Source organism: Pyrgilauda ruficollis, unplaced genomic scaffold (genome assembly GCF_017590135.1).
Source record: "Pyrgilauda ruficollis isolate IOZ18807 unplaced genomic scaffold, ASM1759013v1 scaffold92, whole genome shotgun sequence".
Lineage (NCBI taxonomy): Eukaryota > Metazoa > Chordata > Aves > Passeriformes > Passeridae > Pyrgilauda > Pyrgilauda ruficollis.
In genome coordinates this window covers 608,034-731,803 of record NW_024531266.1, presented here as the reverse complement: position 1 = coordinate 731,803, position 123,770 = coordinate 608,034, and the positions used below count along the sequence as shown (strand labels likewise).

The 123,770-nt window shown below is 37.3% G+C and overlaps 1 protein-coding gene across 1 annotated transcript; it reads left to right on the top strand.

Annotated features, from left to right (window-relative positions):
- The first annotated feature begins 6,834 nt into the window (after nucleotides 1-6,834).
- On the top strand, nucleotides 6,835-66,365 carry FGF10 (fibroblast growth factor 10). Its single transcript, XM_041489330.1, has 3 exons — nucleotides 6,835-7,417; nucleotides 59,422-59,525; nucleotides 63,241-66,365. Exons 1-3 carry the CDS (start codon nucleotides 7,081-7,083, stop codon nucleotides 63,436-63,438), a joined length of 639 nt encoding a protein of 212 aa, XP_041345264.1. The 5' UTR covers nucleotides 6,835-7,080; the 3' UTR covers nucleotides 63,439-66,365.
- The last annotated feature ends 57,405 nt before the right edge of the window (nucleotides 66,366-123,770 follow it).

Sequence of the window (123,770 nt, the reverse complement as noted above, 5' to 3'; positions counted from 1 at the left end):
AAAAAAAAAAAAAATAGAGGCTTCAGTGTCACCAACGAGGTGACACCTTGTTCCAGCTGAAGCTGGAACCATCTGTTTGGATCCTGGACTAGTGAAAAAATCTACAGCATAATTTGAGAAAAAATTGTATAAATAGATAAAACAGTAGTGGGGAAGAGGAGGAGGGGAATAATTACTGTTTGCCATTACACATTACATAGAATACTCACAGGTATATAGGTTCACAAGGAATGTATGTCAGAATGCACAAAATATTTCCTCAAAGCTTTAGTAGGATTCTCTATGGAAAATGTAAGCTTAGATGACACTGGGTGGGAGGAGAAAATAGTTTGCAAAGGCCTAATGGACATTTGCCCCTTCTTGGCTTTTTCTGGCTGGTTTGTTCTCAATTGCTCATATTTATAGGAGAATCTAAGTGGTCCTCATTCATGGTAGTATGAAAAAAGAAAAACAAATCCTCTAAGATTAAAGTATCTCCTTGAAAATTCTGTCTTTTTGATTATATTTGTGCCACAGAGTAAGCAAAACTGGCTGCCAGCAGACCATTACTAAACATGGTCATTGTCCAACCCACACACATAGCTACTTATGGCACTACAGCTCAGTGTCTGTGGGTCTGTAATTTCCTCTTGCTGACCTTCACAGGATGCATTTTTTACTTACTTCTTCGTCTTCTCTTAATAGCTGTATTTACCAAACAAAAGTCATACAGATATTTTCCAATGTCATACATCTCTTTGTAATTTTTTTTTGTCAGACACAATGTAACCATTAATGTATTTCAAGGGAACACATACAATTAGCATTTTAGAAAGAATAAACCACTTTCTTAATTGTTTGCTTGAAGTGCAGCAATCGGACAGTTTTGCCAATGCATCCATGACAGAGACACACATATTATTAATCTAAGTAATGCAGCAAAATCCTCCTGGTCCCACAGTTTATATGTCTATTCACAAGACGATGAACTGTGCAGTCCTAAGGGCTTTTAACTTTTCTTTGTGTTTCTCAAAAGAAAAACAAGAGACGGTATATTCCAATTAATCTTCACCTATCACCTGTGGTAGTGCTAGCCCAGCCAACACTTGGTTCTTCCACCAGATGTCAGAGAGTGAGTGCCATATCACTCATCCCTGGAGGACTCAGCCTGCCTCAGGGGCACTTGGCCATTCTCACCACTGACTCTAGGCTGGTGGAGCCAGCTCTGGCTGAACTTCATTTTCGTTGTCAGACACATTTTCCGTGTCTATTTATGTCTGACCTTTTACTTCAAAACGCAAGTAGTTTTGAAATAAAAATGAAATGGTAAAACATGCATTTGCTAAACTCAGCTTCAGTTCTTTGGCATTTTAGGATACTTGGTTGGAAAGGAGTGTACACAGAGGAGCAAGGAGTATGCTGTCACTACCAAATCCCACTACAGGCAGCTAAAATAGATTTCTGGTTTTATATGTCTTATGCCACCTACAAACATACTGATGAGTTACACCACCTGCAGGCTTGATCTTTGACAACTTCAGGGTTTATATACCTAATTCTATACATAATATTGAAATAATATTAGTACTCTGACATTTTTTCAATGTCACGGAGGTATAAGAAATGGTAACAAATAGAGATTAAATTGTGAATTTGCAGATTTTTCCAAAGGAAAAAAATCTGAAATATTTTTTTCTCCAGCTTTAAGACATATTTTATTAGATAAAATGCAATGGCCTTCAGTCCCTGTTGTTAGGGGGCATGAACTCCACAGTATAAATATTTCAGCCAGCAGCACTGTGTCTCAAATCAAGCAACCTGTCTCATTGATGGCTGCTGCTATGTGCCTCTGCCTTTTCTTTGTAATTCAGAGATTGAGTGCCACAGGCTGGGACAGAGTGGAAAGTGTCCCAGTAGGTGACAGGGGCTGAACATGAGCCAGGGTGTGCCCAGGTGGCCAAGAAGGCCAATGGCATCCTGGCCTGGATCAGCAATGGTGTGGCCAGCAGGGCCAGGGCAGGGATTGTCCCCTGTGCTGGGCACTGGTGAGGCCACAGCTCCAGTGCTGTGTCCAGGGCTGGGCCCTCACTGCAGGAAAGACACTGAGGAGCTGGAGAGAGTGCAGAGAAGGGCAGTGGGGCTGGGGCAGGGTCTGGAGCACAAGTCCTGTGAGGAGCAGCTGAGGGAGCTGGGGGTGCTTATCCTGGAGAAAAGGAGGCTCAGGGGTGACCTCATCATCCTCTACCACTGCCTGAAGGGCGATTGTGGCCAGGTGGGGTTGGGCTCTTCTCCCAGGAAACCAGTGACAGTAGGAGAATACATGGCCTCAAGCTGCACCAGGGGAGGTTTAGCTTGGTCTTTAGGAAGAATTTCTTCACAGAAAGGGTGATTAAACATTGGAATGGGCTGCCCAGGGATGTGGTGGAGTCACCAGGAGCTGTTTAAGGAAAGACTCGATGTCGCACTCAGTGCCGTGGTCTGGTTGACAAGGTGGCGTTCAGTCACAGGTTGGACTTGACGATCTCAGAGTTCTTTTCCAACTTAATTGAATCAGTGATTCCGTGATTCAGTGTTTTACAATAATACCAAGTTCTGCAGCTTAGAATTGACGTACGGAGGCATCTGAGCCGTTGATGGCATTTGGCATTCTACACCTTGTTTCTGGCAGAGCTGCCTCTCTGGCAGTGACAATCCTGGCTGAAATCCCTCTCAATGAAATCACTGGCAAATTTCCCAATACCTTGAATAAGAACAGAATTGGGTGCCATGACCAGAAGATGTGTGTGCATCTCTCATCATACTGTAAGCAGCAAATGTTCGTGATGGTAATCTAGCAATCTAAATTGAGGGGCTAGTGACATCTGGGAGTAACTTGATTGTATTAACATCCAAAGACATTAACAGAATTTATTTACATCACCAAAAAAGATAAGACCTTGACTAAGCAAAATCATGCAAGGCAAAATTTATTCCAATTACGTTAAAATAATCCTTGTCTGATCCAAGTCACCTACTTAGCTAGGGAAAAAAAAAAAAACAACAAACAAAACCCAACCCAAAACCTCCAAATATCTCTCCTTGCTTATCAAAAGACAAAGACATGGCATAAGCTATTGTTATAAGTATTTTTTTTAAAAATTAGTTTATTTTTCATTAAAATTCACCTGTACAACTCATTTCCCTAAATATTCTTTAGAGAGAAAACAGCTCAAAACGAAAATACTTAAAATATATTTTCTACTTTTTACAAATTTTTTTTGGAAAATGTTTTCTGTATTTCACTCTGGATGGATCAATGTAATTCATCATTTATAAAACTGAAGTTCAGGAGATATTTTGCAGAATTTTGCAATGGTAAAAGGCAAAACAGAATTACTGTTTTTGAGCAGCAGGTACCATTTCTAGTCTAGGACTTGTACTGAAGGTAGCTACTTTTCAAGCTTAGCAGTGGAACAATTAATAAAGAAACCCATTAAGGTCTGATTGTTGCTGCTAAAAAGGAAGGTTGAATTTCAGGCCTTTGAAGTAACTGAGAATGATTCAGGCCTCATTACAGAGATATAATCTACATTCATACATTTATGTTAGTGATTCAAATCTATTGGGACAGATTGAATTCCGTTAAATAGTGGATCTTTCCTGTGGAACTTTTCTCAGGCTTTCTCAATCTAACCTAAGAGGTGACCTGACAATACAAAGTAGTGGGGTATTTAGGGATTCAACTGTGCTATAAAAGAAAGGCTATACAGAAGGTAGAAAAAAGAATGAGATATAATCTAAAAAGCTATGTCAGCTTTTCATTTGGACTCTGTTTTGTAAATGCCCTCCTTGTCATCACACAGGATAGAAAAGGACTCTATGCATTGCAGTATTTTAAAGTACTACCCTGAATATTGCACCTGCCAGAAGCAGATCTTATGTGAAATTCTGCGCATGTTGAATTTTCTGTTCTTAAGCAAAAAATCTTACAACCAATATATAGATAGTCACAAGCTAGAAACTGGTTTAAACAGAACTCTTCTTGAGTAAATTCAAGACAGTGCCTATTTTTTCAGGGTTAATTATAGTTGTTTAATCCCCAAATTATTTCTAACTCCTGCCAGAGATCCTAAAATGCCAATTCACTTTGTTTTCCAATATTTGACAGCAAAAAGAGAAAAACAAAAAAGAAAGACATCCTCAAATCGAAAAGTTTAAGATATTATAGAAATTGTTTATAATTTAAGCTGTTGGAATCAAAATTTCTTCAAATTTAGAAAGAATGTCTTGTATCCTTCATGAGCCAGGCAGCACTCAAACATTGACATAAGCTTTGTAGACACACATGTAAGCTGTCAGGCATTCACAGAAAGGAGTGGTTTGCTTTACATTTTTTCTTGTTTCTCTACTTTTTTAAAATTAATTACCGAGAGGAAAAGCCTTTGGCAAAAGGAAAGCCTAAATCAGATTTGCAAAAAGAAAGATTTCTGAAATGCTTTGCACTCAGTGCAAATACATGCAGAATAAATAATCTGAAGTACCATAAACAACATCGTAAAACATATTGATTCTAACATTAAATGGTTTCATTTTTAAGGCTGTTTAAATGTCACCCCCAGCAGCTGAACACATAAATTTAGGAACCAACTCTCTCCAGAATAAACACCACAATTGGAGAAAATAATTTCTAATTTCTGTTGTGAAGTTAACAATATATTTAACATCCTAATCTAATGAATCTGTCTAATTTTAGAACTGTTTGTTCTTCCTGCATTTTCTGTTGTTTAAACTAAGATTTACTCCAAATGTCAAATGAAATCACATAGGAGGTTTTCCATTGCATTCTACTGATCTGCATTATTTAACTGCCTATATTTCAAAAAAGTTTTGAGTTTACTTATTGAGCTACTCACTGTGTTTGTGTACCTATTTCTCTGATAGTCCATTCTCTTAGCAAATGGTCCATCCACTCGTGTTCCAAAACAGGTATTTAACAACACTAAATACTGACTAAAATATAATATCTTGCATGCTGCCCATACCCTGTCAGTTTTCGATGCTTTATTCTGGTGTTAAAAGAAAGTACATCATATGGAAGATGCTTGTTGATTACTGGGAAAGCCAACAGTTCAGTGATGGGCTAGAAATATGAATCTGTCATAACATTCAGTATGTGAAATGATAAATCCACTAGAAGAGATGGAATCATAGGAAAAACCAACAACATATGCCCCTCCAGAAAAATAATAGCTTGAAAAATTGCTTAAAATAGCCTTGGAAATGGAAAAATTGTTTCTTTCTGTCAAGAAAAACTGCATTAGTTTAAAAAAATTAAAAAGACAGCAAAGTATTCAGACAGATTTTATGGGGAAACCTTTGCAATGCCAATAAAATCCCTTTTGCTTTGAAGTCAGACGCGTGATTCAGTAAACGACTCATGTTAGCAATTAGAAAATGGTCATTTAGGGCCCTGATTTCTTTTGAGACAAGGAGAGTGAGGGTGGGGAAAGAGACACAATAAATCTTGAGAGGCTTAAAAGGAAGAGCAAGCTAAAGTGTGAACTTTTTATTTCAGCAACGGAAGCGAGAAATCAGTGATTCATTGAAGGAGGGAGAAAGACCTCCATGCAAGCTGGCAGAGAAGAAGGGAAAGGAGCTAATTATGTCTCTTCCCTTTTTACTCTCTCTGACCAGCATATAATCTGCTTTTCCAGGGTCTGCCTGTAGTATATACTCCTTTCCAACCTCTCCACCCAACCCCTCCTCCAGCGGGGGGGAGGGGGAGATCTAGCAGGCAACAAGCTCCAGGTGGCTTTCTCAATCACTTCACTGCCAAAAAAAAAATAAAATAAAACCCTCCACTAGAAAACAAGTTGGGGTTTTGGGGGTTGGTTTTTGTTAGTTTGGGGAGGTTTTTTAGGGGACGAGGTTGGTTGGTTGAGATTTTTTTTTTTTGCTGGGTGGGGGGGAGAGAGAGAGCGGGGGAAGAGTGAAGGGGGAGGGAAGCCTCCCTGGAGGGGATTGGTTCAACTTGGAAGACAGGGAAATTAGTAAAGCATGAGTCTCTAAGCCATGCTGGTGGCCGGCGCTCCGAGGAGAAGGACGCTTTAGGAGCAATTAGCAGCGAGCCGAAGGCGGCGGCTGCCGCGGCTGCCGCAGCCCGGGAGGAAGCGAGGGCAGCTCCCGGGGCTGCCTCCGCAGCAGGCACTGCTCGCTCCAGCTGCAAAAAGGTTTCAGATGTCCCACCACTGCCTGACCCCCTGCAAATAAGGGCTGACCACCAGAGGCACATCCCACCTCTGACTTGTAATCGCTGACATTTAGGCTACAGCTTCCAACCTGTTTACAACCAAAGGGGGAGGGAAAGGAAAGGAAAGGAAGGGCGGGGGGACAAGTTGGGATTTCTCCTTCTCTCTTTCTCTCGGGTTTTTTTTTTTTTTTTTTTTAATACTGTTCTGGAGAATTCAAAGCAAAACAAAGAAACTTCCTCCTCTGGGGTTGTCAGTGAGAAAAGGACGAGTTGTGCAACTGGTTTGGGACTTGCAAAAAGGCAAGAGGGTGGGGATCAGAAGAAGGTGCAAAGCCACAAAGTGTGAGTGCTGGTGTGTGTAAAGGTGTATGTGTGAAAAATCCATTCCGGCACCCCTTTCCGCTGGTTATTATTTATCTTAGTCGTTGTTTTTGTTGTTGTCATTGACTTTGCTGTCATCTATTTTTCAGACCTTTCTGCATCTAAGATGGTGAAGAAAGGAGTGAGGAAGAGAACAAAATAACTACTGGAAAGTCTCAAACCAGGTTGGGGAGTGTGTGTGCATGTGGGGGGGTGGGGAAGGGAAAAAGAAAAGAGGAAAAAATAAAAAAAAACCCACCAAAAAACCAAACCAACAACCAACAGCTCTTTTTTCTGAGGGAGGACTCGAAGGATTAAAAGGCAGCAACTTCTGAGGCGATTTGTCCCCTGAGTTATGGATGTTGGTGCACTTACTTCAGGCCAGATCAGAGCTCAGAGGAATCTAACCAGAAGCAGCAACCACCGTCTCTCCACTTGCCTTTTACCAGGTTTTACCTTTCCAGTATGTTTCATTTGATAAGACATTTTCCAGCGCCCAGAGTTTCAGTACAATGTGCAAATGGATACTGACAAATGGTGCCTCAGCCTTTTCCCACCTGCCTTGTTGCTGCTTGCTGCTGCTCTTCTTGGTGTCTTCTGTGCCTGTCACCTGCCATGACCTCGGCCAGGACATGCTGTCCCCGGAGGCCACCAACTCCTCTTCTTCATCATCCTCCTCCTTCCCCTCGTCCTTCTCCTCTCCTTCCAGTGCGGGGAGACACGTGCGGAGCTACAACCACCTCCAAGGAGACGTGCGCAAGAGGAAGCTCTATTCTTTCAACAAGTACTTTCTCAAGATCGAGAAGAACGGCAAGGTCAGCGGCACCAAGAAGGAGAACTGCCCGTTCAGTAAGTACGGCTCTGCCGGGCAGGGGCCGCTGCGGCCCCGGGCCCGGGCTGGGGAGGGAAGGGAGAGGGGGCGCACGGCAGGGCCGGGTGGGCTCGGCTCGGCTCCTCAGGGACGCCGCTCCCGGCCAGCCCGTATCTGCGGATCGCTCCGGTTACATTTGTTTTGCAAATGGCCTCGCTGAGCACAGTTTGTTTCTTCGCCAGGCAGAAGAGCAAATTAGAAAGATTTGCAAGGAAGTGGCGGGGAGTGTGTGGGGGACATTGTCTCCTGAATCTGAAAACCATTATCCCCTGTCATTAGAGTGCCTTGACGAGAGCGCTGCATTGGAACAATTAATCGATTGCCCGCACGCTCCTCTCCCCGAGCCGCCCGCTCTCCGCGCTCCCTGCTCCCCGCTGCCGGAGCCGGGGTGTTTATTCCTGCGGGCCGAGCTCTTGCCTGGGTGCGCTCTGCGCAGCGGGGGCGCCCGGCGGCGCTGGGAGCCGGTGCGCGGCCGCGCTGCCGCCCGCGGTGCGCGGAGGCGGTGCCGCGCTGCGCCCCGCCGGTCCCGGGCTGCAGCGCCGCTATACCGCTACTCGCTCCATTGTAAACATCTGGGGCTGCCTTCCCACAGACCTCACACGCGTTTCATTGTCCTTTTCTTTCTTTCTTTTTTTTTAAATAAATTATTTCAGAACAGAAGTCATATGGCAGTCTCCATAGCTGAAGTTTCGAGCTTTTCTCTAGAACTAATTAGATGCTTAGTAATAGCATGCTTCTGGTAATGTATTTTTTGGCTGTTTGCTGCTAGAAATGTACCCTTTGCTTGGTTTTCCTGCCTGTGCAGTCTCAAATTGAACTGTACTAGATCACAATATATTGCTTTCTCTTACAAATCTTAATTGACTATGTCCCACTATAGGAACATGCTGAGAAAGTAAGCTCAGTTATGCAACTCGAGGAAACTCTAAGGTTTCTTCACTGGTGAAAAACCACATTTTGGTTCTTGTGTTTTTTTTACGTAAATCCAGATAAACCCAGGAATAAATCTGCTGTTAAATTAAAACAACTGAAAGTGAGTTAAGTAGATCCCTTGTTAGCTAATGTGTAAAATATGGAGTTCTTCAGCAGGTTGCCGTGCTATATGATAGACACTGCTGTTAATTCAGTTGTACTTCTAGTAACTACCCATAATATAACCTTAGAAGCAGTGAGAAAAGGGCTGGAGTATCATGTGTCGCTGCTTCACTTGCTCCACCTTGCAACTTCATGCTTTATCACACACTCTAATGTTTGTCATTTAGCTGCTTTGGATGTCAAAGCAGCTGAAGCTTACCACCTCCCTTTATTACACAGAAAGGCAAATTCTTAAAAAACAGAGCTGTGAGGGAGGCTTAACTTTGATGAATTTGTGTGGAATGAGGTCCTAGAACAGCGTTTCTTAGATTACCTTTGGATTTGGAGGAGAACAGCAGCCCTAAAATGGGATTTTGAAAGCTTTGCATGCATCTCTGAGAACATCAAACTGTTCTGTGTAGCACACTGCTGCCAAAAAGGGCTGTAAGGTGCCCACTCTGACAGCAGTTTACTCTAGGAAGTAGCTACACATCTGAGCAGTCCCACTTAGCCAGCAGAATTGCTCAGTGGGTAAACTTATCCACATGCTTGAATTTTTGCAAAATCCTGCCAAGAAGAGGTAGAATACACTGAAACACACAAATACATCTTCTACCTTTTCAGGCTACATGCAAGAACAACTCCCCCACAACTGTGGGAGGGAATGTGCATGGTGTGTCCTGGTTTTTCAGTCAGTGCATCAGAAAGAGAATTGCCTTCTCAGTGATGTCATGGTTACTGTCACATCTGTAGAGTGTCTGCTGAAAGAGAGGAGAATGTCACTTTTTTCATATAAAAGCAAAAGAATGCCTTTATTATACATAGCTGCATCCTATCACTGAAGATTACATGCAGTGAAGAAAGGACTGCCGTCATCTTAAAACTTGTAGCTTCCCTACTGTACTTACATCACAATAGCAGACCTAGTGCACATCCTTCAGCTCAAAACTATTACCGTCCTGTTGACAGAAGTTAGAGTTCTGGGTTGCTGATTAATAGTCATTATAATATGCAGTGTGATATTGTCTTTTCTGTAAAAACATAGTCTGAGACCATTTAAAAATATATTTATTGTGCCTTTATTCAAGGCTGTTTGTGTAGCAAAATGCTGCAAGTGGATTCACTAAATCTGTTTTTCACAGCATCATGTGTAGCAGTGCTATCATAATACTGCTATAATCCCCAGCTGGACTGATTCCATGCAAAGATATGGTATCTCTCACATGGTCTGAAATAAGTAATTACATGTGAATAGATTTCTGCCGTGCATAGAGTTAGCCAGAGAGGCCACTAAATTGTAGCCTGTTTAGCATTATAGGCTATTTAATCTCTAAAATTAGTTTCTCCCTCTGAAACCATGTTTTTCTAAATAAGAGTGACTATTGACACACAAGACTGAAATATTGTAATTTGGAGGCTAATTTTCTCATATGCTAGTGTTTAAAATCCGTTTATGCTGCAGTAAAGCCTTATCAGTAGGTCTGTAAGATCGTGATATGTTATGCAATTAGACAACAGCTTTCATGGCTCTCTGCCAATTAAGCACTGTCAAGTAAGAAGAACAGTTGGAGAAATTCAGGATAAACATTCAGAAAAGAGAATTTAGTCTCCAGCCTTTAAATGGCTCAAGCAGCGCTCATGAATTTGCTCTATAAATATTGTGTAGAGTGCACTAAATTAAAGTTTACTCTGGCAGCTGTATTGCGACTTGATTGCTTGGAACTATTCCATCATCCTTTCTCTACCTGTGGAGTACCATGTGGCTCCTGACTGTTCTGTCAGAAGACTGGCAGAACTTGCAGCACTTGGCATGGCTGGAGGTGTCTGTCACTAGGTAGATGTAGGACACTTTCTTTTATTTTTCCTTACGTCTGGAAGTTGGTTCTCAAAATACAACTACTACCTTGTCCTGCAGCACCAGAGCTGTGAAGTCCCTTGCCCCTGTTCTTGACAGAGCCCTTCACAAGCACAAATAAAGAGAGCTGTAGTGTTTTCTGGGGGTTTACACACTAGATGAGGAACAAACAAATCCAAAAATCCTCCAAAGAGCAATTACAGAAGCTTTCACTATAGCTTCAGCTCTGGGATCACCAAGAGAATCTTAAGACATATATTAAAATTGAGAGGGAGCTGCATGTGGTAGATTCTAACTTTACTCCCACACTGACCGTTCTCTTGATTAAGATAGAGAAACTCTCTGGGGTTAATGGTTGGCATGCATTAAAGCCACAGGATATATGATAACCAGATTCAAGAAAACTTGAATGTATGTCTCAGTGCTACACAATTTTCAATTGTCTTCTAAGGCAACCGTTCACAGTACTATAAGGCACACAAACTTCAAATTTGGGGGACAGACCTTATTAGTTGAAGAACAATAACAAAATACACATTACTTCATTAGCAGCAGCTGACCTGCAGTCTGTGGAGGGCGTTCTGCATGAGCGAAGATTGCAGGATCGGGCTCTTACTTAGGTACACGTTCAGGGAGTGCAGTCTGCGTCACTGAGCCTGGAGATGAGGGGGAAGGATTGCTGGAGGGATTCCTGCGGGCTTTGGACCAAGCAGTGCTATGCAAAACCTACAGTAGATGGCGGCACAGCCACTGCCTGGTGTCACCTCTGCTCAAAGGTGGACGAGAAGGGTCTGCATCCTCAACTGTGTAAGCTGATTTAGTTCAAACAAAGCCTTTCCAAGCAAAGATATTCTATAAATTTGTCTTCTGACCAACCCAAGTGGACTATTTCAAGAAAAAGGCACTGTGTTGCAGAATGAAAGTGTATGTCAGGGGAGCTAGCAAGAAATAATTAGCTACTTCCCACAAGCTAACCTATTCTGGGCTTTTCTTCTGAGCATTCAATTATCTTTTATGCTAAGCTTTAGGAACTCTTGAAGTCCCTGATAGTCTTTGATTTTGCTTTGGCTAGCGTGGGATAAGCTTAACAACATAGTGAGTGAAAGCAAGAAAGTTTTGACCCTCATTCTTTAGCCCAAAAGATTGTAAACAACCACTCAACTACTAGAAGTGCTGAACATTACTAATGAGGATTTTAAGTGTGTGCATATGTACATGACATATAAATAGGTATTTGTATTATAGGTTGAGTTATACGCAGAAAAATAGCATTAAATGTGTTTTGATTAGGTATACTTCATTTGATACTCACTTTTTTCACTATACCTCTGGTGCAGAAAAATAATAAAGTGCCATAGGTACCATAACATCAGTTATGAAGCTCCAAGCAGATTAGAATAATTGATAAAATAGACTCTTTTGCTACTGAACATTTTGAAAAGTAGCTGTTTGGGATTATTGAATCCTTATTACATGTGTTTGTAAATTAATGTGAGAACTTTTCACTGTTTTTCTAAAGACTGACTAGTGTTTTGCTCGTTTGCTGTCCAAAGAGTTCTGTTTTATGGCTTAACCAATCAAAATACTTAAAATAGGAAATAATAATAAGTGAAGTAATTTGAAAAGATGGTTCCTTACTGTGGAATGTATATGTTCTTAAGGGCATGATTTCTCACTTTCAGGTAGTTTTTTTGTTTTGGTTTTGGTTTTTGGGGTTTTTTTTGTTTGGTTGGTTGGTTGTTTTGTTTGTTTTTTTTGTTTTGCTTTGTTTAGTTTTGTTTTTTTTATTGTTTGGTTTTTGTTTTTTGTCTGTAGAACTCAGTTATACAATTTATAACCAGCAGTATAAAACCGTAGGCACTTAGGATTTATGAATGTGGAAAGAATTGTACTATTTAATGTCTACATGACACTCTCCTGTTACCCTTACTGCATTCCTGCCTTGTGGACCCTCCATGCTGATACTGTAGCCCTGTCATAAATCTTTTTCAAAATACACAGTTGTAAGTAGTCTTTTTGTCTTCATAAATCTAACTTATAGCCACTTGGGAAAAAAAAATCCCAAGAGTTAGGAGCAAAGGGAAGTTTTTTCCTAAAACCCCAGAAGAAAGAAAACAAGGGCGATACAGGTTTATAGATGCCATGTTTCTGTTTTAATGAGAGGTTCACAGGTAGTGGCTCAGTCAAAACTTCCCTTGAAGATGGCATTAGCTGAGTGAGCAGTATAGAATGTGCTTACACTTCTGAAACATCTTGGATGCATTCACTCATAGGATAAGATCCTCTGTTTTGAAATAAGGCATTTTAAGATGACTTTCAGATGTCTTTGAACTGTGTGTGTGAATAGGGGCCTTTTCACTTCAAATGAGACTCAGATCAGATCCTGCAATAGGGGAGTTTTCATTTATTGCAGAGCCTTTCATGTAGAAAAAAAAGAAAAACCTTTCTTTGTGTAAACCTTGTTATACTGTGTCATAAGTTAAAAATTGCAGGTACCTGTATGAACACAGAGTAACAACTCATGTGATGTGGATTGCTGATTTTTCCTATGAGAAAGTAAAGTAATTGCACAAGAAATATTCTAAACAGGGAAAAATTGTAAATAATGTTGTATTTCTATTTCTAGGCTTAGTATTGGGGCTGATAGTGTCAACAAAGCAGAGAAATTACTTGGTTGGTTTGGGATTTCTTATATACTCCCTTCTTGACATTGATATGCCATGACAAAACACTGTTTTCTATTCAGTGGAGAGCTTTTTGAATCAATCTCTTACAGTCTCTTTCTCCTCCAAGTAGCACCAGGTTGAAATTTCAGTTTGCTCATTTAAACACTTGCTACTACTGCTTGCAGTTGTATACATCACTGAACTACTTTATCCTCATATTCTGGGGTATATAACTTAATGACCTCTTTGTCACTTGGAACATCACAAATATTTTGTTTATCAGCATTGCCAACCAGTGTCAGCTTGATGAGGCTGCATGAAAAAGTAACCCTTGATCGCTTTGGGTTGTGTATACCAAACTACCAGATAAGAAATGGTTTAGTTAATCTTAGCACATGTTTGTTTCTCAGATGGCATGTGTATTAGTGCCACTAGTCTAACTGTTTATACCTGTCAAACAAGTTTTTTTTCTTTGACAATTTATTTTTATGTGATATTTTGCTATCTTGCATGCTTTCATTGCTCAGATGCTTTAACAGGGAAAAGTAGTTAATGGTGCTTCCAACATTAGTTCTGCTAACCAGAGGGATCCTTCCCCAGCTTCCCTAATTGCTCCTGGTTCTTGTGCCAATTTGTTGTAAAACATCTCTGTTGGTTACAACACAGTAAAAAGGAGACAGGAAACAGTGTTTCATGAAGTTTTGAAAGTCAGCCTGGGAAAACTCTCTGTGTTTATGAAGAGATTTAAAATCTTCAAGGGTAGGAGTCAGGAGGAAGTGGCTAAATCTTTAATCACTGAATGGATATTAAAACTGAATTCATTAATTGGGCAGATTATTAAAATTGATTTTGGGGCTTCATGAGTACAGTGCAACAAATAGAAGTCGCAGGGGAAAGAAATGGTTACAAGTAAGCCAAGTCTCGTACTAAATAGTGGCTTTAAAGGCACTGTTTTTAAATTAGGTCACTTGTGTTCTTTCTTTGAACATTCAGTTCTAATTGCAACAGTAAATCAAAGAATATGCTCAAAGTAGATTCCCATGTAAGGTGGACAACTGGACAGTGCCTTTTTACTGCTACTAACACGTGCATCCAATTACTGGGTTGATATACTCACAATGTCAGCTGTAAAGCATTCCCCTATTTTATAGTTAGCCTAAAGAATTATTAGCCTGTCCCCTTTCACATTTACCTCTAAATAATCTGTCAGAGTGTATATCTTCTACAGTTAAAGAGGAATTTTCACACACATTGAAGCTGACTTTCAAGAAAAAAGGAAATGTTGAAACTACACCAAAAAGTTTTATTCCTTTTCTTTTCCCCCTCTTCCATAATTTTTGGTGTTGTCAAGGAGAGGAAAAGGTTGTGGATAGTAGGAATATGAATGATTGTGAATGTTATATAAAAATAAAGAAGAATATCAGATCTTTCATAAACCTTGATTTAGGAAAGCAATATGATGTCTTCTCCTTTCATGGTGGAAACCATATGTGAAGGACATAGTTGTTTTTTGCCGTTCCTGACTCCTATCTCGTCTTCCTATGTGGAGAGCAGAAGTGAAAATGAGGGGGTTGTGGGGGGTGGGGGAATTGTGATGAGTCTCTTTGCTCTTCTTTCTTTGGCCACTGATATTAGAGTTTCAAACATTGCATAGAAATAAATGAAATGTAAGTTTTCTTTTAGGTTCCTGACACACAGCTGTGCAGCTGTAGTCAGCATGTGTGGGAGTTGGGGAGGGAATGCTGAAGCATTTTGGAATCGTTCAGGATGTTATTTAATTGGAATTAAGGCACAGTGCTAAGTGGAGACTGGGTATAAATCAATGATATTGTGCCCGCATTAGAGGAAGTGGGTGGGATGTGTGACAAGTACCAGATCAGTACTAGAAAGGATGACAAGAAAGAAATAGGGGCAGCATGTGTCATGAGTGGGAGAGAAGTGGGGAGAGGGGGAGCATGGCTTACCCCTTTTGGCAGCTGTGAACTGCCAGTGATGTTGAGTTGTCCTGTCTGATCTCACTGTAACATCTGTTTGTCACAGACTGAAACTATGAAGACATTAAGGTGCCTTTTGAATTTCTATAAAAGTGTGTGCTTGGTGTTAGGATATGAACATTCCACTCCCAATTTCATTGTGTCTTCTCTGACCCTATTCTGTAGATATTAGATACTATTTGGTAGCTGCTCTAGAGTTTTGTTCTTAATTTTGTCCTCTTCAAGAGGATTAATAACCTGCTTTATTCTTAATATCAAATTCCGTATTAACTGCTTGCAAGCAGAAGGGTAGATGAATTGACCCTTGAAAGTAATAAACCATTTGAAAGAGCTACAAGCTCTTCATTAAAGAAAAAAAAAAAAAAAAAAGGGGGTTTTATTTGGTTGGTTTTTCTTAATTTTTTTTCAGTATGCTAATACTACAAAGTGTATTTGTTAAGAGAAACATATACCTGAAGGATATTAAGGTACTCTAGAATTCCAGGGGATTTTTGGGGCAAGGAATAGGGTGGAATAGAGCATTTTGGTTGCTGGTATGTTATCAGATATGTCAGATTTTGCAAGCTTATTATTAAGATTGAAAGCAGATACATAGTTACAAGTTTGTTGCTGCAGTGAGCAATGGAAAATGTGTGCTCTAGAATGGAATAGGAGATTACTGCATTTAACACAATTAATATTTTATAAGACTGCTGTTTAGTGTCTTCTTTTCACAATTTTATTATGACATTTTAGGAGATGCTAAAGCTTCCAATGTTCTCTGAAGCGGTCTTTTAACTTCAAGAGAACAAATTTTGTTCTCATCTATTTCCCAGATACTTATTTTTTCTCTGTTTTTTTTCCTGAATGTAAACACCAAAAGTATTACCATGTCATAAAGCTGTAGAACTGTATAATATCCCAAGTCAGAAGGGTCTCACAACAACTGTTGTGTCCAACTTCTGATCCTCCACAGGGCAATCTGGAAGTTGATCTGGAAGTACCTCTCTTATCCTCATGAATTATCTCAGTACCTGTGGCACATTTCCCTTGGAGACAAGCTAATGAAAACCTTCCCCTGAACTGTAACCTGGGCTCATGACTCTGCCCGTCTGCCCTGTCTCAGAGGAAGCAGAGTGGTGCATGTGGTTTGCATTCTGATGACAGGACACCTTTCCCTTGTCAAAACACTAGTGCTAATAACTGCAACACAGAAATTCTGTGCTCACTGAGGATCTGTAACTGCAAAACTAATGGTAACATGAAAAGATACAGAAAAGACTAGAGCTACCCTCATCACCCAAGGTGAGGTTGCTTTCTGTTAGTCTGCTTCTGTGTCTAGGCTGGTTACTCTGTTCTTCAGATGCTGAAAATATAACCTCCCATACAAGGTACATGTGTAGTTTTGGTGCTACTGTTTTAGTAGCGGGGTCAACAGTTCATACTTTGGCTGAAGAGCTGAGTTAAGGCACCACCATATGTAAACTGGAATAGAAAATTATTACAAACCTAGTTTCATTGGGCATTCTGACCTACAAACCATTGCAAGCTCTTTAAATTTTTACTTCATGTGGTTCTGATAGAAATAGCTTAGAAAGTGAGTAGAATGTAAGAAATGGGAGGAAATTATGATTGTTTCAGCTTCCTAGAAGTGAGGATGCTGATGAAAGCACATATGCAAGTCCAGTTCTTATGAACAGAGACATTTAAAGTCATGTATGATGGCTTTTATTCATAAAGCAGCATGACCTCTGCTTCTAAACAGCCATGAGCACACATAAGCAATGGCTCACTTCTTAGTCCAACGAGTTGTTTATACTATTTAAGCAGCTAATAGAAAATTCAGTAAGTCAATTACAAGTTATGTCCTTTCTGAGGCTTAAAGGTAGATTCAATATAAGAAGTTTTGCTGTTTTTCTTGATTTTGCTTTGTCTGCAACCGTGCTCCTGAGCAAAGAATGATGGAGGGAGATGCTGAGATAATGCAGACTGGTGATTCCATCCACCCTGGAGTAATGATGTTTCCAGTTGATGACATAGTGTGGGAACTACTGCTGGACAGGGAAAGGGGGACAAGGCTAAAAAGAAAATAGTGCTCCAGGTGCTATGAACAGACCATTTAATTCACAGCTTTCTGTGTCTGAATAACCTGTGGAGTGGCAACTGTAACCCAGCCTGTACCTGCCATGGCATTTAAACTATGTAGCAACTCTATATTTGATTTTCCTTGGTACTTCCTTTTCTAATATGACATAAACCAGTCAAGAACAGCAACTGCTGATTGCTTAAAAGCTGGTGATTATTGTATATTAAGAAACTATAAGACTGAATGCACTGACATACTAAAAACATTTTAAGAACACTCTATGGACAGAAAGATTACTATCAGTAAATGCAGGGTATAAAATTCCTGAGAAAATGTGAGAAAATACTTTTCATCTGGATGAAATACCTCACAAAGCAGCTATGCAGTTCAGTTTGTCTAGGAAAGAAAAGGTCCAATACCAGCTTTCTTTATGGAAGTGTATTTGAACTTTAGAAAGATTCTTAATGACTACCGTGGATTCTTGTCTCAAAACAAGACTGAAGCAGATGCGGACTGGAGTAATGATGTGGGATTGCAGGAATGATTGTCCTTCACCATGTGCGGAGAAAATACTGAGGGGATAAGGGAAGATGAGGGAATCCTAATGGTCCTCATGGTGATTGTCAAGTAGCATGGAGTAGGAATCTGCTTAAAGAGAGAGGGTAGAAGACTGAAAAATTTGGCATAAGGATAGTCTGCAGGAATTAAAATTTGAGTATAAGGAATTCCATTAAGTATTGGGAAATATTAGGTCTTATATGTTGGTTATCCTTTGCACCTCAAAATTTCTGAGAATATTTGAGTCTAATTTCTCCTTGACTCTTTGCTGCTTATAAAATGAAGTTAGCAATAGTTCCTACACAAGCAAGAGTGTTATGAAAGGCAATTATTTCTGAAATACACCAGTAACACCAGGACGAGTGCCAGGAAAAAAAATAAAAGCACCCAGAGAGTAATCATCCTCTTCACTGAAAGGTTCGGATATAAGGAATAGTAAGGGCAGTTTTGTCTTCCAGTAGAGCAGGGAAGAACAGGCTGCTTCTTAATTCTGTCAGACTAAGGTATTTTTGTCTTTCAACAGAAAAAAACTCTGAAGTATAAAAAAAAATTACAATACTACCCCTCTTGCAAGCATTATGTCAAGATTACCCACAGATTTCTTGCACAGCATAAACCAGAAATTAATGTCAAAAATATCCCCTAACCAAATAGCATGAGTAGAGGCACATATTGGATCTGTCCTGTAAAACTGGATCTGGTTCTGCTGTATGAACATTATAATCAAAAGCAATGTTAAAATTTCTTTTGCTTTGAAGGTATGAACCTTAGGGTGTTTCAGCTCAAGGATCTGTATAATTTCCATGTTAAAATATAATTGTTATTTCATGTCTTTACTGTCAGGCCTATCAGTAAATAAAATTTCAGCATAACATCCTGCTATTATTTATTGTATTAATGTATTATGTACTTTTGGAAGTGCCTTATTTTCCCTGAAATGCTGTCAATCTATTGGAGTTAGCCTACTGGAATTATTTGTTTGGGTTGTATTTATTTTATACCATTTTTTAAATTATTGATACTTCCCTGCTAATGTCACAGACATTATTCTTTCAGTTTAATTTATTACAATTACATCTACATGTCACAACTTTGCTTTGAAATGACAGCCATCCAAGTTAAAGTCTTTTCAACTTTAGTGAAAACACTTATAATGAGGCTGACACTTGGCTCATGTGGAATTAATCTGGTCTCTTGGTCATTTCTTCAGTTTCTCCTGCTGCAGTCAGCTCTCAAAAAGACATATCTGCAGCTGGGGAGTACATAAGATTAACTTCCGCCTCTCTGTGGCTTCTTGCCTCAGACCACACACCAAATAATTCCTCAAAGCATTATCCAGATTTGCTCAAAATTCACCATGCTTTCTTTATTCCTTTAGTTCTGCCACACATGCATTTGTGGACTCTGCTTACAGCTGATTCTCCTTATGAAACAGGAATCATTTTGCAAAGATGAGTATTTAGAGACAAACATTATTTTAAAATATCTATATTAATTTTTCTGTAGAACTCATCCTTTTTCTGGTTTTGTACATGTACACAGTAGACCATAAAGGTCAGCAAGACAAACTTTTTGTTTCCAACTATACTAAGGACGTAATAAAGACTGATACAGCTTTTCAATACCAACTGAATTACAGTAACTCTTTCACCCAAAATGTTTTTTTTTTTAAAAAAAAAGAACACAATGCTTATACTCATGAAGAACTTGAGTGCTGTCTGAACTATTAAGTTCAATAATGTTATAAAAAAAATTGCCACTGGGGGAAGTGGGGGGAAGGTCTCTTATCCAGGGACCTCAAACCTTAATCACAGTTCAAAATTTTTTAAACAGGAGTCACAGATGTGATGTATACATACATGTGCTCACACAGCAATGCAGATTCAAAAAGTATCTAATGATAAGACAGAAACATCAGTAGAGAAAAACATTAATTCTTTCTATTACCTTGTACTTTATACTAGAAGTTACAGATGAGATTTCATTAAACACAAAATGGGGAAGGGAATATAATTTTGGTATTTGAGTCAACTGCAGTCTGGCATTTTCTAGTACTCTTAATGTTGGGTTTTCAACAAAATATTTTTTCGTGAAGGTTTCAGAATGTTTCCACTTTCCAAAGAGCCAGTATGTACATATAAACTCTTCATTTATAGATGTGTAAACTACAGAAGTTCTAGGAGCAAAATTCCTTTTTCAGATATACTGATAATGCAAGGGTACATTGCAGGACAGTGCAGCTAATGTAGCACATAAGATGAAGCTTCCAAGGAATCTGTAGAAGCCTAACTGAAGAGCACACTTATATTTTGCCCCAGCTCGAGAAAGATATTTAGCTCTTGGAATGAGTCCAGAGGAGAACCTCTAAGCTGATCCCAGGCCCAAAACACCTCTTGAGAATAAGTAGAAATATGTGCCATTATTGCAATATTTGAACACATGAATACCTTCAGAAGGATTGTAACATATTTTTTACCTAGAAAAAGTTGACAAGTGTTAGAGATTTCTAGACATCCAAAAGCAATTTCAGAATTCAGTCAGTTAAAGAACTTATCTCTCTTTTTCCACTGGTAATGAGTCCTAGTCAGCATGACCTTGTAGCAGAGTTTGTTGCTGTTGCTTTTTCTTTCTTTCTTTCTTTCTTTTTTTTTTTTTTTTTTGCACTCCTTATCCAAATGGTAGATTTGTTTTCTGATTCTGAAGGAGAGCTAATACTCACAAGTCATTTGTCACAAGCCACTAAAAGTGTCAAAGTCTTACAGCAGGTCCTTGGTGGCTTGTTAATCTCTCCTTTTTTACCCCCCTCCTTTTTTTAAAGGAAACAGACTAATTCACTTAAGCATAATGAGAGCCATGCTTGCTATAGCCGACTATGTCCTACCAGCACAAGTAAAATCTGTCTTGTTTCTTCACCTCCTTTTCTTGGCTCCAACAATTAAACACAAAGCTGAAAAGCACAGGCTTTTATGGCAGAGCTATTTCATATGTCAAATGAAAAATGGAAGCTGCCGTTTTCATAACAGAAAAATATACAAATGTGCTTTTCCTTTGTGCCCCCCTCCCTTCTAAATTATCATCAGCAACATGCAAAAGATAAACCTCTATGTTAAATAGGGAGACCAGATGTATGTTTAACCTCTCACCCCCATTTTTCTAACTGGCTTCCATTAGGAACAAAAAGTTAATATATTCTAAACAAAAATAACTGATATGGTAAGGTGAACTTTTCAACTGGGTAAGAGTTCTTTAGAAAGAGACAGTATTACAGAGTCCTGTGTTGGGCTAACAGACTGTTTTACTGTAGTGGTATTCAGAACAATAACTCCATGCTTACTTTTGGTAAGTAGTAGCCAAAAGTTTGTTGAGTTGCAGCAAAACCAATTGTAACAAGTACTTAAATTCTCATGTGTTATAGAAAATCTAGTAATATGTTCTAGATCCATTATCCAATGTTAGAATTTTTCATCCCTAATCCAAACTTGAAATATGCCTGTGATATTTTCCTCTTCTTTGGAGACAAGAACTGAGGCAGAGTTTAAATATTAGGATTTTCACTCTTTTATCTTTACTCAAGCTTATTCTGCTGTAAAGCCATAGACTGATGATTCTGCTCTGTTCATTACTTTGTGTTCACAATACAAGGATGATGTTCTCATTCTTAATAGATAGGGGAATAGGAGGATAAAGGGTAATACCATTCAATTTCTATAGCAGAAAATTTCTCCAACATAGAAGTACATGTATGACAGACTAGATGACAAATTTAATGATAATGTATCTGATTAAAGAGATAGAAAACAGAGGAAAAGTCTACAAAAGTGATTAACTAGAGACAATATACAATTCTGTTGAAATACAGTGGTTTTAGAAAGTGTTGTCTCTTGGTAAAAGTGCCCATCAGACAGTGGAGTAAAAAAAGTTGACAGTGTTTGATAATGAGGTGTTCTTAATGAGCAAAGTCAGGAGCTGCCTGTAACCCATAAGGTGTCCCTTGGAAGAGTTTGGGAGCTGAGTTTGTTTTATCAGGAAAGATAAATGTTTAAAGTGCTTTTAATGTATTCACTACAGATACCATCTGTAGAGAGTCTGTCTTTTTGAAATTACACAGTCTGAAAACCAGAAGATTTTGCATACGGAGTCTAAATTCATAGTTTTAATTGCCTCCTTTTCATACTGTTAAACTTGTATGGATAAGTTAATGTTTATGAGAGATTTCATAGAAGAAAATATATTCACCCAGGAATCAAGGACAATTGCTTACAGAAAGACAGGAGAAACAAGTCTGAAAAGAAACTATTGCAACCAGGGAATCATTACCAGAATCATTACTGAGTAGAGGAGAAGCCCTCTAGCAACTTGTTCTACTCCTCAGCTGGATGTTACTAAATCTCACCAACTCATGTTAGCATTTCAAATCTTCCCACAAGGAAAATCACACATCTTAGCTTTACTGGCAAAAATACAAGATTTCAGCCATTCTGAATTATGTTACCTAAAGCAAAAATACATTGGAGTGTTTGGAAAACAGCTAAGCTCCATCTGAGGAAATAGCATAAAAGAGTGGCTGGTATAGATTTTTTTTTTCCTTTATGTATGATTCAAAAGGGGATGTGAGATGTTTTAAAAGGGAAAAAAAAGTAAAGGTAGTATTAAAAATTGAGTGACATTTGAAATAAAATTACCAAAATCATTTACTCTCTGAAGAGGGGATGGTGTTTTGACCCAGTCCAGAATCTCAGAATTTCAGTTATGTATTTCTAGTATATCTCTGAAATTGGCAATGTAAAGTAGTCAATTTATTCCTACTGTGATTTCAATTTCTATCAAGAGTATCCTTTCAACACCTTAGAACCTAGTCCAGGAGTAAACTAGTTGATTTCATGAACTGTGCCAGTCCTGGAAGAAGTTGCAGATGTCAGCTTTGCAGAAGGCTGAAATAGCCAAAGGAAAAGGTCAGCTGTGGGATAAAAAGGAAAAGGAAATTAAAAAATAATTTATTGTGCTGCAAGATGCAATGAGGAGGCAGGAGCACTCAATTCCTACAATAAACTCCTCATTTTTTTGTTCCTTCCAACTACTGTAGAAACTCTGTCTTCTCATTATCTCCATAAATTTCAAAGGCAAAACCATATTGGAACCATTCTTACTGGATAGTTCCAACAGGCAGTTTCTGTGGAACAGCAGCCTCTGCCTGGCAGCAACGATATCTTTACCATATTTCCAGAACGTGTCATCCACAAAATGGGCACTCCCAGATGGCCTCTCCCACTGACAAACATGTGCCTGTGGCAGTTTGGGAGCTGTGAGTAGGTGGGAAGTGGTTTGTGGCTCTTGGTCTGGAATAGGGAAGTCCTGTAAAGCCATGTAATAGGCAGCCAGTGAACTTACCGTATGAAAACCAGTGTTTGCTTACCTTTCCCTCACTTCTTGTAACATCAGCCTTTGGTGGATCACTCCAAAGTAGCCAGGCTGGCCCTGTGTCCCAGGATCAGGAAGGAAGAGCATTGCTCTGTGATTTACGATGACTGGGGAGTTCTGTTGCAGGAACAGCCTTGGCACAGGCATTTGTTATACTTAATAAGTGTGTGTCTGTTAATTAAAAGTGTCAAATTACAGAAAAGAGGACCAAAGAAAACCTCCTGGAAATCTCAACAACAGCTCCTGTTATCACTGGTGTTCATTATATAATGAACTTCATTCAGAAGTTTAACAAATTCAGTCAACTCCAGATAGGTTTGCTCACCATACTCTTTGGCTGTAGGCTGTTCCACAGTAGAAGGGCTACAAAGAGTTCTAACATTCAACTAAAATACTGTCCAAGGACAAGAGGAAATGGCCTCAAGCCACACTGGGTGGGGGCAGGGGGAGATGTTCAGGTAGGACATCAGGAAGAATTTATTATCTGAAAAGCTGATTAAACATTGGAATCGGCTGCCCAAGGAGCTGGTGGATTCACCATTCCTGGAAGTGTTCAAGACAGGACTGGACAGTTTAGTTGACCAGGTGTTCAGTCAAATGGTGGACTCAGTGACCTTGGAGATCTTTCCCAATCTTAATGTCATAATATTCTATGATATTATCATAATCAGAGCTGCTCTTTAAGTTATTTCAGCCAGGTAGTATGCTTAACTGACCAAAAAATTTTATTTTGTACTGATTACTACTCAATGTACATGTTGTATTGTCTCCTTTTTGTTTTCTTCTGCTAAATTTGATGTGCTAATATCATTGCTAAACAGAGAACAGTGTGCTAAGACACAGCCCACTATCTTGCCCCTGAGATTAACTCAGTGGATCAGAGCATGGTGCTAATAACACTAGGTTATGTCTTCAATCCCTGTATGGGTCATTCACTTAACACTGCGACTTGATGATCCCTGTGGGTCCCTTCCAACTCAGAATATTCTTTTATGCTGTGATCTTCCATTAGTTCTGAATGCAAAGCCAGGTAGCTACATTCACATAGGTTAATGAGCTATGTGTCTTGTTGGAGATTTTAATTACTATGTCACACCCTAAAAACATAGATTTCTTGTTTTACAGTCACAGGTTTAATACCTTTTCTGGGGCAGTTTAATTTGAAGTATTTCTTGGTGATCCTCTGCTTGGACCTGTTTGGACATGTTCTTTTCTTGTGAGGTAATGCTTTCATTTCCTGTCTAGCAAGAACTGCTTCTAGGTGCCTTAAACTAGAACTGTGCACTATGTCCAAGACCTAAAAGAAGAATATCAAGATTACCAAAAGTAGTAAGCCTTGAAACAGACCTCATTTCTGCCACTTGGCAATGGCTGCTTCCTCCCCCATTAGTAAACAAAGTGCGGCCTAGGCCTGGTTCACAGTGAATTTGACAGTGCAAAGTGTTGAAAAGGTTGAAGCACCCTGTCAAGAGTGATGGTTGGAATGCAGTGATGCAGACAAATGAGTGAAGTTGACAAAAGTGAATTTAAGATATTGATTGTGTAATGTCAAAAATGTAAATCTCATTGATTTACATGTAAGGCCACATGAAATTTGAATTTTGAAATTTGTTAGTTAATGGGTGTTTTGGGGGAAAAAAAACCCCTTATTTTCCCTACTTTCTTAAATATGTTGAAATGCCAAAGCTTTTTCTAAATAGGGTGAATAGGAAATATTGAGAAAGATTTTCTTACAAAATCAAAGTACAAATTAATGTCAGTTTAGATGAAGCATGACATTTTCTGGGAATTAGTTAGAAATATATCATGAAAACTGTCCAATTTAATTTTCTTTTTCACTGTCATAAGTTTGAAAAGATGTTTCTCTGTTTCGTTTAGAAGTATGAGAAACTGATTTTATCATAATATTTAGAAAGCTGAACTGCAAATTTGTTTGAAGCCCATTACTTCTATGGGGAAATGAAATTAATTTAGTAATATTTTCAAATGAAATAATGTTTGGTTATAAAAATTCTATGTACAACCTACTAATTCAAAAAAGGAAAAGAATTGAAGGGAAAAAAAATGCTCAGAAGACAGTTGTAGCATTCTTTGCCAAAATAATCAAGCTCTTTGCTGACATGATGCTAAAGGCAGAGAATGACTATGTGTTGTGTTTTGCACATGCCTGTGTCCAAGTTCTTGGTCCAGGCAAGAAGTTTCATGGTTTATAAAATGTCTAAGTCAGTACTTGAGGTTCAAGGCACTGATGCCTGTGTGGCTGAAGTAGGAGGCATTTCCAGCCAGTGCTTAGGGAGCTTCTGTCGCTGGGGCCTGTTGAATTAGAAATGCTAGAGATTTGCAGCACATACCCATTATGGCTTAACACTGCACACAGAACTGTTGATTTTCTTGCAGAAACCTCCCTATGGGTCATTCTGTCTCTGTCCCACATGTAGAAGGAAACAGGTAGCGTTCCACATTTATTTCATTCCTCCTGCTAAGTGAATGGATTTCATATAAACATTAGGAAATATACTCGTTTTCTCCTCCCCAAGCAAAGCATTGCTTTCCCTGACATTTTTTCAGGAGAAGCAAGACAAATACCTTTTGTTCTGGATATAGTGCAAGCTGAGCAACCAGGATAATTTTTCATGAATTTGTATCTTTTTTATGGTAAAAACACATTTGTATCTATGAAAGCACTTTAGGAAACAGTGTACTTTGTGGGGTTGTGTGTTTGTATCTGACATAATACAGGTCTCTTTCTTGTGCGTTGATGAGGGGACAGAAGAAAACATTGAGAATTGTGATTTTTTTCCATATTGTGGCAAAAAGTTGTATTTCCTGAAGCCTTTAGGTATAATTTCACCTGTTCCTGTCATTCTAAGGTGGATATATCAGCCAAAGCTATTCTTAGTCCTCCCCTGATGTGTCAGGATGTCACAGAAGTGTGGACTGTTGCAGCTGATATATGGAGATAATGGGCACCACATGACTTCTTTTTTTTTTTTTTTTTTTTTTCCTTTTTTTTTTTTTTTTTTTTTTTTTTTTTTTTTTTTTTTTTTTGGGTATTAGGGGGCCCACCTGGGTTTTTTTTTTTTTTTTTTTTTTTTTACCTTTTTTTTTTTCTGTTTTCCTTTTCTTTCGTTGTCTGTATGTCTGGCTTTAATCAGTCACTTCTCTGTGAAATGTTTCAATTGGGCCTGAACAAACTCTTTGCTCTTCTCTGATATGGACCTGTGGATTATAGGTGAAACTACATTAAGAGGCTGTGGAGGTTAATTACGCCTGAAAGTTTCCAGTACTCTCCACATCAGTTGACACTCTCAGCACACTACATAAACAATCTGGGAGAAGCTATCATTAGCAAAGCATGAGTGCTGCACTTGCCCAGCCCCTGCACTTGCATTTCAAAGCTTTCATACATGCTTGTGCATCTTGCATGACCCATTTATGCATAGAAATAAATTTGTAAGTCAGCTGCATAGCCTCCGTGTGATATTTCCTTCATATATATAAGCAAAAAGATTCCTACCTGTCCTACAAACATTTAACAGCCAAACAGTCCTTTTTAAATTCTTCATTTTTATTTCAAAGTACTAATCTTTCTCTTTTTTCAATAAAATCTTGTAGTAAATTTGGTAGATCACCTTCATATAGTGTACTTATCAAGAACTTTTGAGGTGCGGTAGGCATATTTTTCAAATTTGAGAATTTTTTTCTCTGTTGAGCTGAATGCCAAGTTTTTGGGGAAAATATTAAAACTGTTTAAACAGAAGTGTTATCAAGAGTGCGATGCAAACATCCTGATAATTATTTCCTTTCTTTTTAATGGAATCCATGTAGGTGTTAGGTTAAGAATCAGAAAGCATAAGGTTTTCAAACAAATGCAGTCCTCAGAACAATCATGTCTCATTTAAGATTATTTCAGACGAAACTCCAGTTAAATCAGTTATCTCCTATGCAAAACAAAGAAATGAAAGGGCAAGTAGCTGCTTCCCTTTATCTCTTGTTATAATGTTTTCTTACATTCCAACACCATTTTCTTTACTGTTTTTGAAGAGAGAGGAGGCAGTTTTATGCTTTGGAGTGTGCAGGAACAAGTTGAGGAAGGGTTGGAAGGTCAGCCAGTGAGCTCAAAGTGTGGCAATTCACTTCTGTCTCACCTCATTCCTGCTTCTTCAGAGCAGCAGCACAATAATCTTTTAAATCTGTTTGATATGGCTCGTATGCTTGAAGCAACTTGGACTCTGCTTACATAGGAGCTGTCTTGAATTTGCCTATATGAGATCACAGAAAACAAAAAAATCCTAAGACACTCAAGGAATTCTCCAGGTTGCTAGATTTAATTACCAGAATTTCTAAGGAATTCTTTTGTACCAAAAATAATTGGATCATCATTTTTCTAAGTGGATTAGATACATAAATATAATGTAAAACAGCCATTATGGTGAGGTATGATGTGGGACATTTTTAGCTGTCAAAATGTGCTTAGAAATGTATAACAAATGCCAACATGATACTGTGAATTTTGAAAAGAAAAAGACGTGAGTTCTGCTGTTTGCTGTTGCCAGTAAATGTCTACTTTTGTTTGGACACTATTACTACAAAAGCCAAGATAAGATTGTGATTTGCCAATTGTTGCATTGTGCTGTCCAACTCTGGTTTTGAATTAAAATAAGCGTATGCCAAAAATTATGTTTATGTAATTTAGTATGTTGTGTAATGAAAGAGTGTTAGGTAGTCCAGTTAATGAAATTATTAAATTTTGGCAGTGTTGTTAAATTAAGTTTATATTTAATTTTTTTGGGGCATTGGGTGGAAGGAAAGGTGAATTCTATTTCTTATTAATTGAAGCCAACTAAGCATATAATAATGCCTCTAAATAGCAATTAACTGCATTGTGACAGTAGTTTTTTTCTAAGAGGACAACTCAGAAAGTGCTTGCTTTGAAATAAAACAGTCTAAAGTGGAGTTTTTATTCCCCACAAGAGCATGTGTAGATAACATCCCTTTTGGACATGTTAGATGTTGCTGGTCCCACAACCATATACTGGAGGAAACATAACTCATAATGCAAGCCAAAAAAGGAGAATTAAATATTCAGTTCTAGAAGATCGCCTATGGGATATTGCACGCCTTATTGTCTTATGTCTGATGAGGTCTTGATTCTCCAAGTGAGTACAGCTTTTTCCATTTTTTTGAGTATATGTACAATTTTAAGTATCTTGTTCTTTATCTCAAAACCCTGTTGCAGTCACTTGGATAATTTTCTTGAATTTGAATATCATGTGAATGAGGGAGTTTGCAGGATCAGCTTTGGTTTCTTTGTGAGTTGCCCAAGCATTTTCAGTTGAACAAAATCTGCACACCCCAACTTTTATGAGTTGTTTGTTGTTTATTTTTCCATTATCAAGATGACCAGTTATATGTTTCATAAGTAGGTTTAAGAGTGTGGCAAACAGGCTCCGGTCGTCCCTTGTTTGGTTTGACACACTTCATGGACACTAACACTTAATTAGTCATTGTCTCATCCAAAGAATTTGAGTAGCTTGTTGGTTTTGTTTGTTTATTCCATCCCATCAGCAAGTAGAGAAGTGTAAAACATATTTGGAAACAGAAAATTATGTGAAACGTTCATGTTGAAAAATTTCTCATCATAGGTAACAGAAGTTTGACCATTGCACCATTCTTAAATTCATGTTCATTGTGCAGTGAGAGACGACACTCTTGTAAAATACATATCAGAAAAAGCCAGGAAAAGATTGAAATTGTCATTAGGGATATAACAAAAAAACTGAAAGTGAATTTAGACACTTTCTGAGGCAAAAAGAAAGTCAGTCAAAATTTGAAAATGTAATCTACTTAAGCTAGATTGAAATAAAGTTGTCTGGAAATCAACATTAGCACTTTCAAAGGATTTGTGCTGTCAGTCAAGACATATACTATTCTTTCTTCTGGGCATTTGTTTTCTAGTTTGGGTTTTACTGAAAAAAAAATGTTAAAAATATTTTCATGCAGACAAAAATTCCAGCCCTATTCCTTTTTGAGTGACTTATATAAACACTTGCAACAACTCAGTCCCAGGATATTCATTAAAGTCAACGTCTGCTAAGCCTCAAAATTTCTGGCTTTACTGTGAATATTTCCAATTGTTGCAAACTAGGTAATTAAAGTTTCCCCCTATTTTGCTACAGCAATAAGCAGAGGCTGGTAAAGAAGTTTTAAAATATCATTTTTTTGGTCAATCCAAACCAAACCTTGACAGCTTATATTTGTAAGAAACATTTTCCTTCATATTTATTTTAAATTGAATGAAATTTAAAATCTTTGATGCTAGAAACTAACCCTTTGGGTATCTACTGGTAATGGCATGTCGAACTGACATGACATTATCAGTGTCAGTGTCAATAATCAGTGACATTGTCATTATCAGTGTTAATGTGCATACCTTAATACCTTAAACAAAAATATCATCACTGCCATATAGATCATGAACATTTGCTTAGCAGAATTATTCATATAGAGGACCAGGTCTTAGTGCCCAGGTGTAGGAGGGCATTAAGTGCCTTGTAGTGTTACCAGTATACAGAAACTAAGAGAATTGAAAAGGGTAGAGGTGGATGTAAGATACTTTACACAAGGTGGTTTATTGCAAAATAAAGTGAGGTTTTTTTTATTTTTCTGGGTTGAGTGAGGGTTTTTTTTGATTGGTTTGATTTTCATTTCAGTTTGGTTTTGTTTTGATTTGGTTTTCTTTTTTATGTAAGTCGTTTATGTTATCTAGCTGCCTGGTTTTGTTCTCCTGGCTGCAGTTGTTTTGCCCAGATACACATATGCATAAACATACATTGCAGGGAATTTGGAGGAAGGATTTACAGTAATTCACAGAAGTTAGCCACATGAAATAAAAGCAGGGGCATTTCTATTAGAAACCTGGCTTCAGCTAGTGTCTGCCTAACCACTCTTGAGTCTAATGAATGGCAATGGAGCCTGGTATTATGAAGTGCAGGGAATCATCAAAGGTAATAAAAATGAGATCAGACCAAAGCAGCATCTGGGAGTGAAGTTTTAAGTAGCAGACAGGAATGTGTACTAATTATTGCATTGTTAATATGTTGCATGTGTTTGTTGAATAGAGATGGTGTGAGTAAGGGCAGTCAGTAGCACAGCCAGTAGCCCTGGATTTTATCCATCACAGATTCTGTATTAAATCTCCAGCTGCTTTATAACTTTCCTAATGCGACATATTCCCATGCAAAACCTGTCTGTCCAACTGAGCACACCACTTCTTTCAGATGGCACCAAATTTATGTAGCAGCCTAGGACCACTTGGCTTCCTGCTAGACCAGATTGAAAGCTTAGAAGAGACAGCTGGACAATGTTTCACTGCTACTAAAATATTTGCATTGTATGCAACAGACACTCAAGTTCATCAAAGTGCTTTGATAGCTCTTTTCCTGTATATTTAGGAGGAATATTTTGCTGAGATGATACTGCAGCACTGGATTCAAATACAGCTTTCCAAAATGTCTTTTATCATTAGAGAAGACTGTTCTTTCTCTATATAAATCATGAGGCTTTGGGAAAAGTATTGCTTTTCTCCTGGTATAAGGTGTACCAAAAAAGTACAAAACAGGCACACTACACCAGTTGAAAAACCCTCTTTATCCTGAATTGTATATGTCTATTACTTGAAATAGAAAAACTGTGAAACTAAATTTAATATTCATCAACCTGTTGAAGAGAGTAATACATAGCAATTGTACTTCAGATTTTCAAAGCCAGAGCAGCACAAGGTAATTAATGTTCTGGAAGAATAGGAAGCAATAAAAATCCTGTAGTGCTTTGAATATGATGCAGCAGGATAACATAATCAGTTTTCTCATGTCTGCATGAGAAATAGTCTTGAATACTAGCTGAAGTAATAGTGGTAAGTGTGGTCATCATTTACCACCATTTAACCTTCCAAATTTCAGACTTTTACTATCTTTACTGTTTAAAATGCAGAAAATTCACCTGTTTGTAGGTAATATGAAATGGAGTTTGTTTATCATTTGTAAAATGAGGTATTTAATACTCCACTGGCAGTCTACTGATGTAGTTGGTAATCTATGATGAAAACTTTTCATTAGTGAAAAGTAGAGAGACACTGGAGGAGCTGACATCACCATCACCGTTCATTTGACCTGGGAATGGAATTTCTTCTGTGATTTGATCAAGAGCATACATCAGAACAGTTAGTTTTTCCTGTGGCTCTAGTCACAGAGTCATCAGGAAAGCAGGCATAGGCCACCAGCTTAATTATGGTGGTCTGGATTTGTTCAGTGGTGTTCAGTCCCAAACAATCCAATGACCAGATCCTAAAAACCATAAAGAACTTGTATTTGAAAAGAGAAAGGGGAAGTGTGTTGTAGTTCTTCTGGACTTTGTTCATCCTCCTGTATGCTATTTTTGCCAGTCAGTCAGGACTGCAATAAGGTGTTCCCTATTCAAGTTTTGCTCCCTGACTCTAGGGATCAGAAATTCTGATATTTAATTAATTTCTTCCCATCTCGCTAGATTTTGAAGCCTATCTTTTTACTATGTATTATTTTGCTCTGTAATGTATTTTACTTTGGATGCAAATGCCCACCTATCTAATTTCAGTGCTAGCAGTAGCTTGGTGAGCCTCCATAGTGCAGAATGGGAACATTTTTGAAATCTGGAAATGTTTCCTGGGATAGAGAGATGGTTTCCCACCCAGCTCTAACTAGCAGTCACATATTTAGCCATGGAATCCCCATATGGCTTTGTGGGTGGTAATGTGTAGAGGGCAGATTTCCCACCACAGCAGTTTCCCTCAATACAGATTTATTTCTTTTTAGCTCTGCAGAGTCTTCAGTCTTAATCACTGCTAAACTTAGGCCTGGTGTTTGTATTAACTGTATGATGAAATAGCCTATATTGAACCTTACATCTCTTTGGATACCCATTTGTTACTTTTGTCTTTAAAATTGGATAATTATTTTGAAAGTTTCCTCATCCTGACTAGAGGCAGAATAGAATGTACAAAATCCTGGCACCAAGACTTTAATTACAAGCTCCAGCCTGGAGGCAAATTGGTGACTCTGAGGGTTGAAAACGTCAGCCATGCAGAAAGCAAGGAACCAACAAAAACAGAGTCCTCTGGCTGACTCCTGCAGATGAGAGCTCTGCGCTGCTCTGTGTACATAGTGGGGGGCAGAGAGCAGTCAGATTTTGGCATCTTTGTCAGCTCTAAAGTCAGCACTCCTCAGAAATTCATGGCACGGAAATAGTAGAGCAAAGGGGTCATCCTGAAATTGATAAATACCAGTTTGAAAATGTCTCACATTGTATAACGATTGGCCAGAGCCAGCCTGAGTGGGACATATTGTGCGGTGTTAACTTGTGAGCTGAATCCAGGAATTTTAGATGTGTACCTGACTTTTGCTTTTAATATGTTGCAAGGGGCTGAGAAGTTTTTTGGCTCCAGTCCAGTACAAACAGATCTTAGCTCAGTTAGATGATAACTTTCTGGCAAATGTTTCTCATTTGCTTATTTTGAGGAAATACTGTTTTTAAATCATGGTGGAAAAGCAAAAGAATAAGGAAGGCATGGTTCAGCTGAGACCTGGGATGCAAGAAGCCTTTTAATACACACTGTGATTTTCGATTGTGTTTTGGTCCAAAAGCAGATGCCCTTGCTAGAGATATCAGGTGACCACCTCCTCTTGCCTTGCAGGGTGCATGGACTACTATTATTCCACTCCTACCGCACTCATGGTGGCCAGCTATAAGTGTTGCTTTGCTAAGAGTTTTTCTTCATTTCATGGAGGTCATTGGAGGTTTCATACCCACAGGCCAAAATGTTTCTTAAACCAGTAGCTTTTAAATATATTGTATGATAATTTGATATAAAAATACCTGTTGGAGGTATTGGTGTCCATGCAGAAACCTCATGTGGTACACCTATGTTGATCATCTGGCTCAAGTCTGAGTTTTTGCTTTTAAGACTGCTTTCAAATAATTCTTCTCCTCTAAAAGCTTAAAATTGCATGAACATCATCATCATCATCTCACTGTGTTTAATTACTTCACAAGTGCTACTGCAAAGCAAACATCTTGTTGAGTATCTCATCCATTCTTACCACTTTCCAACACTGTTCACCAGAGGGGGTTACACCTTCTTTCACCTCCCTTTTGTGAGTCACATGCCTGTAGAAGTATGTACCTGTTATTCCTTGCATCTTTTGCTGTGTTCAGTTCCAGCTTGTCCTTGGCTCTCCTCACCCCATCCCTATGTAATCAATCTTTGTGTCCATTTTCTCCCTGCATCATCTCCCTGCTTCACCTGTCTATGCATTTGCTTCTATCTCTACTCTGGCCACCAGTTCCCTACTCAGCCATTTCAATCTCCTGCCTTCCTTGCCTGATTCCTTGTTCCTGGGTCTGTTAATTCTTGTGCTCTGTAGAAGGTTCTTTCACTTGAGACATGGCAGAAGACACCAACCCTCCTCTGGCCACAGCCACTTTTCAGGCAGTTGTAGAGTGAGATGAGGTCCCCTCAGAGTCTCCTCTTCTCCAGACTAAACGGCCTCAATTCCATCAGCTGCTCCTCATAGGACATGTTTTCTAAACTCTTCACCAAGTCTATTGCCCTCTTTGAACGTTCTGCAGCACTTGAGTGCCCTTCACTCTAATGAAGACCCCAAAACTGGACCCAGGATTCGAGGTGTGGCCTCACCAGTGCCCAGCACAGGGGACAATCCCTGCCCTGGCCCTGCTGGCCACACCATTGCTGATCCAGGCCAGGATGCCATTGGCCTTCTTGGCCACCTGGGTTCACCCCAAGTCCCTTTCTGCTGTGTAAATGGACTGAGCCACTCTTTCCCAAGCCTGTGGCACTGCCCAGGGCTGTTGTGACAAAAGTACAGGACTCAGCACCTCACCTTGTTGAACCTCCCCCCCACTGGGAGGAGGTTTGTCCATCAATGCAGCCTGTCCAGATCTCTCTGCAGAGCCTTCCTGCCCTCCTACCTAATATGTAATTAAGCAGCTAGGCGTGCAACTTATTCTTCCTATGAAAAATAACTTACAAAATAATCTGATTTTCTGCTTCTGCAATTAACTGAATTTTGTATGGTTTTTAATTCAAAGACATGAAGTATGTTCTACTTTATAGTAGCATTACCCTGATTCAATCTTCTCATTAAAATAAATACTAAATATTTTTGAAAGCATACTTAAAAGAGGTCAGGCTGCTTTTTCATGGTTTTTAGTTGTTTAATGATTTGAGGCAATTTTCTTTGTGTGAAGAACCTGGATTCTGGGACCACAAGGGCTGGTTTTTGTGGTGTTGTACCAGCACTAATAAAGCAAATTTTCAGTACAAGTGAAGTCTTTCACCCGTGTCTTTAGAAACAGCAATAAGAAAAGCTGGAAGAGGACTTGTCATGAACTCTTATCAGACTGGGGATTTCAGAATTTCTTGTCATAATTGTAGGACCTTAATCTTACAAAATGAAGCCTTTGCTTCTGCTTTAGGAATAAAAGATTTCTTTCACTAGTTGTAAGTTTAGTGTAAGAGAAGATTGAGTAGAACAACTGCAACCTGCTCTTGAGTAAGCTGAGCTCCAAACACATTTACCAAATTTGTTGAAAGGTGAACCAGAGGAAGCTGGTTCTTGATGGATACTCAGAGAATTAGATTGAATGAAAGGAGCTGAGCACTGAAAAGCCATAAAAAGGGCCCTTGACCCTCTGCTTGCTTGAGTAACTTCGTGGCAGTATATTAAATATTGCAACTGACTGCAAGGGAAGCAGAAAGTTCAGCAGTTCATTCATTTTAATGCTCTTTATTTAGAAAAAAGTGTTCAGAATAAACCTTAAAAGAGAAAGCAATACACGTAATTTTGAGTGTTTCTTTGGTGGAAAGCACTAGAGAACTCTTTCTTAAACCAAAGACAAATGTTTTCTTTGTAATGTAAATCAAAGGTCTTTCCCTGACACATTGATGCAATGTCTTATCTTTGATAGAGTAACAAAATATTCGCTTTTCATTTTCTTTCCTAAATTGGCAGAAGTTAGTTTTTTTGACAGAGATAAAGTCAATATCATGTCCTCAGCAAATTTTATGCATCTGTTTGCTGTATTACACCACAGTAAGAAAGTAGCAGCTGGAATTGCAGGACGTGATAGCATTCTCCTTCAAATATGCTGTAGCTTTGCCATTGGCTTCATTGGGATCGAGGCCAGTTTACATTTCACTAGTGTAAACCACTGATTTCTGAAGAAGAATGATGCTTCTAAAGCAACACTTGAACTACCTTTCACAACCTTCAAGTCTTAAGAATGTCATGCAGATTTTATCTCATACAAACTAATCAGTTGAGAAGGTAGCACTCTTAGTAGTCACTGACAGAGGCATTCCAAGGGTGGTCTTTGTGCATAGAAGGTCCCAGTGGAGATTACTTCATCAGCAACAAGGAAAACCTTCACTTTTTTGTCTTACAGTGACATTTTATTTTAAGCAGCTGCTGCAATAATGTAGCAATGTGCAGATTGACAAATCTGAGACTGCTTTGTGTATGCATTGGCTTCAGGCTTATTTATCTCTGTTGAAATTGCTGAGGCTATTTGGGTGTGTGTGTTTTTAAGTAGCCTCTAAATATGATCATGTCAGAGAAATAAAAAAGAAAAACATTTTCTGGATATTAGTTCTTCGTGGATGACTAACATTATTCAAAAAGTGACAGAAGCTCTGAACGTCCCCATTTGAAAGTCACTAAATCACTGAAATTCTAGAAATCAAATACTTCATTAGGCTGTTACATACCATCAATGCGTTTACACATCATCACAGTCCCAAACAACTTCATATTCAAAAAACTTTTTACACTACCCGTAGAACATTAATAAATGGTGAAGTACCTCATAATGATATAAAAGAGGATGTCCACTGATTCCAAGGGAGCAGCTTTAATATCAAGTAGATGAGGGTTTGGTGCCTTTATTTTACTGAGTTACTTCAGTTTTTGCTTGTCTTTGTGAGTGGGAAGTATTTTGCTGTTTTGTTTTTGGTATTCAAATATTTTCCTTTTAGAGGTCAAATAGGAAATGTCCCCTCATATATGTTTGCTAAGAGCAGTTGATAGAGTGATATAATTTTTTCCTTTGAAGAAAAATATGTCCTTCACTGTAGATTGATTAAAAACAACTGTTGGTTGTATTTGGCAGAGACGTAGTTGATCATCAATGTACATTAATACATAATTTTCCTATGTTTTGTCTTACAGACATTTTCTGTCTTTTGTGTGTGTTTTCAGATTGTGATAAAGTAATATATATCTAATAGAGAGTTGAGTTTGACTTGCAAGGAAATGGACTTCACTGAGATATGTGCCACTAAAGGATCCAGACTGAAGTTCATGGAAACTTTTCCACTGGCTCCCATGAAGTTTAAATCTGATTCCTAATGAATTTCTAATTAAAGTTGTCTTATTTTCTTAGATTACTCAGAAATACTGCCCTGTAGTTTTGGTTCACAATTGGACAATAACAACATTTAGCTTAAACACTTGAGTTCCAATTCTCCTGTGTAAAACAATATTTTACATGAGAGAAGTTTGTTCCTACATTGATAATGTGATATTAAAAAGCAGGTACTTCTTTGTGAGGTGAAGAGATGGAAAAATATTTCATACAGCTGATTTTTATTTTGTTTGATATTAGAGCCTTTTGTCTGCAAGAGCAACTCTTTACCTTAACTTTTAAATGGGATCTTTAAAATTCTGTTTAGGTGGAACTCCAGAAAAATCAACTTCTAGCATGGTTGTCTTGGCAGAATACCTGTTTTAGGTACAGTTTTTTAGAGTACCCCAGATGTGTAAATGTGTATCCTCTTTAAATAATCAAATTACATCCCACCTCTCCAATCACCAGTCTCATAAAATGCTTGTTATATACTACAACTGTCTCACGACCAATTTAATTGGCATTGTTGTTCAAGTTACTAGTGAAAACACAGAAAATGTATCAACTTTCCTGAAGTCCGGCCAGATAGATCGCATCCCATTTATCTTCCTTCTCCCAAAAAACCAACCAGTCATCAAAGAAAGTTATCAGATTACCTTGACATTAAAGTCTTTGGAAAAAACATGTTAAATTTTTATGCTATTTTCCATTTATTTCCATGCATTTTAAGTAAATGCAGAAGAAGGGAAAAATTTTATACTATGATTTTGATATAATTTCAGAAATACTAAGAGTAGTCTTCTTTCTCCTGAATCAGAAGTAAAACCTAACATTGCTGGGGTGTTTTTGTTTTTTTTTCTTGGTAATATCCAGTGGTAAAGCATTCAATTTATTTTTTTATTCCACTCTGTAAAGAATGTGTAATGGACAGATGTGGCCAGCTACCACAGGACAGAAGTCTCAGGATGCCACTTTTTTGTCAAAATCTGCCTCTAAGTCCCTGTGTCCTTGGAGCACCTCACCAAGTGATGCTTTTCTGAAAAAAAAATGCTCAATTTCATCTTGGGGGGGTGGGGGGTGGGGGGGGAACAATATGTCCCACACAAGCACATGGGCACTGTAAAGGGTCACAGTCTGTCCATGTCTATCAGTAGATGGAAGTCAAATTACAGCCTTGCTGTCTTCATGCAATCCAAAGGGTGAATGTAAATGCATGAGTAGGAGATGAATATATAAACAGAAAAAAAAGAGACAAAATTATTCCCTTTATCTTGTAATTATGCGTCATCTGAACTTAATATACACAAGGATTTCTGCAATTCCTCCAGATGTCAGAGACTAAAATCTTTGAGGACAGCCATTTGTCCAGCAGGACCCTTTGAGATAAAACTGTGTTCAGATTAAGATGCTGGCAAGGAAGAGTTCAAAGTCATGTCGAAATTGCTATCTAAGATCATTTTTCAGGAGGATCCATGCTTGTCTCCAAGGCAAAGCAAGAAATTTAATGCTTTGTCATCTATCCCAAGCATACAGTAATTTTTATGGTTCATTATAACTTGGAAGCATAGAATGGCTTACACAAGTAACTTAACTCAGCTTTACTGCCATTAGTTCTTTATACTAATATGATTTAAAGCATCCAACATGAATGTGTAATTTAAAAATAATAATTTTGCTTTTGTTGGTTTTAGTAATTTTGTTGTTCTCAGTGTTTGGTACTGTTTAACACTCTTTTTATGAACCACAAAGTATCTGCAGATTTTTATATGCATAGTTATATGACTTCAATAACAGCTACTCAGATTCGTAATTTTTCATTTTTGGTTTTGCTGAAAAATGGTGGATGATAAGTTAGTTATTTGCAAGATAATGATTTACATATGGCTTTTGTCAAGTCACATTTGGAAAGAAATCAACATGTAGCTAAAAAATTCAAACCCAACAATTTAACATTGTTTTTTTAGTTAAATTACATTAAATGACATTATGTTGGAGGCACAAGAAGTACATTCTGTTGGAAGCGTAAAAATTTGTCAAAATTGCTTTTCATTTGACTGATTTATTAAGCAAAAGAGAAGTAAGCCGTTAGTTGCTAAACTAGTTGATTCTGGTTACTGTTCCTATTTTTTTTTTTCCTTAAGTAGCAGAACTCATCTTCTGACACCTTTTTTCTTATTGTTAGTCATTGATTTCTTTCCTGTAACAAATTCCAATATTTTTTAAAATCTAAATCACTTCTTAATTTTGAATGGATGACTTGGTGACACAAATAAATTGAGTAAATCATAATGAAGTTATTTTCTCTATAAAACTCTGACACAAGATTTCATGCACATCCTTTGCTATTTAAGTATTTGACACCTAACTTTATTAGCAAATGCACTACTCCTTTTAATATCATAATTTTAGTTTCAGTCTTAATATGTTGTCATACAACTAAACTTGTTAAGTAATAGAATCATAGGACCACTTGAGCAACTTCCGAGAATTACTTCGTAGAATTACTTAAGCAACTTTGGTGATTCAAAAGCTCCACACAGCTGGTCAATCACTCCCTCCTCCAGTGAGACTGGGGAGAAAATCAGAAGGGTAAAACCAAGCAGCTTATGCCCAGCCAGTCCCTGAGCAATGGCAGCCCTGGCCAAACACCCTCCCCAGCACAGTTTTATTGTTGTGCATGACACTGTATGGGCTGGAATATCCCTGTCATCAGTGCTGCCCCAGCGTCACCTCCAAGTTTCCTGTGCTCCCCTGTTTCCTCACTGGCAGGGCAGAGTGAGGGCCAGAAAAGGCCTTGGCTTTGTAAGCCCTGGTCAGCAGTAGCTAAAACATCTCCGTGTTGTCAGCACTGTTTTCACTGCTTACCCAAAACACAGCACCATTTGAGCTACTATGAAGAAATGTAACTCTACGTCAGCCAAAAAAAAGTACAAAAAAGGCCAGTGTTGCATTTAGACTTGCACACCCTACTGCAATCATAGTATCTCTTGATGGACCTATGAGCCAAATGCTCGATCACTAGACACTCAGGAGGCAAAATATTCTAAAGAGATAGAGGGATGCAGGGCTGAAATGAATACCACTGTGATTTTAGTGGAGCAGACTTACTATTAATGTTTTTAGATTTAGGCCAGTCTTGAAATTCATTCTGCCTTTATCTTATATGCCCACCCTAGTGGCACAAATAAAATATTCCTGCAATAACCAAGGCAAAATAACGTTGCCTTGGAAATTGTACGATGAACTGTGTTTTTGTGTACTATGTTAGGTAATAATTCTGCAATATTCACTAAAATTTTAATTATTCATGATGATTTCAGTGGCCTCAGGCTTTTTTCAAGTGTTTTTCCAGGGTTAACAAGACTTCCAGGCAAGTGACAATATCTTATGTGGAGAAGTCAGAGAACAGAGATTTGACTATAGCTGACACATCTCTACTAAAACTTCTGTCACCACTGTATTTGCCAGCTGTGCTGACGGCTCACAGGAAGAAAATCAATAAATCCAGTCATTTTGTGCACATATTGTCAGATACTGTACTTCATAATTGCATGTAACAATTCCCTTATAGCAAAGCCAAAGGTTTTTTGTCACCTCTTTATTAACTAAGAGTCCCTTGTCCAGACATATTTTTTGATGGCGCTTTGCTGATGTAATTGCAGTCAGTCTGTGAGCATCCTGTGTGACTACACTTCGGCCCTGTGCTGTGGTGCACACTGGAATACAGTCCATCACTTTCAGTTTTCATCATCTATTTGCTTTGATGTCACTTAATGATGTTCCTGCTTATTTATAATATACAAAAAAATCATACATTGGGACATCTGGCAGGCAATTTCTGGGGTATGGAAAAAGATGCAAGCACCTACATTAATGACCTTAATATTCATAAACATTATCAGTAATGGATATTATTATCTTAGGGATATGTCTGTGTAATCACATGTATTATCTGATGTTACAAAAACAAAGCCATGGTCTTCATGGATGCTTGGTAAAAGTTAGCTAAACACAACTAAGCTGAAAATATGCTCATAATTAGTGAAAAGCTTGGAATACTTTCTGAAATATATCATTCTCTCATTCTAGCTGTTATTACTTTTGTTTGGCCTGCTTCCAGATGGGAAATAACTTAGACAAGATCTATCCATTAGACAACATTGACATCTGTCTTGTGGGTAGAAATATGAGAAGGGAAGATAAATGATGTCTCATGCCTGTGCTGAAATATATCAAATTTTAAGGGAAACAAATTCACCCTGTGCCCTAGGATTACATGTAATATTTGCAGTTTGTCACTATCATTTTGCCTGCATGTAGAATCCCTTAACTGTTCATTTTCTACACCATTTTCTGTATCAAAAATATTAATATCACTGGCTAGTTCATTTTATACAGGTTCAATCCAATTTGAGAGTATGAACAATTTGACAGCTATGTAGCAGTTTGGCCTCTAGTGGGAAATATACCAGGGATTTTGTATCCAGGTAAAAGTAAACTTCAGAGCGAAGGAGTATATTTAAATTAAATGTGAAACGCTCAATATGTGTGTGTAAATATATAAGTCATGAAGACATATGTATATATATGTCTTCATAAACAGTACATCAGTAGCTAGCATTCATATTGTTGATCTATATTTTAACATCAGCAACGTAATGAAGTACTTCTATGTACAATGTTTAGTATGTTTAGTACATGTGCAAAAATACATATATGAAAAGAATTCCTTTTCCTGCATGCAGTTTAATGCTGTGACAAGTGAATTTAGACACTTGCTGGTGCGTAGCTGAAGATATCACATCTGTCAGTTCAGTTTTATTGCTGAGCTTAATTTTTTTTTTTCTGGTGTCTTTTAAGTAAAGAGTAATGTAAAACTTTTTGTGGCAACTTAGCCTTTGCAGCCGGATACCAGTCTAAAATGCTGCCATTTAAGACAAATAAGGTAGGAACAGAAGTAGAAGCATCATTGCTCAACTGGACCAATGGTCCAGAAGCACAGAGAATCAGAATTACTGAGACAGAAAGGGTGAGCCTTGGTCTAGAGAAGAGACAATTTGTTCACTACAATATTACAAAGCTTTTAAAATTATTTTGAAATAAGCTAGCCTAAGAATTAACAGCAATCAAGCCACTGGGCTGAATCCCTCTGCAGAGCTGACGCAGTGGCATGGTGAGCACTTGGAAATAATTGAATGGTCAGGGTTGGAAGGGTTTAAAGATCATCTAGTTCCAATGCCCCATGGTGCTAATCCCGCCATGCTAAACAGTACCAGTACGAGATAGGAAACTGTTGCTCTGATAAAAATGTGCTGCATATATACAAAATATATATAAAGTTATATAATAAATACATTTAACATAGTTAAAAAAGCATGGACATATTTATAAAAAATGTAAAATTAAACACATTATTTGTTTCACTGGGGGAAGGGGTATTTATCAGGTACAGTGTTACATTCAAGTTGAACTATTTAAATTAAGTAGTGCAAGCTCCTAGCCTGCATGGAAGTTTGTCACACAAGTAGGTTTGCTCTCTCAGATACTGAGATGTCTTAAAAAGCAGAAAAAGTATCTTTTCTTTTAAAATATTCTTCTCTTTAATGCCTCAACTGTTGCAAAATCTTTGTAGTTCTAATTGTTCTGGTAAGTGATGTTACCCAAGTTTCTCTAGTCACAACCACTGTTGAATTCCAAGGGTTTCAGAAGATCTGCATTCAGTTTACACTGTGGTATTTTAAATTCTCTCTTAGGCAAACTCCTGTCTCAGATTTTTGTATATATTTCTACCCTTTCTAGAGTGCTATATATTTAGTAGTTCCCTCATGTTTGTGCCTTGTGCACCACTTTCATGAGAAGCAATGATGTGGTTACAGATAAAATAGATATTTTTATGTTGAAATAAATTTTGCATACTTAGGATTTTCTGCTTTCTTCTGCCTGAAGTTTTTATTACATTTGCTTTCTAGATCTGGATTTTTCACAATTAATCCCATGGCCAGTGTACAGCCTGTATATTTCTGGTGTCCCCAAGCATCTATATTTTCTTTCTACCACAGTGTGGAAAATAAATTAACACCAATTAATAAAACAACTGTTTAATCAACTTATATATTATGGCATTTCTTATATTGTTAAACTGTATGTGGCAGTTCAAAGCTGCTAGAAAGCTTTTGTTACAATTCAGCTTTTTTATAATATGTTTTCTTTGAACTTACACTGCAATGGGGAAGCTGAGGAAAAGACTCTACTGATATTTGAAACACATCAAAGGCTCAAGAAACTAAACATGCAAGACAGATGCTTTTGTTAATGTCTGCTGTATCTCATTTTACAATCTTCAGCAGCACATACAGTTTCATGATCACTGTTTTCCTGCTTATTAATGTGAAAATTTGATAAAAGTAAAAACCTCTTGTTTCACTATAAAATTCTGATTTTTTACAAGAATTATAGTTTTAACATGCAAAGTTAGAAAAAAATTTAAAAATCAATAAGTAGGTAAAAAAATATTAGTATAATCCAAATCTTAGGGTTCTTTATTGTATGGAAAGATAAATAGCATCTAGTCTGACAGTTCATGTATTGCAACCCATTGCATTTAACACTAAAAAGACAATAGTAAGTTCCACATTTAGCATCTGTGCATATGATTATGATTATAATCATATAACCAGACAAGCATTAATCTTGGATTAGACATCAATTTTTAGAAAAAACTAAATTTTTTGTTTGCTAGGTGGTACCAAATCCCAATCCAAATTTTTCACTTAACTGGTTTCTTTCTTAATGAGTTACCTTGACTTCAGCTTCTACAATTTGATCTCTGCTGAGCCTCTAAATATTTTACATTAGGCAGTAACTTTTTTTTTTTTTTTTTTTAATTAGCAGAAACCTCAGCACAGAAATAATCCTAGAAGTAAGCAGAATTAACCACTATGATTGTTAGAACAAATCCTGCCTAACACAGACCCAACTCTAGATTCCAGTTCTGTAGTTTGAATTGGAAGCTGTAGAGGAAAGGGAGTTTGAGACTCCCCATTCCTGCATGTGGAAGGATGCCCCAGGTATGCTTCCCCTGGTGCTCCTATATTGTTATTTTCTGATTGCTGATATCTTTTCTTGAAATATAGTGATAGTTATGGTCAGCATATTCTAATAAATCGACTAATTAATACAAAACAAATTGGGTAATGAATGTTGCCCTCTACTGCAATAATTCTAAGGATGTGCATAGGTCCTGTTTACAATTATAAGTTCAAGTGGTAGAGAGGCCTCTTGCAGCAGAAAGAACTGGGTACTAGCCTCACTTCTGCTTAGTAACCACAAATTTGTTACAGTACTTCACACATACTTCTTTCCATTTGTAGACCTCATTGAAAATACTCATCTGTAAATATTCCCAGCTTTCCTCCTCGCTCAGAATATGATATACCACTGGGATTTCCTTATCTTGTTTAAATTGAAAATGGGCATTGACTAAGAATGTCAGTTTTGGTTTATTCCATTATAGTTAAAGTAGCAGCCTTTAATCATTACCAGCAATATTAGTGGCACAACAGTGTTTACATCTCAAATATGCTTCTAATTTTCCCAGTCAAAGGCAAATTGTTGGTGATATCTTAATGTTTTTTTAGGTAGCTAATGCCAAAATGCAAGGTTATGATCTTGATCTGAATATTTCCCAGATGTGTGGTAAGGTGAAAGGTGGAGCAGCTAACAGAACTTGACTTCCTATCTGTGTTAGTCTAAGTTAAGTGAATTCTAAGTCAGGCATAATTAGAGAATGAGACCCCTAGAAACCTTCACCTTCACAACTGCTTGAGATGAAAGCTTAGCGCTTGGGTGAGTGTAACATAATCCACATGTTGGAAGAGAAATCAGAATCAGCTGTCACTATCTTCTGCATATGTTTTACAGTGCCCCATTAGCCACCTTCTTGTCAAAAGTCAGTGATCTTCTCTGAGCTTAATGTTTCTAATTCATTTACAGTGGAATCAGGACCAGATTCTAAATCTGATGCCAGTTTCAACACAGTGCCATCCACTGAGGTTTCAGTTTGCATGTGACAGATCCAGTTTGGAAAGGTGTAGTTGGTAGAGATGGATTCCAGTGACCCTCAGTTACAGGAGTCACTTAACTCTTTTTCAAGACAGCCACATCAGATATAACATAGATAATAAAAAACAAGAAATAGAACAACATATGAAAATTTTGGATTTGGCCCCTGAGGTTTTGACCAGCAGACCTTCAAAGGCTTTTTCAACCTGTAGCATTGTCTGAATTGAAAAGGGATCTAGAAACCTCTGCTGTGTCCAAGAACACTGAAATTGTTATGCTGGGACTCAGACACTGATATTCAAATCATTTGCAATAATTAGGAAAATTCTGTTTTTTAATTATTGTAGTGTCACCAGATAAAACACTGACATAGATCTCAGATAGCAGAGTCCTCTTTCAAGTTTTGCTATTATTCTGCAAGGTCACTGCAGCAAATCAATCAACCCTCTGAATCAACTGTTTGCTGGCTTCCCAAACTGATCCTACTGGCTGATTGCTAATGATCCTGCAATGAGGGTCACACGCTTTCCAGGTGTGGTAATATGTATGCTAATATGTAAAAAATAAATGGAATGGCATTCAGGGGCATGTCTGTTAACACTTACAGAGGTAATGGCCTGTTTTTAATGTACATGATAAAAATCTTTTTATGAGTGTAGAGTGGGAAGACATTTTAGAGTGGTCCCATAACAAATCCATCAGTGATTTGCCTTAGCCCCTTGTTACTGAGACATAAGCCAGGTTTCTTGAAGAAGTGAAGTTTAAGTATTAGCTTCTCCTAATAACTTTCACTTATGTTGGAAATTTTTATTCACTTTTGTTAATGAATAACTCAGAGTTTTCATGTAAATGAGGATGTAGCTCCAATGAGAAACTAGGCAAGAAATGTGAGAAGTTACAAATTTTTAGTTCTGCACTAAGAAAAATGGTAGATTTTAATCCACCACAGGCTACAGATTTGCAAGAACGTGTTTTGTATAGTTTTTCAAGCTATGTATGGTTCGTTAGAAGTAGCACAGAAATCATAGGAAGTAGCACAGGAACTGCTGAAGTGTCAACTGCAAATTATATTGCTGTATAATTTGTGATAGTACTGATTGCTGGTTATATGTGTTACACCTTTAAGAAGAGAGAAGGCTTGTCTGAAGTTTCTCTAAAACATAACGTACTTCTCATTAAAATCTTAATCTTTCCATTTCTGAGCCTTAGACTTAAAATGTTTTCGAGCAAACAGTGGTGAAATAGCTGAGGATAGTGCCTGCCTCTCTCTCTGACATGCCATAGAATTTGAGGAGAAGGGTATATCTGGCATAAACTTACCCCACCCTTTGGAAATTCACCATCTTCTTGATTGGGTGTACTTGCCTTTCTTTCTGAATGTGGCCACACTTCTCCCTTTTATGTGCCCCATTAGCACTGGAATGCTTGCTTTTGACATCAGAGATTGATATATAAAGTCATCAGATCAATTAGAAGGGATTTCTGAGGTCAGTAGGCACTGGATCTTGTCAGCTGATATTTTAGCAATGGCACTGGAAGCTTTGAGATGCCTAAGGCAACATGCTAGATCCCTTTGCACCAGAACTATTCCATTTTGACACCAGAGAGCTGGGAAGGTGGTTTGCCAACACGGATTTCATCATCTCTGTCCTGTTAAAGATTTTACAGAGCCTTTGCTGTTGCTCACTATGTAAGTGAAATATATGAGACCTGGAAATTAAAAATCACCACAAATAGTTTCAAATTATGTTACACTATTGTTATAAGAAAATCTTTGGAAAATAATTCTTTTACCCTGATACAAAAATTTCTTCTATCTTTCCCTCCAGATTTTTATTTTCTGCTCTCTCTGAAGGCTTTTGTGTTTTTCATAGGCAGCTGAGAATGTAACTGGTGGGACTGAATGGGGTCAGGCTGTTCAACTGCTCTGTAGTTGCATGGAAGTGAATTATGATTTAGCAGATGCATGACAATAGATTCAGCAGTATTGTATTTGTTGTTTATTGTGCTAGTTTAAAACCAGCAAGGAGCTCCCAAGCATGATCTTGGCACAAAATTTTTAAAACAGCAAAATATGTAAAGTAAATAAATAGACTGAGAGATTAAAGGAAGCCACTGTGATCCTTAGTGGCACAACTTACTCTTTTTCTATCAAGTTCTTTTGTTAGTGTCTACGAGGGAAGGGGAGGAGATTATAGTGTGGGCTTGAGGATAAAAAGAGGCACTGGAAAGTGAAGAATAGAAAACAAGAAGTAATTCTATAGAGGTGGGCAGAAAAAAAATGGCCATTAAGAATCAAATTTTCATAGGTGGTATCTTCATGCTTTGCCTTGTAGGATACTTGCTGTCTGTGAGCCTGATTTGTGAAAGGGGACCCACAAATTAGTAATTCTTGTGGGAACTGCTGTTGGAAGTCCAGTTTTCATGTACTGAATCACAGGTTCTCTAGGATTTACCAGTATTCAAAGACATTTTTTATTTTGTTTTTAAGTAGAATTCCCTTCACATTTCAGTCTAACAGGACTAGTACAGTTGTCAATTTTTGCTTATTTACAAAAATCAATGCCTCTTGTGTAAACAGCACTGTATAGACTCAGTGTTTGAGTCTATAGTTTGCTTTATTTGTCTAATAAAGCAAAAAAGTAAATATGGTTAATATTGGATTTGATCAGATCATAAGCACAAAATAAGCAAATGAAGAACATGGGGTTGAGGGACATGAATCTCACAATTTAGAGGCAAGTATCCAAAGTATATATAATCTGTAAAGACAATGTAATGTGAAAAAATTATGGTCTTGAATTTTTTGTGAGCATGTGAATGATCACACTTCTGCTATTGCCCAGGACTACCACTATATCTGAACCACCTTCTGCTGCTGCCTAGGTCTTTTAGAGTTTCTTTACACTTCTGGAATTCCAGTGAACTAACCAGAAATATCATACAGTAGTTATGACTGGTTTCTTTGTAGCAAAAAATCAGCAGCACACCATGCACACATTGAAGTGCAAATACCATAAAAAATACTGCTCTTTAGTGTAGTAAGTCCAGCATATTCAGAAATAATTGATTGGCTTCCTGTGTGTGAAAACAGGGTTTTATGGGCTTGGAAGCATTCTCAAGAGATCATGTGGTACATCCCCTTGTCCCACAACCTATCTATCATTAACTCAGCTGGACACTTTTATCACCTGCTCTTAAAGTCTGCACACACTCCAAAGTATCTGTAATGAATAAAGAGAGTTTTATCACCCTTATTAAAATCTTACTATTCTTAACATCCTCTCTTACTCTTCTGTGTAGTTGAGCCCATTATTTCTTTTGTCTCTTTCATGGAATATTCCTCTTCTTCCCAGAAATTTTGAAGTACTTGAAAGTTAATGCTACACTTTTTCCTCCCAACTCTCCTCTTCCTAAGAAAAACTTTATTTAACTTTCAATTAATTACAAATCTTGTTTTTCTATGCCTATCACTATGCTGGTTGCTCTCCGTAGGCTACCTTGAAATGAGCAAAGAACTCAGATGAATCCTTCCAAATGCTGGATTATATGGAAAGATTTTCTTTTGCATTTTCAACACGTTTAGTTGTGTCAGGAAGCTATTCACTTTTCATGTTCTTCCCTCAAGGCCACACTGTTCACCAGTAGCCACTCAGAAACTTTTCTGCAAAATAGTTATCTTCTTCTTCTTCCTGCATTTGTGTTTCCTCAACACTCCATTCCATTTTTGCAGTGAATCATTGGCAACAATTGCCTAAATACAGTTTTCTAGCCTATTTTTCATCCTACTTAAAATAAATTTACATTAAACTAGGGTATTTATGATAATGTAATATGGTTGTGTCAAAAGGGTAACAACCTTGTAACAGGTCATGACGTGACCTGTTACGCTGTAATAAAATCAGATTAGATTTAATGGAATTTGCTCTTGACTGGTCTTTGCTGGCTGCTTCTCTGGTTTTTTTCATTTCTCTATATGGGGGAACGTATATGTAAGAATTAAAGGGTGACTCCACTGCTCCAGACTAAAGGTCAGTCTGGTTTCCTGTCTCTGCTGGTAGCAGTAGGAGAAGCCCCAAGAGGAGAAGAGCAAGCAGACAGTGCTAACTGCCTGCTATGCTTCCCTAGTGTGCACCGATATGCAGTTCAGAGACTAATGATGGTATTGATTTACTTGTCTTAGGAACATATTTTTGGAGATAGTTGCTCTGATTGATTCTCAGTTCAGTAAACGGACATCCTAACAATGACTGCTGTAATCTGACAAGTGTGAAAAAATCACTTCGTTTTAAACATTAAAGTGTTGTTTTCTGGCCAGTAATTTCATTTAATATTCAGTGCATAATACATACTCCTTCTTCATTTTCTCAAAGTTGCATACAGTTTTATAGATTTTTGCTATTGAAGCTATTTCTGTTCCACCCTGCAAAGCCAGTGGTCTAGGTATTCCTCAAATATTAGTTAACCATTATTTCTGATCATGGACGTTGCTCTTTCCTGTAGCCTTTCCACTTCTGTTCTTTTATGAAACAAGAGACAATGGTAGCATTTGCATTTAAATTCAGTCAGGGCTGGATTTAAACTTTGTGGCTGTATTTTTCATTTCCTAAACATTCCTTACTCTTCTCCAGTAAATTCCAAATTTTTTTAGTACCTAGTATAAGACCAAGAGCTAGCAGCTGGGCCATAAGCCATTCTGTAACACATCCCATGTTTATAAACCTAAAGTTATTTTTCCTGTGTGCATCACTTTTTACAACATTCACCTACACTGATTTTTTTCTGGAATTTTATTGCCTTATCAGCTTGGGTTCTGAGAGTCTTTTGCAATTATTCCAATTCCTTCAGATTTAGTACTCTGAATAATTTCATATGATCAGCAGGGTTTTTCATGGCATTACTGTAAATCATTAATGAATACACTGAGGACAGAAAATACCAGAACTTTGTTGATTACTTTCCCAAGAAAAAATACTTTTTCCCCTATTTTTAACCCATAACTTGTTTATTTATTGTCTTCTATACACCAGCTACACAAAATGTAGAAAAATAGAAAAATGGATTAAACCTGGAGTAAAATTATTGAGTTGGTCATGCACAAGCAGTTGTAGATAATTTTACGTTTAATTTCTGTTCAAGGCTGTACAAGGAGCATGCTCACCATTGATCTGACATTCTCAGGTGTTTCTGCATTCACATGCAAAATCCCATTATATGGCTGCTCTGTTCTTCAGCTGCTCATCTCCAAAGCTGTCTGCAGGTCTACACTGTCAAATAACTTATTTCCCAAGGAGTGCTGTTGGATGCAGCACTCCTGTTTTACACTGCATGTGTTAGCTCACACCTAGCTTTATTTGGCATGAACTGTTTTCTACTGAGATCAACTTCCATAAAATTTTCAATATAATTCACTGCAGGGACCATTTAAGCAAGACCAAGACAGTCTTAGTTCCTTTGGTTTTTAACAGTTTGATGCCAGACCTTGCAAAGCAGTGCCTACATGACCTTGCCATCAGACTACACAAAGACCAAAGTGGTGGGCTGCCACACAGTCTTCACAACATGTCAGACACTCAGAACAGAAAATCCACAGGTGTGTCTGACAGGTAAAGTCTCCAGAGGTAATATTCTGAGGAATATTGAACCAAGCCCTCTCAGGGACACACCAGACCAACCCCATAAGGTGTGAATATGATTGCTGGACAGTTTTGTTCAAATGGCCTAGGGGCAGGTTCTCTTTGCAGTGTTAGGCAGTGGTGTAAGCAAAAGTATCTCTGAACCTGACACAGAGATATGCAGAGAGGATGGGACATTCTTTGGCTGCTCTCTACACATTTCCGGGCACAGTTTCTGCTGGTATGACAGCACAAATCACACTCACTGTCAGCTGAGTGGTTGGTTTGGGTTGGTTGGCTGAGTGTGCTTTGTGCCGCTAAATTACAGAATGTTGAGCAGAAAAACTGGAAATAATGTATCAAACCTTGTGGATTGTCTTTTAAGCATCCTAAACATAGTTTAGTGAGCATTTGTGCACACACTTACACAGTCCGAGGAGAAGGAACCCAAAAAAAATTCAGAAATCCAGGCTAGGGAACCTTAGTTTTTATAAAAGGACAAGATGTGAGTTGCAAGCATGTGCAATTAGATCGCGTAATCCTGTGTGCAAAGCATGCTTGTTAGCTGTTATCTGAAGATGTCAGCAGGGAAGATGGAAACAATATAGAAGAAGACTAGAAGATAATAAAAGCAGAACGGTGTGAAGTGATTGTGCTCTTCAGATCAGCCTTTTAAGTTTCTGTGCAAGATTGACGATTTTGTAATCCTGCTTTTTTATGAGGTGTTGAATGAATGCTTAAGAAGACAGCACTTATCAGTGCTCATCAAAGTTTAAAAAGAACTGTTTGTGCTAGCAGTCTGAAGATACCAGGTCTAACCAGGTTAGAGACAGTCAAGTATTAAAGATGAAAACACTGTGAAAGACATATATCAGGTTGCAGTGTAGCAGGCCATAGTTTACATATGTGTGCTAGAATGCAGACTTTGTTGCGTGCTTTTACTGCATACCTTTGATGAAGAAGGAAATATAATAGGTAAGACAAAGAAAAAATCTAACATTAAATATTGAGAAGTGGGTCACATAGCATTGTAACAAGAATAATACATTTATTGAATGGTGTCTTTTGAGTGGTTGTCATTAGGATGCATTATGTACACAGAATTATTTATGTCAGAGAAAAAAAGCAATTAATGGATAAAACAGTAAACTGGTGATCAGAGGTCAAAATGGTTTTTTTCAGCTGCTAAACTGCGGGCCTTAATATCTTATCATATAGTAACAACATGCAATAAATTTCTCTTTCTTTACTCCACGACTGTTGAACAACAAGTTTTATAACAATTGCTTCTTTCAATAAATACTTTGTCTGAAAAAGTTTAGACAGTACCTTGTTTGCAAAGTACCAACCAGGTTATGAGTTACTCAAAATCACCCATCAAATCATATACAATATTGTCCCAAACTATATAAGTATTAAGGTCAGAGGCCTGACTTTTATTTGATCATATCCAGACTAGCTAAGAAAAAAAATTCTGGAGAAAAAAAAAAAAAAGCCAGGAGGGACAAAAAACAGATGTGAATTTTAAGGAATTTTTAGATACAGTGAAATACTGTTTGCATTGATTTTCTAAATACTGATTACCCAAGCCATACGACTGCCCTAGTCTACACTTGTCAGATATTCATTCTGTTCCCATAGTCCTTATAAAGTTTTGTTTCAAAAGTGATTGTTATGATCAAGTAACATTAGGAATATTTGTGGCATTGCAGAAGAAAACTGCTGAAAGTGTTGATGAGTAACTACCACCAAATATAATTATGTGAAAAATAATGATCATTATAGCTGTCCAGGGGTAATCTTTCATTACGAACATGTGGATCCCATATTTTAAAATACCATGGATTCCTTTTTCCCGTGTGAGGCAAAGACAGACAAAAACCATTAGAACCAACAACTAATTGATGTTGTGGATTAGTGTGTTTGGCAACTTTCTGATTTGCAGGGAAAACACTAAAACATCGGGTTTTTCCCAGAGAAACATAGCACTAGCAGAATACTGGTAGAAATTTTTCTTAGTCATGGTATTTTAAAGAGGAGCCTGTAGAATTTTGTGATTTTTTTTCTATTTTCCCCCATTACTAAGTTATTATGCCCATAGAGATTCTGGAGAAGATCCTACCTGCCACAGACAGTGCAGTGCACACTGCCAAGCTTTGTGATACCTGTGCAGGTAGTTATACTTCTGTCTCCTATCTTCCACAGTAAGATAAGTGTTTGAGATGTGGAAATAACAGACCTTATTTTCCAGTCCTGTTTTCTTGCTGTCAAGGGGAGTCAAGATCCACCATAAGGACAAATGAGGTCCAAAATGAAACAAAACTGATGAAAGAGAACTATTATCCATTTAGCTGTTGTTCTAGCAGCCTTAGCTAGAGCAACAGCCACGGTATGTATCAGTCTTAACAGCAGACAACAAACTTGTCATTTGGATAAGGATCATTGGTAGACAAATTGCAGAGGACATCCTCACCACACTGGGTTTCCTGTCCCACAACGCCTATACAATGCCTCATGAGAGTTTTTTCATCTGTTTGTATATACTCTGACTGCTTTAGCACCCTGGCTCACTTCCATCTGCTCGTATTTGTCAGTGTTTGGCTCCATTTAATCGTCATTTGCACCCCATTTGTAAATATAGGTATTGTATCTGATAGCAGATTTCCACCCATTAGTTCTCTTGCCAATACATTCCACCCAGCTGGAAGATCCTCCCTTCCCCAGGAGGAAAAGGACAGGTTGCAGGTGATGTACAGATGCTTCTGCCAGTCACTATGCATTTGGGCTGCTTCTTCTCCAGTGCAGCTGTCTGTTATCCCTCACTAGTCTGTTGGGCTGGACATTAAATGGAATAGACTTACCTCTATCTAGTTAAATTAATTAATTCTTCAAGTTAAAGTTATTCAATGTGAATCTTATATAAGTGATAAAATGCAGGAGGTGAATGAAGTAAACATGAATGTCAAAGATAACCTGGGATTTCACCCAGGTTGAAATAGGCAGATCCATACAGCCCTCAGAAAATGTACTGATCTGTACTACTCACTTGCAAGCTTTCCATTCTCCTGCATGTTTCTGTGGAGACATGGAAATTTAAGATTTGGCAGAAATCCTGAGTGCCTGGTCCTGTCTACAAAATGGAAACATACATGGACTGCCAAGTTTCGATTAGGATTTGGATTAGGATCCAAGTTTCCTTATAAACACACGAAGTAGTCATTCTGCTCAAGTCAGTACCCATCAGGCCTTAGTTAGAACATTGGTCCAGTCTTGGGCACCTCAGTTCAAAAAAATTAGTCATCTGGAAAGGGACCAAAAAGAGAGCACTAGAAGGTCCAGAAAATATATACTACTAAAACTGACTGCAAAAACTTGGATTGTTTAGTCCTTAGGGTTTAAAGCTGATTTGTTTTCTATTGAGAGTTTTTTTCCAAGCCAGATCATTCCAATGATTTTGTTTATAGTGCTGCTCCACAAACAGTTACATTTGAAGGGTTGGTGAACTTCAGCACAGAGGCAGAAAAAGAAGCCAGGGAGGGCTGAAACTCCTTAAGGCATCTTTGTCGAGAGATCTAATCAGATAACTGCAACCCTGCATCTAATCATATGTACTATACTGTTGTGGTGTTTTGTTTTCCATTTTTTCTCTTGGCATGTGAATCAGTGCTCTTCCTTGGTTAGTATGAGTTGTCACTTATATCTCCTCTGTCCCAAAACCAGATCAGATAATGTATTCCTACACTGTCTGTGTCTAATCTAAAAGTTACCAAATCTTGCAGTGTTGGAGTCAAGCAGGCTGAGATGCTCAGACATCAACATTTTCTGTCAACATTCATGCAGCTGTTTATATGTCTTCCCATCTCAGCTCAAAAAAACACAGAGCTCAACAAATCTGAGTTCTGATTAACAGAATCAGGTACTGTTGGCTCTATGTGTAGCCATTCCATCTGAACAGTGTGAATTAAATCCGTCTGAAGGAAGCAAACATGTTTATATTTCCTAGCACTTCAGCTAAATCTGATTACATGCTTGTGTGTTAGTGACGAAAGTGACAGACATGGTGTCCTTGAGGGGACATCTGAACTCATCATAACTGGCAAGATAGATGTGCCCTCAAAGTCGCTTTCAGCATTTCCTTTGCTTCCTTTAACCCATCTAGCTTTGGAAACTTAATAGAGGGAGTAGTGGTGTTTAGAACTGTCCTTTGAAGTTGCCTGTCTTCACTGACCAGAGGGAAAAATGTAGGCTAACTGGGATCCTGAATTAATTGTTTCTATTACACATCAGGATGTATACTAGCTAAATTGATTCCTGCCAGTTTTGTAGTTAAATCTAAACTCTTTCTGTGCTAACCAACAGCTCTCATTATTTATCACTAAGAGATTCTCTTATCCCAGGTGCCACCCTTCTATTTGCTTGGTCTACAGAGAACCATTGATTGAGTCATCTGTGCTTTGCTCTGAAATTAAAGCCATAAAAGCAGGAAAAAATGAAAAAGAAATTGGTACAGACTGTCTGGATCTGAATACAGGCTCTAATAATTTGCCTTTAATGTGATTTTTATGCACTGTGCAGATGTCATGCCTTATGCTGATACTATGGTGATATAGGAAGGCTCAGAGGTTTGGTTACCATAATCTTCCATAAGTTTAGATACATATCTCAGGCTTATCCAAACATATTAGATGTGGGCATTGGAAAGAAAAGTTAATGTACCATTAATATTTTGGCTGTGGTTGATCTAAATATGACACATTAGCAGATTGCTTTGTGGTCTTTCAGTACATTAACTTCTGATTTAGACTGAGATGGCAGTCTCAAAAAAAATCAAATGTTAATAAAATCCAGAATCAAGTGTTAATAAAAAAAGAACTGGTTCAACTTCAAATAAACTTTAATTTTTAAGTCAAAGCTTAGGTTATCATTCAGGTTGGTTATTATTTGAAGTTTCTGCCCATAACTGTGGCACTGTGGGTTGTGTGATTTGTATCTTAAGCTACCTTTCAAAGTCAAGCACAAAGTCTGTAATATTGCCTTTCAGTGGAACTACTTTAGTTAATTGAAAAAGCTTTCAAAGGCAAGATGTGCTTGCCATCTTCAGTTTTCTATGTTTTTTTTTTATCTATTAATCCATCATATTCTTTTTTCTGTTATCACAAAATACAGGTAAATATAGGAACATCAGTATAATTTGTCATTTGGGGATATTTTCAACTTGCTTTGCACAGATATAGTCGGTGAAACAGAGTGGAAACAGAGGCAGTGGCCTAATATACCTTAGCACTTCACTCTGCCATGACTACATCCAACAAATCTGTTTGCTTCAAACCACTTTTTTTCAGGCCATCTACTAAGAACAGCTTTTTGAACTACCACATCTTCAACATTATGCCTGAACACCAACTTGTTTTGACTTAAACCAGTGGGAGACAAAGTTTCTTCAGAGAAACTCCCTGTTGGGCACAAAAGCCAAAGTCCTGAAAAGTCAGTTTAGTCTCACCTGCAGTCACACCAAGCCCTGTCTTCTCCAGCTACCTACCAAGAGCTGCAGCCTCCTTCATGGGCCCAACAGCTTTCCCAAATGGGAAATCAAAAGGTTTCACAAGCTCTCAGTCATCATCACATTCTGTCCAGCTGAACTCACTCTTCACCTACAATATTTTTGCAGACAGAAGAAAACTCAAAGCGGGGAGGGATTGGTGGTGGCTTGCTGCCTATGCGGGGTAATTTCTGAAAGGTGTAGGAAGATGCATGGTGGTTCCGTTCTTCTGTATGAATAGGACTGCAACTAGTGTTGGAGATGTGCTAAAAGTGTTCATAAGAACTCCTTACACAAATGATACAACTACAGGAAAATTACCACTGTCTCACACTGCAAAGAAGTTGAATTTGGTCCCAGAATCAAGTGTTTCTTGGGGCAGACCACGTCTACATTCACTGCGCTTCTGCCTTGACAACAGATCTGATATTCTGTCAAACTGCCTTTCCTAAGAATTGCTTGACTTAATTTCATTCAGTTTCTAGGATATTTTGTAGGTTTTTTGCTTCATATTATCAGCATTTTTATAAAACATAGGACATTTTTAATTAACATATAACCAAGGAAGTGCAATTTTCACTTGTAGTTTTTACAGAAACAAAGCAAGAGGACAAACAGGTTTCTGTTGCCTTGTAATATGTATAATGATCACTTTTATAAACTATAAAAAGTTTATTTAAGGTAAATACATTTGGGTTCTATTGGGAATATGTTTAAAACCCTTGGGACCTGTAAAGAGAACACATGCATAGCTACAGGGCACATCTCATGTTGATATTTGAAATCTTTCTAATTATAATGAATTGGAAATGGTTTGCATATTGAAAGCTATGCTTTTACACTGGATGTGGTCAATGGGGATTAGTTGTAATTGTTGGGTTTTACAGAATTATTGCTGTAAAATAATGGTGTGCTATCTGGTTTAAAGCAATAATAGAGGCTAGAGCATTTTGATTTTTTTTTTTAATTAATTCATTTTCATTTCCAAGTTCCTAAGAATCATTAAACCAGATTAAATAACTCCTAAGACTTTTACCCCAACATTAATTTTTTTGTACTGCATATTATCAGAATAACTACAAGTCACATTATATAATGGAAATTATTTACCTTAGAGATCTTCTTGACCTAAGTCTTAAGGCTTGGAAATACCTAAACCCAAGTAATGGTATAAATTCAAATACAAGAAACCTGCAAGGAAGCATATTGAAATATCTTTTTTGTTTCAGTCTTAGAGAAGAGAAAAAAGAGTTCTAATGAAAAGTTAATATTGTTGGGAATAGAACAACAAATAAAAAAAATAAAGGGATGGGGAAAGCGGAAAACATTGTAGTTTTAAGCTTCATATTCTATATCTCAATTTCCTTTTTTAATATATCCTTCTAAATTTAATAACACTTTAAGAATAATCAAATGCATATTTTCACACTTACATCAAATGCATTTTACTTATTTTTATTCAAATTAAATTATTTCAAAGTTCTCGAAAGTTCTTAGACTTTCTTGCAGATTCATGTCAGATGAGTAGGTGATTGCTGATCTTGGAAATTTGTCTACATCACTGAAACCAATATAAGATTCCTATTGCCTTCAAAAGAGTTCTGTCTAATTAGAGATTCTTCTCTTGGGACCATCTGTAAATACAGTGAATAATTTGCAATCTGGACAAAATCTAGATTGTAACTGTGCTTGTAACTAGCAGGGGGACTACAGAGTAGCAAAGTATCAAAGTATTTATTATAAATTAAGTTGCTATTGCCCAAGGGTTAACAGATCAAGATTAAATTGATCTGAAAGAAAAACATCCATTAAAATATCTTCTTCTCCCAAATGAAATACTGTAGAGGATAGAATATGCAAAATTGTCAACAAAAATTATACCTTTTTCAACTTTCAAGTACACAGAACACACACAGTGAGAATAAATAGAGGATGACTAGTGATGATATTATCAAACTGACAACAATTTGGAACAATTCTTCTATATTTGGCTGCAACTAAATAGCTTAACTAGCTAAAAGCAAGCTAGTTGTTGTGGATATAATAAATGTTGTAACATTTCTCCTCATGACGTCCTTACAGTTGCTCCACCAGGAATATAATGAGGTATGAAATTGCAAACAAATTTACCAGAAAAACCAGACTATATTTTCATTAATTATACCTGTGTTGTTTTAATTTAAGCATTTTACTGAAAAGCAGTGATGTCCATCATTCAAGTGCAAGACACTTAAAATGAGTTAATTCTGTACAAGTTTCTTATTTAGGCACTGCTCTCCTTCAGCTGTTAGTGAAATAGTTAATTGAAAATTCCTGATATGATGTTATTGTTACAATGATAGTATGGCAAAATCTAAATCTGTTTCATTCCTTTAAACATAAAAATTTGTAATGGCACGTTATGCCAGTATTTTTCTTGCACGTTTGTGTTTTGGTTTGGTTTGGTTATTTGTCTTGTTACTGGTGTTAGAAATGGACCCAGTCACAGTTCAGAACACAATTCTGTAGAAAGAATTAACTGAATTCTTCTCATTACTTTTTGGCGTGAAAAATACAAAAAAAAAAAAAAAAAAAAAAAAAAAAAAAAAAAAAAGTGCATCAGTCATGGTGTTGCAGTAATGTTTGCATCACATTCTTGCCCTCTATTAGTTTGCTATCCACAAGTTAGTCCACTTTACTCCGATTTTTAGCACAATTACTTTAGCAGATGTCCTGCGGGAGAGCAGCTTAGTCCTCTATAACAATGCTCTTTCAGAAGATCAAGAAAGCAACTTTGGCTTTTCTTTGCTGTGAAAATGAGCAACATTTTAAGAATAATACAGATTAGAACCCTGCAAATACGGGCTCACTGACCTGCCTCTATCCACAGCATGGCCCTGATCACACAACCTGATCAAGGAGGACAGTTTTGCCCCTCCTGTCATTTCTCTATTGGTACATCCTCAGTGTACCACACTGAGTTAGCCAGGGTATTGATCTAACTCTTGCTACATAAATGTCAGGAGAACAGGAGAAATGTTGGAGCCAAGCATGCAGTCTCCTACTCCCAAATCAGTATGTTCCTGGGCAGAAAACAGAGATGAAAATGTGTATCTCCCACTACAGATCCCTTGAACTATCCAGTGACCCAGAAAGAGACTGTTTTAAAGCAGGGGAGGATAATATTTATTACAAACAGACCAAATGTTTCTGATATCTGGAAGACAAAGACAGTGTGGCCATTAGTGCTGGTCTTACTATTTCCCATATTGTCAACACACTTGCCAAAAGTGAATTTGTCAGCTCAGTGCAACCAAGAGATTTAGTTTATCTAAATGAATAAATTGTTTACCAAGGGTTTTAAAGATTGGGGAAAATCTATATTCTATTGACATATGCTATATATTTAATTTGATGCTGTGGTTTCAATGTCTCTTCTGATAAACTGCAGTAAAATCTATGCTAGGAAGAATAAAGTTGTTTCGGTATCTCTGGGGTGTAAAATGCAGGGTTAGGAAACATGCTAATAGAAAAAGTGTTTGTGTATATTCTTGCAGTGGTTCAAAGAATACTTCTGCTGAATTTTTTGGTCAGTTGGTCCTAAATATTACAAGTTTTGTATTTTTCAGGTTTATTGTCCTTTCTATAGTGAGAAAATCCTGTAACAAAGTGATTAAATAGCTCAATTTATATTTTTTAGGCATATTGGAGATAACATCTGTAGAAATTGGAGTTGTGGCGGTTAAGTCTATTAAGAGCAACTACTATTTAGCCATGAACAAAAAAGGAAAAGTCTACGGCTCTGTAAGTACCTTTTCACATTCCAAATGGATTTCAGGAGTCAGCACAGTTCCCTGTCTTGCCTATTGAAACACTGCTTGTCTGTGTATTGTTACTAATTAGAGCTGAAATGAGCTGTTCATCAAAATTTCATCCTCTGATAAACCAGACTCACCCCTCTCCACAAGCTTCCTGCTGTTTGCTAAGCTCATGTCATACCAACATAGCTGCTGGGATTTATCATGCTTACTGCCTCAGTCACACTGCTTATTAAGGAGTGTTCAGTAGTAAGGGTCTCACAAAATGTAATATTTAAGGCTTTTTTTCCCTGTTTTTTCCTACAGTGCAATCAGACTTATCAGAAATTTGAGGGTGGGGGAGGAAGGAATAAAGGTTCCTGAAATCATGGAAACTTGAGCTGATGGATGATGACCAAATCATTAAATTAAAACTTTGAAGAAGATTCCTAGAGTAGCTTTAAATTGACTATACTGACTAATGATTAAGATTATGGACACTACAGAGAGACATGAACTGAAATATCAGCAGCTAAGATTTATCTGAGCAGAATTCAGGTTAACACTTGAAAGTTGTCCATATATACTTAATTTGTATTAGTGTAAGTTTGGGGTTACCAATACTTGCAGGGGAAAAAAAATCCAAACACCAAAACCCAAAAGTAATCAACCAAACAAAAACAAACCAACACAAGGAAACTCAGAAACTATCCAAATATTTTTTAATAGAAAGCAATACGATCTATAAATCTAACAACTAAACTCAAATATATCCTCACACATCCCCATGATTACACAAACACCAGATTGTTCTGGTGTTACATCTGGTTTGGCTTGAAGTTTTGCAATGTTGTTCCAGTTCCTGGAAAGGTTATGAGCCATTCTGCAGGTTGCTTAATGTTCAGATCATCCATATGCTTTACAGAAAGGATGTCACATATAGGGACTGAGTTTATGGTTGAGCAATGTAGCTAGTCCTCCTATTTCTGCTGAAAGCAATGAAGTAATGGTAATCTTAAGTGAGACTCGAGGGGCCTCTAGTCATTGGACCTTCTTTCTTAAGGAAACATTTCTACAGTGTGTTTGGTTCATACAAACTATATAAACTGTCCTCCCCCACCTGCACTGTGGCTAGTCACTGGTTCAACAACATACTTCTGGTTCTCTAAACTCTGTGACAGTGTCAAAGGAGAGACAAGAACAAAGACATTTTTCTTATGTTCCTGTAAATGTAGATTTAATTTCTAGATTTATAATGGTCAGAAATACAGGATGATCAGTGCTTATTGAGAGAGAAAACTGTGTACTGAGTTACTCAGTACAGTCATGGATCATGGGTATCCTTCTATATGTAGGTGAAGGCTTTAGCATAAATCACCACCTTCAGTTCACACATCTCAGTTGTGCACTTCAGTCATTTGTGATGGTCCATCCCAAAGCCCAAGAGAGACTCTCTTACCCCAGTTGTCAGCCTTGCCTGGTGTGGTGAGAGTCTCTTTAGAGTCTATCCCAACACTGTATATTTACAAAAGACACTGAAGCAGCTTTCATGTACCATAGATGGAAATTGCTGCCATCAGATTCGGTAATTCATAGTGTATTAGAAGTAGTGTTGACAGGAAGATACGAATGTGGGAAGCCTTTTTTTTTAATTCCAGCTGAGATAATGTTTCAATATTCACATCATAAAATCACAACATAGTGATTTATCAGAAGCTATTCCATAATACTTTAGCAATTTCAAGAATGCTTCTGTTACTATTTTTCCCGTAATCCCAGAACTTGCAGTTAGCCTCATATTACTATAGTGTGGCAGCTTGCAGATGGATACGAATACCAAAAACAGAACCAATAAAAATTGTAAAAACACCCTTGAGCACATGCACAATAGACATTGGTGCAGACTTATGCTGAAATTTGTTTGAAATGAGCAAAGCAGTCCTGCGTAGCACTCAGACCCCTGCCAGTAAGACTTCTTAAGCACATCAAAAAATCATCTGTTCTGTTATCTAAGAATAGAAGCACAAGTTGGATTTGAGTACAATTCTGCATCTAGGAAAACAAGCAAAGCTCTTTCTACATTAATCAAATACTTTTCCATTTGACCAATTTTGGTTAAAATGAGGGGGAAAAGACTCACTCTTAGGTTTCTTTAGCAAAACTAGCTTCTTTAAGACAGGAGAATTAACTGTGGTTTAGAACTGTGATTGATGAGCACCTCCCTTTTTAATACCTTGATGCCAGAGGTGACATATTACAGAAAATAACTGGTAAATTATCTGTATGGTGACTTTGTGGTGAAGGCAGTGCCAATAGTGGTCTTGTAAAGAGTCTTGCCTTGGTAGTGTCTTCCCCACTGATCATTGTTCAAATAACTACTAATCCTGAAATTAAGGAGCACTTTGGGAGTCAAATTTAATTTGACTGCATACAATTCCATCAAGCAGGTCTTCAATGGTTCTTGAAGCAACTAAGGGAAACATAAACTGTTCACATAAGATTCTCACTGAATCAAAATCCTTAACATTAACTAGTTTAAAAATTCTAATTTAAATTAATAGATATGGAAAATATATTTAACTTGATTTCATTAACATGAAACTTGCTTTATTATTCAAGAAAGACTTATTTCTTGTCTTGTTCACAGTCACATTAAAAATAGTGCATGCAGTTAATATGTCATACTCTGAGATTCCAACCTGCTTCTTCCTGCGCTGTGCAACAGCATCTTATTTTCTGAAATGCAGGAACAACAAAATTCTGATTTTTCATTTTAATCTAATTATGTTTCAAATACCCCACTTTAAGAAGTCTTCTAAATGCAATATAAGCAGTTTGTGAAAATTGGATGCCTTAATGTATACAAATTATTTGTTCATGAAAAGAACTATTCTTGGCTGCTATATAGAAAAGTTCATCTACATAAAATTACATTTAATAGTATAAAAAACAAGTAGGCTCCCCTACATGATTCCACAGGCTTGTATTTTTGACTCATTCTAACAGCCTGACAACTGATTCTCCATTAAAAATAGAAAATCTTAATCCCTGGTCCCATACATAAAATTACTTCCAACCTTGTTTAGTCAATAAGATATGGGATCATACATTATTCCTTTTTAGGCTAAGCATCTTTTCAGGTCAGCCAAGTGAACAGGCCTCACATCAATTGTGATAGCAGCATAACAATTATTTGCACCTATTCATAAAAACCCCTTTTTCTTTACCAGTGTGGTCTAAAGATTCTTACTTTAAATAAAAAATAGTCCTATTCCATCAATATTTGTTTAATGTATGGTATCAATAATCTCATTCAAGATATTTAAGTTATATTTGTTAGAAATGAAATGTGATTTATGATTCCAAGTTTGCTTCCTTATGCTTTTGAGTTTATGACTGAGAACTTGATTTCATATTCTTGCCATATTCCAACACAGAGAAGCTGATGTTCAGTTCTTAATGAATTATATAATTTAACTGCTATATCTACGCATTAATTTATTAATTATATCTTTTTTTAATTTCACTTTTTCCAGTCTAACCTATGATGCTTTATATGCTGTGAACACAGTGAAACTTTTATTTAAGCACACTGGAATCCTAAAAGAGTGTCACATATGAAAGACTACAATTTTTTGAAACATTTTTTAAAAGTATTTGACTTCAGTATGCTGAAATATTGTGTTTGTTCTGAATCTGTGGGTTTTTTCTTCTTTTAACAGAAGGAGTTTAATAGCGATTGCAAATTGAAGGAAAGAATAGAAGAAAATGGATATAACACATACGCGTCCTTAAATTGGAAGCACAATGGAAGGCAAATGTTTGTGGCCCTGAATGGGAGGGGAACCACAAAGAGAGGACAGAAAACAAGAAGGAAAAACACTTCAGCTCACTTTCTTCCTATGGTAGTCATGTCGTAGATGAACAAACTTTTTTTGATGCAGTTGAACCAAAGGCTGTTATGTCAAGAATATACTCTTAAAAGGTAGATGCGGAGAAGTAGCACAGACATCTGCATGTTTGACATGAGAGCAGGGGAAGCCTTTGAAAGTTTTGTACTTATTGCTGGCACATGAAATACCTTTATTTAGTTTGTTGTAATATCTTATAATCAAAATGAAGCTGGATCAAAGGGGATGGAATTTATTGCCAGTGTGAACTTTTTTTTTTTAATCACTGCAACAGACCTTGATGGACATAAGACAATCTGTTGCGTGATCTTCATGGGGAATGCTATTTATGGAATACTAACTCTTATCAAAGTCCTTAATTGCTCATTCAAGCCTAATGATTCAATGAAAAGTTAGACACACAAGCATTTACTGGAAGCACTTGGGTCATATGCACAAATAATGACATTTCTGGAGAAGCCTTGTGGACAAATGGATAGGATAAGCAAAGTAGTGTATAACTGTTCTAACAAAATGAATAGTATGGTTTGCTTTTATGTCCTAAATTCATTTCTCTTTATTTCTCTCTAAGTTATTTATTTAATAGGATGTTAAATATCTTTTTTATTTTAAATGTTTCCTCATTTGCTTCTTTCTTATTTTCCCTATTTCTTAGTACTTCACAGAGAGGTTGATAGATTAAAATGTCAGAACCTCAGAAGTACTCAGAGAATTAGACAAGGCTTTAAAGGCAGAATTTAGAGTGTATACTCCATTTTTTCCTAAACTGTCTTGCACTTAAGCATAAGACCAAACAAGCAGTGCTTGGATTTATGGTATTGAGTGTCTTTGTATTGGAGAAATTTTTGTACTTATCAGCACTCAAGAAAAACCTTCAAGAAATACTTTGTTCAAAGGGTCTTTCTGCTATTTTGAAATTGAGAGAAGGAGCCACATCTGTACTTGGGTGTCAATGCATCTGTGTGTATGTTCACCTGACTTTGATTTCAGCTTGGAGCTAGGATCTAACACACTGCTATCAGTGTGATACTCTGCAGCACACATTGGGCTGGAGCCCTGATGTGGTCAGCCCTGTTAAAATCACTGAGACTGCAAGCGTTAAAATAAAACAGTAGTGTTTAATTCCTAAGTGTAACATTTGGCTGCTGAAAGGTAAGCAAGAAGGCAACACGGTCCTGCACACCTTATTCAGTTGATGCTCTTATTCAACCTATTTGCCTTTGGTAACAACTTGAAGAACCACAGGCGTAGAGTGGGAGTGGTATGTAGCTAAGGGCAAGACCAAAATCATCCTCATGTGATCCAAAATCCTGCTCATGCGTTTTTCAGAGATTATTACTCACGTGTATACTATATACGAGAGCAAACTGAAAAGCTGTGCTGGTTTCCAGCTTTGGCATGCCTTTCATAACTATCACAGTAAATGAAGGCTCAAAATACATAATATCCAGCACATTTTTATGAAGTGTTACTCGTCCCGTGGCTTAACTTGAGCAACTGCAGTATAACAAAGTTGAGCATAATATGAAGTCTGTTCAATTAAAGGTACATAAGGTTTGTTTTATATTTTGCTTTACTCAGTAATTTTAGAGAGCTCTGGATAGCTCACCAGTGTAACCATATTGAGATTCATTTTGTTAGAGCAGAGAAATAGAAAACAGTGCATCAAACAATTTGTACCACTGTCTTCACATTGTATTCCACTAAATAAATAAATAAGCCTTTGCAGTGTCTTTAGTAAGAAACAAAAGTAGTATAATATTATTTTGTTTTAAATACTTTAACTGATAACTATAAGATTATATTGATGCTGCAGTTTATCTTCAATATTTCTCGTTGTGAAAAAGTTGGTTTTATTTTTATTGTTTGGAGACTGTATTTTGGTACAAAGGAGAGCCTTGCTTAATGTGTCTTTTTGAGAATGTTTAACCTCTATAAAGGCTGGTGTTGTTGGAATCTTCTATAACTTATTTAAGTCAATGTTTAACCAGCACTTCAATCTTAATCTGTTATTTAAGTATTAGCTCTTTAAAAAAAAAAAAAAAAAAAACAAAAAAAAAAAAAAAAAAAGCTTTCCCATAAAATACAAAATGGTCAGATTATATTTCCTGTCCTTAAATAAAGTCAGCTGTTTCAAAACTAGGAATTCATTGAGAGACAACATATTTTTAGTTGATAGCTGATGTTGTATTTCATGGTACTTTATCTCCAGTTGTCTTCTTCACAAATGACATTTTTCTAGAAAGAGAAATAAGAATTTCAGATTTTAAATGTAATTGCAGCTCACAGCAAAATTTAACTACCATGATAAAAGCGAGTCTCTATTGTTTAAATTTGTGATCACTAATTAAAACTGACAAGACATAATGGACCACCCATACTGAACCTTCAGTATGAGTTGGATGAATGCAGTATTGAATGACGACTTAAGGAACATTTAGGGTACAAATGAAATTCTCTTCTTACAGACTTACCTAGATGACTTGGTCAGGGGAGGATTATGCATAAATATTATCATAGTACTCAAAACACCATGCTGCTCAAATGACAAGATCAGGAAATATCACTTTTCCAAAGTGAGCCAGGAGCCATTTGTGACATGAAGAGTGGTTTCTGAAAGTTAACCAAAATAAAAACCCTTGAAGGAATCAATGATTCCTGTGTGTTTGGTATACTGTAACACCCACTATAGTGGGAGCAAACTGCAGATATTAGAGTATCCCAGGTCCTCAACCATAAGCTCTGTTTTCTGTCACCCTGAGCATAACAGTCTCCTGAGTAAAAGGAAAACAGGGGGAGGGGTTTAGAAAATAAAAGGGATACCAAAATCACTGAGCAACAATGTATAGTATGTTATATTTAAATAAAAATAATAAAAAGTGGGGATTAGAGAATAAAAGTATTGTCTTTGTTTGTTTTATTAACCTAAAATTGTACTGCACAATAAAAATAAAAAAGAAAAGATCTGTTGTATTGCGGGCTGTGATTTTGTGGTGCATATTCCCCAAACAAAAATAATTTTAACATTTCTCAGTATTTTTAATATTTTGTATGTGTGAGACCATTATTTCCACACTAATAACAACCAAATGCTCCAGATTTTTCCTGTACTTGAATCCACCTAGTCCTATACAGTGGAAAAAAGCAATGGATTTAGAGGAAGTATGATTGATGAATGATAGAGGAGGTTTAGGAAAAAGAGCATATACTAATAATTTTGGAAAAACAGTGACATTTTTTATAAGACTTTATTCAAGACATTTCAGTTTATGAAGCTCACCAAAGGTTGGCAAGCTTTAGAAGTCGGAGCACAACTTTGTAGTTCATGCCCCTCCTGTAACTGGCTGTCTCTATTCAGACAAACAATAACTGTTTCAAGGAGTGATCTTGAAACTAATGTATGAAAACAACCCTTCTTTTGAAGTATCAAGTATTAAGTTAGACTGTGGGTCCAAATTCATCTTCCTAATTTCCTAATAAATTGGAGAAAGAAAAGTGTAACATGCAACAAACACTTTCTGCTCCAGCTAGTCAATGTCTGGATACTGATGGTATTTTTCAGAAAAAGATCCTTGACTGAAACAATTCCAATGCAACTTCAAGTAACAGAAGCAAAGTTGTTTCCCATGGCATTGTTAGCAAAAAATACAATATGAAAAATTAATTGGCTTTCAACCTATAAATTATGATTCATATTTACCCTTACCTCCCAAACTTTTTGAATCCCACGTTTAACCATATGGAAGATTTCTTGGAATAAGTTTAGGATTTTTTTAGATGAAGCATAGTGCATGTCATACCTAATTTATGTATTTTCACTTCTTAATCCCAGAAAACAAAAGTTTTGTGTCCTTTGTGTACTGCAACAGTTTATAAAAACATGCTCCTGTGAAAGGCAAAATAAACAAACCATGACTAAACCTCAAGTAATTGATAAGGGAGTAGTGATTTCTGAGTTACTGCAGTACAAATGAAAATAATTTCCACTCCTGAAATTCCTCACCAGGACCTTTAGTCATGTCACTGTATGCTATTTCATTAATGCAGAATAGAATCATAGAATGTTAAGGATTGGAATGGACTGTAAAGATCATCTAGTCCCAAGCACCTCTGCCATGGGCAGGGACACATCCCACTAGACCAAGCTGCTCAAGGCTTTACCCAGTCTGGCTTTGAACTCTTCCACTATTGGGGCAGTCCACAGCCTCCCTGGGCAACTTGTTCCACCACACTCATGGTAAAGAATTTCTTCCATACACCTAACCTAAATTTACCATCTTTCAGTTTGTACCCATTGTTCCTTGACCTATCACTGTAGCTCATGTCAAAGAGTCCCGCTCCAGCTTCCCTGTATTTCCCCTTCAGATGTTGGCAGGTTGCCATGAGGTCTCCACACAACCTTCTCTTCTCCAAGCTGAACAGCCCCAACTCTCTCAGCCTGTGTTTGTAGGGGAGGTGGTCCAGTCCTCTTATCAGCTTTGTGGCTGCCTCTGGACTTGCCCCAACAATTCCATGTCCTTCTTATGTTGGGATCCCTACAGCTGGACACAGTGCTCCAGGTGAGGTTTCAACCTCAGAGCACCTCAGGAGCAGAGCAGAGGGGCAGAATCCATTCCCTCAACCTGCTGGCCACACTGCCCTGGCTACAGCCCAGTTCTGTTGGTTTTGTGGGCTCTGAGTGCATATTGCTGGGTGATTCAGTGAGTGTAATGAAAAATTGATATATTTTTCCCACTGCTTACATGATGCCCAGATAATTTTTATATTTTCCTGCATTAGAAATACTCTTGAAGTTTCTCATGTTCACATGTTTTCAAAAATGTGCATCACTCTTGTACTGCTATGTGCAGTATATTTCTTGTCCAGTTGTGGAAATTTCCTATGTTTTTTGCTTCTTTTACATGTAACAGCAAGATTCCTAAATAGTTCACTGAGGGAAATTACAGTACTGACATCTGCAGCATGTTGTCATCAAAATCACAAACAGACCACTCTAATTTCTGGTTCCATGTAGGACATGACACAGAGAGCCTGTGATCCTGTAGTGTTATGATAACCCTTGTCTCCCCTGAAACTGCACAAACACTTACCAGTAAATGTACTAATTAGGCACAAAAGATAAGTATATGTTGAGGATAACTTGGTAACTTTAACAACAACTATGCACAAGATATGTTGCAAATGAAAACATATTTGCCACTTTCCTTCCTTTTCCATGGTGCACTCGAGGAAAGGATATTATGCCATTAGTACTACTATTGCTGCTGTTGTTATTTTTATTACTACTATTACTACTATTACTACTACTACTACTACAATCTTCATTGCTCCTATTAATTAGTAGCCAATACATGACCTCTCCTGGTCTGACTGAATCTTGCTTCAGTGATGAAATAGGATAGAGATATCAGCAATCTTGTCAAAAAAAAAGATCAGTCTCTTTCTCTTCCTTATGGTCAGGCAATTCAACTTACTGAGTGCTACTGATTTAGCATGCAGTTTGTGCTCACTTAAATATAACTCAAGCTATAAGATTCCAGCTTTGGAAGAAGAGATATGGCTCTGTTTATCATGTTAAATGAGTACTGTATCCTTTGCCTGACAGAGACAGATAAGATTTAATCCATTTATTTATTTAACTGATTGCTTCTTAAATGTTATTAAGTGAACGATATAGTGAGAGAGAAAAGTCTTGCTGATAGCCATAATTATTACATTTCTATGGTAATTCGGAGATGCAGTAGGAAGGTACAGTGTCAGAACTGTTAAAGCTCTTTAATACAAAATCCTGCAGCAAGGTTCAGCATATGTATATGTTCACACTGAAAGCCACTACTGAGTTGAAGATGAATGCCTGGCCCTCAAGATTGAGGAAGTCATTTATACAGAAGCTCTGGATGGCCCTTTGCTCCCCTTACTGGTGTAGTGTCTCAACCATTCTTCACATCAAAGTCATAACAAACTTGAATCTGATTACATGTACAGGTGTAGAATGTGAAGCCAATTCCACTGACAGTCAGAAAGTGACAGCGATTGAGTTTAAGTCACTGCAGCAATCTTTTGTTTCTTCCTCTCCACTCTGTAACATTTAACATTTTCCTTGGAGTTTTGTCAGAGGCCTGACACAGTTTTTCCTCATTGCAGATAAAATGCAATACAGCCTGAGGTTTCTAGCAGCACATCCTACCTATACCAACTAAAAATGAAAATTCATTTGTGAAGAAAATCCAATTAAAACCCTCAGGTAGAACCTTGCAAACACAGCCACTGCTGAAAACCAGCCTGTGACATGCACAACTGGATATAACCGCAGACTAGTCCTCAGCACTAATGTGACAGGCATTATGCTTAGTTTTAAAACTTACTTGTATTAGATTTTCTTCAAACTTGTCATCTATTTTGTTATAAAGAATGTCAGTAACATTCAGACAGTTAAACGAGATTGTCCACTGATGGTGTTTAATACTAGACACACAGTTTTGACCCAAGAAGCACTTGATCTTCTTAGTGCTGGACTTTGGAAGAGTACTTTAAGGAAATACTACAAAATTTCTCAATTTTTCTGCTAATTCCTCTGGCCATAATTCTGTGTTCACTGTTGGAGACAAAACATTTTAGAAGAAAATTTTTTGTCTGTAAACTGATGAGACATGGATTTGAGAGATGGCCTCCTCAGCATAAAAAAAAATAAGAAATTGTGGCATGGCTGCACTAATAGTGTTGTGGAGAGTAGTTGTCCGTATCAGGACCACCACATTTTAACACCTTTGTCAGTGACGTGGACAGTGGGACCGAGGGCAGTCTCAGCACTTTGCTGATGACACTGAGCTGGGTGGGGCAGTGGGCACAGGGGAGGGAAGGGATGGCATCCGCAGGGACCTGGACAGGCTCAAGAGGTGGGAGCAAGCAAAGCTCAGGGAGTTCAGCAGGGCCAAGTGCAAGGTCCTTCACATGGGCCAGGGCAATTCCAAGCACAAGTACAGACAGGGCAGAGGATGTATCAAGACTTGTCCAGGAGAAAAATACTTGGGCATGTTTGTGGTCAAAAAGCTTAACATGACAGGACACCTGCTTGCAACCCAGAAAGCCAGCCACATCTTGGGTTTCATAAAGCCTAACCAGCAGTTCAAGGGCAGTGATTCTCCCCATTTACATTAATCTCATGGGACCCCACCTGGAGTACTCTGTCCAGATCTGGAGTATACAGCACAAGAAATATGTGGTTGTGTCGGAACAAATCCAGAGGATAGCCACGAAACTGACCACAAAGATGAAATTCATCTTCTGTGGTGACAGGATGAGAGAGCTGGTGTTGTTCAGCCTGGAGAAAAGGAAGCTCCAGGGAGACCTCATTGCTGCCTTCCAGTCCCTGAAAGGGGCTTGCAAAAAGGCTGGAGAGAAATTTTTCACAACGGGGAATTGTGAAAAGTTGAATTAAGTTGAAGGAGGATAAGTTTAGATAAGATATTAGAAAGAAATGTATAATCCTAAAGAATAAGGTCATCTCAAAAATCACAAATCTTATGATCATCATACAATAGCATTTCCATATCACTGTGCACATAGAGCATCTTCTGATTTTGAAGTAGAACCTCAAAACTACTGAAGAAACAACATTAGATTAAATTACTTCTCCAAATATGAAGTCAGTCATAGCTGGTTGCATTCATTTTTGATACAAGTTGAGCTGGTAGTTTTGGTAGGTTGATAAGTAAAATATCTCTATTTTAACCACAGGTAATTTAAGAATAAAATTATGAAACTGAATTAAGGGAAATTCAAGTTAAGTTATTTGGAAAAACCTCCTTAATACTAAGAGCTCTGAAGTAAGCTGATTTGGATAACTGTACAACTCACTGAGTTTTAGGCATGTAAGAGCTATCAGGAATGGTTTACATTGCTGATTCTGCCATAGACACAAGCATGAAGCAGACCTCTTCCAAAGTAATTTATAGCAATATTTTGTATGATCCAATTAAACATCTACTGAATCTATATAAAACACAAGAAAATTAGCTGCAGGCATAACTTTCAGTTGCTACCAACAAGTTCAAACTCAAGCCAGTAACATGTAGAGGTCCTCTTAAAATTATCCAGAGCCATACAGTTACCCAATTACTTCATGCAAGTGTGTTGCAACAGGAGAGAATCATCAGTATTTAAAATCTTTCTAAGAAGAAATCAGAGTGACTAAAAGCAGCCAAAGAACAAGTTTTTTTCGACAGAGCATACACTTACGGGAAACGTCGGCAAGATTTTTGGTCCCATCTTACTTTGTAGAGAGATGCAATCTGGGTCTGACTCAAGCTTCCATTGATTGCAGGGGGAAATATTGACACAAGCAGCTACAAAATTAAAAGGTCAGTACCCACCTCCTTCCAGCACTCTGTGACTTGCATGAAAAGCAAAAGATGATTTTCGTAGATAATTACTATATTTTTCAGTGGTTCTTGCGAGAATGGTATCACAATTAATAAAATCATTCATTAACACACTCCTCAAAATGCATGTCCTCCTAGTCTGAATTGACTTATGGATAGTATTCAAGAAAATTGACTTATTTCAGCTTTAACTAACACCACTATAAATTAACCTGTAAATAGAATCACAGAATCATAAAATGGTTTGAGTTGGAAGGGATCTTAAAGATCAGCTAGTTCCCATCCTCCCTGTAATGAGAAATGAAAGTGAATACCTCCCACTAAACCAGATTGCTCAATGCCCTGTTCAGCTTGGCCTCATCACTTCCAGAAATGGGTCATCCACAACTTCTCTAGGTAAACTGTTTGTGCCTCACCACACTCACAATGAGGAATTTCTTCCAAAAATTTTTCATATTTAATGTAATTTTTGATCTGATTGCAACTTAATAATTTGTAGTGTTTATTTCATGTTTTTCTCCTTCTGTTAATTTTAAACAAAGTGTGGTAATTGATCAAATAGCAGACTGACCCTTCATACATAGAGCCCTCTATTAATACTGGGGATAGCTCAGCCACTTATAATTTCTTCTTTTGGCAGTCTGTATCACAATTTTAATATACACAGTGAAAAAGGGAAAATACACAATGTTCATGACTATTTTGTTACTACTTGGACTCTGCAAGCATGGCAAAGATTCACCATAATTAAAATACAGGAAGAAGAGCAAAAAATTATTCTTCCAGTTAATTGTAACACTAACAGATATGGATATATCATGAAATATATAGTATGCTGCACTTTCTAAATGTCATATTCTTAAATTAGTTCTATGTTTATGTATATAACATGTAATAGTATTTACACCCAACAGCTATAAATAACACACACAAGCACAGAGGCTTGCACCATTGGCAGTTTCCTGCTAATCTCATTCTATTGTTTTCCTTTCTTTAGCTCTGGAGAAGCAACCATGTTATTCCCTGCTATTGCTTCTACAACTCAGGTAGGAAGTTTGCTTAATCAGCAACCTTCAAAGATAATCTCCAGCTCTAAACTCCATAAGTCTTACAATTCCATCCGACAAAGTCTCGGACCTCAAAACCATTAAAGCACATCTTATAATTTCTCTGTATATTTGACATCTAGCAGTTTGCTGTTCATAGTGAAAGTACAGATGTTAGCTACAGCTACTCCTGTTTTCAAAACTCCATTGTTTTCGATGCCAAAACCCAAAAGTTAATACACAATAATGATCCATCTCTGTTTTGATATGGTGGAATACGACAGTGAACAATAAATAAATGAGTGTCATCATTGAAGTATTATTATGCATACTTCTAAGATGCATCTTAAGGATTTTAGGGTTTTTTTTACTGAAGAGATAGAATTCAAGGAGTGATTTACTAAAAAAACAAAGATTATACAGGTTTCCATTCAGAGGATTGGATTTTATTTTCTTCAGTCCAAAGGAAGGAACATGAACAAAACTCCTGCAAACATACTGAGGCAGAAGCAACAATCACAGCTAATATCTCAAAACCTGTAAGTCTTGGTGGAATCTTCTTCTTTATGGGTGGGCGAAGATAGAAAGACAAATATTGAGTGCCAAGCCCTGTGAAGAAGAAAGATTTGAGCAGCTGTGTTCTTAATACTCATAATAAAGGGACTCAGTGCAGCTGGCATCTGAGCCAAATAACAATAGGCCATAATCCTTGAAGTATGTCAACATGATGGTATTTCAGAACACTGCACTTTTTACTCAAAAGGTTAAGGAAAGAATTAGAAGTAAATTGATATTTACCCATTTGGAATACAGTATCCAAACAAGACTTCATTGTTTTCATTTAGTAAACAAATTTAGTGAGAAAAACATAATAATTGTCTATTGTGCTTTGGAAGGAAATACTACATGTATTCCAGAGAAGCATAACATGAACGTTGGCAATGCACTATAATGACCAACATAAATGCTCAGTGTTGTTGAGAAGTGGCAAGACCACCTATGTCAACAAAGAGTTGCAGAAAGGGGGGAGTGGATGCATCTAGAGACACACAAAACTTTGGTTGAAAATATTTTACCTCAAGTTACTTCTTATTGAAGCAAATTTTTACCCAGAACTATAATATATGAGAATAAAAGGGATTGTAACAACATTGTAGAGTAGTGTTTCTTAACTTAGAAGGTATGCCCTGAGTGCAGCAAGATGATATATAGAGTTTGATGAATAGAAGATCACTGCAAAAAAACAGCTAGGCCAGGACATGCATCATATCAGGAAAGCAACATAAAAATTTAAATCTGACTAGATGAGGAACACAACAGGAAGGGAGGAGTATTGGGAAGAATGAGTTAAATTAACATGCAGAATCTCACAGCAGAGTTTCAATTTAAGTTTTGAGTAATGTCTGAGCCTTAGGGAGAAGTTGAAATTTTCTTCAAAATCAATCCTAGAAGTAAGCTGCTATTGGCATCTAAATATTACATCAAATGTGATTTTGTTTGTTTCAAGCCCTCACAGATTGTCCACATTGTAAACATTTTCCTGGTAACATTATTGTGTTTTATGTAAATAAGGAGAATTTTCTTAACTTGAGCCAGATTACATTTTAAACAAGCACCATGTAACAAGGATGGCCCTAATTAAACAGAGAACTGCTGGGAGTACTATTGCAATACATAGAAATCTTGTGCCATTTCCTGTCTTTTTTTTATTGAGCATGAAATCCACAACAGATTTCCTGCCACCTAGGTAGAACTGAACAAGACACACTCTCACTCTTACTCTGCCCTGCAAATGCACAAGCCAGTACTGTGCAAAGTCACAGCACTGGGTCTCTGCAGCAATCTGAGCTTACCTGGGCACGTGGCAGAACCTATCACCACAACCCGGGAGCTCCTACAGGGAGCAATCAGACAGTTTAGCATGCAACTTGAACAAGAGCTCTGCCACTGAACGTGGTTAGAAAATCCACGTTCAGACTTTCTGAGGGAAGGGGTACTTCACTTTGGCAGCTGTTGCCGCGCAACATCAGACTTCAGTTTTTGGAAGAACAGCAGCTTTAACCAATAGTGGAAGTAATTAATGAGGTTAATTAATTTGCAAATGCAAATTAATGAGACCAAATAGATCTGATGTAGTCAGTGTTTTGTATGACGTGTTCAGGTAAGGCCCTCGATCTGCTCTAAATATTGCTTCCTAGAAAGACCAATAGCAGCAAAAGAAGCATAAAAATCAGAAACAAGGAGTGAAGTCAAGACAAAAGAGAAGAGTTGAAGCAGAAAATACAAGAAGCTGGCTGCACAGTGGGCTGGCAGACCTGGTCTTGTGCAATCATCTGTATTTTAACTTACTCTCTGCAGCGATCATCACTCCCTTGGACACACTTCATGCTCCTTCCATTGCTTGAATGAGCCACTGCTTCCACACTACTACAAGTGTCATGCCTTTGATCATGAGAATTTGAACAATAGTTTTTTATACATATTCAGGTATAGAACTTTTCAGTAATTACACTTGCAAACAAGATCTTCTTATCTTTCTTCACACATCCATAAAACATGAAACTAGAATGGAATATTGCTTTGTCTTTACAAATTTCTCTATCATGGCTGTATTTTCTCAACTAGATTGTAAGAGACTATGGCCTAATTTGTGCTTGACTGAAGTATATCCACTTGAAAATGATCTTATCTTGACAAGAGTATTTAAAGAGAGACAAAGTCCAGTTTTGTCCCAGTCACATGCTTTGTTGAAATTGTGTTTTTCTGGTTTATTGCAAATCTTGGCTTCAGCTTTTTTTTTTTCGCTGTAGCTAAAAGGCAGAGATAGCTAGTGTTTTACTCTGTGAAGGACCAAAATCAAGTCACTTCTTATGTTTCTAAAGAGTAAAAATTCTTTCAGCTCCTAAGGCATGTGATTCCTCTTCTGATAAAGTTTAATTCTCTTAATTCTCACTTTCGTTCTTATTTTTTTTCTTCTGACAGCATCTCTAGCGTCTACAGTATCCTACCAGAAAGACAAAAATAAAAAATGTCTGTTTTTTTACCCCTACTTATAATCAGAGCATGACATTAATTCAGCTTTTTCCACAGAATGTTTTTCATGAAGTCAGTTTGTAAAGATAAGTAAGAAACTGATATTTGGGTCCAGGGCAGTGATTAAAACCCTAAATAACATCAGGCCTAATATGGAACTCCTGTATGTTCAGTTGTTTTTTTTGTTTTTTTTTTTCTGAATACTACTTTTTGCCAATGTGTTTTACTGCTGTTTCATAATTTGGATTTTTTTTTTAACTGAAATAAGATACAATGACTAATGGAAAGTTTATTAAATGTAGTATATCTACACATTACTTTTATCTGTCAAACTTGTTATCTTATTAAAGAAAATCTAATTTACTTCATAAGGTCTAAATTTCCTTTGAGGTCTATTAGCTATTACAATAATTTCATTCTCTGGTTCACAAATCTTGTTGCAGAAATTGTATAATACTGGCTGGTTTATATACCACGGAGTTGTCCCACATGTCTTTCAGATGATAATTGCAATTGTGTATGCTTTTTTTAGGGATAATATTTAAATCAATAATTTTGAATATACTCTCTGTAGATAGTTCCCAAAGAGTCCAAAGGAATAAGAAAAAAAAAAACCTAGCATCAATATGCCTAATTTATTAAATATTAGTTCACATCCTCCTTTCTATTTAATCTATTTTATTTCTATTTAATTTAATTTAAACAAATGAATTTAAAATTATTCATCTAACCATTAAGACAATTGTTTGCTGCAGAAACATAGCAAACAAGAAAATTTATGCTAGTTTTGTTTCTTATGAATCCCTTACTAATGAGTCACACATGAAATTAGGCAATATCCAGTAAAACAAACAAACAATTAATTACTGAATCTCTTTGGAAATTTACAGTTAATCTTCTATTTGCCTAGTACTTATTACTACCACTGTTATTTTATCAGCAAGCTGAAGATATAAACCTGATAATTTTCTATTCCAGAAATTTTGTCCAAGGTATAATCTATACCTAATGTCTGACAGAAGTTCATCCAACAGTTTAACATATCTACTTATGGAAATTCTGCTGCTTTTTCAAGTAGCTTGCTTGTGTGTTGAACTGGCCTTTTGATGTGAAAGTTTTTCTTAAAATCCAATATAGATGGTCCTTTCTACCAATTAATCTAACTAGTTCACATTCTGTCTATTACAGAGATGAAAACACTTGATCACCATCCTCTTTGCAATAACCTTTTATGCATTTGAAGCTTGTTATCATAGCCCGTCTTCATTTTTCTCTTTGCCAGACTAAACAAATGAAATTCTTTCATACCTGCTTTGGAAGTCATGTTTTCTAAACTGCTTATCATCTGTATTACTTATGACAAGTTATCTCCAATTTCTGTGTCTTTCAGCAAAAGTGTCCCCTCCCCTAAAAGTGCTCACGGTATAAGGTAGCACAAAATAAACACATCTTAACTGTAATGAGAGACATGCTTTTAATAACTTTCTGAAATGGCATTTGCCTCTTTTGTAAGTGACATTCAGTTGCATATGTGTCCCCCGCTTCTTTTTCACATTTTGCAAGCCAGTCCTTGCACATTTCCTATTCATGTAGTCAGTGAACAATAGGTCAGAGAATTTTCAACCATCAGTGACCTTACTCATTTTCACTGACAGCCGTAAGTCCTTAACTTGCTTGACCATGGATCAGAGGACTTCATGGAAAGCATATAACCAGAGCAGATAAATATTAAACCAGAGGCAGTGCCAAAATTTGTATGAACTAAGAATTTCCTCTCTCTGCCCTCCAACATTACTCACTACAGCCTTGTAGCTATGCCCTATCCTTTTCCTGCTCTAACAATTTAGTTAATACATTTGTTTCTTGAGAGCCAGAAAGTAAGTCAAGCTAAATTGGCTCACTTTTCATATAAACCTCATATAGACAACTGTTTAATTTAGTTAGTTTACTCTAACATGTAACACATGTAACATGTTTATGTTACTCTAACACTTGCCAAGCCTCAGTGTCTAACAGACAGCTAACTGCATCTATAATAATCTAGAGCTATCTTAAAAATCCCAGATATTGTTTTCAATATCTCAATAAGCAGTTAGTCTGTCTGCTGTAACAGGCTGTTTTCTGAACATTACTTCTAATGCTATATAATAAAAACACCCAGGAATATTGTTTATCATTATGAGCAGATAGTTAATTGCATTCAGCTTTACAGAGACTTTAAGATTTTTGTTTCTCTGCCTTATGATAGGAGTGATGGAGTACATCTCTGAAATGCTCCCTTATCCAATTGGATAATAGGGACAAATTCTTCACTGAAAGGGTTTTCAAAATTCGACCAGGATGTGCAGGGAACTGGCTGAGTCCCCACCTTGCACAAGGGACATGGTTTAGTGATAGACATGGCAGTGTTTGGCTTATGGTTGGACTACATGACCTAAAAGGTACTTTCTAAGCTAAACGATTATACAAGTCTGGAATAATTTAAGGAAAATCAGTGTCACATTTTAGTATACTTATCTTGAACTAAACAAAGGAGAAACATTGAAAGAATTTTTCATAATTGTATGCCACCCAGAAGTTTTCTGCTAATTATTTTTCAAATTGCAGATTAACTTTTACTGGACTTAGTAAACAAAAGAGCCAAATTTCAGAAGTGAAAATAATATTGTTCAAACAATAGCCATCATTAAAAACACGCTATTGTTGAATTATATTATAGCGGCTTACTCTGAACAACACTAGAATCAATATGCTTTGAAAAAGGGATATGAAGGTTGACAAGAAGTTTGAATTTCATTATTTTATTCTTGTTGTGATGATACGTTCAACTTGAGACATATAATGTGAATCTAATGGTTACATCAAGCTGCTTTTTAATGTAGAGAATGCCTGAATCCAATGCACAGAGCCTAGAACTCTGTCCCTGACTACAACCCCATCACACTGATGTGCAGACCATCAAGAATATCAGCACGCTTCAATTCTTCCCACTAATTTTGAGGGAAGTCATATTCTTTAATCAGGTTTTTAACTGTACTTGCAAGACTAAGTACCAAGAAATTGCTTTAATTACCTGTCACTTACTTAACTGTCACTATGCATTTAGTGGGTAGGTTTTATAAATAATGTTTTATTTGGCTTTCTTTTCTTTAAGATCACATACCATGCACTTCTACACCTACACCCTGCAGTGTTAATTTGCTTCTTCACTTGCTCTGTTTAGTGATAGACTATTGTTTTTTACTCTAAAAAATACTCAGGAGATTCCATTAACCTATTGGAAAAAAAAGCAGCAAGTCTTCAGCTGCAAGGTCTGCAAAATTCAATTTTGCGACACATGTTTCAGAAAACATTGTAAATACACTTGCCAACACTTCTGCTATGTGCAGTCAGGGATGTTCTCTATGCCACTGGTCCAGTGAAACAAAAGGTAAAAATATTCTTTATACAGGTCAGAAGGGAATGGAAGTGAGAAAGATCTATAAAACACATTGGGTTGTGTTTAGGTGATAAATGAGCAGTATGAAGGTTAGTTTATCTTTAGACCAAAAATGTGCAGAGGTACTGATGTTAAGGTACGTGCTGAGAGTAAGCTGCTGAATATAAACAGTGTCTTACTGAAACCTGCTTGATGCTGAAACTAAGAGGTCAAGACTGGCGCCCTGATGCGATTTAAATCTATGCCTTTAATTACAAAATTACCTGTTCTGAACTTAGAGCCTCAAAAAAGATTGCTTTTATAAACTGCATTTCAGCATTGTCTTTGAGTGACATGAGCACTGAAATATTGAGGAACCTCAAATGACAAAAGCAGGTCAAAAATATAGAAGTGCTATTTTATTTGGCTTTTACAGCATATAACTCCGTAGCTGAAGCTAGGTAAAAGGGGGAAAGCCCATGTTAAATGCATTATTGCAGCCTTACACTCCACTTCTGAAGGGCAACTGTTGAGTGCTAGATACTCTGTCACCTCAAACCAAAAGCCATCCCTCTTTAAAATGTTTACTGTAAAAGACAGCAAATCTGTTTGCAATCTTAAACACAGACCAAACGTTTTAAAGGATGTCTCTAGTGTGTAAGCATAAAGGTAATCTTGTGGGTAAGGCACTGGACTGAAATTCTGACCTCAAATCTCAGCTGCCAGAGTGGCTGTATAGGACCTTGGCAAGATGTGTAGAGAAAAATATAAATAAAAATGCCTGTGAAAAAGATTCAAAATTGTGTCTTTGGCAGATATGGTGACTGCAACGAAAATTTTAATTTTATTTACCTGTCTTTCAGAAACACCATGTAGTTAGTAGGTAGGTTTTATAAGAAATTTATTACTCAGCCTTCTTTTCTTTAAGGTCACACACCACACACTTCCATACTTTTAATCTGCCAGTTTATTCAGTTACTACCAAATTCCATAGGCACTTCTTTCTTTTTGGTCAGGATTCGCAATACTCACCTTACTGTGATCCACCATCTAAGCTTCAAGTTGCCTCCTAAGGATGCTTCTGTTCTGTGTGATGTGCTCACGGGAGCTGAGGATTTGCACAGCTAATCTTACCTCAGCAAAAACAAACTAACAAAATATATATGGCAGCTGTGATGTGACACAGAGTGGAAATTTCTCCCACAGGGGTGGATGAATCCCTGAAAGGTTCATGCTTGCCAGAGTTCTGAGCACACACTTCTGAGTGATAGATAAGGAAAACAACTCTGCCAGTCATTATGTTGTGGAAGACAGCACACATAACTGAGGCAACAGTTATGACAGTAATGACATAATGACAGTAAGGTGTTGTCGTTAAAAATTATGACTTCTCCAAGTTTAGGCATAATTTTAAGCAATCTGTTTTAAGACCAAAAAACAATAACTGATATATTATATCAGTTTACCCTCTGTTTACCTTTTCTCTTTACCCTCTACAGAAAGAAAGTAGTTGCTTGTTATTTCTTTGTCGAACTGGACTCACTGGTATGAATTAAGATCTCAGACCAAGATGAGATTAATCTGTCTACAGGCAGTTAAGCATATTTCATTAATCTACTACTGAAGCTCTAAAGTAGCTCCTCCATTCTGACACCAAGGAGGTCTGTATGGGTTTTATAAGTTCTTGTGTTTTACAAGCCCATCTTTAAATGCTCTCTTTGATGCTGTTATTCAATGTTTAGGATCAGAACATTGTTCCTGGATGTTCATCCCAAATCAAAATACCACGGCATTAAACATTTTCAGCAAATAGAACATCTAGAGAATGTTGCACATGTTTGGCCAACAGAGAGCAGCTTATAACACTATTGCAATTACATCCTCTACAGATGGCACATGCTGTATGGATTACAGTGTTGCTTGTTCTGTTGCTGTGGACTCAGTTTGAATTGTCTCTGAACTATTTGAACTATAAATCAATTCTTCTCCCTCTCAAATTGAAATAAAAAAGTATTTCAAAGGGAATTTTGTGGAAAATGGCAAGAGTCAGGGGTCTAGGGTAACCTTTCACTTTGTATCAAGGACAAGAGGCCTGCTGAATGAAACAAAGAGGAAGTGGCCTCTTTTATTTAACTTTTTTTTTCTCCTGACCTCATACATCAGAAAGAAAATCTTCGTTGGAACAAACTATAATGGAAGGCAGACCATGTTCAACCATGTCTTGTATAGACTTCCAGAGCTGGCAATTGTTCTCATGAACAACTTTTCCATCAGTGGAAAACTGAGCCAAACTCCTGGTCTTAAAGCCAAAATGTTCATGACTGGAAGAATTGTAAAACATTATAACAAAATGGTTTTCAAACTGAGTGTTGAGCCAGACGACAAGGCAGTGTCATGGCTTGATCAAGCCTTATATAGCTGTTTAGGTATGTGGAAACTATCATTAACTATCAGTTGCTCTCACTCACATTTACCTCTATCCATGAACTGATCATCAGAATTACTGAATATAGAGAAACCCTTTAGATGAAAATGTCAAGTGATTTTTGAAAAATTTTATCTTTTGATCTTGATCTTGTGTTGCAATTACTCCCAGACCTTATTGTGGTTTCCTGCACAGAATTATATCCTTAAGCATACCAGTCCAGCATTTAATACAGATAGAGGACAATAAAAAGTCAGCAGCAGGAGACAATATGTTTTATATGTGCAGTTAACTTTACACAGCACTGGAAAATATTGGCAAGTGGCACTTAATTATGTTACCCCTGGATTATTAAAACGTATCACAAAGAGCACAAAGGCACAAAGCACTTATTTACTGTAGTTGGGTTTAGGAACGTTTTACAGACATACAGTCTTTACATACAAGAATACAATTTCAACGTGTTCCAATTTTGCTAATACGATCATACTGTCTTGCTTTTGCTCTTTGTTTACTCTTAAATAATCTCCAATTAATAATTCCATAAAAAGTGGTTTCATTTGAGACATCTGAGAAATTATTTCAGACATTTAATATTTTTACCATGTTGACTCTGGGTCTGGCAGGTAGAGGAGGGCAAAGGATTTTCTGCTCCACTGCACAATACCTAGATCTGGAAATAGTAGAGATGAAAAGAACCATATAAAACAAAAGGTAGACTACAGATATATCACCAGCAAGATATTTTAGTTTGTGGTCTCCTAAGACTACAACCTAACATGAAATTGCTGGAAATGCTGAGTTGGAGATTGACAGTGAAAAAAAATTGAAGAAATTATCTGATATCAAACCTTCATATTTTCTACCTAGTGATACACCCAGATTCCAATGATTTATTTTATCTAGGTAATATTGACCAAACTTGTATGCAGAAACCATATCTCATCTATTTTATGTCTTGATAAAATTTTCTAACAAGAAATTAAGCTGGCTTAGCACAGTCATATTCCTAACTTAATGTAACAACAGCAAAACTTAACACCTGACAGTAAATGTCTAATTTAGTAGCTTGTGCAAGAATAATTTTATATGTTAATATAAAGATACACCTGAATATATTCAGATATATCTGAAACATACTCAGGACAATAAACACTATCTGAAAAATATAACTACTACGTACACTGTGCAATCACTCCTGTCTGAAAAAAAACAAAAAAAACAAAGCAAACAAACAAACAAAAAAAAACCAAAAAAACAAAAAAAAAAAAAAAAAACACCACAAAAAACCAAAACAAAACAAAACAAAAAAAAACCTAGTTCAGAATCTGATTCAAAGCATTCTGAAGGAAATTCTGAAAATATTTTATGAGAAATTTTCAGTTTAAAGTCTTAATGGTAAAAAGGGATAGTTGGGAAATACTTATTTATAATGCCTATCACATACCAAAAAATATCCACAAGTATTTATTTTTTCGTAGACAGTGGACTGACATTTACTTAGTTTTTTGACTGGATTTTATTAGGAAAGTAAATTTGTAATATGTTAATTCCGTGTGAATTCCACAGAACTTGACAATGCTGTACTTTCAATACTGTGAATGTTTCTTAAGAAATACTGCTTTTACTTTCACTTAGTGCAACATACAGCATAACTTCCCTCCATTAAAAAAAAAAAAGTTGCTACTCTGGCAGAAGTGCTATTGAATTATTATTGGATTCAATTCTGTTAACTTTTGAGTCACACACTTTTCTTACCATGTTTTGACTTTATCAACAACAGTTTTGCCAGCTTGATTTTAAAATACTGACAATTGTCTCATTGCAAAATCTTCAGAAAAACAGCCATTCCTGCCATTCTTTTTCAAATTTTCTTATTACCACCAGGACTGCACATAGCCACAAAATTGCTGTCAGCAATTTGTAAGCACATGTGGAGATGTGGAGTGTGCATGACACAAGGCCATGTCCAAGGATCTACATTCTCTTAAATCCTGTTGAATCCATTCTGACTAGCAAAATAAAAAATTCTGAGATTATTGTTGTGCTTGGATTTTTAAAAACATTTACATTTGGTCTCAGTTCTACAGGAAACCAGAGAGAAACCTTTCACCAGACCCCTCTCTGACATGAGACTGTTCCACTCACTTCTGTGGCATCTCTGCTCCCTTATACCTGTTCAGGATCTGTTTCAGTGTGTCTGTGTTAACTCCAAGGTAGAACCTGAATCTTTGTTGAGCTCTTCTCCAAAATGAAAGCTGGAAAATGAACTAAACAAAAAAGACATGGCAATGTGAGAAATTGGTATGTGTTTTCCCTCCAAGCTTTACTCAAGGAGAAATGGCTGCTGTCTCTGAAAACCTGAAGGTGTTTTCAAAGTTCAAAATGTAATTCACAGAGAAGGAAAACAGAACAGATTTAAAGTCACATAAACTAAACAATTTTTATAATATTTAGATTTGTCATCCAGAAAAAGTACTGAGAATTCCTGTCTGACAAGCTTGCACTAAAAAATTGGAAGATAAAGGAATTCTGCCCTGTATCAGCCTGCGTGGAACCTCTCAATGTGTACCTGTACTCAGAGATCTCTATGGCTCAAAGAAAATTCACTTTTTTGCATTTTCAGTCTCCCTCATATATATAAAAAAAAAAAAAAAAAAAAAAAAAAAAAAAAAAAAAAAAAAAAAAAAAAAAAAAAAAGAAAAAAAAAAAAAAAAAAAAAAAAAAAAAAAAAAGACAGAAAAGACAGTGGGCATTCCCAGTACTCATTAAGTAAATAGTACTCACAGTTACAGGTATTTTACAAAGAACTTGCAATTAGGATGACACCCCAGAAGATTAATCCCTGTTTTCCATTTATTTATTTACTAGACTATGACACATCAAAATGAATTCTTTATTGTTTTATATTTCTTAAAAATTAATTGCATTTTGAGAATACAAACATACATTTTTTCAGACAGTTAGGAGTATTGTTACAATGCAACAATTTAGTGCAATTTCACACCACTGGAAAAGCAGAATGCAAATGTTGCTCCTTACCATATAAATTGATATTAGACTGACTACGATTTGCTCATGACATCTGGAAGACTGTTATCATTCTTTGTATGAATGATACTGCAATCCTGTGGGTTTATCTTTCTTTAATTACAATGGACAGTGAAACCACAAAGATGTAAATAATTAAACCTGACTTTGATCCTTTAGCATCATTCTACCTCATTAAGCAGATACATTTGCAGTTTCCACTGCTTTTTCAGAGATACTATATCTTTGTTTTCCATATATTTTACTTAAACAAAAAATGCGCTAGATAGAAAACTCCTTCCTGAAGAACATTTTCAAAATTGCTGGTTCAGATGTTATAGGTACTGTTATAAATATACATTTATCTGATTTGTGTCCAGCCATCTAAATGGCAACAGGAACTACTCTTTATTCAGTGGCATTTTAGGATGGTATAAGTCACCTCCAAAGGTAACAACTTGCTGGCATTGATCATCTGGGGTAGTCACTCTGGCTAAGATAATAGGTGAGAAAAAGCTTACCCTTATTTTTCAACAGAATGAAATACATACTTTCAGATGTACCAATAGGCATACTTTGGACATATGACACTTTGTGGCCGTGAAATAAAAAGCCAAAACAGACATAAGACACTAAAATCAAGTGATGTGTACTACCACTACTCTGCCGTCTCTTGTGAAGCAGTTTGCAGGAACAATATACACATCCACAAAATTTATGGGTTTTTTGAGTGAGCATGACTAAACAGAATGGATAAGGGAGATTACAAAATACCTTTGATATGATTACACTATGGCTACCCCTGTGAAAGTCATTTCTAAGCATATATCTATTCTGAAAACTAAAACCTTGCTCATAAAACTGCTTACATAGTGTATCAAGAACTGGAGACCTTGAGAGGAGTTCTCTTCTGTCCATGAAAAGGCACACAGCATTTGAACAAACTGCACATTTTCAGTGAGTTAAATAGACAGAAACCTTTGAAACCCCTTACAAGATTTTGCAGTTAAGACATTTTAAATCCCTATCATCTATTGACATGCAACATGAAGCCCATAATAGGAGGGAGCATTAACAGGCAGTTAAATTTATATAAGCAGGTCCCTTCAATATTCCATATTGGTTGCTGCTTTTAAAATGTTCTTTTTATAATAGCCGTTGCATCTTAAACTACTTAAACCGCTATAAAATCTATATACATTTATACACTATATATTATATAAATTTTCAATTAGTCTTTTCCTGATCTTTATTGTTCAAAGTGAAAAGATACAATATGTGAAACTCTAAAGAGTACAATAAAATATGTTAACTTACAAACTACATGTAAGACAAGTTAGTAATGATGTACAGGAATGTTCTAATGTGATTTTATCTAGAATAATTTTCTTCAGAGTAGCCAGTAAGGGCTGTGTTTTGTATTTGTGCTGAGAACAGCGTTGAATAAACAGGCATGTTTTAGTCACACAGTGTCAAGGTCTTTTTTGCTTCTCACCCAAGTCTGCCAATGAGGAGGCTGAGGGTGCACAAGAAGCTGGGAGGAGACACATCCTGGGCAGCTGACCCCAGCTGACTACAGGGATATTCCATCCCACAGGGCATCATGCTCAACATGTAAAGCTGGTGGAAGGACAAAGGAGAGAGTGATGGCATTTGTCACCTCAAGTCACTGTTATTTGTGAGGAATGCTGCTTTCCATGGATGGCTGAACACCTGCCCACCCATGGAAAGTGGTGAATGAATTCTTTGTTTTGTTTTGGCTGGGTGTGCAGCTTTTGTTTTCCCTATTAAACTGTCTCTGTCTCATCCCACAACTTTTCTCACTTTTACTTTTCCAGTGCTCTCACCTATTCCCCTGTAGGGGCAGTGAGTGGCTGTGTGGGGCTTAGTTGCCAGCTGGAGTTAAATCATGAAGGCTATTAACTCACTTCTGAAGACACTGAAGTCTCTCAGATGTTGGTCTCCAGACTAACATGACATCCAAAAAGTATACCAGCAATCTGCTAATGTGCACCCCTCTTGTGGCATATTATTATATGTCTCAGTGCAACACCCACATGTTCCACTTTTAAACCTTCTGACATTTGTCATTGAATATGTTGTGGCTAAACATGTGCAGGAGCAGTTTTTTTCAAAATTATGCATTTAGTTATTTTAAAATGTTTATTTCTCTGAGTAGCCAAAAGTACCAATCCACAACCACTACAGAGTGGATTGGAAGGGCTTCCAAAATTACATTTAAAAAAACAATGTAATGCTTGAGTTAAGAGAAGTGTGGAAGAACATATGAAAGCAGTAACTCCCCTTTTCTTTCTTTTTACTTTTATTCCTATTTATTCACTTGCACTACTGTAATTTGAAAAAGAACCAAACAGGTTTTTCAAATTTTATGAAAACAAATGTGCCGCTGGATTGAATACGTAAGTGTCAGTCTGGGAAAATATTTTTACAACTACATTATAATTCTCTGAAAGATATCAAATGTCTTATGCCTCATTACTGAGTAGGCAATTACTCAGGTTTTATAGCAGTTCTATTCTGCTTTGCATTGTTGCATTCATGCCTAGAGCTTCTGCACTTTGAGTGTGCAAGAGGGCAAACATATTAAAATGTCATTATTGCTTGGAGAACTCTTGTGATCTGAATCAAAAAGAGTCATTCACTTTGGGGCAATTTCCTTTAGTACTTTTCTCATATTTTAAGGCAGTTTTGTTCAGCATTTTGAGAATGGAATGTTCTGTTTGTCATATTTTTCTTCTGTCATATTCTGTTTGTCATGTTCTTCTTTTCTTTTTGTACCTTTTCCATTTTTGATTTAGTCTGCTCCTGTTGGAAGGTTCTCCTTCTATCAGGAATCAAGCAGAACTAACTGACTGACAATAATAACCCCTATAAAACCTCTCACTTCAATCCTTATTCTCCTTCTACTTTACTGCTTCTTCATTTCAGGAGTTTAATTACAGCCAATTATTATTCTTATTATTTGTTTCTTTACTTTCATGTAAAAAAAAACCCCAAAACAAAACAAAACAGAAAAGAACCAAACCAAAACAAAACAAAAAAAAACCACAAAAACCAACAAAACACAACAAATCAAAACAAAAAACAAACAACAAAAAAGACAAAACTACACATACAAAAAAAACCCACCAAAAAAAAAAAAAAAAAAAAAAAAAAAAAAAAACCCCCAAAAAAAAAAAAAAAAAAAAAAAAAACACAAACATTTCCTTCCTTTTGACCTTACTCTCAGTCCTTACCACATTAAATCTGGATTGTTTGCCTCCTCACCTACTCCCCTTTGCAGAGTCTCTTGCACAGCAGTGCTACACTGTCAGGTGCAGGGGCCTCACAGCCACCCCAGTGAAGCTCCAGTCTTATCAGATGAGAACTTTCCTGAACTACTGTGGATCAAGACTACACCAGGCCATTGTGGCAATTGTTTGCCACAAAAAAAGAAAGCATGTGTACTGAGACAACCCATTATCAGCCTATACTTTGCTTTAAAAATGAAGTATCTTTTTTCCCCCTACTACCTAGACATGGTCTGCATATCATCTCCCATCAGAGCTGATCTAAAAGAGATGTACATGAATGAAGATTGGAGTCCATATATTTCTGGCTATTCCTCATTCCATGGCACCACTCAATTCAGTGTATGTTGGAGTTTCTGCAGGATTTGGCCTGTCCACATAGAAATGGAAACAAAAAAAACCAAACATAGTTGATTTTTGTGCAATAAAAAAGCATTGTAACAATAAATTTCTGAGGAAATTATTTGAAGTTGCACTTAATTTGCCTCAAAATTGAAGCAAAAACTATAGGAATAGAAAATTCTCTTACTTGCAGAACTAAAAATTCTTGGTTCATTGTTTTAAATAAGGCACGAAAATACTTCAATCTAATTCTGATCTATTAGAATTACAAAATCTGCCTGTCATCTTAAAAATTAGGTCAATACTAAAGGCAGGCATGATTCTGCCATTGAACATTGTTCAAACCAGACAAAATATAACTCTAAATCAGATTACAACATGCACTGAAAAACATCTTAATAAATTTCCTGAAATGGCACAGCTTAAAAGAGAAAAATATTCAGAAAATGGTAGGAAATAAGCAGTGTTTACATCTGTGTATGAAATTACATTTCCATTAAATATTTATGATTTGAGATACAAACCCTGGGGCACAACTCCCAGCTTTGTTATAGAAGTCTTCAGATACAGTCTGAAAGTCCTGGTGGGGACTTCTAGTCCATGCCACTGCTGAACAAGGTTTTCCCTTTATCATTTCTGGATGATGCATTTGGACATACCTTTTAAGACATTGAGTAATGGAGAACCCAGGGTAAAATTAAAAAAAAAAAAAAATCTGCTCTAGAATTTATCCATCCTTATAGACTGCAGGATTTCTTTTTCTTGTTGCACAAACACATGAATTTAAGAAAAGAGTTGTTTTTTGTTGTTTTTTTTTTATTTCAATATCCTTCACATTTGTAGAGAACAAATTCTTTTATTTCTGCATTCTCTTCTACGTAAGACTATTTAACAATGACTGCTCAATCCTTTCTTATGGAGCATTTCCAGCCTTGGGTGAGCACATACACTGTGATCCATTACCTAAAGCTAACCAGCCATACCACTGAATAACAGGGAACAACTCAATAAAAGCGAATACTATTCCATTTTATACTGAGTTCAGCAGCTCTCACCAAAGTTTCCATCTAGTCCCATCACAGTTTACAATATACTTGAGGTCCTCTGCACAGGATTATTAAAACTTAAAGCATAATATTTTTAATAAGAATTCAGTATACCTTTTAATTTTCAAAACATGGTAAACTGTGAAAACATATTTAACACAATGTATGTAGATACATACTGTAACTCATCACATTAAAATTTTAACATATTTTCATTTTGACTTGCTTCCTCATCTTGTAAGATTTCTTTGACAAATTCAGTTACCATGCATCTCCAGAGACTATATGCTAAATTGTGAGGAGAAAAGCTTTATAGTCTGCAATGGTGTTGATCCACCAAAAACTGCACAGCAGATGGTCTAAAAAATGTCTACCTGAGACTAAAGCTGCAGAAGCAAAGCACAGTATAAAGCAATAGCTTTTGGAATGGCAAGGCAGATTTTTGCCTAAGTTAAATTGCTGAATAACTCACTGCTGGTCTTACATCACATGGAATAATTTAATCCCTCAGGTTTGGCTAAATTAAAAGCTAAATATCATTAAGTGACTTTAATGGGTCTTCACTTGCATAGAACTTTCACATTAAAGGAATAAATTTATTTCAGTTTCCTAAGAATCAACACACAATATTTAATGGTTTAGATAATAAGAAATTACTAACTTTACAGTATATGAAAGGATCAGCTTATGATTTCCATGACTCTTTGTCTTGTACTGAAAACATCATTAGCTATAATGTCTGATTAAGTAATTTCTTCTATCACTCTGTCTTCTACCTCCCAGTGTAGAAGGAATAATAAAAACGAGACAAGAATGAAAAAAAAAAAATTATTTGCAGAAGACTTAAAAGCCAAAACAATGGAGCCTGGATGGGAATGGAAAAGCTTATGATGCAAAAAAGTAGGTTGCTAACCATTATTCTATCTGAAGACAGGCAGTGTTCAGTATTCCTGGCAAGTCTGAATGTTTCAAATAGCATAACCAAGACCAGTTAGTCCAGTACTTTTTTGTGAAAGTACTGGAAGAACTCCTTTTGTAAATGTCAATCCACCCAAATATTGTGGTTGTCATGTTTGTTTATTTCATAAGGGAATGAGAGAGGGAGACAATCCTGATATGAAAGTTAATTTAAAACAACGCAGAGAAAATTACACACAGAACAAGAAAACAAATATAAAAAGATGCAAAGCAAAGAAAGAACAAATAAAATTCAGATGGAAAACCAACAGGTGGAAGAAAAACAACTAGTAACAACAATCTGCTTATGTTCTCTCTAGAATGCCACTCACACCTTAAAAAGAGCCCAAGATTATTTTTACATTAGCTAAAAAAATCATACCGTTTTAACAATAAAGTTTTCATGCACCTTCTAATGTGCGGATGTTTTCAGTGTTTACTGCCTCGGTTTAAGATACAAACAGTACAAGTGTAGCGCTTCCTTTCATTTGCTAGGGCTTTATATATTTGAACAGTGGGTCTATACAACTGAAGTAATTTTGCAGTTTGATTTTAAAACCTTTTCATTGTTTTGGCATGTGACCAAGAAGCTGAATTTACATGCTGGTGTAAGGCTGTGCCTGAGCCACCTGCTTCCCTCTGCCATAATCTAAACTGACAAATACCAGAAAACAGTCTGTTCACAAGTAGAAGTGCTGAATGTGAGCATCTTTTACACATGCCTGAGTCTGAGATGTTCTGACTCCTAGTCCAGTGCCATAATCATGATTGTAACTTACTCTCAGAAAGTAGGTATATATACAAATATATATATATATATAATGTCTCTCAGTATATAACATCTCATCTCAGTATATAACATCAGTGGCTTACTTCTCAGACACTTTCAAAATTAGCACTTCAGAAACAAACTTAACAGGATTTACATTTTCATGACCTTAGACCTCAACTGGGATAAGTCAGCATTTCATTGATAAGTCAGTAAGTCAGTTTTGTTGACTTATATTGGCCAAACTTAACTCTAAATGTTTGTAAAATATAATAGATAGAACCATAGTCTCATAGAATTGTTAGAGTTGGAATAGGCCTCTAAGGATCAAATTTAATATTCAACCTAGCACCACCATGGTGACACCACCAAACCATGTCCAAAAGTGCCATAAACATATTTTTTAACACTTCCAGGGATGATAACTCTACCACTTCTCTGGCAAGCCTGTTCCACAGTTTGACCTTATTCTCCATTAAAGAATTATAATCCTCCCCTGGTGCAGCTTGAGGCCTTTTTTTCTTGTTCTGCCACTGGTTGCTTGGGAGGAGAGATGAACTCCCATCTCACTACAGCCTCCTTTCAGGGAGTTTTCTCCCCTGAGCCTTCTTTTCTCAGGCTAAAAGATGCTAAGTCCTTCTTCATAAGTCTTCCTTCTCCTACAGACCTATTCCCAGCCCCACTGCCCTTCTCTGCACTCTCTCCAGCTCCTCAGTGTCTTTCCTGCAGTGAGGGCCCAGCCCTGGACACAGCACTGGAGCTGTGGCCTCACCAGTGCCCAGCACAGGGGACAATCCCTGCCCTGGCCCTGCTGGCCACACCATTGCTGATCCAGGCCAGGATGCCATTGGCCTTCTTGGCCACCTGGGCACAGCCTGGCTCATGTTCAGCTGCTGTCACCAGCACCCCCAGGTCCTTTTCTGCTGGGCAATATTTCAGCCACTCTGCCCCAGACTGTGGCATTGCCTGCGGTTGTTGTGACTCAAGTACAGGACTCAGAACTTTATTTTGATGAGCCTCATGTCATTGGCCCATTGACCTAGCCTATCCTGATCCCTCTGCAGTGCTTTCCTTTTTCATAGCAACACATTTTATCAACGAACCTTAGAATAATCTCTACTGCAAGAAATCTTTCTACTGTAAAAAAAAAAAATAATAAAGTGGTATTGTACTTATATGTACATGGTCTAAATTTTAGATTTAAAAAGAATATACTGTCAATAGCCCACAAGTGAATTAACCAATTAAGGTTAATTATCAATTAAGTCTGCAAGCAGGGTCAGCTCTGACAGCCCCAAATGTCATGTCATGTGTCTGAGACCATTGTCCAAAAGCTTCTTAGACTCTGGCAAGTTTATTGATGTGAACACTGCCCTATGGATCCTGTTCCAGTGCCCAACCGCCCTCTGGCTGAAAAACCTTTCCCTTGCATCTGACCTAAACCTCCTCTGATGCAGCTTCACACTATTCCCTTGAGTCCTGTCACTGGTCAGATAGATCAGTGCCTGCCTCTCCACTCTCTTCTCATGAGGAAATTCAGTGATGTCTCCCCTCAGTCTCCTCTAGGCTGAACGGATCAAGTGACCTCAGCCACTCCTCATATGACTTCCCTTCCAGACTCTTCAAAATCTCAGTTTTCCCCCTTTGAATGTTCTCTAATTGTTTATATATTACATTCTAATAATATTTCTTGTATTGTGGCACCCAAAAGTGCCACCAGCACTCGAGGTGAGGCCGCCCCAGTGCAGAGCAGAGCAGGACAATCCCCTTCCTTGCCCGGCTGGCCATGCTGTCCCTGATGCCCCCAGGACACGCTTGGCCCTCCTGGCTGCCAGGGCACTGCTGGCTCATGTTCAGCTTGCCATGGACCAGAAACCCAGGGCCCTTTCCATGGCATGCTGTCCAGCATTCCCCAGTCTGTCCATACATCCACAGTTGGTGCATCCTAGGTGCAGAATCCAGCATTTTCCCTTGTTAAACTTCATATAGTTTGTGTTTAGCCAGCCCTTTATTATTCAATGAGGTCTCCCTTTCCTTGTCATAAAAGGAAATCAGGTTTGCTAAGCAGTATGTGCCTCTCATGAAGCTGTGCTGGCTATGACCAATGAGTGAATTGTCTTTCAGTTGTTTTTCAAAACCTGACCTAAACCTCCTCTGATGCAGCTTCACACTATTCCCTTGAGTCCTGTCACTGGTCAGATAGATCAGTGCCTGCCTCTCCACTCTCTTCTCATGAGGAAATTCAGTGATGTCTCCCCTCAGTCTCCTCTAGGCTGAACGGATCAAGTGACCTCAGCCACTCCTCATATGACTTCCCTTCCAGACTCTTCAAAATCTCAGTTTTCCCCCTTTGAATGTTCTCTAATTGTTTATATATTACATTCTAATAATATTTCTTGTATTGTGGCACCCAAAAGTGCCACCAGCACTCGAGGTGAGGCCGCCCCAGTGCAGAGCAGAGCAGGACAATCCCCTTCCTTGCCCGGCTGGCCATGCTGTCCCTGATGCCCCCAGGACACGCTTGGCCCTCCTGGCTGCCAGGGCACTGCTGGCTCATGTTCAGCTTGCCATGGACCAGAAACCCAGGGCCCTTTCCATGGCATGCTGTCCAGCATTCCCCAGTCTGTCCATACATCCACAGTTGGTGCATCCTAGGTGCAGAATCCAGCATTTTCCCTTGTTAAACTTCATATAGTTTGTGTTTAGCCAGCCCTTTATTATTCAATGAGGTCTCCCTTTCCTTGTCATAAAAGGAAATCAGGTTTGCTAAGCAGTATGTGCCTCTCATGAAGCTGTGCTGGCTATGACCAATGAGTGAATTGTCTTTCAGTTGTTTTTCAAAACCTTACAGAATAATCTTCTCCATACTTCACAAGGTACTGAAGAGAGATTGACAGGCCTGTAGCTTCCAAGGTCATTGTTCTTGCCTTTCTTGAAAACTGGGACAACATTCACTAGCTTCCAGTCCAGTGGGATCTCTCCAGATTCCCAAGACCATTCAAAATCATTGAGAGAGCTTGGCAACAACATCAGCCAGCTCTAGGAATTCTTGAATCAATCCCATCAGGCCCCATTGATTTTTATAGGGATCCAGCTCAAGCAGTTTGCAGTAAATGACAAAACTAGAAAGAATAAAAACAATAGGAAAGTAGATTTCCTTGCATTCTGTCACTTTCCACGTGTGATCTGAACACAATTTCTAATTTAGACTTGCTACGTAACCAGAGGTAATTATCTTGCAATACTTTTTGCCTGAGTTTTCACCAAAAAAAATTAGGCAATACCTCCAAATTTAATAGAAACTTTTGAGGAGAAAATTCATTCACATGGAACATTCTGATCTTACAAATGGACAGCTGTGTACCTTGCTTGTCATTACTGTGGAAGGATGAAAAGGTAATTTTTTTGCAACAGGTTGAAACAGTGATTATCAATAGTACAGTAATATGTCACAATGACAGATCATTTTCCTTTTATTACCCTTCTAAAAAAGAAGTGACTAAAATGAGTGTCTCTAAAGTCATTCCTACGACTTTTGTCCTAAAAAATTATTGTAAAATATCTGTAATCAGCATAATTTGCTGAGCACAGCAGAGACTCTTAGGAGCTTGAATCCTCTCTGAGCCTGCCAAATTAGGTCACCTTACTTAGGTACTCCAGTAAGAAAGATCTGGTCTTACTGAAAAGTTCAGAGAAGGATCACAATACTTTTTTTTTTTTTTTTTTTTAATGCTTTGCATCATTTTGTCTAGAATATCTTGACTAAGTAAGTTAGTATGATTCTAACTTGCTAGGTAATTGCCAAAATGTACAACCTATTCTAAGTCAAAATGAAATAGGTAAAATTTGCATGGGTTTAGAGCCATTCACTATTTGGTTGTTTAGGTCACTTCCTCTCCCCAGGTCTGTCTTATTCTGTACCAGAAGGTAAAATGAGGTTTGCAAACTTCAAGACTGCTCCATGTGTCAGAGACTCTACAAAACCAGCAGGAATCTACCCTGTGTCTGTGTCAGCAGCCATGGGATTGGAAAGACAAATGTTGTCATAACCTCCACCCACTGGAATCTGGTTGTTGGTTTAGTTAACACATCCTCTGGCTATTTGAACTGGTCACCCAAGAAGTCAACAGTAAGTCAAGTTGTCATGCATTCCTTATTAGTCATTTCCTCCCACAGCTGGATCTTCTGCATTCATGTTTACAAATCAGCTGAAATCTTGTTTGTGCTTTGAGGATGAACTGAAGACATTAGAAGAGTATCTGCAACTCTGCAAACTAAGATTTAGGTTCTGCCATACAAGCAAAATCCACAAACTTTCTGTTTGCCAGCTGTCTTGCTGCTCCTGAATTACATGGGTTTCATATACTGTGGCTTGTATATAATTTTTTAAACTTAATTAAACAGCTAATACTGAACAATTTTTCCAGCTAACTGGGACAATATTGAGACCTTGAGTTGACATAACTGCTTACTCTTGCTTATTTTTACAGAACAAAATAGAAAGTCTACTTATTTAGGAATGTCTTCACCTTACTGAATGCAGAACAGGCAGGGTACAAGAAACAGGAAAACGAGCATGATACCAAGGAGAAATCTGGAAAAGTTCTAGTTAAATCCAGGTCCAGAAGTCATTGAGAATGACATTTCTTTTGGCTTACTGTATTACCTGGAAAAATCATTCTTTCTTTTCCCTCTAAAATGTTACCTACCCTCATCCTGCCACACCTGACTTGTGTGTCAGCCTTTCTTAAAACAGTGAAGAGTTAATCTTTCCTTTTTTTTTTTTTTTTCCCCTCAAGTATTCTCACCGGAATATTCTATCTGGATATTGACATTTAAAATAAAAAAAAAATCTGTATTAAGAATTGCCTGGAGAGAGCATAGAACTGGCTGGAGAAAAGCAGAATAGATTTGCATTAAAACAAAAGCAGGAATAAATAAGTATGTCCAACCGGTGAATTTTGTTATTCTACCCTGAAAGGCACAATGCTTATACTCCATTATTTAGACTCCAGTCCAAATAATTTTACAAATATGTCCTTTACATATTTAAAATCTAAATCTCTCTAATTAACAAATATCTAATCACCACCTTTTTGGAGAAGTGCTTGTATTCTATGCTTATTTTTTATGATATCCAATTTCCAACAAATTAATAAATAGAATACATGAGCAGTGAAGGTCAAACATGTCTACTGAGATGGAACAATCAAATCTAAGACTCACAGCCTTCTCTCTACAGTTCCCCACCCAAACCCCATCATTCAGATTTACTATTAACAGGTACTATAAGCAAAGTGATGCTATAAGCAAAGAGATGCACACAAGCTCCTACCATTGCCCACTCTCCAAGGACAGGATCCAAGCACCAACAAACTGAAGATAAGGTTTCTCTAACTATCATTGGGAAATTTCATGGATTTAGCAGAAAAGTGACATCTCAAGATATTACTTTATGCTAAAGCTTCAGAAAAGAATCTTCCACAAGACTCTAACACAGTTATAATTTTATAAGAGAGCCAATTGACTTTTATGGGCCACAGAGAGGAAAAGTCATTCCAGCAAGCTTTCTAAAATGGTGAAAATACTTATACAATATTTAGTGGTTTACTATCAGGCCTTTTAAGTATTTTTTAATTAATGAGAAGTTAAATGCAAAATAATCCCATTGCTTGTATTAACAGAATTGCAGCAAAATAGATGCCAGTTTCATTTATGCATGTTATGAAATAAGAATATTTTGCAAAAATGTTCCTTTGCTTTGTCAGGATGACAACTATTTCCTTAGAAGTCCTCTCACAGCAGCCATTTTTTTAATCCAGATAAAACTTGTCTTGAACCAATCAAATATATATTATGCAGCTATTACACCACTAATATGAAGACAAACTAACTGCTTGACACGGAATGCTTTCTCGTGTGCTTGTTGTCAGCCATTAAATATCACAGCAGAAAAATGTGCCTATTAGAACTAAAAAATGTTCACCTTGACAATAGAGGGTTGCATTCATACACAGGACTATAAAAATTCACATTTGTGCTGATGTTTTACAACCCCTGCTGCTGCTTCTGCTGATGTCCTCAAGCAGTTATCTTTCTTGTGGTCCACTGTACTATTGGGCTTATTTCCAAGAACTGATACAAACTAAGTCGTGGGATCATCTACTTAGCCAGCAACTGAAAACAAGAAGAAGGAGGAGGGATATATGGATTCCAATCTCTGTTTATGAGAACATCCTTCCTGTCATCAATATCCGCATTCCATTAACGTATGGTTTCAATTCTGCCTTTGCGATGTGGTTCAAGCACAATAGTCAAAGCATATATGTTCCAGTCAAGCACATTTCACTTTATATTAAATCAAGTAAGAAGGGATACCATAGCAGTTTCTGTGAAAGCTCTAGCTGTTTAGTAACCTGCTGCTCCTAATCATTTTCAATGGTGCTGCAAAGCTTTTCCATTACGTAAGTGCAAATGCAACCTCTGATAAAATATTATGGATAATATCCATGAAAAATAGGAGGTACTCCAAAATGCTTATGGTTTTCATTATTTATCTAGTTGTTTAAAATTTACATTAGTTAAAATACTACTCTGTCAAAAACTTGTTTGAAAGAGCACAAAATGAGAAAAGAAACCTGAAAGAGAACAATTAATAATTAATAAATAAAAATCTCGATATAATTTCCTTTATTTCCATAGCGTGTGCACTGTATCCAGGTTCGTGGCCTGTGAATAGTCTTAGGAAAATGTTTGGAATGTGAACTGATACTGCAAAGGAACAGAAGAGTCTATTAAAAAGGTATTTGAAGGTATATGAGCTATACTGTGGCTTGAATTGCTGGGGTCAGCTCTAGGGTATGCACTAGAGCCCCAGTGTCTATGATACAACTGTGAGTACAGTGTACATGCAGGCACCTATATACAACTACATAAATCTAGGTGTCTCAATCTGAAAGTTGAATTCCACATTAAAGGTCTTACGAGGCAGCTTTAATTAACCTGGAGATGCATCTAATATATGTCTTCATTTATGCCAGCAAACTGCTGACAATATATAATCCTAGAAATACTTACATAGCCTGCCAGGAATACTGGAAGGTAAGTTTACTGCTTATATTAATTTTCCAACATCAAGAAGTCACATATTTTTGCAGAGCATTGCATCATCACATGCACATATTAACTGTCACCAAGCATAAGCTGAATCATACCCAGGAACTAGATCTGCTTGATTTTTTTCCATGCCTTAAGTTTATGACATTCACACAACCCATGGACAAGGAATTAAAATCACCTTGACCTGCAATCAATTAAAATCACTTGAGCTCTAGTATCTTTTTTAAGAATTAAACATTCTTGACTAATGTGTAAAATTTCAGTAAAAATGTGATCAGAATAAGTATTATAACTGAATGAGTGATTCCTGAACTTTGTACTAAATTTGTAACAATGTGTGAATGCATTATACTACCATATAACAGCCTCTACTTTCAGACAACATACATTCCATGTGAAGAAAGGATTGATATGGTTTGAATAACAGACAATTTCTCTTATGATGATGGGAATTACTGAAGACAAGACAATTTTAATGTTGGGAAAGAATAGTAGCATGCCACCTGTACCAGTGATCCATCTCTATCTCTTTTATCTTTTCTGAGGCTTCCTATGACTTCTGGAAAATTGTTTTCTTGCTAGAGGGATATAAAAGAGGATCAGACTATTGGTATTGCAGAAACAGTATTTATAGGATTGCACCTGGATGCTGAAGTGGCATTTTTCTTGCTTACACCAGGTGCTATACCTAACTTAAATCTGCTTGGACAAATCGTGTAGTCATAGAATATCTTACATATTTATTAAAATGCTTTCTCTAATCATTGTGTATGTTAGATCTATTTCTCCTTCTTTAGAAATTAATAGCACCAAGATAAAATCCTTGGTTTACTCCTGATTCACAAAGCTGAATGGCTCCTTAGCCCAGAAGTTAAACTATGTTATTATGGGTGCTGTCCAAATGCCTCTTAAATACTAACAGGCAAGGGCACTGACCATGTCACTAAGAAGCCTGTTCCAAAGTTTAGTTACCCTCTCAGTAAAGCAATGCTTTGAAATGTCCAGTCTAAACCTCCTCCAGCACAGCTTTGAATCATTCCCACACACCCTGTCACTGCATACCAGGGAGAGGTGCTCAGCACCTCCCTGTGCCCTTCCCCTCCTCAGGGAGCTGCAGAGTGGTGAGGTCACCCCTCAGCCTCCTTTTCTCCAAACCAGACAAGCCAAACCCCTCCATTAGTGTCCAGGACATGTTTTCCAGCCCTCCCACCAGCTGTTTCCCCCCTCAGGATGCACGGAAGGACCTTTCCATCCCTCTCCAGCGGCAGGGCCCAGGCGGCCCCAGGTGAGGCGGCCCCGAGGCTGAGCCCAGCGGGACCATCCCCTCCCTGGGCCGGCTGTGCCGGGCTCGGGGCTCTGGGCTGGGCTTTGTCCTCGGGGCTGCCCGGCCGCTGCTGACCCACCCTGAGCCACCCCTCTCCCACTTCACCCCTGTGCCCGGTGTTACTCCTTCCCAGGTGCAGAATCCACCATTTGGACTTGACAAATTTCACCCCATTTAAGATTGCTCGGTGCTCCAATCTATCTGCATCCTTCTGCAAAGCCTCAAAAGAATCCACAGCACCTCCCAGTCTGGATCATCAGCAAACCTGCTACTGATGCACTCCCCTACTGCATGCAGATGGTGGATAAATACACAGAACAGAACTGGCTCTGGAATGGAGCCCTGAGTCACCAACCAGATGTTGCCCCATTCACTACAATCCTTTGGGCTCAGACCCTCAGCCAGTTCTTCACCCATCACTCCATGAACCTGCTCATCCCACAGCTAAAAATCTTGTCCAGAAGGATGTTGTGAGGGACACTATTGTTGAGGAATGGATTCAGTGCAGATAACCCTGGGTCCAGCTACAGTGGAGCTGCAGGCTGAGCTCTGGGTGACACCAACTCCAGGCAAGAGGCCCCACATTACTAACCTTTCCTTAACAAAGGGCATAGTGACTTGCAGCCAGTGGACCAGCATTCAGAGACACAACAGGAGCTAAGAACCCCAGACTCTTGCAAGCTTATACTTTTAATGATATAAAAGTCCAGGGTTTCCTTTGTTTGAGGTCCCTTCTTGGAAGGCAACCAGCATGAGCTGTGATTTTGTTGCTTAGTTATTGTACTGAGATTAAATTAAGGACCAAGATGTCTGAGATTCTGCTATGGAAAACAGGATGTTGAGTCAGTGAGGAAGTATTGTGTGAGTGTGGTACGTGTAGGGAGTTAGCAGGGCACTTAGCAGCTCTGGAGCTGCCCACAGAAATGGCTTTCTGTCCCAGCTCAGGTGGTGCAAGTGTGACTGCCAGGACAGGCAAGTTTCCTTAACAGTAATAATGCCTAATAAAAATCCAGGGAAACTACATCCTCTGCCTTCCCTTCCTCTGCTAGATGGACCTTATCATAGAAGAATGGCAAATTAATTAAATGGAATTTTCCCTTCGTAAAACCATGCTGACTGCATGTGATGTATTGTCTGTTACATGCCTTTTAATAGTACCTAGTATAATCTTCTACATAATGTTTCTAGGAACACAAATTAGTTCTGTCCTGGTTCCAGCCAGGACAGAGTTAATTTTTTCAGCAGTCTGGAGGGGGCATGCCTAAAACCCAGAGATTATTCTATACCAGCTCACTGCCAGAAGCAGGGGGAAAGGAGTCACTTTCCAGAAGGAAGGGCTCTTTTCTGCTTGGGGTGATGTGGGTGCTGTCAAGTGGTAGGCTCCACAACGTACATTTTGACACATTAATCACTCTCTCTTTTGTATGATTTTGTTATTAATTTTGTTGCTATTACTGATTCTTTTATTTCATTGCTGCTTTCAGTAAGTTGTTCTTACCTTAGCCCATGAGCTTCACCTTTTGTGCCTTTAATTCTCCACTCTACCCCACCACAGCTGAAAGGGGGAGGGAAAGCAGAGGTGAGAGGGCATCCCATGATTTAGAGAGCCTCGATGGGGACAATTAAGTGGGGACCACCATTCCTAAACCATGACAAGTTCCCTGGCACTTCCTCACACCTTTTTTTAAATTGGAATACCACTGTCTCATTTCCAACCAGCAGAAACCTCCAAGATCTTCAATAGATGCTGAAGAGGAGTCCTGCCACAATATTCAGTAGCTCCCTCAGTATCCTGGAACAAATCCCACCAAGCCTCATGGACTTGAGAAGAGTCAGCTGATACAGCTAGTTTTTTACAACTTCAGTGTCCAAAAATGGAAATTCACAGTTCCTGCACTGGTGGGTCTACAGACTCAGGGCATTGGTAAGCCCCAAGTCTATTATTAAACATTGAGGCAAAAGCCACAATGAATGCCTTCACTTTTTCTTCATGCCCAATAGTCAGCTAACTATCTTCAACAAGTAATGGTCCGATGTTTTCTTTAGATGCCCTCTTGTTATTAACATACTTAAAAAGCCTTTCTTGTTGTCTGACAGATCACTGGCCAGTCTCAACTCTAACTGAACTCTGACCTTTTGTGTCTCCCCCCTGCATATATGAACCACAGCTTTGTAACTTTCCTGCAAAGCTTAACCTTACTTTCACAGGTCATACAGTTTTCTTTTCCTCTTGAACTCCATGAGTTCCCTGCTCAGCCAAGGGGGTTTTTTGCCCCTCTTGCTTCACTTACACTGCAATGGGATTGCCTGTTCCTGTGCTTCTTATAGACAGACCTGCCCCTGTGGACTTGTAAGCCCTCAAAAGCAAATTCTCAGGATAGTCTGCTAAATGGTTTGAATATCTGAAAGTTAGGTCGGGGTGGCATCTCTACTCTTTTCTCCTTACACTAAACACATTCAACCAAGTAATTTCATGATCCCTGTGGCCAAGACACCTACCTACCATCACAGCCCCCATAAGTTCTTCTACTCACAAACAGCATGTCTAGGAGGCAAATCTTCCTAGTTTGCTCACTTAGTATCTCTGACAAGAAGCTATCTGCTAGAACCTTCAAGACTTTGAATAAACAGACATAAAAAGAGGAGGGGAAAATTATGTTTCCATTTACTAAGTTAATTTGTTGAAGAGAATCAAGCATTCTGGAATATAAACAAAACTGTTTTAAATAAGCATGTAATCTGAAAGTTTCTTGTGGGCAAAATAGCTATCATTTCCTGGAGTGGAGCCTAACTTTACTCTAATAAAAGAGACTCCAGTACTATGAGAAAGAGCTGGAGACTGGAAATTTAGAAAAGAAAGCAAAAAACATTTGACCACATTTCAATATTGCAATGCAGGAAGTGATGGGGAGACATAAAATTACCTGAAATCCTGCCAAAGCTTGCAGAGGAGCTGTAGTCAGTTCCTAAAGAACAGGGTGTGCCTCAAACCCATTGCATGGTTCTTGTAGTAATCAAACAATGAAATTCATCTTTACGAACTAGGTATTCAGGGGCAGGGGGTGCTATTTCCACAGTTCATTTTCTTGGGATTGTAGCAATTGACCCCTAAAGAAAATGTTCCTGCAACATGTGTCACGACTAAGAATTTTTAAGTGGTACTATATTTGGGGATGTGTCATTTTCTATTAATTCTTAGGCTTCTCTCCACATGCAGCTAGAAACGCATATTTATTTTCTTGCAGGAATTCAGATCTTGTGATTCAAATACCAAAGACAACACAAAGAAACCACAAGCTGTTTCTATTACTTTGAGTATTGATTATGTTCCTAGTGGTAGCAGCAGTTACAATGCCTCAAAACAGGTCTTTGTTTATATTAGTAAGTAAAAGAAAAAGTGAGTTTCAACAAACTCACAAACTGGATCAAATCTTGCTTCTGACACTGTGAAATCTCCCTGACAGTGCTTGGGTTGATGTAAGTTCATTTCATGGGAGCAGAGTGTTATGGGTACCAGGATACAGATGTCAGGACACAGAAATTAGGAGTGCATAGACCAAAGTTTGTGGAGGACTGGGCAGTGAGTCACAGGGTTATGAATAACACTGATCATTAAAACCAGGGCAGGAAAAACAGCTGTTGAAACTTCTACAGCTTCAGGGTTTCTTTTCACAGAGCCTATTAGTTGGAGAGAATTAATTTGAGATAATAAAGTACAACTGGCCTCTGAGGGATTTTGTAGGTTTGTAAATTATTGCAGTTTCATATCCATAACTAAAGCCCATATTGCTTGTAGTACAGCAAGCTAGCTAAGAAAATCATACAGTAAGCAAGGCAAATTAAAGTGGACATGACCTTTGCTCCATTTCTTGCACTACAAGAAAAATGTGGAATGAAAGGCTGAACCTGAACAAACACTTAATCCCACATAAGTCCTTCCTATTTTTCTGGAATTATAAGTCACAATGAAAAGATAAATGCTGGAAGGCACTGGTATAAGGAATATGGAAAAAATACTACTAAGAGAAAAATGCAGCCGTACTCAAGAAACGCTCAGACAGCAACATGAAACCCTAGGAGTCAAATAGAGTATGTTGCTCTAGCACCCACAAGAGCTAGCCCAAAGAATCCACAGTTGATGTTGTGTGGTTAGGAATTCAATTACCCTATTAATATTTCTAGAACTGACAGTGAAAGTACCAAAGGGGGACACTAATAAATTATTCTTCAGTAATTCGTTCAGTCCTCCTACTGAAAAAAAAGAAGCCTAATACTGCTCAAACAATACAGTTGGCACAATAGCTCCAGCCAGAGATTTATAAACAAGTACATAATAGAGTTAAATGTTGAATATTACATGTTCAAAGAAGGATTCAACCCAAAATCTAGGAGAACTACCTGTAATCTAGAACTAAGTGATTAAAATCTCATTACTAATAGTGAGCAATGAACTGAACAGCATTACTGTCAATTTTCACTCAAAATTTCTTTCATTTGCAGAAACACAGATACAGCTGTAGTCAGACTGGCCTGTTGACACTGATCTGCAAACTGCTGATTCTCACAAGCAGCTTTGCTAGCAGTGATGTTCTTCTCTGCCATCGGCTAACTTGGTGATGGTTCTTACTCCTCTCACCATTTTCTGTCCTTCCTTGAGCAATATATTAATGGGTGGAGCAGCTTTCAAAGAGACTCAGTGGTGTACCCTGGAGGCTGGTCACACACGAAGCCATCCTCCATCACTTACAAAAAATCCCAGTAACATTAGCAGCTGGACAAATGGCTTGATCCAGTGGGTACTGAACTAATAACCTGAATTTTTTAATAGAATTCACAAATCAGTATGGGAGTAAGAGGAGATTAATTAATTGTATACTGTGGTTTACATCCTAAACAGAAATTAATAGAAAATAGGTGCTTATTCCTCCAAGTAGCAACTGTAAAGTCATGATCTGAAACTCCTATTATGCCCAATGTTTTATGGAGTCCTCACCAAGTACCTTAATTCAATTTTGCTTATTTTTCAAAAAAAATGTTACTTAACTGGTCTATATTTATAAGAGCAACCTGAAAATTAAATAATTGTGTGACAGTCAACACTGTTTATATCCTCAAAGGCTTTGAAGGACTTCCTTTCAATCAATTTCCATGAGAATTTTACCTACAACAGGAAAAACTCTTAGCCAAGCAGAAACTGTTATTCAGAAGGGTAACTAAACTACACAGAAGAACTAATATGCTCATTGGTTTTATCTTGTCAGATATAGCAAATAGGGCAATGTGCAGTGATGTTATGTTTATGGTTATTCCATTATACAGGTTATTTATGAAAAGTGTCTCTAAGGAATATATTATTTCTAATTTCTTGGGAAAGGAACCCAAAAGGATCACTTCATCTAACACCCACAGCTGCAATTAAAAGCCCTTAGAAAAGGAAAAATCAGCTCTATAAAAACCTTTTATAATCTCACAAAGAACAATACTATTGAAAAATTATTCATCTTTTTTTCTAGGATCTGTAGAGATATAATATTTAGAGATAAGTACATTGCCAGGCTCTCACCACATCTATTAACTACATTAGGCATCCACTTATCCCTAATTATTGACTTCTAAGTCATAGAGAACAAACATTTAAATTCTTTCTCCAGTCAATGAAGAATAATAAAGTATTCATAGTGATGAGCATTAACATATTCATGAGCCTGAGATGCACTAAATTATTTGAGTGCAATTTATATCCTTCTGAGAGTGTTTATAAATCATCTTCTCTGGGCAACTTCACCAACTGGTACTTCACCAATCCTGAAGGAAGTCTTGGTATTTCTATCTGTTAGAGACCATTAAATTGAACACATTAATCCATCCCTAAATTCCACAAGTACTTCAAAGCTCATTAGATATTTATACGTTTTTATGCTCAATTTTACTTAAACTTTGACTTTTAAAACCTGGGTTTCGCACTAGTTGCTTCCTTCATACAAGTACAAGGTTCTCCCTACTGTGCAGTCTTCAGCAATCCTCAATCTAGTCCCTAATGTTCTGAGTGAAAACTGGGTTCCTCTGAGAAAAGGTGATTAACCTCATTTATTTAATTTTGGACTTGTTTTTTCCTTTAACAGATGGTGACCTTCTCTAACTGCCAGGAATCTTTATGCACGTGCTGACCTGTAACTAGTCATTTATTCCAGGGAAAGTGTGCAATAGTTTGACTCTCCACTTTATCCTGGCTGACCTACAAGGTTTTTCCTGATGTTCCTACTCACTACAAACTGGACTTTTCACCATATGACAGTGACCTCAGAAGCCAACCACATACTCTCTTAGATAAACAATATGTTTTCAAGATAAACATAATGGTGGATCAAAGCATGAGTTTTTCCAAAAAGGGGCATGTTAGCTTTATTATTTGTTATGCAATCATCCTCAGTTTGTTGCATTGCTGATTTTCTTTCCCTTGTGTATTAGTTTTCATCTGTATTTTACATATCCATTAAAAAACACCATATACTCACTCCAGCAGAGATTAAATGTCTAAAAGATGGATTTAAGTTCACGATCTCTCCTATTTCTATGTAATTACATTGCCTTCCATGTTGCAGTACAGGTCTCAAAATAACTCCTCAGTTCCCCGCAATCAAAACTTTCAAGCTAGTTCAAGTTCCAGGAATTCAGTCTACAGAGAGCTCAAACTAAACAGACTCTGTCCCAATGAAAATCAGGCACTTTTCCAAAAGGTGATAATGGATAGACACCAGATGGCCAATAGAGGGGAAAACAAATCTCCTAGTACGTGCCAAAAAAAAAAAAAAAACAAAAAAAACAAAAAAAAACCCCAAAAAAACAGCAATAAAAAAGCAAAATGAAAAGTGGATTAAAATATTGGCATCAAAGGAAAATAGGAAAATGCAGCAAAATATAAGGCTAGGGTGCTTCCTGGCAGATGGAACAAGCCAGAAACAGGGATGAAGGACAGGAGGATGCAGAGTTCTGGAGGACAGGGTCAGATTTCAGTGGCAGTGTGTGCAGCCCAACACACAGCTGAGAAGGGATGCAGAAAATGGTGGCTGGCTCCTGGTGGCCCTGACAGCAGAGGCTCCAGGCCCGGGAATGCTGCAGAGGGAGTAGCCGTGTTAGAGCTGGGCAGCGTGGCCACGCTTCCCCCGTGGGCACACAGTGGGCTGTCCGGGGAGGAGCAGCAGCCGGTGTAAAGCCAGCCCTGAGCAGAGAAGGGCCTTTGCCAGGAGCAGAGGGCAGGCTGCGCGGCAGCACTGCAGGTGTCTGAACAAGGGAACCAGACTGGACCAAGCCATCCTTCCCCCTTGCCTCACAGGCAGACACAGTACCTGTTGGAAAGCATTGCCCGCCTGCGTTATCCACTCCTGGCACGGCTGTGATTTTTAAAGTTTTTTGTGATTTAAAAGTTTGCTGTTCTGCCTTTTTATTGAATTTTGACTTTAAAACATAGCCTTGGAGTTTAAAAGGCTCCATTGATTTTTGTTTGCTTTCAGAGAAATGTAGCATGGGCTGCCTCAGAGCTTGACAGGGAATTCATCAGGGAAGAGAGGTGGCATCTCTTGGGGACCACACAATAATTGTATCGCCATAAACAAGATTGTTTGAAACATTATCCTTAGATTAACTCTAAAATACTCTGTCCATATCATATGGAAAAAAAAATTATAAGATACATGAGCTGAGCTGGTTCCCAGCGCAACTGTAGGTAAATTTATTGGATTCAGCTGCATATTTACAAAGGCAAATAATGTTCATTCCCACTTTAAATGTTCAAGAAAGTCAATAGAGTATCTGAAGAGTTGGGATAAATTATTATCCCAAAAAATAACTGACTTCACCATGCTTAGAAACTCTGAAGTAGGTATACAGTTGCAGGTATCTGTGCTGATTTGAACATCGAATTCTGCAAATAAATAGAAGACCAAGAAAGGCCACAGACAGCACAAGCCATTGCATATTTCAGAGGATCTTCCTACTTTCATTAAGACTAAATAATTTCATTAGAGTTAGTGGATTTTTAAAACAAAAGGCAAATTTGTCCAATATTTCTTCTGCTATTAGGGTTTCTAAAATATTGAGCTTAGAAGCTGTACATTTCATGTACCTTGGCTACCACCTTTAACAAAGACTGTAAGTTTTCATACTTCAAACTACCCTAAAAACACATATGTATAAAGGCCTGTTCATTCAAATCAGTCAGTTTCAAATCTAAATATGGTTAGACTTCAGAATTGAAAGGTGCCAAAGTACGAAATTTCCACAGCTGTAAACAGTAAATACCTGAAGTGGGGAGAGTAAGAATGCATGAAACTTTCAGTTGAATGTGTTTTGCATTAATGTACACAAATCAAATGTTTTGTGAACAATTTAAGTAAGTGGATGAAACATCAGGAATGAAGCAATATAATCCAGTAAAGTAAAGCATGCATACCCTGAGGCAGAAGTGGTTTTAGTTTTCTTGTCATAGCACAGCAGTTTGTTGTGTGTTTGTAATGAGGTAGGGGACACTAGAAACAAGGAGCAAAATTCTAGAAAGTCTTTGTAGATATTTCTGTTGCTAAAAACCAGGTCTATTTTTAGAGTCAAAATCCATACACTTTGAAAAAGTTGTACTTTTCCTCACATAGGTTTTCACCTCTCTCTCTGTTCTAACCAGCAAAGTATTTCCCTGCCTTTTCCTGTATGCAAATATAATGCAGATTGCAGACAATATATACTTGTAGCACTGCTTGTTTTACAGCTGCACTCAAGAATCCATTTTCATTTGAAACCACATTTTTCTTAATTCTTTTTTTCCTTAGCTCTGAGCTAAAGAATTTAGAAATGAGGCTGCAGTGTTCCCAGGGCTGGGAGTTATCCACAGATCCAGCCTTGTCCTTCCCAAACAAGGAGTCCAGGGAGAATCCAAACACCCAAGATTTTTTTTTAACCCATTGCAAGATCATGCTTCATACTTAAACGGAGACAAAAATGCCTCTGTAGACAACATGCCACCCACTGACAGAGCTTTGCAGAGTCCAGACGTTTGCTATAAATTGTTATCTTCAGCAGAACTCCTTTTAATTGAATGTTTGGTTCCTATCTTTGCCCTTTGCATTATATGTCCATGTATTCACTCTTCTCACAAATCATGTCTGTGTTTCATTTCAGGTTCATACGCTGTTGATTACCTAATTACCAGTAGTAAAATAAGCAGCTTGAACTATGTCTTTTTGAGGGAATTTTTGAGGGAATTTAAAGTCTTTAGAAGTAGGGTGAGACTGGCCCTTTCCAAAACTGGCTTGGGATGATCACCTCTGTACTAAAAACTTCAGCTCTTGTGCCTTACTGCAACATTTAATTAGAGAAGCAAAAACCAGTGGTTTCCATCAGATTTCTTGTAACTTCTTTTTCAGTTGTTCTAAGAATATATAACAGGAGCTAGAAGCTGGATAAATATCAAGCCTTCCAATATATTTCTGCATACCTGTTTTCACTAAATTAAATATGAAGTGTTCATTAGCAGCCCATTGGGAGAAGAGGTAAATCATCAGAACCTCTGTTTATGCAGTGATTTTTTTTTTTATGAGGAAAAGTCTTATTCCTCTTATGTTTTACCTTTATCAAATCACACAATTTAATCATGACATTTTCAGACCTCTTACCTTACTGTGTCCTCCTGTCTTACAGGCTCATAAGAGAATGTAGGCCTGGAAACAATTTTTCCACATTTTGGGAGCTGGGCAGGACCTCATGTGAATCTTCTTGCAGGATTACTTTGAGCTACACAACCCAGCACTGGGCTGCCCAGAAGGTAGCCCAGTTGTCATGACATGTGCTTTGCTGGTCAGTATATAGAACCTTCCATCCCATCTTGGTGTTTTTCACACTTCAGGGTAACTCTGCTGAAAGCTTATTGTCTTTGATCTCTCACAGCTCTGCCTTTCAATTATGTGTATTTTTAGATGCAGTGGAAGTAAGCCATTGACTTTTTTTCTCCTTTTTTGAAGAGGGCTTCTCACATGTTGTTTACACTCTCTGTGAGCCTTAGTGGAGTGTTTCTTCTCCACTGAGAGGAACATACTGTTCACGTGCACTCTTTCTCCTGCTCATGTTTGTGTTGCCTGGAAAAGACCAATTTTCCCTAACTGCATCGTGCCATGCACTATAAATCACATTTGTGTCCCATTTAAAATGTAAACCACAACAGACACAGAAGAACAAAAGGAACCACACGCCCAGCTTTTTTTGACAAAACTCCCACACATTGATAATTAGAAGCACATAAAACCATACACAAGCTAGGAGAGCTTGAGCGGCTGTCATGCCTCATGCTGTCTGTCTCAGCCTCCTCCACTTTCAATTCTGCCACAAAATTGCCTGGAACAGTAAAAAGGGCAGGAGAAGATTAACATAAACAATCTGTGAAACAATGGAGATTAAAATAATAGTAAAGACTGCCTGACAAGTGTGCTTTCATGAGACTCTGGGAAATCTTTGCTTTAATTAATTATCTGCACTTGTCCAAGGGATATCTGAAGCATTTAAACACTAAAGAAGGACAATGTGTTTTAAAAGCCATCTGTAACACAAATAATTGTTGAAAATATTTTAAGCAACTTGGTGCATAGGCAATGTGGCTAGAGGATTCTGGCTGCATTTTTGTTTTATATTTTGCAATCAGCCTTATTGGCCCTACAGACTTGAACCATAATCCTGTGAGCTCACATGTGTAAGTGTTCCCACTAGACTGAACAGAACTCTTTGAGGGACAGGATTGTGTAGTTTGTCACAAGCATTACCAAATGTAATTAATAGCACTCACTACATATTTTTGCTGCTGTTGCAAGGTTCCATACATGTAAGGCGTGGTGAATCCACATGCTTCATACATCCCACTGCCCTTTTAACTTCTGAAACCCCTAAGAAGAGGCCAAACATGCTAGATAAGTGTTGAAAGAGAAACAAAGGTTTGAAGGGCTAAAGGATTTTAGCCAGGGAAATTTAACACATAAAAGACAAATTCAGTAGAAAATTAGAACTCTTCATTCCCTACACAGTATCTTATAATCGATGGCAGTCCCTACTTCACACTAGGATTTTATAAAATGTTTGTATTACAGGAAGTGAGGCACATGGCAAAGAGGTGAAGAAGAACCTCACTGATCTCAGTAATGTGATTATGAATATTTTATTGGTCTAAAAATTACCAGCACCAAGCAATCTTATTTATCAACTTAAATAATTTTGGCACCAATTTTTTCACAGTGAAATATATTTATCTTCCATTATTGTCACCCCCTAAATCAGGTGAATAATGATTGATAGGACATAACCATCCTTGAAATAAAAGGTGTCATTCTGTAAAGTCCAATTTTTTATGTTTATTCATTTATTTTTAGATTTGCTGTTAACAAACCTAAAAAAAGGTACTTGCTACTACTCGTCTGTGTCAGTATGTTATAGGTGTTTCACACAAAACAGTGGAGATGCACTTGAGCAACTTACACAAAACCACATGAACTGCACACCTCCAGATCATCCTACCACATATTCTATCGCATTTGCTAACTTTGAGCAGTGCCATCTTTCAGAACACCATAATTTCTCCAGAATTATTAAGACCTACTGAATGTAAATTAATTAACCTGTTAATGACTCTTACTTATAAGAATCATTACTGTCACAACAAATTTACTTCTCTTATACACATAGTCAGAAGCAATCAACAAGAACAATGATTTAGTTTAAGATCCTAAATTAGTGCCTAGGTATATGTGGATTGCCAGTAAGACAGACTCACAGCAAGTTGAATGTTAATTAGCTATATTTGCTAATTTTTCAAATGCTAGTGAAAAAGGCTCTTTCATCCTGAGGTAATTAATTGCCTTTTGGCCATTGAAGCTGTTCATGACTGCAAGCCTAAAAGGGCTTGCTGTGTCCCAAGAAAACAACAGCCATATAAAACCTGGAACATCCTACCACTAAGCCACAAGAAAATCTAAAGAGCTCTTTGTTCATAATTCAAAGAAACAGATAAGAACTCCAGAGGAAAAAAGCAAAAATGAAAATTTTTAAACACAGAATTCTAGGAAAGAAGTTCTTGTCTTCAAGTATCAAGTAAATAGGAAGAAGAAATTATTTTTCTCTTCAGTTGTCTAAAAGCCAAACAATGACTTAATACTTTATCTCCAGTAAAACTGAAGTCATCATGAGTTCTGGTACTTCTTTCAATAATACATTTTCTTTTCCAGCTATTACTGTCTTTTTCTCCTTCCTTCACTTCCACATCCTAACAGTTAAACTTTATGGAGATATTTATATAAAGCATTACTCAATATTTGAAATATTTTAAAGCATAAATAAAAAATTTGTTGTATCTGAATTTGTTCATGTGCCTTTCAACAAGAAATTATGTTCTAAATTTTCCAGTTGACTGTTATCTTATAATATTAATCTAGAAATTGATCACAAAAGAATGATGCTCTATTAACATCAGTCCATAAATTCCAACTAAACTTATACAAAACTGAGAGAGGATGTGCCCCTTTTTTTTTTTTTTTTTCCTAAGAAATCTTTTTAAAATAGAAAGAATTCTCTAAAAAGAAAAGATAATTATTCTGCTTTCTCTCTGGAATAAGGACAAAATCTGTAACCCAACTTTTTCAGCTTTTCATAGTGGTCTATGAAATTGTAACTTCTGAGCGCAATACCAAAAGCTATTTTCAAACAACTTTTTTTTCTTTTTTTCTTTTTTAAAGAAACAAGAAACAAAAACTGACACATATATTTGTATACCTCGATTTTGTATAACTTTTAATAATGAGTTTTCATGTTGCTTTTGCTACCTGTTTTATTTCAACTTTTCCATAAGCAGCATTTTTAAATGGATTAATCTTTCTCCAATTTATTGTTATATTATAAAATAATTACAACTATACTGAATTAGTCTAATAAGTAAACATTATATGTGTTATCTACTTTCATTCCTCCCAGTGCTTCATACTTTCTAGCACATTTCGGGGTGGTACCTAAGATAGAATCTTTACAAATCAACACTGCTTCATATAAGTAATAGTCAAAGCTCAGCAGTGTTTGCATATTTTATTCCACATGTTTCTTTAAAATTCCCTGTAGTTAAATAGATACAGTTGAAGGTAGCTGACACAAAAATCACTTCAAATGACATAAACATTTTCAGTTTCTTGAAAAAAAGTTTCATCTTATAAAAGCCATCAGATTCCAACAATTACAATTCCTTCATAGTCTCAGCTGAGGAAATTGTGAATGGTTTTTCTGGGGGAGATTGTCAGAGCTGTCAGAGTTCACGTTTGGGTCTTCCCATATGGCAAAAAGGAAACTGAAAGCAGCCTTTCAGTAATTCTTCATCTTTCAGTAATTCCTGTTTGTTAAACTTTATTTGAATCAATTATTTAAAGGATTTTTTTCCTTAATGGTAAACTCAGCTGGCCATTTCCATGTTTTTCTTAATATAAAATGAGACACAGAGTCCTCACACAAGAAATGGTAACTAAGAGGTTCCTAATTATGTGATCAGTCATTCTTTTACGGAAATAAAATTGAAAGAATATCTTAATTACCTGTACGGTAGACACTTCCACCCACTGAAAACAGATGTGTGCACATTATATTTTGCAATTTGCTGTATTCAATCTACATGTTCAATCTTGCATGAAAATAATGATGTTATGTTGATTTTTTATAATTTTCATTTTAAATTTAATATGAATTTATGCTATGCTACTTGAGACTGTAATTTTTAATTTTTTCTGTGACAGAAGGGAGAGGAAGATTTTTGTTCTTTCTATTTAAAAGTGTTGGGAAAGGAGGGAATTAGAAAGCCAGAGTTGTGGAAGTTATATACCATTAAAAACCGAATCATTCATGTAGTTCAGTTGGTATCCAAGAAGAAAAATCTAATGAGACTTCTTGAAGCCTTTAAAATAATAATTTTAACTCTGAGGCATTCTTATATTACCCATGCTTAAAAAATAATAATAAAAAGGGGAACAAATCCTTTTCCTCCATTGTGTTTTTCAGATCACATTAACATGTGTTATATGCACTGTAGGTGTTATTTTTAGGTCAGTTGCCTGATACAGTATCCTAGGCACTTTCTGTATGGGTCACAGAGGGTTCAGGAATAGACATACACTGCTACTCTTCTGCATGGGTAGAAAGTGTTTTTTCTAAGACCTTTTACTCACAGAAACAACATTTGAACTTTATAAGATATTTTGAAGGTTTGTTGGTTTGTTTTCAAATGTTTTTGGTTTTGTTTTTTTTTTTTTTTTTAATTTGTAACACTCTGCTCATGAAAGTTTTCGTTGTCCCTGCTTTGTTTGCTCTCTTTTGTAAGCCAAGAAGCCATGTTGGCTAGGAATTAATTAGCATAATTTCCCAGCTCAAGAGTAATTGACCCCTGGAAACAAAGTTAAAAATGCCGGTCCAGCAGAGAACCCATATATAAGGACTGTTTCAGTTTAAGTGTTTCTCACCCTGCACAAGCACACGGACCACATGAGACGATGGAAACCCTCTGCACATGTTTCATAAACTTGCCAAATTATTCAGCTGAAAACTTGGTAATTACATGTAGCTATTTCTGGCCACTTCAGCAGAGGCCTCACGCAAACAGATTTCATAGGTCTTCAGCCTAGATGATTGCCAATGACACATACTCTGTCAGAATTTTCCTTCTTCTCTGTCTATTATACTGTACTTCTGTCTATTATCCTCTTGGCAAGATAAAGCATCCTTCTCAAAATCTTGCTTGATCAGAGCTTCTGTAAGCACAATAGAAAAATCAGCATGATTACCTGGATGGCTGCTTCCCCTTCTGCCCAAATACTCATCTTGGAGCTGCATTCTGCTGCCCACCTTTCTGTAAGTTTTGGTCACCAGTGTTAGAACCAGATTGATTAGATCCCTTAAATGATGGATGGATTAGGAAAAGCTTTAACAACTGCTCATTTCAAGTGCCATGTTTTTTGAAAGCAGCTCATTCGTTCCATCTATCCAGGATTAAAAGCCAATCACAAGTAAGCCAAGCAAATGGTAGCCAAAGCATAAATCATCATTACGTGCTGGCAGCTGGCTGCAACTACATGACAACTATTCACAAACAGGATGCTTGGTGCCCTTTTATGTGGATCTTGTGTTCTTTGCACATGTTTGTTCCACATGAATTGTTCCCTTGGAAATACAGGGAGAGAACTAAGGTGATGAGAGAACAATAAAATAGCTCATTGTCTCCTGCTGCCTTTTACTCTTGGACAAAGGACCCTTTTATTCATGGACAAATTAAGATTTTCCAAACTGATACAAAGATAAGCAAAACCTGCACTATGTCCTTCAGATGTGAGGCACAAAGTATATATGTTCTTGAGTCTTTGCCACTAACATAAATGAACTTAGAAAAGTGAGGGAACTGCAGCCCATTCACCAAGATTTCCACCCATCCACAGCATTAGTACCTCTCCACAATTACCTAGTGTTCTCTAGCTATGTGGTATTTCTGCCCTACATTTCGGTATTTTTAGTCAGAGAAAATTTTAAAAAATAGCAGAGTTCACTTCTTGGAGTCCCAGCAGTATTATTACATGAGTGAAGATCATTTCTCCTTCAGAAAAATGTTTAAATCAGTGTTCTTATATTGCTTCATTTTTAAAAATCACTGTCTGGAATTAAGTATGATTTCTTGAGTGACTGTGGTTTTTTTACTTCTTTTACTGTCTTTTCACTACTTGTAATTGCCTTTCATAAAGAAGTCAAGGATATATGTATCTCAGTGACATGCCACAAAAATTTGAACAGTTACACCTAGAAGAAAAATCAGAAGGAAAACCTGTTAACTTGCAGAATATATTTTTTCCCCTTATAATAAAAACAAAGGTTTGTTGTATGATTCCATGCTAAATGTTATTCTTTATGGTATTATGTCTTTAGTAGAATGCAAAGACCCAATATCTGTAATGAATACCCCTTATAAAAAGTGTTAGAACAATCTCAACAATTGATAGATTAGCCATGTAGCGCACTCTTTTCTCTAGCTGTACATTCAAATATACTCATACCTCCTAACACAGAAAATATTTCAGGAAAACATTATAAAACATCTCAAAGTACTGCCAACATCTGCCATTCTGTTGTTCTGCCACTACAGTTCAATACCTTATCTACGATGGTTGCAAATACCAGATACAAATACCAAAGAAAGGTGCAAAAATTTCAGCATGTGTTGGATAATCATCTGTCATGTTAGCTTTCTTCTTGAATCCTAATCTTTGACAACGGCTTATGAATCAAAACAATTCTCTGAGTCCTTTCAAAATGCATTAGCTTTAGCAAGTGTTAGTATGAAATTCTTAAATGTAAGTGTAAATGTAAATGTAAATGTAAATGTAGATGTCCTGAAATGTTTTCAGACCTGCTGAGTGCTCCAGCTCATTGTCTAAAACGCTGTTGTATGGACGTTTCATGGAATCATGGAATCATTAGGGCTTTCAAGAACACCAGATCCAGCTGTCAACAACTAGTGTGTTCACAGTGTGTTCATGTTTTAAGTGTCATATCCACACATTTTTTAAACACTTTCAGTAATGAAGACTCCACCATTGCCCTGGACAGCCTGTTCCAATGCATGACAACTCTTTCCATGAAGAAATTTTTCCTAATATCCAATCCAAACCTCCCCTGGTGCGACTTGAGGCTGCTTCCTCTTGCCTTCTTGTTTCTTACCCAGGAGAAGAAACTGACATGCCCTTGGTTACAATTTTCTTTCAGGTAGTTTTAGAGACCAACAAGGTGTCTCATTACTCTGCTTCTCCCCAGGCGAAACCCCAGTTCCCTCGGCCATTCCTTATACAACTTATGTTCCAGACTCTTCACCAGCTTTGTTAACATTCTTTGGACATGCTCCAGCACCATTTGCAGCTCTCTTCCAGTTCAGTAGACTTCTTTGTTACTGCTGAAATCTGGGAGGGCTTACTATGTAAAATGTGCTTCTGTTTTGTATATAATCCTCATTTAGTTGGACCAAGAAATACTTGCATATATCCCATATTTTTAATTTCACAAATCTTGCAGTTAGAAGAGACACATTCATCTCACAGAAGAAATTTATATCCACAAGGAAAATCAGAACCCCAGTAAAGTCCATTTATAAACAGTGCTATGAAAAGAGCTTGACATATTATGAAATCTCTTCCAAAAGTTAATGGGACTTTTCTGACAAAGAATATCTTATGTGACTTTGTGAAACAGTGATTGCTTTAATGCACAGGATTACTTCATGAAAATAACAAATTCCTTCCAATAGCCTTAATTATTAAATGTCGCACTGAAACATTTAATCTATATTGAGGCATTAAAGGCACATTAATCCACTGATGTCTTCCCAATATTTCATTTTATCCTAATATCTAAGTGTGCAAATTTAAGTACCTGAATGCTTGATTACTCATATACGTTTTAAGAATTGTCAGTAGCTTCATACCCTGATAACAGATTAAGTACTATGAAAGATGTTAACTCTTCTAGACTGGAACCTATTAAAAGTACCCAAAAGCTGAACCAGAGAACAGTGCTTTCTATTAAATTCCCAGCAGGACTGACAAGTCTGTGAATCTGATTAAATTACCTCATAATTTCTGTTTGAAACCAAGGCCTTGTTAGTCTACATGCACATTTTGTCCTGAGACAGCTTTTTGGATTAATAGGATTTTTTTAAGCAAAAGCTGTATTGAAAATCAGTTAATAGTGATTCTTTTATTTCTGTAAGTCTGTTTGTTGTCCTAAATCAGGTAAATAAAAAGTACCACTTTTATATTTACATACTTGAAAACACAGTAGTAACTTTTATGTCATTGCAAAAGTGTCAGTAAGATAAAGAAATGTGTCTGTGAAATGCTGGCAGAGGGTCGCATAAGCTTTATAAAATTCTTCAGGGAAAGATGATGTCTACTGGCTTAAACCTTAGCCCACAGGACCTTATGAATGTGTCTAAAAGCCGCTGAAGTCAAAAGGTTTTAAAACACATGCTAACTGTTAAAATACACATTAGCACTGTTTCTGAATAAAAAAAGTTTTCCTGAATAAGGGCCACAGACAGGCTCAGAGCTTCCCTCTGTGACCTGGTATTCCATGTGGGCTGCTTCTAAGTGTTGCCCTGAGGAACTGGAACTGGATATACCACATGATGATTCAACAATCAACATTTTTCCAATTTGTGCTGGTCCTTTATATTTCCAAGAATGGGTGGTCCCAGCTGGCATTGCCCCAGTGTTAAATAAGGTAAAGGTGTGTCAAAGAGCAAGTCTCAGGAAGATATTACTATTACACTTAGTTGTATGCTTGTAAAAGTAGTTTTCTTGCCAGCAGCAACAACAGTAGCAAGTAACTGGAATTGTTTCATTTCAGAGACTAATGGCAAATAAAAATAAAGACTTCTATGCTCGGAAAAGAACAGCCCTGTAAGTTAACAAAAAACAGAGTAACTGGTAGCTTACCCTCCAAGTAGCAAATCCAGTTTAAAAACAACCCACGTGTATGTCTCAGAGGAATCTTTCTGCTAAATATTTCTCCCTAGCTCAGTTACTGTCTACAGGAATACTATCTTAAGTTTGCTATTTAGAGCCGTTCCAGCAGCTTAGAGTAAAAAAGTATATATTACAGAGAAGAACTAAGTTAGCAAGTCTACTGAATCTGAACTTAATTGTTTCCTTCAGTTGTAACTGCATTGTTTTATAACACGATCAGCTTTAATCACAGCCCTTCCTGCACCATAGAATAAGCAATAAGGCTTAGCTCCTGATGAATTTTTTCTGTGGCTGATAAACAGGCCAATAAACTATTGCAAAATAGCATTTAAAGTAAGATTTGAAGCCTCCTTCAAGCTAAAATTCTCCTTTTGGTGCACCACTTTTTTATGTCTACCCTCCTTCCTACTGGCAAAAGCTTTCATGATGCTTTCACTCTAGAGTAAAATTAATTTATTTTCTTCAAGATTCCTGTCATAAGACTGTAGTAAGCAAACATTTCCATCTGTTTTGGGAGACAAATGATTAAAGATTTGCCAGCAATGGAAGTGAGTATGGATACAACACAACCCAGCTCAGTCCCCAGACTTAATACCCGTAATCAGAGAGGCAACAGACAGAAAAGAGGACAGAACACAAAGCAAAAGCTTGGATATAAATGATCCAGAACCTAGGAACAGATGAGCTAAAATATCATTCCAAACTTAGTGACTTGATCTCATCCCAATGTGGACTGAGACTGGGTCCATGACTGCATTGCCTCGCTAAGTGGGAACAGAGCTGTGCCACAGCCCTGTGTCTGCTTTGAGAATAAGAGAATTCATTGTTGCAGTCTCGATAACTTAAATATTAAATGCAGATTGAGCTAGTAAATTCAGACTCTCAGTTTTGAGCAATATGGGAGGTATATGAATCCAACACTGAGTCAGGCCTCAGGCTCTCTCTGGTAAGCCAAAGCTGTACGTCTGCCTAGTATGCATTTCCAAATTCTACACTTAATGGTTCTCTCTCTCCATATATTGCTAGTTCTGAAAAACCTTCTCCCCAACAGCTTCTTAGTCTTTCCATCTTCTTCTTATTCCTTTGATTTTTATTTTTCTCTTGTTTTGGACTTTTTTTTTTCCTGCACTGTGATTTGCACTTTTTCTGCATGGCCCCTTATTGCTTATTCTTTTTTATTCTCTTTATTATTTTACTCTTTACACAGATTGGCTGCCATAACTCTGTGGGAGATGACTGTAAATATCCAGCAATTTAGTAAATGGAATAAAATTACTGAGTCCTTTTTAGCTAAAACACAAACAATCCCTGTAATTCCTTTTATATCCAGCGCAAAAGAGCTGCTCACCATCTTTAGGAATCAGCCAGAGGTTTCTCCCTCCTGTATCCTGAACTCCACTGAGCTCACAATGTGCACTAGTAATGATAGCAAGAATGGAAAAGGTAAATAAAAAACAGTTCTGGGTGAAAGTTAAAGCAGAAAAGCAGGCTCCAAATCTTAGGCAATGAAATTATGGATGCAGGCATTTACGGATTGAAGGGACACCTGTCAAAGTCATTAGAAATAAGGAATGTGATGCTCTGAATATCTCTTGCACAGATGCAGATCTAAAGATGGAAACAGAAAAGCCTTTTTTATTAGATTTTTAGGAGTATATTCCAGGAAAAATAACACTGACAATGACCTTATTCTCTTAATCCAGAAGTTATTTTCCATAAATTTCTGTGATATGTTACAGGAAAAAAAATTCCAAACGTTTCATCTGAAGTCTTTAGTTCTTAATACAATACTCGGGTGTGGTTCTATTTTGAAAAGGAAACCCATATGGCATTCCATTTTTGCATGCTGATTTTTGCATAAATTATCACTTTACAAGTACAATGAATCAGGTATTTGAAGCATCCTGAGCCATCTATGACATTTTTTTTTATTCCAAACCGCCTCTTGGAGACAATGAGCATCTCATTATTTTTTCTTCTCATTATCTATGAAAGTGTTCTATGATGTCTTATTTTCTACAGCATCTACTTACACATTTTCTTAATAATTAGACTTTCAGTAGACTTTACACATTAGCTTTTGTATTGTTAACACATTTTCTGAGTCAGGTAAACTGAATTGTATTCTCAGCTGATGTAGATGGATATGTGTCATATGCATGTACATTGTATTATTGATAGACTATAGGATGGAATGGATGGAATTGATGGAAGGATGAAATTGATGACTATAGATCACTGAGATATTACTTTTTCCCTGAGACCTCAAGACAATTCTATCAGGCACATAAATTTCCTTGTCAGCCTTAGGACCTCCTAGATTCTCCAGTGCTGCAAAGCACAGTCACACCACAGCATACTTCTCAGAAGAGGACTTACAAGACAATCCTCAAAGACACCTTTTTAGCAGACTACCACGGTGTTCATATGATGAGAAATTAGTGTCTCAAGGGCACCTTTAAAGGAGCTGGATCACCAGTGAGATCCCGAGCCATAGCTTGCTACAGAATTTCTAAAACATTAAATCATACCGGCAATTTTTCCATCCAAAGCTTTGAATTAGGCTGTTTCCAATGCTTCTTTGAAAAACTCCAAGGTTGCATCTTCCCACTGACTTACTACTGTGTACACTAACCCCTTATTCTTTTCCTTTTTCTAAAGAAAACCTAAGCAGTACTGTTCTTTTCATACAGTGATTGTTAAAGTCACTGAAACTGGTATGTCATCTGCATCTACCCACTGAAGCTCTAGTGAGCTTAAAATGTCAAAGGGGGAGAAGGCTTGGCTGCTAACCTAGACAGTATGAAATGGCTCTGAGAATGCCCATTCTGGATGTTTCACTGGAAAACTGTAAAAAGTGCATTCCGTACGGCTTCCAAAAAATCCCACAGTCACTACCAGTGGGAAAATTGGGAGGCTTTTAGAAATCAACCTCAAAATTCTTCCATCGTCTGTCTCCCTGGACATTGTGTTCCAAGATTAGCTCTAGAAATCGCAAAAAACAAACTTTAAATAGCTTGACACAAATAAAATTAACATATAAATTACTACCATTCAACAAGATTTTTAAAATCATATTTTTAATAGATTTATGAAAAACACAGTGTATTAGTGCATGTGCTTTCATATCAGAGAAAAGTTTTTGTAGCTAGGAATGGTGAAATTGCCCTCGCAAATATGACCTTCAGAAAGGCCAGGACACCATAGCTGTAGGAAGGTCTCAAGGACAGGGTGTTTTTACGGAAAAGCATGGTTCCCAGACTGGTCCTTTCTTTTTCAAGATAGTCAGTAGCCTAACCTAAGGATAGGTTATATTGGAAAGGCATTTTCAGTAGTAGAAAAGTGAGGCTATGTCTAGACTACATGAACATGCAATTCCTTCTGTAATTCCTTCTGTCAGTGATTCCTTCTGTGTTTCCTGTGTGTCTGGGCTGCTATCCTGTGCAATACAGTACAGAAGAGAAATAAGTCTGCTTGGGCCTCAGGCTGAGGGCAAGCTACCCAGAACAAACAGTATGGATGAAAGATGTTAGTCTCTGGGACGTTCTGAAATCCAAAGTGCTGGTGAGAATACCCTAGCAATTATCAATTTCTGAGGATTTTATTCTTCTTGGTTGTCATTGTCTAAACTTCCACTGCGAACTTTGACTTTTGAACATTTTGTATGTATGTATACGTTTACTATGTTATCTAGACTATAAAGAGGGAGAAAGACAATTATTATTTATCCTACATCATGAACAATGTGCTTACTTCTAGTTATTGTTCATGATAATTGTGTGTACACAGTACTCCACCACAAAAGAAATGTAATTCTTCACTGATGAAAAAATAGTGTTGGTATACCATAGAATAGTGGAAATCATACAGCTATGGTATCTCCAATAGGCAGAAAGAAAACATGTTCACTAAACAACCAACTGCACTTCAGTGCAAATTCAGAGATACTGAATTTTTTTTCAAAGTTCTGCCATACTGATCGCAGTATTGAACAATAGAACATTGAACGAAATAGCTAAAACATTGCAACCTGACATGCACTGCAGTATATCTATGCACCTATGCTTAGGAAAACATAAAAAGATCAAAATCAAACCACATTCATCCTGAAGAGAACATATTCCAGACACAAATGCTAACAGAGCCACGAAATCTTCTAATTCAAATAAACTAGCACCTTTTGTAATGTATAAATCACTGGTATGAACACGTGTTAAAACTAAATACAGATGAACACACTAAAATAATTTTTTCCAAGTGTAACTCTTGGAATTATATAAGTCACTGTGGTTTCCAAGAAGACAAATGGTCTGGAAAATGAAAAATAAATTAGTTCTGTGACTAATTGAAGTCAGAGACTGAAGGTCAGACTTGGTTCTGCAGCTGACACTGGTGACCAGTAAAAGTCCAGCCTGGCTCATGGTACAACTTTCTGTACTAAAGAGTTGTTTACAGTAGAGAAACACTGAAAGTGTACATTAGAATACTTCCTCTTACAAATCTAAAACACATGACAGTTCATAGGCAAGTAATAAACTTATAAGGGGCCATGTTGACAATTTCAAAGTCTTTGGTAGGACCCCGAGACTTAAAATTGAAAACATTCTAATAAACATCTCTTCTTTTAAATTTTGCTGCTTGTCCTAAGTTTACTGAAAAAAATATATCAGCTTCCTAAAGAGTCTCACATCCCCAACTCTTTCCCATCACACAACAGAAAGTATCATTCAACTTTGAGCATATTTTGATCATTTATGAATCCCGTCCAATTCTCTTAAGGTCAAGAGAGTTAAACTAGTGAAATATTGAAGTTACTTCAGAATCATTCCTCTCCTTTTTCACACAATATGATATTAATTTAGTGTATTGGCTTGGATTCATAATGGTTGATAGTTTTACTGCAGTGCCTAAAGTATTTTGTTCCCTTCAAAAGTGTTAGAACTGTTTGTTTATAAAATGCATCTGCTTCCTTGTACCATGTAATCAATGATGATAAACTCTGTTTATGAAGCATCACACATATAACATGTTATACAATTTCTCAAGGCTCTGACAAGCCTGAGACTCCTTAATTCAAGAAAAGCCTAGCTCTTCATGCACAAGCAATATTATAATTATTATTATTATTATTATTACTACTACCACTACTAATACTACTATTACTATTGTTATACTTGAATACACTTGTAGCCATAAAGGAAGAAAGCATTTCCCAGTGGAAAAAATTCATTGAGATCAGATCTTCCATTACCTAAAGCCCCAGGTAAACAGGTGAGATGAAAGATGGAGAAACTGACTTGAAGAGAGCAATCTGACTTAAGAGCTGGGGTAGGAGCAGGTGCATCTCTGACCTGGGAGGGAGAGGAATCTCCATGGTCATCAGGCTTGCATCACCTAGTAAGTGTTAGGATAGAGCTGTGCTTGTCTTGACCAGCTATACTTGCAATTTTAGATTTCTTCCTACTTTTCTGATCTCATTTGACCTATTCCATTTACTCACTCTACACCTTATCCAAACCTTCTGCACATTCCTGATGCTCCTATGCTACATGCAAAGAAGCAGAGTACTGCCTGTTTTCTTAA

Excerpts from the sequence above, each read along its gene's own strand:
- FGF10 (XM_041489330.1), top strand. The coding sequence starts at position 7,081 with ATGTGCAAATGGATACTGACAAATGGTGCCTCAGCCTTTTCCCACCTG. Across the intron at positions 7,418-59,421 it reads GAAGGAGAACTGCCCGTTCA|GCATATTGGAGATAACATCT; the intron begins GTAAGTACGGCT and ends TATATTTTTTAG. Across the intron at positions 59,526-63,240 it reads AAGGAAAAGTCTACGGCTCT|AAGGAGTTTAATAGCGATTG; the intron begins GTAAGTACCTTT and ends TTCTTTTAACAG.